Source organism: Mytilus galloprovincialis, chromosome 8, assembly GCF_965363235.1.
Source record: "Mytilus galloprovincialis chromosome 8, xbMytGall1.hap1.1, whole genome shotgun sequence".
Classification (NCBI taxonomy): domain Eukaryota; kingdom Metazoa; phylum Mollusca; class Bivalvia; order Mytilida; family Mytilidae; genus Mytilus; species Mytilus galloprovincialis.
In genome coordinates this window covers 79736089-79880267 of record NC_134845.1, presented here as the reverse complement: position 1 = coordinate 79880267, position 144179 = coordinate 79736089, and the positions used below count along the sequence as shown (strand labels likewise).

The following is a 144179-nucleotide window of genomic DNA, read 5'->3' as shown; positions in this document are numbered from 1 at the left end:
ATATTTTTTTTCAAGACTAAAGACATGTTACCTCTCTGGTTACACGTAAATGTTTCATGTGCCATGTCATGTTACGTCACACAAATAATTATATTGACTCATTTAAATACCTTGTCATTTTCAGATTGTTCCTTAAAGGCTTGGTTTTCTCTATTTGCCATTACTTTCAGCTACTACACAGACGGAGGAGAACTTACATTGTATTGACTTTTAAAACAGACGTTATAAATCATTTCAAAGATGTTGTGTTGTAGACGTAAACAAAAGCGGGTAAATAAACAAATCGAGGAGCCAATACAGAATGACAGATACGACTTAGTAAAAGAGGTTAATGTTCTTATTGTTAGGTACGTTTAAACTTTAGATTTAAATCAAGATAATGCTTTGAGTAGCTGTTTATAAATAAGCATAAAATAGATATACAACAACACACTACCATTCTAAAACGTGCTCATCGATTATTCATAATTTATTTGAAAATTTATAAACGGTCGTTATCGGTAAGGTGAAGGGCTTTCGATAAAGGTAAACATTTCTTTTTGATAAGAATAGAACAATCGATCAGCTAGGACTCAACTATTGAGAAAAGGGAAATGAAAAAGCTAATGATAATGTAATTTTCGATAAAATGTAAATCCAAGATTTAAATACAGTATTTTAGAAAGAAAAAAAATGAAAAAACAAACAAATGAAAGGCCAAACTTTCCCTTAACACTTAGTTTCAACCACTTTGCTTGTGATCTATGGACTAATAATAAAGCAGATATATTCTAGGCTGTTTTGTCATATAGAAACAAAACACCTTGATAGTTTGTTGAAATTATTTATTTGAAAACTAACATTTTGGGGTCTTTTAAAGCTGACTATGCGAAATCAATTTTCCTCATTGTTGAGGTCAATATGGTGAGCTATATGTATTAATTTCAATGTCATTTGGTCATTTTTTTTAAAACAATAAAAGATATAAACAATTTGTTATTCAAACGTAATGGTTCCTTATTTTTGAGAACTTAATGTATGATGTACTTACAGAAAAAATTGCTTAGAATTTATTACTTTTAAAGCTATTTATTCTTTGAGGATCGTATCACCATATTTTAATTAGATCAACAAGAGAACTGCAAGAAAGAAGGAGAGGCAGTTTTAAAATGCCCGATGGCCTTTTATTGCTTATAATTATTCTATATAAAAAGAACGATATATTAAAATATACTACGTTCGAGTTAAATATCATAGATATTCTAATATATTCTAATAAATAAAAAGATAATCATTTGGTACTGTTTTGAAAGTAATGGAATGAAATACCACTGCTTTATCCGATTCGCCAAAAACAAACATTGAGGTATAATACCACCAAATCATGGTACGTCACATCTGGTTGTATACGAAAATGGGTCGAAAAACATATTCCCTTGAATTTGACAGCTGTAGGTGATTAATCCTACATTTTAATGCAGTAAAATATTTTTGTGTCATAAACATATGTCTTGGGTATTTCTTTATTTGGAATTTCTATAGAATATTTTGTAATCTTGAGGTTACATGGTGACTAAAACTTGTACGTACACAGATAAAAGAAGCGGAGAAATTTGATTGGTTAACTTCCAGTGATGGTTATTATCTTATATGCAATGATGTTTTATGTGATTTTTTTTTCTGGTCAGGATAAACCTTGACTCATGCCAAGTATTTGTTTATTTGAGAAAAAGATAAACTCTACACATTTTTTTTGAAAAGTGCATATTAAACAAAGACTCGTAGTTGTAAATCAATGGTGGAATTACACCTAATAGTCTATGTCAATGCAGCCTCTGTTCTTGTTTAAAAATAAACCCGATATTACCCGCGAAATCGGGGGCATTTGGAGCGTAGTTGAAATATGTTCACTGTTGTAGGATGATTTTTCGTAAAATAAAATTATGACAGGGAATTTCAAGATGGGTATCAAAAGTATCTCAAACAGGAATTGATACCAGAAGTATTTTTTTTTTACACCAGTTCAAATTATTGAACGTGAATTCCATAGTTTTTTTTTTAATTTGCACATGGCATGGGTAGCTACATTCGTCAATTGTATCTGTTGCTACCGCTTTGAATAAATTTCAAAGATAACCCAGTCCATGTGATTATTTTTCACAAATCTATGACTTGCAAGAATTATTTCTTAAATAAAACATGATTATATACCGATTTCGGGGTCCTCGAAAATCGGATTTCTATGGTTCATAGGGTCCACAGGAATGTTATATACCCAAACATTGTGTGTAATCGAGTTAGGAATAAAGAGGTTTGGTATAATCTACCAAAATTAAGTGTATGTTCAAACAGTTTCGAATGGGAGTCATGTTTATGACTTAATAGTCCGTCCGATAACGGGAACAATTACGGACGCCTTTTTTATCATTGTCTTTCCAAAATAACCCAAAAGAAATAATCATAAGCGAGAATGACAAATGTGACTCTGCATGTTACCTTTATGACACAGAGGGAGAAAGAGAAGCGACACAATGCATGACAACTTTTTAATTAATAGTAAGGAATCAAGTAACTATATACCAATAATTCTACAATGATTCAACAAGTTCTCATTTTTATATGGGGAAAAGGTTTCCTATAAAAAAGATCTTAACATATAAATGAAATATTAGATGATCGTGAAATTTGAATATTTTCCATGTTGTCCTGTACCTGTTTTGCTGAGTGTGAGTTTGTATTGCTTTCAGACGTGGCACGGTACTTTTCCATCCAAATTAATATGTTGGGTTTTGATGTTGTGTTGGTTGTCATATGTCTTCCTTTATATTGATAATGTTTCGTTTGTTGTCTATAATGTGTATATTTTGTCTTATCGTAAGCATTGTGAGATTTTTCATGTTTATGATCGATGAATAAACAATGTCGTCTTCAGAAATATTTAGTTTTTTTGCAAATTAAACAAAAACACGGCGGGTGCCACATGTAGAACAGGATCTACTTACCCTTCTAGAGCACCTGAGATTACCGCTATTCTTTGGTGGGGTTCGTGTTGCTTATTCTTTAGTTTCTTATGTTGTGTCATGTGTACTATTGTTTGTCTGTTTGTCATTTTCATTTTAAGCCATCTGGTGTCTTTCGTCCCTCTTTTAAGTCCACGGCAAGTTCAAACAGAAAAGTGGAGATAATGCAAAGCTATACGACTTATATATTAATGAACTATCTGAGAACCGGCTTTGGTTGAGGTCGTGTTGTTAGGTCTTTAGCTTTTTATGTTGTGTTTTGTATAATGTTATAATATTTAGATATTTTTTTTCGTTTTGCCATAGTTTTGTCAGTTTGTTTTTGACTTATTTCTTTGTGGTCATTTATCTTTTAAAACAAATAGTAATTTCCATTTACTAATAATCCTTTTATTAAGGATGGTCGCTCCTCTTTTTTTTTTATTTAATGCCAGATTTTCAGAATCCTCTGGTTTTATCCATGTAGTACCATTAACAAATTTTGCCCATCGACCCTTACTTTTCTTTTTATAATTTGATTAAATATAGTTTAAAAGGTCTTCTGTGTAAATCTTATAAAATCCTTGTTATTTTTTCATTATTTTTGAAAGGAAAAAGGCACCAATGTAAAGTGTATGAACAATCTAGAGAGAATTATTTCCCGCCAAGTTTTCAGAGGTGTATACCTCGAAAACAAGCACATTGACCCTATCTTTTTTCATGCTTTTTTAGTTCCTTTATTACCAAACAATCAATTTATAACAGTCTTTATAAAAACACTTGCTATTTTGAAACAGAGTAGCTAACATACTTAATAGAAAGTTATTGTTAACGTTTTTGTTTTCAACAGAGTCTCGATATTTCAAAAGGGGTCGATCCTCTCATTTTCGACTTGTTCGTTTATTCATATGGGACTGATTTCCCAAAGGAGCTTCTTCAGAATAATTTAGCTTTCCGCTATTAAGACAATGTCATACCACTGAAAGTTTTACAGTTTGGGGTTATGTTGAATACATTTAACCCATTCATCTTGAAATAATAGTGAAGCGGCGAACAGGACAATTTTAGAAATTTAAATTATCTAAATACCTCAGGGAATGTCAATGTCTTGAATTGTCTATGGATTATCAAGCTTCAGAAAAATATTTGTCGTAAATATCAAATCTGGTACAAATGACGTTAAAAACAGCCTTAATTGACGTTACCCAAATTACAACGAATACCCCACTGCTGATTTGGTAGACAAATCTCATAACTTACCCCTTCTAAAAGTAATTTGTGAACGCAATTGGCAAATACATTTACTGTTGAACTTCATAAACTATATTTTGAATTTTCAATCTGATTCTATTATTGAATATGTTACTTTCCTTTAATTGAGGTTTGAGTTTGGCTGAATAATGTTAATTCAGGTATGTGGGTTACTTCGAGTTTTATATAAAATTGAATCCTCCTTCGCCTAACTGGATGACAAAATCACGTGTAAACTTCATTTTTTTTTGTCGGTTGTATTTCTTTTCCATAATATGTTGTCATCTATTTTATCTTTCAATCTTTCATCCTTGTCCATTAATGCATTCCCCGTTACACCATTGTGTACTGATTTGAACTTGTGTTCATATGTTTTACATAAGTTTTATTCATAATATGTATTGCTGTTCTACATACATGTACATTAAAAGAAATGAAGATACAAACACAATTTCATTGTGTAATAAGTGACTCTTATATTTATCCTTTCAAGAAGGTGCAGTAGCAGTCATTGCTTCATGTAAGTTTATTCTTATTTAATCTAACAAAAACCTATTTCCGCAGCAACAAAAACCAGCTCTACCATCAGTCCACTAACTACTAGAAGGAAACAAAATAAAACATATGCATCAAACATATCCGTTTTATTTCTGTAGTTAGTTAACACTTCGGTTTCATCATAAACATCTATTATATAGTCATTTTTGAATTTACTGTTTGCAAAACAATAAATTATTCTAAATAATCAGAACGTTCTTATCCCAGACAGAAAACCCTAGCCGTATTGGGCACAACTTTTTTGAATATTTGGTCTTCAGTACTGTTCAACTTTGTACTTGTTTTGGCTCTCAAACGTTTTTCATCTGAGCGTCACTGGTTAGTCTTGTGTGGACGAAACGCACGTCTGGCGTATTAAATTTTAAACCTGGAGCCTTTTGTTAACTATTATTCGTGTGTTTCTCTGTCCTATATGTTCTCCTATTTATTTGTATTGTAGTCCTGTCATGTTGTGTTGTCATTTCAATGTTATATTTAACATTGCCATGAAAGAGGAAGGTTTGGCATGCCACAAAATCAGGCTCAAGCCACCATTTTTATTCTAAAATTTTATTGTACCAGGTCGGGAAAATGTAACATTTTAGTTCGTTTCTGTGTGTGTTACATTTCAATGGTGTGTTTCTGTTGTGTCGTTTTTTCCTCTTTTATTTGATACGTTTCCCTTAGTTTTAGTTTGTAGCCTTTACTAGTTTTTCGTTTTTTAATCGATTTATGAGTTTCGAACAGCGGTATACTACTGTTGCCTTTATTCACACAGTGATAATGAAGTAGTATTTGCTCTCTTTTCATCTGTACTACCCGGTTTGTATACTTTATATTTGGTACTATTTGTGTTGATCAATCTTTAATTTCTTTGGCCTTCTTTTAGTATTGCATGTAGCTGCTATGTAAAGTTCAAGCGTTTTTTACAAAAATCTAGGACTCTTGGTTACAAACTATTGTCCTGCTGTTACTTCAAACATGACAAGGTGTCGCCATCCTACTTTTGTTTGCAAAAATAAGGTTTTTTGTGTTTTAATTTTGTGAATTGCAAGACCTTTGGATTATGATTTGAATTTTGTTTTAGAATCGTGTCAAATCCTTATGTAAGACAGTTATTGAATATCCATTGTTCCAAAACTGTGGACTATTGAATATAATTTTTACAGAAAAGGCCAGCAAAATATAGGGATATTACATATGTTTTTTAAATAATTATTTCCACTCAAAGTGACCGTATCCGTTGTACTTTTGAAAAGTTACATAATGTATATGAATGCAATAAACAAAGTCACACAGCTATTGTATTTTTAAGAATTAGTACATTGCGTATCGTTCTTGTCGACAGTGCTTTGTGTTTTTTAAACGAAGTCTACTCGTTCATTATATATAAGAAGTATGTAAACTAACTATACCTTTAAAAGTTGTAGATTAATGAAGACAAAACATATTTAAGAAAGAATGCGTGTATTGGTATTTCTAAAATATGTGACGCATAAATTTTCTGACGTCAGACACGTGAAGCTGTCAATGCGTTTTTAATTTGATAGATGCATTTTTGCTTTTTTGTAAAATTGTTTGTTTTAAGATTGTAACACATTGATGACTGATGTACCCATATTTTGACTTACTTACTATTTTATTTAGTATGTCTTTAGTTCACGCATCGTTGTGAATATATCAGAATTTGATGAGACTGTCGTACAAGTTAGAGGCTAAGCGCTATAAAACCAGGTTCAATTTATCATTTTCTACCAAGTCAGGATTATGACAGTTGTTGTCCATTCGTTTGATGTGGTTTGTCATTTGAGTTTGCTATGTGATTAGGGCCTTCCCGATTGATTTTTTCTTGGAGTTCTGTATTTTTGTGATTTTACCTTTTTGACGATCCAATGCATGTATATACGATGAGTAAAGGGTTAATATGATTGTATACATGATATAAAGAATCATATTTCGTATACAATACAGTATAACTTTTCAATAAAACAAATTTTATCATATTTTTTTCCATAATCTTGATAATTAAGACACTGTTTGGATACATAAAATTGTACACACATGCACACTAACATCAAAATAGTTTTGAAAGGTTCTCTTTAATAAAGAAAAAACCTGCTTTTTTAATGTAATATTATTAACTAATCATCTATAGCATCATGATCATCTACATATTTTGTTTATTCTGGCAACAAAGGTTTCTTTTGACATCAAAGGAGCACCTGAGATCAACCCCATGTGTGATGGGATTAGTGTTGGTCAGTGTTTAGTGTTATATGTTGTGTATTTTGTTCTCTTTTTTGTCTGTTTGTCTTTTTTTTTCTTTTTTAGCCATGGCGTTGTCGGGTTGTTTTCGATCTGTGAGTGTAACTGTCCCCCTGGTATCTTTCGTCCTCTTCTATATATATTTTTTCTTACTTATTATTGTCTGTTACAATGTAGTCTATGTAGTCTGTTTACCTATTTAACCTCTTTTCTCTTCTTTTTTTTGTCGACTTATAATGTCCCTCTTGTTCGTTTTGCCTCTTTTTTTGGCAGTATACATGTAAAAGTAACTATTTTTATAACACAATGTTTTTGTCATATAAATTTCCCTAATGGTCTTAATAAGACAGCTTTTATAAACACAAACGTGTACAATGACTTGCAATTAAAAACAAAATGTAATTTGTCTGTCTTTCTAGAATAAACATAAAGCACATTTTATAATGTAACATTAAAAACATATAATTTATATCATAGTTCAAAATTACGCATCTACTCTGAGATTGAATAGAAACTTAACCCGCGACGATTAACCTTTTCTCTTAACACTTTTTTTTTAAAATTTATTCAGTGAAAGTAAACATATAAATTCTTACATTAATACCAGTGGATTATCGGATCTATCCAATCGAGATAGTAAAATTATCCATTTTGAAGGTTGAGTCTTAGCATATTTGAATCAATCAGTTAGCTTAAAAGGTTATGACCCTTGATAGCAATCAATGATCTCCGACAACCACACGTTGTTTTTATACAATGGGTTAGGAAAGGGATAAATTTCAATAGAATTAGAGAAAATGTGTTCTTCCATTGATGTGTGAACAACCATGATAGATCACCCAAGTTTCGAAAGTAAAATGCACAAGCTTTCACCCAAAAATATAATACAGTTACAGGGGTAATGAATTTGTAGAAAACATAACATATACAGAACTGTTATATGTTTTCTAAAGAGAATATTATCCATGAGAGCCAAAAAGAGAAGTAATCAAATGGCTTGCTAGACCATGCGTTGAAAGGATAAATATCTGCTAAACTTGGAAGTCAGAATGAACAAAAGAATACTGTGTTAAAACATACTTGATTACCTTTACATTACTTCCCAGGTATGGGGAGGGTTGGGATCCCGTTAACATGTTTAACCCCCGTCACATTCTGTATGTACGTGCCTATTCGAAGCTAGGAGCTCGTTATTCAGTTGTTGTGGTTTACTGATGTTTTATGTATTTGCTTTTCGTTCATTTTCTGTACCTAATTTAGGACGTTAGTTTTATTGTAGAAATTGTTTAACATTTGTCATTTCGAGGCATTTTCAAGCTGACTGTGCTGTATTGGCCTTGCTCATAGTTGAAAGTCGTACGGTAACCTAACGTTGTTGATTTCTGTGTTCTTTGGTCATTTGTTAAGTGTTTGCAATCGCTCCAAATCTTCTATTTACAACTTGATTTATACAGCAGTATATTTGAGGATTTGACTGATTTTACTAATTGGCAAACTGACAATGTGACATTATATGTATATTATTTAGGATTATCTATACATTTCAGTTAAGGTGGCAGACAATGGTCAAATAATCTTTTGTGTTTTTACCTTGTTTTGTGTGGGAAGTTTTGTTTCTATTGTGACATATATTGTTTCCTTTTTTTTCTAATTCTAACGATATTCTAAACATAATCAGGCTTGACTACACATAAACGTTTTATTATATAAATATATAATTATAAATACATCAAATGTAGATACATGTTTTTGAAACAAATAAAGTTATGTGCTATATAACATAAATGATAATGTGTCAGAAAAAAAATTTAGTGGTCAATACGAATCTACCTTTCTTTCGGTAAAGTTAACAGAAAAACAAATGTTTAATACTGTCACTTTAATGGCAGATGGATCATATGATGACAGTATTTGTTGTTTGCATTAAAACGTACTTTGTTTACAAATGACTATGATATCTTATAGTCCTTGGGTTGTCAGCTGTTCTATGCTTCTCCAATAAAATTATGCCAAGTTGAGATATTGTAGCTAAAATAACATATGATAACACATTAAAACAAAAACATACTCACCACGTTATTGCAAGTGTTTAAAATTCCTAAACCAATTAATAGCATATTTCAAAATAGTAATCATATATTGTATCACAAACGATTAACTGATGATTGTGTTTAATGTTTGGCTAGATTGTTCATGTGTAAAGTCAACAGTCTCAAAATTAATAATTATCGCAAATTATTAAATGATTGTATAAACGTCTGCTTTGAATTGAAACGTGATAACTTTTTGTTACCACAATTTATACGGAGATGTATTATTAATGTGATATTGCTAGATACATCATGCCTTACTAGGCCTCATAATATTTTTATACTTTCACACTGATGAAACTCATTTTCAAAAGATACATAGATATCTAATTCAAACCTTAACAGAAGTAAAATGATATACGTACATGGAGTGTAATATGTTTGACTGAATGCGCAAGTTAGAAAAAATGGTATGAACGATCCGCTTTATAAATATAATACATTACTACAATCCAGTAAAAGAGGAACAGTCAAATTCATAAATCGAAAATAAACTGACAACGTCATGGCTTAAAATGAAAAAGACAAACAGAAAAACGATAGTACATACGACACAACATAGACAACTAAAGAATAAGCAACATGAACCCCACTAAAAACTAGTGGTGATATGAGGTGCTACGACAGAGTAAGCAGATCCTGCGCCACATGTGGCACCAGTTGTGTTGCTCATGTTATAACAAATCCGGTAAATAGTCTTCGGGTACTGGAATTTCTCGCTCCATTGAAGACCTGTTGGTGACTTCCTGCTGTTGTCTGATTTATGGACGGGTGTCATTTTTATAAATTTCCTGTTTACAAAACTTTGAATTTTTCGAAAAACTAAGGATTTTCTTATCCCAAGCATAGATTACCTTAGCCGTATTTGGCACAACTTTTTGGAATTTTGGATCGTCAGTGCTCTTCAACTTTGTACTTGTTTTGGCATTATAAATATATTGATATGAACGTCACTTATGTAGACGAAATGCGCGTCTGGTGTACAAAATTATAATCCTGATAACAATTGTTGTCTCTTTGACACATTCCCCATTTCCATTTTCAATTATATTATCCCAGTAAGTCACATTCATGAAAGGGAAGCTGATTGTATTTACAACGTAAGGAACAGTCTTACATTAGCATGCATGCATTTTGTAAGCAATTTTTTAAAGGGTCGTTAATTAACTTAATTTTACTCGACGTACAAATAGTTCATATTTAACAGTCTGAATTTATATCTGATTTTTACATGACAAGTTCTTATATATTTTATATAATTTTATATAATGTAACTAACACTCAAGTTTAACATGTCAAGTCAGAATCAAACGCGGATCGAGTCCGAACAATATTTTGATCAAGTATGTACCTTACACCACCCTTATTTGAACCAAGGAATGCCATCTTATATAATCAATTCGTAGAACTATACATGTAATGTGTTACTTTCAATATCCTTAGTTGTAGCAAATTGCATTTTTGTATATATAGAAACCATTACAATCTTGACCTTTTGCTCACAGGAAAAATTCTTTATATACCTTTGAAACGTTGATATCGACAAATAGTTCAAATGAATGAGTGTTAATCTTAAACAAACAGTAGAAATTGCAATACAAAATCAAAACATAGCAATTTGAACTACTGTATAACTGTAGTAACAAGGGAATTCATAATTGATAAAATCCAATCAAAATGAACGTTACAAACGTTGTTGAATTAGAATTCATAATTGATAAAATAGAATCAGTTTGTACTTTTTTTTTGTGGTTATTGGTTATGAATCAGAAATAAAAAGATGGACATAATTGGTCAAAGCATAGGATGACAACAAGTCTTAATTGTATCAGTATGTTGAAGTACTATTTCATAATGTTTAGTATTCTGCAGATCAAAATCGATCACAAGTTGGTCGCTCGCGTAGAGTACATATAGACAGAATTTTTTAAACTATCCGAAGAACATACAAAAAACAATAGAACTACATAGAATGGTCATGTTCAAATAGTACCAATTTCAGACGGTCACTGGTTAGCAGTGAAATGAATAAGGTCTGGCTTAAAACACATTTTAAAGCCACACTTTACTCTTCATTTTAACATTTACACCACACAGGCTACCATGTCATGTTCATTGATTGTTTGTAATGGTAGGCTGACTGAAAGTATAGTTTACAGGTAGTTTCAAATGTTCGACTTTCTTTTTTCGTTTAACAGTGAAATGAGAAAATACTTACCAACCATAATTACTGTTACTGTTAGTGCACTCACTTAAAAAGATAAATAAAACAACCGTAAAAATGGTTAGAACTATACTATACAACTATTGTTGTTTATCTACATTACTTTAAAGAAGAGATATAGATGTATATCAAAGGGTAATAAAAATAGCTAATACGAATAAAAATAATCAAACAAATTTCTCACTACTATTGTGAAGAATTGTGTCTCTTATGCTATACATGATCGATCAAATATCTTTTTTCATTACCAAAACAAATATACATTTACAAATTCTATACGGTTTGGCAAAACATAAAAGAGACACGGTTTTAAATTTAAACTGTATGCAATTGATGAACCTTCTATTGCATGCATCTGGCCTTTCGTCTGACTTTTGTAATATCAAAATAAACCAATGATTTTTTAGACAGTCACCTCTACAATTATAGTAAAATAAAACAAAACATTTGACTGCATATCCATGCACGCCAGACAAAACAGTGTTTCATTTTCTTTGTAAATAACAACAAATATATACAAGTGGAACAACCAAATTTTTACTTTGACATTGTTTTTTTATATAAGAGGAATAACTGTATGTTCCCTCATTACTTTTATTCACTATAGTCTGTTCCATCAATTATCTGGCGAACAGTATCATTTTCTCTGTAATGATTTATACGACTGCAAAAAAAATCTATCAGCATGTCAAATTGCTTTTGGTTATGTTTTATTTGTACTTTAAGTTATGTGTTTGAGTTTATCTAAATATGTGTTTTACACATACCAAACTACTAATTTATATATAAGTATCACTGGTTGATTTGCGCTGTACTTTAAGATAATAAAAGAACTAACGTTAACTTCAAAAAGACATATTGCAATATCTAACGACATGACTATTGTGTTTAGTCTCAAGGACAACTAATTGATATGATATAGAAGTTTCATTTTTCATACATTAACATCTAAAAAAACACATGATTGTGATAGGATTAAGGTAAATCTGTGTTACTTACATTATCAAACCTTGACTGCAAGAAAAAAAAAGAAATAAGAAAAAGTTAAGCTTATCAAACATTTAAAAACAATGTGTTTCCTGAGTCTGGTATAATTATTAACTTTTAATGATCCTAATCTCATACTGTAGTATATAAATGTTTGCTCTTATCTGATACACACAATATAAAAAGTTATTGGTTAATATTTCAGTATGCTATGAACACCAAGCAAATAAACTAACGCAAACAGAATTGAAGTCTATGTTTAATGAATTATTTACATTGTTTAAGTAATCAATATAAATACATGAACTCTCTTGTTAAGCTGAAGATAATCTAAAGTATACTAAGATAAAAGAAAATTTAAATTCTAATATGGTATATGCAATTTGCTTTGTAAACAACACCGTGATACCATTTTCGATATATCGACTCAGAGATATACATAATACTGACTGGTACAAAACACTTCCCACGTTAATCCACATGTAGTGGAACCTTTTTACAAATCCTTTGCCCATTTTATTGTTTTAAAAATTGCATTTAAAAAAAGAAAAATAACTTGTATTCTTATTCGGAGGCATAATAAAAAGAAGTAATGCACTACAGCTCGAAGAAATCAACAAAATCAAAATAAATCAAGATTCCGCGAAAGTCTATTACTGATTTTGCCGAGTTTAGGTTATTTCAAAACATGACGTCATACAAATGAAAACGCTAGAGTTGAAAGTTTTCTGTTACATGAACCATCCAAATTCGTATAACATGTATGATATTGTTTTTAAATTGATTTTGAGGTAGGTTTTAGTTTACTTTTCTATTGTATTGTATTATTCCAATATATACATAAAAAATGTACTGACCGACTTTAGAAACGCGATACTAGATTATTTTATTGTTATTTTTGAATGAAAGTGACACCGTGAAAAGCAAAAAATTGCCTGTTACAAACGCCAAAATGATTTTCAGAAAGCTAAACAAATTCTGTCTGACAAGTTTTGGGTTCTGTTTTACACTTTCTGATTTTGAATTTGTTCAACCCATTAATTGGTTACGTCAATTATGCGGTTGGAACTTGGGGGCTTTAAAGGTTTTTCCTCAGTCGATTCTTTTGTAATTCAGTTGATGGGAAACATTTATGACATGAATCTGTACACAATGGCACTCGGAAATTTGATTAGTAGTTGACGTTGCGGCCGCAAACATGTCTGGCAAATGACGTTGCGTAATCCGATTCTGTTGACGTTTTATTGTCACTACACGTTAATCTGTTCATTGATGGCCAGCAACAAATCTTGTCTACTTGTATCGTTGTTTGAAGGACGAGTTTCTGAAGTCATACACTATGGTTGCAGCACGTTTATATGTTCCTGTTTGCCTTATTCTTAAGGGCTAATTCAGTTTTTTTTCAGTCTTGGCAATATGGAGATGCAACATTTATTAACTGATTTAAGTGAGGCAAAGGATTGAAAGAACTGTTTCACAAAGCAAAACAAAACTGACACAATTTTTCATGAGTCCAACATTTCGCTTTAAGAAATGCCTGCGACTTCAAAAACTCGGTATGATCAATAAGTACAGGTTAGTCAGATTTTGATTTTTTGTAAAGAGAAAGAAGTATGATAAGTATGAAAAGTAGTTGTAAGAGAATCAAACATGATTTGGTAAAAAAAAAATCAACAAAATGAGTGTTGCGTTTTTAAAGTCGTTCAGTATATAAACGTGTTGTTTTTATTATTATACTGATTTCAGCAAGAACATGGCGGCTCCGTAGTTGAAATGTCAACTTTGGATTTGACGGTAGCTTACGAGAAAAACATGAAAATTAAAAATGGCAAATGTTGAACTGGAGGATAAAAAGAATTAAACATATTTTTTCTAGCAGCTATTCACGAAATAACCCATGCAAGCTATTTATTTATTAGAATGCTTGAGTTTTATCTAATGGGGAGTAAAAAAACAGCAACACACACAGTATATTCTCTCTCGCTTTAGTTTTTTAATGGCTGTATTTGTCCTATTAGAATCGAAATAATTCATGGAAGGCATAGATTGTTGGAAACTTACACATGGCCTGGGCCTTTATATTCGTTAATTTTATCCCTCGATAATGCTCAGGATCAAATTCGAATATCACGACCCAGGCCATATAAAAATTTCAACCAATAGCTTCCATAAAACATTTCTTAAGTAAACTTCAACAACACATTTGCAATATATAATGGCATGACTATTGTTGATGTGAGATAGACGTTTCTGTTTTGATACATTAAAAAACGAATGAGTGTGATATGATATTAAGGTAAATATTTGTTACTTACATAGAAAAACGCAATAAAAAAAATCATAAGAAAAGTTTTAGCTGAACAAACATTTAGTTTTACTGTGTCTGGTATAAATATAATCTTTTAATGATCCTTATCACATACTGTACAATGGAAACGTTTGCTATAATATAAAACACAAAATATAATCATCATTGGACTTAATTCAGTGGTGAATTCAAATGATGCGTTCACAGTTAAAATGTGATTGAACTTTTTGTAAAATCTTAATCTGTCGTAATAATAAAAATGAAATATTTCAAAATTACCAGAAGTTCAAAGGTAAAATAAATATGCTTATTTAGAATCATGCAAATATGCTATGATCACCAACAAAAGAAATTAAGGCAAACGGAATTGAACGGTCATAATATAAAGAATGAACAGTTATGACAGTAGCTTATAAATACATGAACTATCTTGTTTAGCTGAAGATGCCCTAAACTATGTACCATCAGTTAATGGAGTTTCATCAATATAAAAAAATTACACATAGACTGAATAATAAGATCACAACAGAGCTATTTAGTTTTGTATGTGAATAAAACAATCTTTATAATTTTTAAGCACTGAAAAGAATTATAACTTTAATACATACCCGGACTTTCCTGTTTCAGGTTCATTCCTGTAAAACAAATGACATTCTTGTGTCTTATTAAGTGTTATTGAGAAGTAACTCTTCTTTACTTTAGAACAAGAGATGCATGTATGTACGTTGTATTCTTATATATATTACCGCAATACCGGTTCAATACAATTAGAAATGAACATTTCAAGATTGCGTTCCATTTGGTAAGCAATCTTCCGACTTTGTTTACAAAATAATATTGGAAACACACTATTGTGGATACACTTTGTGCTATGTCATGTCCTAAAATAACTACACGTCCAACACACAAGCAAATGAATATGTTTTATTTTTGAATATTGATATGAATTTCTTGTCTTCTTAATTTTTGTCTTGGTTTTGTCTCTGATTTTAAATGTTCGAATGCTTCAAGTTTGATACCCTGATAAATAATCTGTTTAGCCTTCGTGTGAATAGTTAGTCAGTTATCAAAAGGACCAGGACTATAATTTTATACGCCAGACGCGCGTTTCGCCTACATAAGACTCATCAGTGACGCTCAGATCAAAATAGTTAAAAAGCCAAACAAATACAAAGTTGCAGAGCATTGAGGACCCCAAATTCCCAAATTTGTGCCACATACGGCTAAGGTAATCTTCTCCTGGGGTAAGAAAATCCTTAGTTTTTCGAAAAATTGAAAAGTTTTGTAAACAGAAAATTTATAAAAATGACTATATAATTGATATTCATGTCAACACCGAAGTGCTGACTACTAGGCTGGTGATACCCTCGGGGACGAAACGTCCACCAGCAGTGGCATCGACCCAGTGGTGTAAATAGTTATCAAAAGTACCAGGACTATAATTTTATACGCCAGACGCGCGTTTCGTCTACATAAGACTCACTAGTGACGCTCAGATCAAAATAGTTAAAAAGCCAAACAAATACAAAGTTGAAGAGCATTGAGGACCCAAAATTCCCGAAAGTTGTGCCAAATACGGCTAAGGTAATCTACTCCTGGGGTAAGAAATTTGCGTTTTACTTTTTAATTTTCAGTATTTTCTACTTTAAAAGAAGTTAAAGAGAAAGTATTTGTTTACACAGGACAATTTTCCATCATCTCATATACTAATTTTATTTATTTTGCTTAACAAAATTAAATTTAAAAAATTCTAAAAGATTTAGTATTTTGATATTTTTTTTTATCACAATTCCAAAAAATATAAAATTTGATTACCCCCTCCCGAATTTTAAATTGATAAGTGTTTAGCTGACCACACACTTTATTTCACACCTACAAACAATTCAGAAAATTAAGATTTGTATGATTGAAGAACACCCATGAATAAACATTTTCCATCACAAAATAATTTAATCAATACCATTTTCATATATTTGTTTTCTGTAATAGTTTATTTGATACAATATACTTACGTTAAAACCTGCTCATTCCTGTAAAAAGAATACAATAATCTTTACAAAATAACAATACAGTATAAAATATTCAAAACGTTTTATGTTAGTGCAAATTCGAAACAAAAAGTATTTGTTAGAAATTCATAGCAGGTTGAATTTAAAAGACTAAACAGTTTTAATAGAAATCCCCAAAGCTACCACCAAGTAAGTTTATAGAGGGAAACGTGTATGCAGTTATGAAAAACAAATGCATTGCCGCTGTCCAGATAACTGAAGAATATTCTGAATATTGTAAATACATTGCTTTGACGTTAATGAAATACAGCATATTGAACGCATAATTGGACACAGATTGCATGTTCGTTTTATGTTTTGGTTCGGGTTGCTATTGTGTCTGTTATATAAAAAGTAGTAAATTATTTTCAATCTTTTACCGCCAATTGGAAAGTAACATCATCTAAATATTGGAACATTACACTGTGAGTCACGTTAGTTTAAAAACTGCTTTCTGTCATTTGACTCACAGGCAATACAAAACTGTATACAAGCGTTTAATTTATTTCACTTTGGTGTGGCTTCGTTCAAATTGAATACAACTCCTTAACACAAGTCAGTTATTCTGAACATATCGTAATCAATTGTGATATTATTAATCATGGAAAACATTTTCCGTATACTTTGATATATCATAACAGATTATAATGTTAGTAATGACAAGTTCTTTTATATTACTACTAAACTTATCCAACGTACTTTACATAAAGTTTCAATAAATTAGAGAAAAACACCCAAGACCACCAAGACAATTATAAAAACAACATTTTCAATGTTGACATTTTTATTACTTACCCACAATAGTGACATGCGTATTTGTATATCTTTTGTGATTCTTTAGGCCTGAAATGATATTAACCAGGGTGTAATTCTTATCTCTGAAAAAGCATGCAAATACATTAACATACTGCCACAAGGAAAAGACGAATATGACACAACCGTACCTTGTGCAAAAGAGTGTGCAAGCTTACAACGAAAACATTGGTATAACGTCATGGTCCAAGCACATATTCGCCAATAAAGAAACCCTTCCATAGCGGACTATACGGCATTACTTTGTGTATCTTGTTGAAAGCCCGACTGCTGCCTGTAATTGTTTAAAATTTTTTATTCGAATCTTAGTGAATATTTTTCATGTTGGCAATTATAATACATCTCATTGTTTTTTTTAAAAAAACATCTAGAAAAACACTGTTCATTTACGAATATCTAGCCAATTATTGGTTATCAACATATTGCAGTTCGTTTTTCATAAGCTCTGAGAGTGACTTTAATTAACAAAATGCTGGACTGCTAATTTTGGTCTTCTATCTTGTATTTGTGTTGTGCATTGAACATTGTCCTCATCTATCTTCAGTTTTTAATGTTTATGTTACTGTGTCTTTAATCATTAGAGTTATACAGTTGGATAGAGTTTATGTACATATATTTACCTTCAAATTGCTAAACAAGAGATATATTGTATTACCTGGTATTTTGCTGGTTTTCAGTTTTTGCCATTAACGCTTTACCTTCTCTAAAACACAAAACATCACTACATAATAAGCTCATTAAAATTGGTTAACATAATATTCAAGAAATAAATATTATCAGATTATAACATGGCCTTTTTCATATCGTACGTATTATCAGCCCTAGGTTCAATATCAGCCCAAGAGCCGCATGGCTCGAGGGCTGATATTGACAGAGAGCTGGTGATGCATTTGATATGAAAAATGACATGTTATGATATTTTAATCATATGCTTCAACAATGCAGAAAAATAAGAGATTTATATATTGATCATTTTACGTGGTTCCCTAATAGAAGTTCAAAGAGTGAAAAGTTTGCGTACGTCGGACCCCAAATTTAGTACATTTGACATGAAATATTTCTACCATATGCCTCAACAGATAGAAAAAAAAAACAACATTTTAGTATGAACAAATCGACAAAAAAAATTAACAATTCACATTATGAAAAGTCAGCCTTTTCAAAGTAACTTTCTAAATTATGTTTGAAACTTATAAAACATGTATTTATTTAATAATTTGTTTGTTTCTTATTTTTAAATCTTTGTATTATTATTTTACACAATATACTTTTCAGTATCTTTATAATTGTGCACTATTTCGTAATGTTTTTCACTGAAAACGTAGCATTGAGGTGTATTTTTCTGAATTTGCCGAGTATCACCGGAATGCCATGTGATAACGTTACGGAAAGGCATGTGATAACAATCGAAGCATGTGATAAACTTTTCATATCAGCCCGCTAAGCACCAATTCGTAAAATATGGAGTTTACGTTAATTTAATGTTATTATCATACAGTAAAAATCATATGTTATTTAGTCTAAGTATATGATAAATAGAGAATAATACATGGCAAAATCTGTATCATATGTCGTATCATCCCGAGACACCAATATCAGCCCAATGGCCTTAAGGCCCGGGGGATGATATTAGTTGAAGGTGATATGGCATGTGATATGGATTTTGCAATGTTTTAGACGCTTTATCATATATTTTCACAGGAGAGTACTATATTATATGAACTGTTTTCTGATCCATAGCACTGGGTTACCTTCAGTTCTACTTTTGCCTTGTTTTAAACGCCTTAATCGAATTACTTACCTTACAATTGGCTTGCTGTTGTTTTAAAAATATTTCATTTATTGTTATTTGTTTTGTGTGTTTTGTACTTTTTATTGTTGCATTAAGTGTGATAAAAAGTGTAATAAAGGGTATAATAAAGGGTGCGCATCAAAGTTGCGCGATATGGATTAAACAGCAGGCTATTTATCAAATATTAAAAACTATTATATTGACCACTAAATATATGATAAAAGGTAAGTTGATTAGAATTTCATTAAGTCATATACAAAAAAGTTTAGGCATATTTTAGGTTTCAGAAATTAAAAATATATAGGATGCCAAACATGAGGTAAACACATCTCTTTTAAAGGTAGGGAAATAATGATGTGGTTTATACAAGCACAAAATGAAAACAAAATAATTATATACACAATGAATCATTAATAGAAAAAAAAACAACACTTGTTTTAGAGTAGTTTCCGAAGTGCCTTTCATGTAATTAATCACCACAAGGACAGCTACAACTTAGAGAGTTAAAAGATGGAGATGTTTTATAACTGAAGTATGCGAGGTGCTAAATACATGATATAAACACAACCATCACAAATATAACTAATTTTGGGGCCCTTTATAGCTTGTTGTTCGGTGTGAGCCAAGGCTCCGTGTTGAAGGCCGTACTTTAACTTTATAATGGTTTACTTTTTAAATTGTTATTTGTATGGAGAGTTGTCTCATTGGCACTCACACCACATCTTCCTATATCTATAGAATGGCCAATGCAGTTTCGAACACAGTTTATTAATATAAAGAATGAACAGTTATGACAGTAGCTTATTTATCACACGTGCCGTTTTAAGTGCAGGATTGGCTACAAAACAGTTAGATCATTCAGTAACTGAGAGTCCAAAATTATTGACTATAACTAAGTGCTAGATAAATGTCAACAGCTGTTTCAATAGTGATATTAGTTGTTCTATGTATATATTCATAGTGTATATTTAATAGGGACACTCATACCTAAATATGCCGATGAACGGTGTAAGTATAAGATACCACATACCGATAATCCAAATCAATCAATTTTCAAATGTGATTGATGATGCGGAAACCTTGATTTCATTAAAGTCTTAAATCTAAAGTTGAAATACCAGATGCTTATTAATAAATGTGTCGTTCTATCAAAGTGTCTGATTTCGACATTAGTCTGTTTTAAACAATATCTAACAACATTGTCTTTTCTAGATCCGTAGTATCAATCATGAAAGTGTGCTGTTATTATCTTACAACCATTCTTTAACCTGCTTTGTCTGTTTACCTCTTGAAGAAGTATGTTCAACAGATGTTCGTTAGTCTAATTACAATTTTTTATTTTGTGTAGCGTTGTTTGTCATTTGGTGTTTTTTTGTTTTTGTCTTTGTTTTGTCATTGTGTTGTCGATTTTTTTTAAGAACGCCTTTGAATGTCTATTTGGCATCTTTAGCTCCGACTGCAATGCTTCAAGACACACATTCAACAGATATAGATATCATTTATTTAAGAAAATATTCCGTATACCGGGGCAATTGTTAACACACCATAATTAATTTTTTTTCTATGAATTGATAACTTACTTAAACTGTAACTCTCCAAATAGGTTGTCTATTTCTGTACCTAAAGGCTTTCTGTTTCTGTATGACACAGATGACCTTTCAGGAACTTGCTGTAATTCTATGTTGTCCACATCAACTTTAAGTTTCTGAAGCTTTTTTAACAAAAGTACATCTGCTATCGATTCCATTTCTTTGATGTTTTTTTGCCATTGTTGACAGTTTTCGAAATCTTTACGATGAACTTTGATTAGTGCAGACATATTATGTAATGCTTTCTGTTCCTCATCCTGCACAAGCTTAACAAAACCTTCGACTTTTTTATCAATTAGCTTCTTCCAGGAGTTGCCCTCTTCAGTAATGGTCTTGATGACTGCTTTGACTTCCTCACGGTAAGCTTTTGTGTACTTTTCAATTGTGTTTACGTTTTGCCTCGATGTTGTGTCCTTTAATTCAATATCCTTTGCAAGTTCAGATCTAAGTTTTTTAGTTGATTTAGTAAGGTCTGTCATCAGATGGCGGCTGTGTTTCTCGACGGAGCAAATTCTACAGACAGGAGTATCACAATCCTGACAGTAGAATAAAAAACTTTCCTTGTGGTCTATACAAAGAAGTTTTTCTTCCTGGTTGATATCTCGTCCGCTTACAAAAGTGTGGTTTTGACAAGATTTTGTGCGTAAATGAGATAATTTACAGCTTCCGCAAAATAACTGATCACACTGCTGGCAGTAGTGTTCACCTGGTCCACCAGTACAGATTTCACAAGTCGATGCAGCGGATTGTGCCATTTTGTTTGTTTCCTTTTATCACCACCACCAACCTTAGGTTTGCTCGTTTAACTTAAAAACGTACTCTGGTAGCATTTACACAACTATAAATAAAATCCGTAGGAAGAACTGAAATGAAAATTCAATTAACTTTGCTTGTTCAAATGAATCATATATTGCAAATATGTAAATTTAAAAAAAACAATAATGAGGAATCAAAAATTCATTGTATAAGGTATAGATGATAACATTGCAATCTACGTTATCATTGTTGTAGTTTAATAGTATCATGTAAAATATATAGGTTATAACATTTTCTTGTTTTTAAATGTTTTCATTCCATAATTTATTCTAGATCTGATTTATAAACTCATTGAACAACATTGATAAAATATCCCAACAGGCCTCAGATAAATGGTTCTATATATTTACCTGTACTGAATAGATTAGAGATACGTTTTACCTGACTACTTACACATGTGTATTCACTGTGTATCATCGCCACCGGAAATTGGGTACTAACGAAGCGGAGAGAAATAGAAAAAAAAGTAAACAAGTTAAGATTTCGTTCAATTTAAAGCATTTCCACTCATTTGATGAGGGTGCCGCTTAAGAAATGATTTTCTGATGAATAATTCTTTTAATAATTAGGCCGATAAGTACAAAATTAAATCAAGATTTTGTGTAATACCCCAAAACTTGCCACTTAGTACCGGAAAATTTCGAGGTCGATCGTCCTCTGTCGCTCCATTCTCAAGATATTGAACTGTTTTTCATTATTTTTCTAGACACATTTTTAGATTATTATAGTGTGGCATCATATTTACTGAAATTTGTTGTCAAAAACATGTTTTTTAAAGAATATGGACAAAAACATTGTTTGTTTGTTGTACGGCGAATTGCAGGACGTTGTACGGCGAATTGCAAAATAACAACTTTTGTGTGTACGGCGTCTTGCAATATATCATATTTTTAAGAGGAAATTAATCACTGTTTAGATAAAATCAAGTGACGATATTTTGTTGATATCAAAGCTTTACAGGCTTAAAAATATACAAAATGTCTAACTTATCAAATATTATTAAATACATGCCGTTAATTCAGTTCAGAAGGCCTTTGTTGCGTACCGCTTTTCGATTTTGTACAAAAAGGTTTTTTCAACCATATTATCCTAAATACATTTATATATCGTTATACTATTAGCGACTGTTGTCTTTTTGTTTTTGTGTAAATTCAAAAAAATAAACCGTCCATTCATCGTTTGTTGGTGCTAGCTTTAAAAAAACAGTGGAGATGTGTATGATAGCAAATAAGATAACTATCCATCAGGATAAAATAAAGTATATGCTATCGTACGGCCTTCAACAAAGAAAACTCCTACGAAAATTCGTACCTTATATAGCTGAGACTACTATCAGTTATAGTAGTCTCAGCTTGTAGTCGGCTATACAAAGCACTGACAGAAAAATGTGGAAGGACTCAACAAGAAAACTAACGGCCTAACTTATATACAGTGTAACACTGAAACAATTTATGAAAACAACAAATAAGATAGAGATGAAGCAACGAAAATCACCGAACCACAGGATCGAAAATTCGGACAGACAAAATTAAGAAAATACTTTGTTTTCATCGAAAGTAAGGAGAAACAAATCGTGAATTGTATTTCGAATTAATTTTCTTGTCAGTTTCTTTTTGAAAATATATAATTTGTATACATGTTAAATGCTGTAAAGCAAATGGTATTTCTATCTAATGCATTTTATCTAATGCAAAATTAGATGGGGAGGGGGGGGGAAGGGGTCCGTTAACATGTTAACAACACCTCGATTTTGGCAAAAACTGTTAACAACAAATTTTAAATGCTGATAAGAGTTAACAGCAACTTTAATTTACTCATTTTCCAAACGAACTCAAAAGCAATGAAAAGGGGAAGTACATATATTTTCAATGTATACAAAAGTTTGAAAACCACTGTACAAAGTCGCAGAAATGCCAAGCTCCATAAGGAATCTTATATAAAGCTGACTAATTTTCAGAAGACACACGCAAGTACCATATTTTTTTATTGACACATGGACAGACAATTGAACGGAAGGAAAAACAGACGGAGTGATTGACTCCAAGAAAAAGGACTATGTCATGAATAATCGAAAATGCTTCGAAAAGCAAAAGGGAGGCTTCTTCTGGTTATGTATATTGTTGAGTAAATGTTTTATTTCAATCAGTCGTAGCAACTTGGGTTATCGTCATGACGTAGGAAAGTGAAACAAACAGAATGAGTGCGGGGCTCTTATAAATTATAGTTACATCTCAGTCAGGGTATTCATACGACTCATTGCTTACATGATTTTATTAAAAGGAATTACATCTCCAAGTCCTAATTAAGAACTGTGAGCTGAAATAAAAATCTCCATCTTTACATTTCTGAAGTCTTAGACTAGCAAATTTGACATCAATTTGAGAACCGAGTCCTCATTTTTCGGCCTCTTCTACCAGGCCACACTGTTCAGTTATTTTACGAATTGCAAATTGAAAAGGTACTTTATTTTTCACAATTCCGTCCAGGTACTCTGGGTCAATATAACTTATCAAACATTTCATATACATCTCAATTATTTTCATCATAGGACTGACCAGGGTTTCAGCTGGATAAGAAGTGGCCTTTCCTTTTAACGTTTTGGATACATTACAAATGCAAATAGAAGCCAGATATAACTACATTGGTTAGATGTATAAAGAGGGGCATGAGATATCCCTAAACATGTTTAACACTGCCGCATTTGTTGCACCTGCATGACCCAACTTGAGTCCGTAACCTTTGCTACATTTGTATATAGTCTTGTATTTATTTCATTTTTTTAAATTTTGGTTCATTTATATGTTTCAAGAAACAAACATTGAACTTCTACCCCCTTTTTGTAGTTAAATGATTGCTCACTTAGGAGACAGCTTCAGGTATATCAATACACAAGTACAAGTTTAGTTTCCCATTATAGCCACGGTGAATTTTCTAAATATGAAAGTTTTTGTACAATTGAATTGATTTTGGATATTTGGATAATAGTATAGCCTTCCTAGTGGGTTTATATGAACATTTAGATTGTTTTTAGCATCTTTTATAAGCCATTTTTCAGTTTGAACGTCCATACGTTCCTATCCGTACCGCCATAGATTTAGAAATTTTGTATTGTTTTTCAACAAAGATTTGACGCTCGATCTTTTCAATTCAATTTTATGGAAAAAACAGCAGAAATGCATATGTTTTTTTTTTTACCTTTTGATAGATATATGTCTTTGGTTTCAGGAAAGGTATCACTCTTATTGATTGAAATTTTCCTTCGGATCAAATTTTTGAGATCTTTGTGACATGTTCAACCCCCTATTTTGCAATATTTGGTATCAAATAAATGCTGATTGTTGCCATGGTTACACAAAAAAAAGATTATATTTCACTATTATTATTATTGGAAATCAAATCTATGGACGATTCTCTTTCCATAAATATACACATGCATAACTCAAATAGTAAGCCTTATTTATTAAGAAGGAAGGGAAAGAGGGTGTTTAAAAATTATGAGTGTCAATTCTTAGTTTTTTGTCCTATCTGTGAATTGACACCCCACCCTAGTGCATAATTTTCTCGTTGCGTTGGGTTATTTCTTCTATTTGGTCGGGCTTCTGTTTATCTGACATTTTCCTCATTTTCATTCTCAATTTTATCAAGGATTTACTATACTCAAATATTTTTTAAAGATATGTACAGTTACATATATGCTGTTTGTCACTCCTTTGTGGAAGCAACGTTAAGAAAGAGATGGACAGCAAATTTTAATGTGATTCTTGTAAATAACAGTTAAGATCAGTTAACAGAGAAAATAATGTTAAAAGCAGTGAACACTTTAAGTATTAAGTAACAGATAACAGGAATCTCAATTTCAAATAAACAGTTAACAACATTGCAAATTTTAACAAAACAGATTACAAACAGTGGGTTAAAAACAGTTAACAGTTTTTAAAATTTATCAGTGAAATAACAATTTTAAACAAATTAAAACCTTGAAAATGACAAAAACAGTTAAACATAAAAGGGTACCCCGCCCCCCTTAAATATTTGAACTTAATACTTCATTTTCTTTGAAAGGACGGTAAATAACTATTCTATAATTAGCAAGTTGCCATACAATTGAAAACAAGTTGCCATACAGTAAATTTGTCAACACGAGCAAGTTGCCGTACACTAGACTTTATTTTTTATGGTCTATATTCTTTAAAATACATCTTTTTGACAACAAATTTCAGTAAATATGATGCCACACTATAATAATCTAAAAACGTGTCTGGAAAAATAATGAAAAACAGTTCAATATCTTCAGAATGGGGCGACAGAGGACGATCGACCTCGAAAGTTTCGGTACTAAGTGGCAAGTTTTGGAGTATTACACAAAATCTTGTATTAATTTTGTACTTATCGGCCTAATAATTTAAAGAATTATATATCAGAAAATCAATTCTTAAGCGGCATCCTCATCAAATGAGTGGAAATGCTTTAAATTTGATGAATTCTTAACTTGTTTACTTTTTTTTCTATTTCTCTCCGCTTCGTTAGTACCCAATTTCCGGTGGCGATGATACACAGTGGTATTTAGTGTATAAATGTTAATAGTTAGCACGCATATATTGATCAATTTAAACATTTAAATTTTTTGCTACATGTATTAATCGCAGTACGTCTCACATAACTCAAAACCATATAAATGAACTAAAACTAAAAAAAATATTCAAGACTAAAAAAAACCTATACAATATATGACAACAGAGAAAGGAAACTCTATACCTATGTTTATGATTATCCGAAAATACAGCCCGTATTGTATATATGTTATAGTCGTATATCTGGGTTGACATATTTGCACAAAGTATAACTTTTGATTATGTGAATTAATTTAATTCAAAATGCGACACAGTACAATCACATCAGGGTATTCTTTTTTAGTTAAATTGAAGATTTCGACATAGGAATGATAGAACTCTCCACCAGATACAAACTGACCTATATGTTTATAACTAAAGGTTACTGTAGGTCCTCAACCTCATTCTGCTGCAGCAGCTAAACGAAGTCCCGAAGTGACAATTGATAAACAATTAAACAGAGAAATCTAATCACCTGTCAGGAGGTATGTACAAGATGGGTTTATAAAGAAAGAACTTTCAATTACCAAAACTGAGGCATATTGTGGACATCGTTACCTATTGAATCTGTATGAATTTGAATTTGGCTATTTTAACGATACTATCATAATTATTCCAATGATACTATTAGCAATACAGACATGGTTCACAGGGCATTTTATGATAAGTCATTAATGAAAAGAAATGAACTCTTTGTATAACTATCCAATTGAAATAGAGATTAAGGATACAACAGATACAGTTAAATCTGTCTCATATCTATAAATAGACAATGAGGGTCGGTTGAAAACAAAGCTTTCCGACAAAGGAGATGATTTCAGCAACCCAATTATGAACTTTCCATTTCTATGTAGCAACATTCCTGCATACGGAGTATATATCTCCTAATTAATACAATATTCCATAGCTTGTATTTCTGATTATGATTTCCTTGATAGCGGGTTGCTGCTCACAAGGAAGCTATTGAATCAAGAGTTCAAAATGATGAAGTAGATATCATCCCTTCGTAAATTTTACTGACGCCATCACGGGTTGGCTGAAAGTTATGGAATAACCGTTTCACAGATGACATTACATATTTTTCTTACGACGTAACTTCAATCTCCTTCCCTTTTTATGAATGTGACCGACTAAATTAGATTATTTATCGTGTGTGTAATAACATGAGCAACACAATAGGTGCCACATGTAAAGAATGATCTGCTTACCCTTCCAGAACACCTGAGATTATCCACAATGTTTGGTGGGGTTCGTGTTTCTCAGTCTTTAGTTTTCTTTTTTTTTTCTTGTGTTTTCGATTTATGAGTTTGACTGTTCCTCATGTATCTTTTGTCCCTCGTGTATGCATTTAGTAAAAGATGAACCATGTTAAATTTCTCAATATTCCATATTTGCCTGTCCAAAGTTTAAGAGCTATTAGTTCAGTGGTTGTATTTGGTTTATATCTGTCACATTTGTTTTCCGTTACATGTTTTATATGAAAAAGGCCGTTAAACTTCTCAATTAAATTGTTTCATAAGTTTCAAGTTGGGATCTTTTATGACCGACTTTATGATATGTATTTTTAAAACGTTATATCAAAGGGTTAGTATTACTTACTCAAATATTACATTATACATGTTTTATTGTCGAAAACCTTTACACTTTTGTTTAAGTTATCTTTTTTTCATCTTGTTAATGATAAAACTATTATGTATGCTATGCTCTAAAAATGTGTGGCGAAAAATATCTGAGAGACATTCAAACTCATAAATAAAATGACTACGTCATAGATGACATAGAAAAAAGACAAATAGACAAATAATAGTACATAAAACACAACATCAAAAACTAAAGACTAAGCAACACGAACCCCACCAATAAAATGAGGTGTTCAATGTTTCTCCATGACATTGATAAAAAAAACTGTTCCTGTTGAGTCGTCTTATAAGGGAAAAACTACAAGTTTTCAAACACTTCTTATGCATGACGTATGCAGATAAAACCCAAGAATGACGAGGTCTGTTTCACTGATAGCACACAACTTTGAATATAAAACGATTTGACTGAAGCAGTTAATCATAGTGTTCGTATGATTGATTAAACACAAAAATGTGTTTAGAAATTTATGTTTGTATATAAACGTAATAGCGAATACATCTATCAAATAAATCAAAATTAGTATTTCTACTTCAATTATGTTGAAGCTCAAAACGAAATCAACTTCCATGTGAATATCGAATTGCCGTGGGCATTATCTCAAACATTTTGTGTCTTTTACGTTATATTGTATCACTGTATACCTTCACATGTCTAGTATTGGAAGGATTTTGCCAGACACAAAGTTTGAGCATTGCGTCTATATAGAAAGAAGGAAATGTGGGACTATGTTAATTGGATACCACCGCTATTAAATAAACTACACTTTCATGTTGTTGTCAACCTTTCGCTATATTTTTTTCAATCTGTTTTTCAATGTTTTGTATTATACATAGATTTCAACTACAATTAAAGATGCAATAGTGCATTACGATTCATATGGGTTTCGTCAGATTAAAGCATCATCTTTAAAATCAACATCACATACAATATACTAGATTTGCCAAACAATGATCCCTCATAATCAACAAAATAAAAGGAAGACCTTATAACCATTACCTTTTCAAAACTCTTAATAGATGAGGCGGTAGTGAAATTGAAATTTGCCCTTTTTACAATTTTGCCTCAATGGCGATTTAAAACATCTTCTTTTTAAAGGTAGAGAGTGCCAGCTGTTTGATTCACCTCCCGATAGGAAAGCTGATTTCAATACGCTTTTTTGAAGGAGGGAACAAGGCGTTTGTGCAATACTAATTGCTGCGGTCGAAGAAGTGAGAACTGAAAAGAACAGGTTCTAGCTTATCTCATGGATGAAGTTAAGAATCAGATCTACTCTTGCAAGGTAAGTCACAAATATTCTAACACCGGGTATGTCTTAATCATAATGGTATCTGATAGACAAGATATACGTTGCAGATGTCACTACATTTAGGTAGTCTTACAAACATAGAGTAGACATTTAAAATACAGTGCATTAATATCCGAGAGGATGTCAATAATGACAATTACATATAACAAGTTCAAGGGGTCATAATAAAGGCATATGAAAATTACGAAAGTGAAATGTAAGTTATAAATTGCATTCCATTGTTATCATTTCATTTGTTGTTTGAGCTTTTGATTTTGCTATTTGATAAGGGACTTTCCTTTTCCCCATTAGTGAAATAGGCAAACATCAACGGTGAATTAATTCAAACTTGATGAAATTAGACGCACAAAGGAAACAATTGAATGTAGTTTAGTAAATCAATTTTAGGGGCCTTTCGTACCTTTTTATAGCTGACTGTGCGATATGGGCTTTGGTCATTGTTGAAGGCAGTATGGTGCCCTATAGTTGTTAATTTCTGTGTTATTTGGTCTCTTGTAGGGGGCAAGTTGTCTCATTGGCAATTATATCACATTTTATTTTATAATAAGCGACAAATTTTTGAAGTGTTGGTATCCGAATATGAATCCACGGTAAATAAAAAGGCTGAATTCACGGCCAGTATTTAAATGAATGTAAGAAATCAAAAAGGGACGAAAGATACCAGGGACAGTCAAACTCATAGATCGAAAATAAACTGACAACGCCATGGCTAAAAATGAAAAAGACAAACAAACAATCAATATGACTGTTAAATTTATTTTCTTCATTAATTTAAATAGAAATCAAAATACATGTATGTTTGAAATGTTAAACGGTTAATGTATATATGTTTGGATTATATTCATTTATGAGGTAGGTAAATAGACTAGACATCTTCGTGTTGGCATTCTGTTGCAGGTTGATAATCTACTTCGCCTAGATAAGTGTGCCAATTGTCAATCCTGTTGATAAATAAAAACAGATTTTGAATTGAATTGAATTCACATTTTACAAACTGTACAGAAAAAATAGAAATATATATATATGTTGGCATATCAAAGTCGTCAATTTATGTTAGGTAGTATGACAATGTAAGCTACATGTTTTGATAGTGCAATTGATTTTAAATGCTGGTAACTTGAAAAGAAAATATATGCTTTGAATCACTTTATTGCATCGGAGTTGAAATAATATATAACATGTAGAAATGATACGTCTGTTTTTGAATATTTTCTGTTTACAAAAATTGTTTTACAATTCCGATCTCTAATGTTTCTCTACTGTATTTCAAAACGATTCTTCAGAATTTATGACTTAAAAAGCCCTTAGCGTTCGCATTTGGTTTGATTCTCAAATTTATTGTTTTCGAGCTTCACTAATGTGTATTATGCTAAAGGAACACGTCTTGGTCACAAAAACAAAGTTTTCATTTCATTGAAACTTTTCAGCAAAAGTTATCAGCGCAACAAAAGCATTAAGATACAATAGTCAAATCCATCGAATAACATAAATAGATCTTTCAAAAAGTAATGACCAAGACATGTTTCATTTTTCTTTGTTTCAATTATTGTTTAGTTACGATACAACTTGTAGATGGACTTACCCTTTACATTTACTGCAATCGCACTTCCTGGAATAGAGATAAAAACATGACAGCCTCTTCAGATTGTACAATCGTATTAAGTATTAATGTGCCTAATACTACTTTAGTCTATGGTATGTTCTCAATAGGCAGACAAATAGTATTTATCACATGTCAGTCTTATTCCTATCTTACTTTTATTCAATATACATACTGCTAAAAAGTCAAATATAGTTTTTATCTTGGCTTAAAGAACGTGTTCTACAAAGTTTTTTTATAAGTGCCTTTACTTCCTGAATATTATCAAATGACTAACCAATCATATACTTTTATGACAAAGGATATGCAATTATTGGAATTAATAACTAGTATTTTTGGAATGGAAAATATGGTTTGGAAATTTCAGATCGCATACGTGCTGTTGAAAGTTCTCGCAATTCCTTTGACAGTTTTATCATGTTTATCGAATCTCTACATCTCATTTACTCTTATCATTATTAAATTGAATAGCTATCAGCAAATTTATTAGTTCAGTGGTCATTATTCGTTTTTTTAAGCCTAACACTTTTAAATTCATTATTCATTTTTTGGGACAACATTCACATAGTTACATATTTTTTTCGTTTGAACTATTGTTTTCAAAGTACGTCGATGTGTACCAAATCTTACCAGGTTAGACTATGTTTATTGACATGTTATTCAATTGTTTGATCTATCATTGCTTCTAGCCTGTCCCTCTGTAAAACTAAAATGTTTCGTTATAAAAAATCGAAAGTAGAATACCGATAATGATTATATACCTGTGTTGCCAATAGTGATTAGTTTACAGTAGACTTTTGTATCATGGTTATAAATTATATCCTAAGCGACATCTCACGAGAAGTCACGAGACCTTTAGATATAAATCATATTTCGAGCTGCAGTCATCGAGGACAGACGTGCCTCTGTCCCCCCTTTAAATATATTTTCTCGGGCTCGTTCAGAACGTGCTTTATTTTATATACGAAAGATATCCGAGTTCAGTTTCATTTATCGGTTCAATGTAAGTATATTTTATTTTATTTATATGGTTAATATAATTTTAGGCAGATGGTGTCGTCTTCATTTCATTTATTTAATTCTGTTATGGGAACGGATGGTGTCGTCCTTCGGAATTTTTTAAAGGACGGTGGTCCTATTTAGCAGATGGTCTGCATTTTTATTTATTTTATTCTGTTATGGGAACGGATGGTGTCGTCCGTCGGAATTTTTTAAAGGACGGTGGTCCTATTTAGCAGATGGTCTGCATTTTCATTTATTTAATTCTGTTATGGGAACGAATGGTGTCGTTCGCCGGAATTTTTTAAGGACGGTTGTCCTATTCATTTGAACGGACATTTGTTGCTTGTTATTTAGGATGGTGCTCATCCTTTTTTATTTGAGAACAGACATGTGTTGTCTTTGGGTTATATGATGCTGGTCCTATAAACTAATTTTATGATGTTGGTCTCTCACTTAAGAGATCGAACTTAGTTTGTCGTGTTTAATTTAAGGATTACCATCCAATTTACATTTATTGTTTTTGACGATGTCGTCATTTTCCTCGAAACACGGTGTAATTTGGTTACATTTAATGGGTTGGTTGACATTATTTTGTTGAAAACAGAATTTTTTACTGAGATGAGGTACGTGTTTCGCCGGTTTCCCGCCTTTTGCTTCGTCCGTGCGTTTAAAGTTGGATCTTTATTTATTCCCTATTTAGTCAGTTTGAATTATGATTTTATTATGTGATTTTAAGATATAATTAGTTATCAAAAGTACCAGGATTGTAATTTTATACGCCAGACGCGCGTTTCGTCTACATAAGACCCATCAGTGACGCTCAGATCAAAATAGTTAAAAAGCCAAATAAATACAAAGTTGAAGAGCATTGAGGATCCGAAATTCCAAAAAATTGTGCCAAATACGGCTAAGGTAATCTACTCCTGGGGTAAGAAAATCCTTAGTATTTCGAAAAATTCAAAGTTTTGTAAACAGAAAATCTATAAAAAAAAGACCATATAATTGATATTCATGTCAACACCGAAGTGCTGACTACTAGGCTGGTGATACCCTCGGGGACGAAACGTCCACCAGCAGTGGCATCGACCCAGTGGTGTAAATAGTTATCAAAAGTACCAGGATTATAATTTTATACGCCAGACGCGCGTTTCGTCTACATAAGACTCATCAGTGACGCTCAGATCAAAATAGTTAAAAAGCCAAATAAATGCAAAGTTGAAGAGCATTGAGGATCCAAAATTCCAAAAAGTTGTGCCAAATACGGCTAAGGTAATCTACTCCTGTGGTAAGAAAATCTTTAGTATTTCGAAAAATTCATAGTTTTGTAAACAGAAAATTTATAAAAAAGACCATATAATTGATATTCATGTCAACACCGAAGTGCTGACTACTGGGCTGGTGATACCCTCGGGGACGAAACGTCCACCAGCAGTGGCATCGACCCAGTGGTGTAAATAGTTATCAAAAGTACCAGGATTATAATTTTATACGCCAGACGCGCGTTTCGTCTACATAACATTTGATATGCTATTATTATATGATGTGTACGATTTGAGAAGTTTTCCTATTTAGCATATTTTAGTCACAATGAATAAACATGTTTCGTCAGTTGCTTGACCCAGATAGGTCAGTATTGATTTTATTGCACTGATTGAACAGGTGAACTTTCTGTGAAATATTTAAAGTGTAAAAGGTAATTACGCAAGTTTGTTGTTAAATTTAAGGTTCGCTCGAAAGCTAATGATGTTCATGAATGAGTTTTATTTTTGTTAAGCGGGTTTTAGATAGAAGAATAACTACAACTTAGTTTGAATTATTATAAAGCGAATTCAGCCAATCGTTTGTGGGCTCCATACAGAACATGATGTTATTTTATTTAATTTGAGGTAATTATAATCAATTTTGATAATAGGTGCTACCGGTATAATTTGACAGGTGTCACGTGACGGGTGGTAATGAAATGATTGAATGGGTTGACGGCACTTTCCATAGTGATATATAAGTATTATGTTTGTAGTGAGGGTTTGTCTTTTAATCTGAGTTGACATTTTGTCATATTTAGCTGTTTCTTTTTTATATATATATATATTCGTTTTTATGGAATATATTATATTTTGTGGATGGCTGAGCCACACCTGATATTAAAGCCTAGACATACACTAGTCGGGAAAGGTCTATTGCCTGTGATCTTGGATTTCAAATCCACGGATGATGACTTTCTGGTAGAAAACATGGCATGTCTTAAACAAGATCATCCGTTGAACAACTATTCCCTTGATGAGCTTTCAATAGAGTTTAAGAAATTAACGGCAGAATCTTTTAAGGATGTTCTGATGCAAGCCGGGAAAGACGTAAATTTAGAGAACGGTTTACAACTCATGCACCAAGCCATTCTTTATGCCAATTTGATTGGCGGCCAAAAGGGTTCATCTTAAACTACTCTTGATCAAGGTAAGGTATTTTTAAACCTGATAAATATATCATTTATAATGTAGGTCGGAGTGTGACATGGGTGCAATTTTTCTCATTCGTTTTGGACAAGAATATATATATAGAAATGTCAATAACTTATAAAAATAAAGGCATAACGGGGAGATGTGCATGTAATAAAACCTGCAATCGATTGGACGAAAAAACGTCAGAAGTTTTCTGTCCAGTACGTTCTGTGTACTTCTTAATCTATCATAACCAAATTGTGTGTTCGATTTAGAACTTGTAGAAAGATGTTTACTGGGGAAACTACATTGTAGTGCATTTTCAATTTTCAGTGTATGCCAATTTATTTTTAAAAGGTTGCCAGATAATCAATATTTTGAATAGTAAATTCTCATCAGTGTTGCTTGAATTGAAAATTGGGGAAAATGTCATGCTCACAATAATAATATTTTTATGTCAATGAAGTACACTTAGCCGAAATGAATATTTTTAGGTAATAATTGTAAGCTAGATTATTAGCTTTTGGTGTTTAATATTGGTATATTAGTTATCTTAGTTAGTGAATGTAACAAATTGATATGGATCTTTCAGGTGCATCGACGTCTGCTGCATCTGCTGCATCTACTACTAGACCTGCTACACCAATGGCTGGTGACCAGGGGCCACAAATTCAAAATACCCCGGGTAGTATTTCTACATCAACTAAAACTAGTTCTGATCTTGAGGGAAGACTTCGGAAAATGGAAAACAGTTTTGACAATTTAAGAAATCAGCAAATTTCGGATAAAGTTACAGAAGCCTTAAAAAGTGTTAGATTTTTGGCCGGGAGGTTTTTGGTTGAGTGTGCTAATAAAGCAAGTCACCCAGAGGCTGATTTCTTTAGTAAGGCCTTGCAGGCTTGTAGACAATTTGAAAATCATAATGACATTTCTAATTTGTGTTTAAAATTGCTTGGGTCTTCAGAAGATAAAAAAGATTTCAGCTACTATTGCTGAATGGCAAAGGAATGCTAGGAACAATGAGAAAACTGATGAGAAGGTTGATAGCAAGGGTTGTAACCAAATTCAAAGTGTGTCGGGTCCGTCAGCTTTTCCATATCCTTGCCCAGCGTTCCCTTATAATCCGTTCCCTGTAGGTTATGGTAATCCTGTAGGTTATGGTAATGGTTTCCCGGTAAATGGTCCCGCTGCTTCACATTTCGGTGATTCAAGTATGATGCGAAACCCAGGTTTTCGCCCTAGATTCAAAAGGAGAACTAGGGGCGTTTGTTTCTTCTGTAAGGAGAATGGCCATCACGTGAACTCGTTGTCCGAAATTGAACAAGGAGTAGTTTTGTTTTTCCGTAAAAATTTCGTAAGGTTTCAAAGTTTTCTGACATTCATTCCATGGGAATCTAATCCTTAGTGGCTTATTGTTAGTCACGCGGAATGGAGGTCGGGGAATTTTTTCTCTGTAATTTTTTCATTTTAGGATTATAGTCCAAAGAGAATGAAATTTGATTTATCTGAATGGGAAATGAAGTCATTATTTGACCCTAGCAGTATTGATTTTAAAGAAAACGAAGAAGTTTGTGTGAATTACAGAGGAAGAGTTCTCCTACCTCAATTTTCCGTTCCCCGCGTAGAAGAAGTAGCAGAAAATAGTATTTTTAATGTAGAAAATCTACCTTTTAGACAGCCAGAATCCTTTATCACAGGAAATCTGCACAAACATTTAGAAGCTTGTCGGGAACTTAATCCTTCTGCAGAAGTTTTAGAATGGTTAGAAAATGGGGTTACTATTAAAATCATTGCAGGCATTTCAAAGGCAATTTTAAAGGGAAAATGTATGACTCGGCTACGACACCTTGTATGTATTTTGACAATGCACTTAATTGTAAGAATCATGTTGAATTTATTAAGTCGACTCTTTTAGACCGTGTCAGAAATGGATCTATATGTATTGGGTAGAGTTGGTTGTTGTGACCCCCCTCATTTGGTAATGCCCCTTACTGAAGAGGTAACCAAACCTAGGCTCTGTCATGATGAGCGTTTTTTTTAAACTGTGGGTCATAGATAAGCCTTTTGTAGTAGCCAAAACAGTTATGATAGATACTCTAGGATAAACAATTTTGTAGACAACTCTGTAGGTTCCCGTTTTAAGGAAATTGCTCGTTCACCTCAAACAGCTGAGAGACCATTTGATGAAGTGGGTGACACAACCAAATTGCTTTCAGCATTTCTCTAACTTCTCATTTTTCAAGAGTGTGTTATTTGTATTAAAATAGTTTTCAGTGTATTGTATTTAACGTTTGCTAATAATCATGGTTTTGTCTTTCATATATATTAAAGAATTAGTTTTGGTTAGTTTTGGGTTTTGTTTTTGTGAGTTTTGGGATTAATAGTTCATAAGGTATGATGGACGGATAGGAATTTGCTCCAATGGTAACAATCTTGAGACTCAGTATGGATATGCAAACTGAAATTTCACGCTCCTATACTAAAAGCATCTAGGTACTTGGAGTGTGGTGTCACTTAGGATAGCCCTATATCCTAAGCGACATCTCACGAGAAGTCACGAGACCTTTAGATTTAAATCATATTTCGAGATGCAGTTGATCTAAGGATGAAGGTTAAATCTTTCTCTCTCTCTGAGATAGCATTCGTTTGTTGGCCCAGCTTGTTGGTTTGGTGAAGTTCTTGTTCGTTAGAGGACGAACTATCGACTACTATTTTGTTTCTCCCCCCCCCCCCCTCCCGCCCTCTCTCGTTGTATGTGTTTGATCACACTCCAAGAATTGGATGCTCTCTAAAATTTCCATTCCAATACTTAAAGCATCTAGTTAGTTGTCAAGCCACAACTGGAGATTTGGAAATTTTCAGCTGGAGTTTTGGTCTCATAACTGGAGATTTTTTATCGACCTTTTTATCGACGTGTGCAATGTTTTTTGTGTGTGTTTAAACTGCATATCTTCCTTTTTTTGGTTAAAAGAACAATAATTCCATACCTTTAAACACCTGCATATCCATTTTTACTTCATAAAAATAAAAGATAAGGGGTTTTCAAATATTTATTCATTATGTATAATTCAAGATAAAGTGATCAGCCATCATACTTAGTTGGCAAAAAGTATCTCTGATTAAGCTACATTTTTTGTACATTGTCAACTTTGGTACCACTACTGAACATGCTTGTAACAGAAGGTGTTAAATTGATGGAGTTGTAGGCTTGCTGTTGGTAGCTGTCTCCATAAGTTTGGTCCAGTAATTAGGGCAACCATAGTCAGCTTTGCATGAAGTGTAGTAAGCATGGTCCTGACCCTTGGTACTGGATCTGCACCATTTGAAATCAGATCTCCAGGCAGAGTTGAATTTGGCTAGATACTTGGTCTTCTTTTATTTGCTGCTGGGGTATTTGGTGATAAAATACGGTTTGCATTTTGTCAAATTTTAAAATTTTAGAACAGTCCAAGACAACTATACTTATATAGGTATTCCATTGGCTTGGATAGAAAACAAGCCATAAATATCATATTTGAGTTGATTTCATTTTTATTGAGTTCAGTAAACAGGGGCGGATCCAGCCATTTTAAAAAGGGGGGGGGGGGGTTCCCAACCCAGAGTAAACGGGGGGTTCCAGCTATATGCTCCCATTCAAATGCATTGATGGGCCAAAAAAAAGGGGGGGTTCCAACCCCCGGAACCCCCTCTCTGGATCCGCGCCTGGTAAATGTTCCATGTTTTCAACAGCATCAAATAAATCGTTGTTTATACAACTGATACAATAAGTCAATTTAATCCTTTGTCAGTATTTCACTTTTAATCAACCAGGCTTGTGTCTAAACTAGCTAGTTGATCACCAGGTAATTGCCTATTATCTTTGATTTATTATGGTACATGTATATACAGTTTAATCCTAAACACCTCAGGCTGATTTTAACTTTTTTACAACCTCATTTTACCTTTGACACAACAGGAAACTTCCATTTTTCTCGGACTTTTACCATATCAATTTCGAGTTTCTCAGACTTTTTCTCTCTCCCTATCGATTTTGACTCGCGCCGGAAGAATCACATGTATGATGTGAGAGCACTTACAATGCAATTTTCCATATGAACAATATTTTCAAGGGGCAAAACTCTTTTAAAAATAATTAATCGCCACTGATTTTCAACCTCGTCGAAGACATTACTGACATAAACCTATAATATAAGTTTCAAAACGTTTGACAAGAATTGTAGATGTGAGAGCCCTCAGAAAACTGGACAGACAGACAGATGGATAGACTGAAGGATGGAAGGACATACCGATGGAAAGACGGATGGATTCACTGTATATCTATATCCTCCACCAAGCATTGTATTAGGGACGAAAAAAAGAACAATCTAAGTTTACGAGACACTTTCATATATTTGTATAATCAATCTTAACACAAATTGTGTGATTATCATTTTATATATTGCAACAGAAATACATTTGCAATATGATGTTAAAATAACAAGTAATTTTTTTTTTTTAAAGATACTTGTTAAAAAAAACTTAATATGTATCATAAATAAATGTAGAAGAAAAATTCATATCTAAACCAAAACTACTTATCACTGATTAAGCTTTAACAAAAAGACTCTAGTACTGGAATAGTAGATAAAATAAATTACAGGATTTTATGACTCTTCCAAAGAGAAATATTCTGTATACAAAAGTTCATATAAAATCTTCTGGTTAGCAGCATTTTTCTCTTTATAAATCAAATTTAAATTCTGCTTAGTAAATGAGCAACCATTCACAGTTATCGTCCCATTCTCAGGATTTGTAAACTAGAGATCCATTCCAAATCTGAAAAAAAAAAATATTTAGTCGATGAGAAAGTAGTTTTACATGTGATTTCAAATTTTGAAAAATTGAAACAAAAATTATGAATTATGTGTCAGCATAGGAGAATTTAATTCATATGTGGAGGGACTAATGAAATTATAATATGCACAGTAAAACATGTCGGGCAGATTTACATTACTGTGGATTCATTATTATTCGTTGGATACAAATTTCCTTGGTACAGGTGAACCACAAATTTAAATGTTCAACAAATAACATATTTTCAATAGGCTTTGTTTACAGAGAGATATTTGCAAACCCCCAAAATCACATATCCAAGAATATGTAAGTTTTCAGCAATCCACAAAAATTGATACCTGTGGAAAATAAATGAAACCATAGTAGTCAGGTTGAGGCCTGTTTACAGCTTGCTATATAATTTGGATGAATTTTGTTCATTGTTGAAGGCTCTACTGTGACTTATAGTTTCTAAAATTATGTTATTTGGATTTTAGTGAAAAGTTACCAACATTTGAGTAATATTCCTTAATATTTTGATTTTAATGTTATAAAATTACACTAACAATTGACATAAATGAAAAGATTTCTAACTAATGTTAAATTCATAAAATGATGAGTTTAATTAATGTAAACAATAACCTTTGATGCAGCTCTGTGCACTATCGTATGTCTTAATGTAAGAGCATTCAGATCTCTTTGGTAACCACCCCCTATCACCGTGGCAACAGGTATCCCTTGGCGATGACATGAATCAATCACATAGAAATCTCTATCAAATAAACCTGAAAGTAAAAAATATGTTTTCAATCTTTAAATTGATTTGTAAGAATGTATTAAGAGAGAAAAAGATACTAAGGAGCACTTCAAACTAAAAACTTGAAAATAAACTGACAAGGCCATGGCTAAATAAGAAAAAGACAAACAATAGTACAAAATACAAAAAATACAAAAAAAAAACACAACATAGAAAACTAAAGACTCAGTAACCCCACTAAAAACTTAGGAGATTATCTCAGGTGCTCAAGCAAAGTCAGCAGATCCTGCTCCACATGAGGATTTATTACTCAGGAAATATGACCTTTTAAGAGGTTAACATTGTTAAGAAATAATCAAAATTTGTAAAGGGTTCCATGGAGCCTGCTTTTTGCTGTCAGATTAAACGTGTAATGTTTTCAGCCAAAAACTAGGTCTATACACCTTATCGCTATTCCCGGCTGACCCGTCCGCTTGAACTTTTGACGTCAACAACAATCACTTTTCCATTGTGGCGTCAGACATTTTGTTTTATGACGTCAAAATTTTACAGGAACCTGTGTGATTTCCAGCAATGGCGGACAAATAGCGATAAGGTGTATTTATCAGTAAAGTACTGAATCATTTTTTTTATCCTAGAAACTGCACTTTGAAAAAAAGATTCTGTCAAAGTCTTGTTAAATTCATTCCAAGTTTGACAAAGTTATTGATGACTATGCTTTACACTAGACCAACACACTGTGCATTTTTAACCTGCTAGTCCACCAGTTCCGAGGAAGACATGTCATCCTACTTGAAAACATTATTCTAACTCAGAGTAAACCAGTTTTTGCTCATAATCCTTAATGCTGCATGAATTAGTAGCAGAGAAACAGCACATACCAATTTTAAAGTTTTTGGTTAGACCTGGCAAAAGTTGGAAACCTAGGCCTCCCTCTAAATGAACATGCTTCTCTGAGACCATGGAGGTGGTAGTGGAATAAAGATGCTTTTCTGTAACACTTAAGGTACTGTAAAAGTACTTTTATTCGTGGGGTACCAATTTTCATGGCTTTCTTGGATGACTTTATCGACAAATTTAAGTGTCCAATGAAATAAAACAACCATTGTCCAAATCATAGATGTAATACATCTATGTCCAAATCAAGACATGGAAAGATCCCCATTGGGAGGTTTGACTACTGATATGATCTAGAGAATATATTGAATAACGCCAAATCTGAGAAGACTTTAATAGCAGTCACAGAACTACAACCACATGCAGGATCATACCATTTAATCTTTAATAACCTAAACTGTACAACTTTTGATCTTTTAATTTCCATAAAAAATATTTTTGATCAATGAAAGCCAATTTCCAGTATATATATGCTAATATGATAAAGTGTTCATTTTATATCCTCATAATTCTCACATACATACATCATGGGAAATAATAATTTCATGCTAGGCTTGATTTTGATAAGAATTATTTGACAATTCGAAATATGTTTATAGCATTTGTTTATGTTTCTGTTTTCTTTAGTTGACATGTTAATGGCCTAATTAACACTTTTGATGGTCTCTAATCTGGCGATAACTTTATCATGGGTTAATAAGTGTTATCACTACGATTTACACAGGTCAATGTTTACTTTGCAATTTCCTTCAATCAAGACTATTTGTAACCTTCGTTTCTATAGGCTTAGTTTTTCAATTGTTTTTAGAAAACAAAAATCCACAAATTTAAAAACCCAGGAACGTGTAAATATTGCTCAAACCACGCAAATTGATACCCACAAATTAAAGTACTTTCACAGTATTGAAAAGTACCCAATATGTTCATGCCTCCTCTGACCATATTGATACCCATATCCTTTGTTTTTCTATATAAAAACAGGTGGATTTTGGGGAGGGTATTCATTTTCATCGACTTAAATGACAAATACTAACACCCTGTGAAAACTACCATGATTAACCATTAAAAAATTGAAAACAACACGTTTAATAATTTCTTGCGTCCGAAGCGCTTTTCTGGATTTACCTTCATCAGGAACACTCAAAGACAAACATTTGAAATCTGAAGATTTATAAGATTAAGTACCGAAACCGTTGAAGAGCTATGTGCCAAAATTACCTAAAATAAATAGCCAAATTCATCTAAATTATTAAGCTGCTCAGCAACATTAACCTCTGAGGGCCGTTCCTACTATGGGCCCCTCTCCTGGACGGCACTTTTTCAACCCCCACCACCCAAAGAAATAAAAATAGATAAGAACGCTCCCTTTGCATTTTGGTATTAAAAATACAACCACCCACAGATTTTTTTTTTAAATTGCCTTCACTAGGGAGGACATACTATTTCCTTGAACAGCCCTTAACATTTGTTACCAAATTTAACATGGTGAATATTATCTACCTTGATCAGTTAGCTTAAGCCTGCCAAGCTCATCTTTCTCATGTGGATCAACACCTGCATCATACAATACAAGGTCAGGTTTAACATGGTCTAGTATCCATGGTAAAATGTCTGTTAAAATCTTCATGTATTCCTTATCCTGTTGAAAAATAATATAATATATAAAATGAAACAAACACATTATAGATTTCATACATCTGAAGCCCTTTTCTGGTTAACCTTCATCAAGAACACATAAAAAGGAATATTTGAAAGCCAATTGCAAGGATATGTAAAAACCGAAACAGTTAATCAGCTATATGACCTATAATCATCTTGTTAAGATAGTACCAAACATCTTGACTAAAATTAATTTGGCCCATTTAATTTTCACATCAAATTTTGACAAGAAATTTACTTTGACCTCTAGACAAAATTTCAGGATAGACAGTGATTAAAACATTCAGTTGATTTTTACAGAGTTATCTCCCTGTAGTATACCTTAAGGTGTCAGACCACCTATTAAAAATCCCTATCTGTTCAATCAAATTTAATTATTTTCCCAGCTTTCTAAATATTTTACCTTAAGTTTAACTTTATAGAAACCAGGTATGTCCTGAATTGTACATGCATAACCTTTCTACATGTCAATTTTCAACCTACCTTTAAAGAGTTATAAGAAAAATCTGACCTTAGGAACACAGGTACTACCAAAATAACTGCTGGTTTTCTGGAAATCTTACATTAGTAAACTATGGAGCGCATTAATACTGAATTTTTAATGCAAACTCAAAGACAAGTAAATCTTGACTCAAAATGGTCTAATAAAATTTTTTCTTTCACCAAAAGTTTCATTTCTGAAAATTTGTTGGTTAGTTTAAGTGATTCCTTAAGTAAACAAGGACATCAAAGGCACTATTTTGTGTCAGATTAGGGCTACTCTTACATACGTAAGAGAATAATTGGTGGTCTGACATGTAAATTCTTTGTTAATAACAGAGTTATCTCCCTGTAGTATACTTTTACTTACTTCCATCCTATCTTTCAATCCAATATCAATGTCACTCTCTTGTTTTTGAAAGGGAAAATTATTCTCATTATGCATAGAGAAGGTATATATGTTACTATTATCACTAAAAATATAGGCCGTACCATCACCCTGAAAAACAATAAACATCTTTATAGTTATAAGTAATTGTATAGGCCATACCATCACCCCGAAAAACAACAAACAACAACTAAGTGATAACCAGTCATATATAGGTATAAATAAACTCATTATAGATACAGAGGATTTAAAATATTTGTTTCATCTCAGAAAGATTCATCAATGAGACTGGAATCAAAGAAAAGGAAAAGGACAAACAAATTACGAAGTTGAAGAGTATTGAGGACCCAAATTCCCAAAATAAAATTGAGAATGGAAATGGGGAATGTGCCAAAGAGACAACAACCCGACCATAGAAAAAAACAACAGCAGAAGGTCACCAACAGGTCTTCAATGTAGCGAGAAATTCCCGCACCCGGAGGCGTCCTTCAATTACAATTGGCCAATTACAATTAAGGCAGAATAAAATCCATAGTATTTAAATATATATTTTTTTCACTATTCTAAATATGTATTTTTTATATAATCTGTATGATAGTAAAATCTAATCCTCTCAATTACACATCTTACTGAGCACATCTTGGGGTAATCTTATTTCAGTGATTTGTGTCTATTGTTTTTACAGTACAATAAAACCTGTATAAACTGGCCGGCTACGAACTTATGAAAAAGGGCCGGTTTGGACAGTGAGCCGGTTTATTCAGGTTTCCGTTTTGACCAGAAGTTAATGACTTGTGACATCCGACATTTTGCATGTAAAAGTTCTCTCTGATTATAAATTAAATCTGATAAATTGAAATACTTTCACTGCGTTTTTCATTGTTTGCATTTGCATCATAATGCTTTTGAATGGAAAAGTATGGGACTTTCATTTTCGGCCGGAATGGACAGGAAGTCGGTTTATTCAGGGTCCGGTTTAATCAGGTTTGACTGTAGTTGTTTTTGTGTTAGCATTAGTCATTTGAATAAAACCAATTGCAACTGTTGTTTACTTAAATAGACAATAGACAATATTTATTAGCACAAACACATTTACATTAAATGGTTATTGCATACAAAATTTAAATATGTTTTTTTTTTCTCAGTCAAATGACAAAAAATTAATCAATAAATCAAAGACAACTTTTTAAATAGATTTTATCCAAATTTTAAGTTTAAGGTAGATGGGGTGTCTAAATTATAATCCATAGAATCTTTTAATAATTTCCCAAAATGCAGTTCATATCCTGCTTGTTTAAAAACATTAATAAAAAGAATGGGTCACCAGACTTATTTTCACGCTACAAGTTGTTCAAAATTGTCAAAATTTTGTATAGATTATGCATGGAAAACCCATTTTTCCGCCATAAAACGTAAACCACACCATAGAATTTTGAGATAAAATATGAGAAGATAGCTTCAATATTATGCTTTCAGATAAGAAAAAGAAAAAATGGGGTCACCGGACTCGTTTTCTTGCTACATGTAAAAATGGGTAAATTCCTAACACATTCTATAGTAAAAGTAACACTATCTGGATTATCTACCCTTGCATTTGAGTTGCCTCCCCTTATTTGACAAAGTTGGAAAAAAATGAATCAAACAAAAGGATTCTTATTTTTGTAAAATACAATCATAAATATGATCAAACATGGCATTTTCTATATTATAATGAAAATTCTTACACATGAATTACCTACTACTATAAAAATTTGCACATTTCATCAAAGATCTAGACCTTGTTTTCTAGTATTTCAAAATCCAAGATGGAGGAAGACACCCTATCTACCTTAATCTATAAATGGAAGCATGTATATGATAGCATGCCATTTCTTTGAATCTAGTTGACAAAAGTTATAAGTAAATATTCATTCATATGCATGAAACCCATTCAATAACAACATCATAAAAAAAAAATCCTATGAAAGTTAAGTTTGGTTTAAATTCATGCTTAGTTAATACAGTGAACAGACATAAATCAATGTGGACACTTAAATCAATTGTGACTTAGATAATAACTTATATATAACTTGTACTCGCTCGTAAGATTTTCAATATGTCTTAGATGTATGACTTTGATTGTTTCATGTCATGACTTGACTGCAAGATTGTTTTTGCTAATTTTGATATGTCTTGGCTGTTTTTTGGAGTTTTTTTTTTTTTATTTTTAGTCATGATACATGTTTGTAAGATACTGTTTATTTAATATCAATACATCTTGGCTTTAAGATTTTTTTTTAACTTAATGATATTTTCTCAAAATACATTTTTTTGTTAAATATTACGACAACCATGCCTGGTGTACGTCCAGATCAACAACAACAACTCTGTGTACAGAACCTGTCTGGACCAATGACATGGCTGTGACGGCAAGATCGTTGACTAGACAATAACCAGAACCATGGTCAGGAAAGGCATGATGTGTTCCTCCACCAGTGCTACAGGCTATTCCTCTTTCTAAGGCTAGCTTTGCTGCAAGTAGTGTTCCAGCTAAAAAACATAGAGATGAGGTCATCAGCATTATCCAACTTCAAATTAGTCCGACATCTTGGTTTGAGTGTGTTTAACTTTTTATATTTTAGTGTCACTAATGAGTCTTTTGTAGCCAAATGTGTGTCTGGCGTACAAAATTATCGTCGCTGTTATACAAAAACATCGTATCTAAGGTTTTGATTATTTCACACCAGGCAGTAAAAACTGAAATCTTTTTATCGATTATTTAGAATTAAATGTGTATGTTCCACTGTGTGCGAAAATATCTGATCTTCTAACCAATAAATTACCAAGACGAGCAAAAATGTCTGCACCTATATTGTATTTTGAAAGCTTTTCACATTATTTCTAAGCTTTATTAGCTTTGAGAACCTAAAATTGATTCAGTAAACTGTAGCTGTTATGATGTCAGCTGCCGTGCCGTGTGTTTTTCTTTTGAGATACGATATTTTCGAACAACAAAATGTCTCTCCAATCCGACTACACTTTTTCGTTACATGTCAGAATTCAGGTTAATGATTGGTTAGAAGATCAGATATTTTCGCATACAGTGGAACCTACATATTTAATTCTAAATAATCAATAAAAAGATTTCCACAAAAAATTGAGATACGAGGTTTTTGCATAACAGCGACGTTATAAGCTTGGCATCTTTGCTTAGATTTTGATACTAGGTAACAGAAAGAAATTTTAATATCAAAGCATACATGTATATTTACCATGTTTACCATGCTTACTGTGGATTCATTAGTATTTTTAGAATCTTCGGTATAGAAATAAAATAGAATTTCATTATACAACTGATCTTTGACCCTTGTATATTTTAAATTTCATACAATAATTACAATGATTTTGTTCATAACAATGAAATAATAAAAAACAACAAACAGTCAATGCATGCACATGAGAAATATCAATAGGGGAGACAATCAATTAATATCTGAGTAATTATCTCCCTTTTAACAGATTCTAATCAACTTTCAAGATTATGAAGATATGATGTTGAGAGTTAAAAAAAAAATATATTTTACCTGTTTCATATCGAACTCTGCTAACTATTCCTTCACTCCATTGAAATCCAGTTTTACGTTGTTCAGTGGCCGTTGTTTGACCACTTATAAATCTATCTATATATTTACTACTATGAACGACTTTAAATACTTCAGGATCTAACAAATCTGGTTCTACGATCTGTTTGGAAGAAACAACATTATCTTTTCTCAGATGGCGAATAACACCATGGAATTTTTTCATGGCAAACCTGTGTTTGATTGGTAGATCACAGACATAGCCATGGTGATGTACGATTGGAAGACCTCTTGATTCTAGTCTTTTGACCTGGAAAAATATATAGTCTCAGAGTTTGAAAAATTTAATAGCCTTCATCCTGTTCATATCTATGATATCTTTTCTTGACTATCAAATAATTTTAAAACTTGTAATCTCTCTTTTTAACATAATTCTATTCCAAAAACAATGAAGAAAGGAGGTTTTAATGTAGTGTTGTGGTTTGTTGAGCACTGTATATCACTTTTCTTTTTGGCTTGCTGTTTTCAACTGAAATCAGGATGTTGGTTTTTCTCTTTACAATTTATTTGTACAAAATTGCAATCACAGCAATATTTTCTGATAAATAGCATAAATAGCGCTATAAATATGAAAAAAGAAGGCTGCTAATAAATTCTTCTCTAATTTCCACCTGAATAATTTACAATTTAACACCAAATATTCATTAAATCAGTTTCACAATTGATGTGAAACTGTCAATATGCAACATGTGCAAGGAAACCAGATTTTGTCAGATGTATAAAAAAAATACAATAAACATAATTATAAATTGCTGTTCAGCATGTTCAGCATGAGGCAAGGCTAGATGTGTGGAACGCCATACTTTGAGTTAAACATGTGACTTAAACATGTTAAAATGGTTTATTTACACATTGTGACTTTGACCATGTTAATGGAGAGTTGTCTCACTTGCACTTATTCCACATCATCTTATTTCTTATTACCTTTTTGGTGTTTTCTAAGTCATTCTCTGACAACTGTTTGATAACAAGCGATGACAAATATCTAATTTTAGACCAGGTTATCTCCACTTGATTAACATGTTGCAGGGCTTTCATCGTTCATTGCCACAAATAACTGCAAGAAAAATCTATTTATATTACTATCATAACTATCATGACTATGAATTTTTTTTTTCTCATAAATATCAATTTTTTGTGGATTTGTGAAAACTTGGATAGTTGATTGTAGGTTTATCCATATTTGTATTCAAAGCCTATTGAAAATGTGTTATTTGTTAAACATTTAAATATGAAGTTCACCTGTAACGCACAAATCCCACGAAATTGGTTTTCAATGAATAACAAACATTTTGTGTGTATTGCATGGCAATAGACGTATTTACACTTGTATGCAAATTTGTCCGCCATTACGTAAAAGCACACAGGTTCCCATAAACTTTGACATCATAATTTAAAATATTTGACGTCACAATTAAAAAGTGATTGTTGCTTGACGTCAAAAGGTGATTCGGAGTCGATCTAAGGTCATTTGGAGGCAAGATACAGCTAAATACCAAAAGTGTAAATACGTTTATACATAGTCCCCTACTGGTTAAAAGTTCATTGAATCGGAACGAAATTCTAACATGATCTATAACTTATAACTGTATTGTAAGTTACTATTTACAACCAATATTCTCTAGTGAAAAAAAAGTTTCCTAGAATAAAAACCTTGTGGAATGAAATTACGCTTACATTTCAAACAAAAAATGTAAAAATTATTAACGGCAGACAGACAGTCATACATTAATTAAGATTACATACTTATGGAACACAAATTAGTTCCATAAGTACCCTAGGATTAGGATCAGGCGCAGGAACTATTTTGAAAGTGCTTGAAACTTTTGAAATAGCAGGGTTACAGGCATGCATTCTATCTAGTAAATGACGTCATAAAGACGTGCAAAATTGACGAACTTTTCTAGTAAAAGAGATGATTACAGATTTAATGACATATCATGGCATTCTGAATAATTAGATGCCCGTTAAATTGTTAAAGCAATACCTCCAACTAACAGTATATCATCAAAAACAACACTTATCTATACTTTCAGAGCACTTGGTTTACATGGCTGTTATTGATTGGTTTTCTTTGTAATTCTATGTTATTGTACATGTTGTAGTTGGGTTTTTTATTTTTGACCATGACATTTTGGACTCATTGCCTTCGCTATCTTTTTTACTATGATGTCATTAAGTTTAAGTCCTGTTAAATAATTTGTAATTGTAGATATTTGTCTTTGGAAACTAAATCATACAATGACATAATTATGTCTTTAAACTAAAAATAAAATAGTTTCCAATAATCAAGTTGACACGACAACCTTTCTATTCCGGTAATTAGTTCTACCAGGGGCGAGTTACTCTTCACCGACTGGTTTCTTTTTTTCTATGATTACTGTTTTCCTTTACTGCTAAAAATGGTTTAGAACCAGTCTAATATTAACCGAAAAATGATAAACAGTAAAATTAGCCGAAAAAAGGAATATAGTTCCTAAAATTGCGTATGATAGGTAATATTAGGCTTGTGTTAACTGTGAAGGTACGAAGTCCGAACAAATTATGACTAGAATGTTTTTAAACTTCTTTGCAAAATAATAATACAGAAAAAAATAATGTTTTTTTATAAGGTCATACTTTTTTTCCTTTCATTTAAAATGATTTTACAAGTTTAAATAGGACATCAAAAAATATTTAAAATTTACTTAAATTGAAAAAAAAATCAGCTTTAACTCTTTGATAACGTTTGTAACCGGAGAGCACGAATTTCATTACAAAATTGCTTGTCTCCACCGGGACTCGAACCCGGGACCTCTGTGTTACAAGGCAGCGCGCTAACCGACTGAGCTAAAGAAGTACTTCCTTAGCTCAACCGCTTACAGCTGACTAAGTATCTACTAAGTTTTTCTAAGGGAAGCAATCCCGTCACACTTCCCCCACCTCAAGAGTCATTATACTCTATAATGATGATATCTTCATCTTTTTTTATATATTTATATTTTAACCTGGCTAGGTAATTCTTCTAACCGTGGGTTATTATTGTTGGGCGCCAATGTAACTGGAGAGCACGAATTTCATTACAAAATTGCTTGTCTCCACCGGGACTCGAACACGGGACCTCTGTGTTACAAGGCAGCGCGCTAACCGACTGAGCTAAAGAAGTACTTCCTTAGCTCAACCGCTTACGGCTGACTAAGTATCTACTAAGTTTTTCTAAGGGAAGCAATCCCGTCACACGTTCATCATGACTGAGACTGAGAGATTGACATAAATCCTCTTTGAGGGGGTAGGAGGGGTCCTAATCCCAAAAACCCTGACTTATAAACATGGAATCCTGAAGTCCTGAATTTATAAAAAGTTAAACCCTGAAATTTAAAATAGGATTTCCCAGATCCCGAAAGAATTAATCCCAAAAATCCAGAGCTTAAAACATGTAAAAACACTTGATCTCAGAGTCTCGATAAACATGATAAAGGTCCTGCCTCCCCTCCTCTTTGAGGGGTGACTTCACATTAATGGTAAACAGATCGACTGTTTTGCTTAATCATGTTACTTTTCTTCCAAAATGATGCTATTGTTTGAGGCCTCTGATGATAAATAAATAAAAGGATATTTTGATGCATCATTGACTCATGTGCATGACATTAAGGTGGTACCCAACACCTTGACCATGTTGATTAAAACTTATTTGGCTCATTTAATTTTCATAAAATTTTGACAAACTATTTACTTTGACCCTTTGACACAATGTTTGACAAAAATATAAAAATAAAAAAAAAAAATGAACCAACCAATTTATAATTATTAGAAAAATTACACTGTCACTGGTTACATGTATATATCAGTTTGACAAACACTAATTTTGACCATTAACGAAGCTTAATATTCCCTTAACAACACAACCTAATCAAAACATTTAGCTGATTTTACAGAGTTATCACCCTGTAGTGTTAGGTACCATCTTAAGGGCATACGATACAGTAGAGATCCCTCGTTGATTTTTTCTTAAAATTTTGATAGAAGGTCATTTTCAATGTGTACTTTTCAAAAATGCAAAGACAAAAGTACCTTCATGACTTACTTTTTGAGATAATTTGGTTCGAAATGTGCATATTTGGAAGAAAATCCCATAAATTTCATAAATTATGACTTTTACAGAAAGTAACAATACTTTTGAACGAAAAGTCATAACTTAACCGGATTTTTTGTAAAATATTCCCTTGATCCATGGCATCAACATGCTGAAATAAGTTTACGGTTAAATCAAATCATCATGTTCCGGATTTAGATTGCTATATCCGAAATGAAGAAATTGACTATATTTTTGCGTCTTTTCGGAAGTGCAGAAAATAATTGATCGTTAATTTTTTTCTGAAATTTTGGCGGAGTGTTCTTGAAACAGAACTTGATTGATTGCAAAAGAAAAAAATTGGGGTCCATGTGCTTGTTTTTTCAATAAAAGCCATATACCTTAATTTTTTACGACGTCTGTCAGTATGGCGCTAAATTACGTTACATTAAGTTTTAATCGCAACAACGTTGTGTAATCATTCCCGCCGTACACGAGTTCGCTGTCAAGTATATGCAGGTGTTTTTCAAAGCGTTGATACTTATCATAAAAATTTATAAGATGGTTAATCATAAAATAGAAAAACATTTGTGCTAAACATTTACGAAACGAAATTTGGACAGGTACCTTTTCATAATAAAAAAAGACTATAAAAAAGGTTTCTAGCAGATTGCTTTGTCAGATGTACGACAAAAAAGAAAACCTGATAGAAGTATAAAGGTGCATCTCCGTCCGACATTAGTTCTAAATTGCTTCATGTACTGTAAGAGGATAGACAACATTATTGACATGACAAAATGTGAACCAACTATGAATTAAGTGAGGCGATACCATAAATTGACAACAGTATAACCTTCAACAATGACAAACTGATACCATATCGTCAATTTTACAAGGTCCCGACGTACTTTGATTTTATTTTTTTTACATTCAAAAGAAAATCATCTTTCAAATTTAAATTATAAGCAGTACTTCTTGTTTTATAATAAGAGCTGTTTTGTGCAATTTAACTCATGCCATTATTGCCTCAATCGACCAAAAATGAAGTTGTAATATAATATTTCATAGGAAGTACAGCAGCCGGTATAAGAGAATAATATTGAACGATGTCTTTATCAAGAGATAATTAAGTTACATAACCTTTTTACGGCGTATACGTATGAATATGGCGTACTTGTTTGTCTAGAAGTAGAGCTATATTGAAAACACTTTGTTCGTCTGTCCGATCGTCTAACTATACGACGAGTTTTAACGTATGTACACTTTCTGATCTGTCTATCTGCAATTAGTGTACATTTGCCGATACTTCAATTTTTATCTCTCAATACATTGAAGTACAATAGGGACATGCTTATACAAATAAGAAGACGTGGTATGATTACCAATGAGGCAAATTTCAATCAGAGACCAAATGGCTAAACGACTATAGGACATCGGACGGCCTTCAACAATGAGTAAAACCCATACCGCATAGTAAGCTATGAAAGGCCCCTACATGACAAATGCAAAACAACTCAAACGGGAAACTTACGGCCTGATTTAAGTACAAAACAATGAACAAAATAAAAATATGATGAACAATACCAAAAGACACTATTTATTTGCAAGCCCTTTTAACAGCATGTGAACGGGCGTTTTCTTGTTTTGGTCTATTACATCCAGTTTCATATACAAAAAGAATACAACAAATTAAACAAACTAACGTGTGACAATTCTGCATCTATTGGTAATATTTTGCTTAAATTCAAACCAAAAACGACACCAATATATTTTTTTGAAATCTTTTTAACGGACTTTTATTGACAGTTTTTCTACATACACATACAATATGATATGTTTTTAAAATATCAATTAAAATCGGCAATTTTTTATATGTACCAATTTCAAGTCCAGAACAGGATGAGACACTCTCTTTATTTATCATGTTTATTATTTTATTTACGAATAGGGGTGTTATACGACCTTGTCCACCAATGAGAGTCTTGCACATGCAATCGGTTTTGTTATTTCATTGATAGTCTGTTAAATTTGGCCTTACAATGACAATTCTACGTAAAATTTGGAGGCTGCCAAATGCTAAACAAGAAAAGAAAAAAAACGACACAAACTTAACTATTTTGATTCTGATGTTTTTGAATTTAAGATAGTATTATTTACTTCGAATTCATTATCAATAAATGAAAATAACTGTTTTCGTCATGAAAAATATTGCAAAGCTGCACAACCATTACAACACGCCGTAGTAATGACTTTTGTGTATGGATTTCAACAACAGACCCGATTCGGCTACCCTACGCGCCATAGATTTTGTTAAATTTTTCTCATTAATCACGGGTTCATACGTTTTCTCATTTCTTTAAGTTTCATTAAAATAACATTTGGATGTCATAAATGTGCAATTAAATATTTGCCGCTGGACATTAAGCAGCTACCAATACTCATAATTAGCTATTGCAGGTCGTTTTGTTCCAAATTGCGTTATTGGTAAAATGTTGTTCAGCATGTTACAGTTTAAGCAACGAATAGTAAGATAGACCCCAATTCCTTGCAATTTTTTTTCTCTACGTTGAGCAGATTCCGCTGGGCCGTGCAGTTTTGGCAGTTATTCAGTGCCAGACTAAAAAACTCCACAATTCTTCTTCCATCTTTTCATGTTATACTGTAAGTACTCTCTTCTGTGTCTATCACAATTTCTTCAATTTCGTCATGCAAAATTTTATTTGATTTATTTTTGTACATCTCAAGTATTTCCTTTAATCTCACTGCTTTTCCGTGGATTTCTCCGTCTTTTAGAAACGGTATGGCCACTTTTTTAGCAGGTGGTTTTTTGAAATTCGCAAAACCAAAATTAATGACGTCAGTGAATATTCCGCGAAATATGACTTCTTTTAAAGAGAAGTCGCGAAATGTTAACGTTGTTATTAGAAACATCGCGAAATTACAGCGTTCTGGTTACCAACCTCGCGAAAACAACACGAACAGGTTTGAAAACGTTATTATCTGCCCCTGCTACTGTATCGTATTCCCTTAAAGTGTTAACCAATTTGACGCTAATGGTTGCCGTAGATAAAAACTGATTATCGTTTGATACCTGACAGTAAACATGGTAAAGGGCATTCCTACCCTAAGCTTTACTGAATTAAAAACAATTTATTCATATAATGATTCATTCCCAACATATACATGTAATTTCTATTGACATGATTGAAAAAGTGACTGAATTACGGAAACATATCTGATGTTGGTCCTTATTATAGTTTTTACATGTATGCCTCATTTATGGGCATTCTGTTTTCTGGGCCGTGTGTTTGTACGTTTGGTCTGGTTGTTGTTTCTTTTGACACAGTCTCCCTTTCCATTTTCAATTTCATTATTTTTATTTAGAATTCATTATGTTTATAATTTTACATTTGTATGCAATATTTATACATGTTCTACAATGTACATGTACAATTATGATGTTCATGATGTAGGACCATGTACATGATGTACATTTATTCAGAAAATTTAGCATGTTTAATAGCAATGATTTAACATGTTTAATATTTTTATTGCTAGAATTGGTATGATGTTGAAGAATACAGCTGTCATTGTTCAAACAGTTTTTAGACAATCTGGAACCAGACCAATACACATTGCTGCACCAGTTATATGTAAAGGTATCAGTATTTATCGTCCTTCCCTACGCCTATATCACCCTGCTCTGTCACTCATTAATTCTCGTATCAAGACTTCAAAACGAGACTAGGCATTATCAGCGACGTCACAATGTGAGAGAAGTTATCAGCGACGTCACAATGTGAGAGGAGAAGTTATCAGCGACGTCACAATGCGAGAGGAAGCGTTATCAAGCTTGCTTTCCTCTGTCTTAGGGAGAGGAAAAAAGACCATTAATAGAACGATAAACAGATAATCAGGTTTTTTACATATATAGATATCGTAAAATATCAGCCGCTCGACACAATGTTAAACTTTTTAGCTCGATCGGTACGCTCACTCGCCAAAAAGGTTCACATTGTGGCTCGCGGCTGATATTTTACGATATCAATGTGTAGAAAACCCGATAATCTATACATATATATCTTAGAAGAATATTGGGGTGCTGGAATATAAAGAATAGAGAATAATTGTACCAAAAAATGGCCTATAAGTGTTGAAAAACAAACAAATTGAACTGGACAATACTGGAAGGAAAATTCAAATAGCTAGAATCATGAGAATTGGAAAGTCTGTAATCAAATGGCAAAATCAAAAGCGAAAAACACATTGAGCGATTGAAAACAACTGTCACTTTCTGAATTGGAACAGGCATATACTTAATGTTGTTTGCATTATGTCCTATGGCAAATATTTCTTTCATGTTCAGCACTAAGGAATGAACTGTAAAAATGGATTAATCGAAGTTCGCTTCATGTCCAGTAAAAAATATTTTATGCATATTCAGCATGTTCAGGATGGCACAGAGTACTGTACATTAGGATACTATAATCAATATACCAGTAACTTTTATGAATTTAACTTCCGCAAAAATAAGAGGTTTTGAAGGGAGCACTCAATTTTCAAAACATATTTCTACATGTTCTACTATCATGTCTATGTACAAAGAACTGCATTGCCCCTAATTTGTTTTATTTCATGTATAAAACTCTTGAATGATTCAGCAAAACTAAATCCATCTATTATTTCCTTGAATATTTATATGTTTTTTGTTGTAGAATGCCTGAGGAATTCTATAAGCTTTTATGGAAAATGGAGCCAGCCAAAGTACCTAAAATTCTTAGGTATTATAAGATATTATAGTTCTAGTCAGGTACCACCAGATGAAAATATAGAAAAACAAAGTTCAGTGTCAGGAGGCATACCAGAAAAAGGTTTAGGTGGCATACCGGAACAAACAGCCACTCCTAGTCTTCCTACTTCTAGTCCAAATGATGCAGAAGATCCTAAATTGCAGAAAGAACAGAAAATAGTGAAAAGTATGTGACATAAATAGATACAATAGATATAAGTGTAAACAAGGATGTAATTGCTTACTGATGTGTAAAAAGTTGACAAGAAAAAAATGGACTTGAAGTTTATTTAAATATTTTTTGGAAAGGAAACATTATCATAAGAAAAATTTGAATATATATATGTCCCTTAGAATCGCTTACAACGTGAAATTATTTCAACTTTTAGTAGCATGTTAGCTTTTCTGGACAATTGAAACCAGAAATGTTATTTAAAAAACTTGTGGAAATTTACTGTTTATGGACTCTTACATGTCATGCATGTATAATTAAGAATTAAATCAAAATGAAATAACTTTCTTGGATTTTTTTTTATAGCATAAAATTGAGAATGGAAATGGGCAATGTGTCAAAGAGACAACAACCGGACCATAGAAAAAACAACAGTAGAAGGTCACCAACAGGTCTTCAATTTAGCGAGAAATTCCCGCACCTGGAGGCGTCCCTCAGCTGGCCCCTAAACAAATATATACTAGTTTAGTGATAATGAATGCCATACTAATTTCCAAAATGTACACAAGAAAATAAAATTAAAATAATGCAAGACTAACAAAGGCCAGAGGCTCCTGACTTGGGACAGGCGCAAAAATGCCGTGGGGTTAAACATGTTTATGAGATCTCAACCCTCCCCTATACCTCTAGCCAATGTAGAAAAGTAAACGCATAATAATACACATATTTAAAATTCAGTTCAAGAGAGTCTGATGTCAGAAGATGTGACCAAAGAAAATAAACAAAATGACAATATTACATAAATAACAACAGACTACTAACAGTTAACTGACATGCCAGCTCCAGACTTCAATTAAACTGATTGAAAGATTATGATTTCATCATATGAATATCAGGCACAATCCTTCCTGTTAGGGGATTAGTATCATACCATCATAACATATATGAGAAGAACATAACCCGTGTCATGCCAATAACTGGTTTTTGAATAAATGTGTTTAGTTCTGATGCAAAGACCCTATAAGTGAATCAATATTAACGCCAAAATATGTAATCTTTAATAACCTTACAACAGTATTGTAACTATATCCCTTCTTAATAAGTATATTTAAAGGTTTTGTTATGTATAATCTGACATGATAATGTAACAAAACCAAATTTTATACACTGTATATTTAATTGGAGATTATATAATTTTTTTGTTTTTTTGGAAAGAGTAATTGTGTATCTGTCCACTGTACATCATAACATGACAATAATAAATAACACAAGCTATATTTTTCAATTCACTTTATTATAGTTAGGATGAAGAAACCAATTGACCATAAGTATGTAGAGAATATCTACATAGAACCTGGTCGGGCCATGGTGGAATATCTCATAGTTTTAAGGTTGGTTTTAGTTCAGGAAAAAGTAAAATTACAATAATAATGAACTCCCAGGAAAATTCAAACAGAAAGTCCCTAATTAAAGGAAAAAATGAAAATCTCAAACACATCAAATGAATGGATAACAACTGTCATCATGGTCATATTCTTTTAAAAATGTCAAAAATACAGCAGTCAACATTGTGTTATAATCTTAATCACTAAAAAAAACACACAAATATGTTAGAAAGAAGCACAATACGTCACATAGACCAAGCATATTAGAAAAAAATGAAAGACAAGAATAGAAAAAAATAATCATAGTACAATAACACAATGACCGGATGTACAGAGCAACGTCATATATGTAACAAAGAAACATAGAAAAGCATATAGCAAAAATGAAAGACCAGCAACAAACAAGATTTAAAATAGTACAATAGTAGGATTTCTAGTTATCCTGTCCACAATCAAACAAAAGAGGGACAAAAGATACCAGAGGGACAGTCAAACTCATAGATCGAAAATAAACTGACAATGCCATGGCTAAAATAAAAAAACAGATAAACAGACAAACAAAATTACACAAGACAAAACATAGAAAACTAAAGACTAGTGATAAACAGATTATCAATGGTCATCGCAGCTCCATTGCTTTTCTCACTTCTGTCATAGCTGTTCAAGCAAGAAAATCAATCTCTTTGAGATGATCAACGATAATCTATAAATTTAGATTTTTTATAATTTAGAGAGCTGAACGAGATACCAAAGTACACAAGACGTAGTCCATATGGTAGTGGTAAAAGTTTGACAGTTTATAAAAGGAAAGACATTGAAGAACTGTAAGTTTCAAATTCCTTAACAGTTAGATCTAAGAATGTTCGCATGTCATGTTTTGGAATTTTGGTCAGATTTCAAAGAATCCTCTGGTTTTATGCATTTGAATGCCTGAAAAAATGCTGCTGCTAACATCAATTTTTCTTTTGATAAATCTTTTAAATGAAGAATTTTAAGTGATCTGTAAAAGTGTTATAAACTCTTGGTTATTTATTGATAGTTTATGAGATCTTTTAAAAATGCTTAAACTTGTCAATGATAAAGCTATGAAAAATCAAGAGAGAAGATTTTCCCTACAAAAGTTTATTGACTAATATCTCAAAAACAAGCACCCGGACATATGTTTTTTTTTTTGGCTCTTTCAGGTTCTTTATGAGACCCCTATCAATAATTTTCAAGTGTTATGAAAAGCTTGTTATTTTGAAACAGAGTGGCAAACTTCCTTAAAGATGTGGTATGAGTGCCAATGAGACAACTCTCTATTCAAGTCACAATATATTAAAATGTGTGGATATTCTATTTCATTGTTTTTCAAATGCAAAAGTATGCATATAAGTTTAAAGAAAGTTTGTTATTCTTTGGACATTTAAATTTGTTTTTCACATGTTCCCCAAAAAATCTATTTTCAGCTTTGGGTTGGTTGTTATCTGTTTGACTTATTACCTGTTTTCAATCTCAATTTTATTCAAAATAGCTTTCACAAGCTGAGATTTATATTGATTCCACAGTTCTAATGTTCATTGACCCTCTAGTCTTGTTGTATTGTGATAGTTTATGCCAAAATTAAAAACATATGCTTTCTTCTTATCAGTGCAATAAAGAAATATGGAAGTCTGGAGAAATTGCAAGAGGAGAAATTATTAAGGATGAGACAGCTTCAAATGAGATACCGAAAATGTAAGTTCATATCAGCTGTTTATATAACGTTGAATAACTTATCTTATTTTAAGATCTGTAAAGCTGCAGAAATGACGATATTCATTTGTTTATAGGTTTTTAACATACATGATGAATACTTTAGTTGTTATTACTTTGTAATTGATCTATAATGTGATATGTTATAGTAAATTTACCTTTTATCATGTTTATTACTTGTGTAAGTCTATTCACAACTTTTTCGATGTTAAATTTTAAGTAGTTTTGGCCATCAAGAAAAAAAATCAAAGTCTCAGTGCCTTTTTAGCTCACCTTTCCCAAAAGGAAATGTGAGCTTTTGCCATCACTTGGCGTCCGTCGTCGTCCGTCCGTCGTCGTCGTCGTCGTCATCGTCGTAAACTATTTCAAAGATCTTCTCCTCTGAAACTACTGAACCAATTACAACCAAACTTTAGCTGAATGATCCTTAGGGTATCTAGAATAAAGATTGTGTTTTATTTTCCATTTTGTGAAAAAAACATGGCCGCCATGGCTAAAAATAGAACATGGGGGTAAAATGCAGTTTTTTGCTTATATCTCAAAAACGAAAGCATTTAAGCAAATCTGACATGGGGTAAAAATGTTCATTAGGTCAAGATCTATCAGCCCTGAAATTTTCAGATGAATCAAACAACCCATTGTTGGGTTGCTGCCACTTAATTGGTAATTTTAAGGAAATTTTGCAGTTTTTGGTCATTATCTTGAATATTATTATAGATAAAGATAAACTGTAAACAGCAAAAATGATCAGCAAAGTAAGATCTACATTAAGTTAATATGACCAAAATTTTCAATTGACCCCTTAAGGTGTTATTGTTCTTTAATGACAATTTTTCACAATTTGTTCATCATACATGTATTTGCTAACTTTAAAAAATCTTCTCCTCTAAAACTACTCAACCAAATTCAACCAAACTTCAACTGAATGATCAGTAGGGTGTATAAAAAAAAGTTTGTGTTTTATTTTCTATTTCGTCAAAAACATGGCCGTCATGGCTAAAAATAGAACACAGGGTAAAATGCAGTTTTTGGCTTATATCTCAAAAACTCCAGCATTTAGAGCAAATAAGGCAAGAAGTTAAAGTATTTATTAGGTCAAGGTCTACCTGTCCTGAAATTTTCAGCCGAATTGGGTTACTGGTTTTTCAGGTATAATGCCCCTGAATTGATGATTTTAAAGAAATTTTGCAGTTTTTGGTTATTATCTTGAATATTATTATAGATACAAATAAACTGTTATAGCAAAAATGTTAAGCAAAGTAAGATCTACAAATAAGTCAATTTGACCAAAATTGTCAATTGACCCCTTAAGGAGTTATTGCCCTTTAAAGACTTTTTTCACAATTTGTTCATCATGTTTACTTACTTTAAAAAATCTTCTCCTTTGAAACTGCTGTATCAATTTCAGCCAAACTTAGGCTAAATGAGTTTCAGAGTATCTAGTATAAATTTTATATTTTATTTCCTTGTATGTCAAGAACCATAGCTCCCATGGCTAAAATAGAACATAGGAGAAAATGATTTTTTTTTTTTGCTTTTGAAGAAAATAGGACGATTCAAAAAACATTTAAATAAATTGATGAGAGATTTAACCAAAAAATTTAAGGTGAGCGATTCAGGCTCTTGAGAGCCTCTTGTTTAATTTCTTTTTTGTTTTCTCACAGGGAATATTTTATTGTGAATGTAACTTAATTGATTAACTTACAATAGCCTGATAACGTTTAATAATTGTTCCATTTTTAGTTCCCTTTTCTGAAGCTTACTACAAAGATTATATAGACAGACATTACTTCTACTATGATAAAAAACCAGAGCAGGTATGTAGTGTCTCATAGTCTGTTATAGCTGACTATGCAGTATGGGCTTTGCTCATTGTTGAAGGCCATAGGGGGACTTATAGTTGTTAATTTGGTCTCTTGTTGATAGTTGTCTCATTGGCAATCATACTACATCTTCTTTTTATGCCCCACCTACGTTAGTAGAGGGGCATTATGTTTTCTGGTCTGTACCTCCATTCGTTCGATCGTCCCGCTTCAGGTTAAAGTTCAGGTCAAGGTAGTTTTTGATGAAGTTGAAGTCCAATCAACTTGAAACTTAGTACACATGTTCCTTATGATATGTTCTTTCTAGTTTTAATGTCAAATTAAAGTTTTAACCCCAATTTCAGGGTCCACTGAACATAGAAAATTATAGTGCCAGTGGGGCATTCGTGTACTGCGGACACATTCTTGTTTATATATGATCTGATATTGCTATGTGTTTCTTTATTCTACATTAGCTAGAGGTATACATAGTATTGGGGAGGGTTGAGATCTCACGAAACATGTTTAACCCTGCTGCATTTTGCCTCTGGCCTTTGTAAGTCTTGTATGTTTTTTAATGTTAGTTCATTAGTATGTTTTGGAGTTTAGTGTGGCGTCCATTTTTCACTAAACTAGTACACAATTTTATTTAGGGGCCAGCTGGGGGCCAACTCTGAGTGTGGAATTTTCTTGCTGCGTTGAAGACCCATAGGTGGCCTTTAGCTGCTCTTTGGTTGGGTGGTTGTCTCTTTGAAATATTCCCCATTTCCATTCTCAATTTTATGATATACAATAAAACCAGTATACACCAATCCTTTTTAAGATTTTACTAAAATTTACCAAGTCATGTCCCTTTATAAATGGTAAAAAAATCAGAATTTTTCATTTCCATTATGTCCATTCTCTACCTTTAGTTTGTTTCTAACAACCAATGTTATAAAACTTATTCACAATGCTTATTACCATAAAACACAGATCAAGTTGTAAAATGGGTGGAGTCACTTTTATTGTTGTAAGTAATGTCCCTTTATAACGGCACATTTTATTGAATATGGGGTTCAACCTATAATTTACTTATCATTTCCAACTATCACAATAATTGAGATGCAACAACAGCCCTTGTAATTGTAAGATTCAAAAGATCAATTTAATTCACCAATATGGGATTTGATATTTCTTTAACTTTTTCAAACCATAAAATGATTATAGCTTGCTTTATTTTCCCAGCCAGCAGAAGATCAAAAGGAAGCAAACTATAAGTGGACGTGGACAGGCACTGGTCAAGTTGTTGTTTCCTCTATATGTGTGTAAGTTTAATCACCTTATTGATCCGCAATTACTGGACATCACAAAGGTTGTTGTATGATGTTAAAAATTCAAGTGTTGTAGATTATGAGGTCAAGTGTCGTAGATTTTTAGATAGCAATAAGGTCTATATGAACAGTATAACATGTGTTAACTGAAATTTTGTTTATTTTGAAATAATTTAATTTTTGATGTAACACTTCGTCTAATTGGCTGACTTTGTTCATGTTGTTTCTTTAACAGCCCAAAGACATAATTTAGTCATTTGACCGTGATGCCATCAACTTTTTTTTAGGGGTTAATCCGGTTTAAAATGGTATTTAGAATTAACTTATAAGAAATAACTGTAATATTTTTTCTGTCTATTTGCAGGTTATTCAGTGTGCACGACATTTTTTATGCCCCACCTACGATAGTAGAGGGGCATTATGTTTTCTGGTCTGTACGTCCGTTCGTCCGTCTGTCCGTTCGTCCGTTCGTTCGTCCGTCTGTCCCGCTTCAGGTTAAAGTTTTTGGTCAAGGTAGTTTTTGATGAAGTTGAAGTCCAATCAACTTGAAACTTAGTATACATGTGCCCTATGATATGATCTTTCTAATTTAAATGCCAAATTATAGTTTTGACCCCAATTTTACGGTTCACTGAACATAGAAAATGATAGTGCAAATTTCAGGTTAAAGTTTTTGGTCAAGGTAGTTTTTGATGAAGTAGAAGTCCGATCAACTTGAAACTTTGTATACATGTTCCCTTTGATAACATCATTCTAATTTTAATGCCAAATTAGAGAATTTATTCCAATTTCACGGTCCACTAAACATAGAAAATGATAGTGCGAGTGGGGCATCCGTGTACTGTGGACACATTCTTGTTATGTTATTACTTCAAAGACAGAAAAAATATTACAGTTATTTCTTTATTAAGTCTCTCCTTGGAGAAGCTGATTAAAATTCATATCATGTTTCCGTGCTTTGCTTATAAGGATCTCCTTTCTGTTTTATGACCTTTGATAACCATATACAATATTTGAATTATTTGTTCCTGACTTAAGACAGGAACATATATATACAATGTGGTGGTGTTAAACACTTAACGCTACCTTAACCTGTAACAATGGTGTACTATAAGTTCAACATAAGAGAAAAATTGTAACCTAATGCAAGAAGCATAAAAAACAAGGAACATAAAGACAAAAGATATTAACTGTGTTAACTACTGATTTATGACGTAATATGCATTAATCGCTATTTTACGAATTTTTCCTTTGATCTTGCTGACTGATAATTTCCTTTCTCAGCTGAGTCGAGTGATAGGAAAGTTATTGCTAGAAACTAATTATATAAGGAAACCGATCAAGGAAATTAACAACGTCTTCGTAGGTAAAATATAGATAAACAGATCATCATTGGTCATCTCAACTTGATTGCTTTTCTCACTTATGCCATACAGGCTCAAATGAGAAAATCAATCATATTTAGATGATCAACAATAATCTATAAATATAGAAAAAAATTGAATATCATATCCATTTTGTATGAATGATAGTTTTTTATTTCAGAAATTTTTTCAATGTGATAATTAAAGGCTTTGCCTGGGCATTCACAGGGTCATACAGTATGTTTTCTGAAATGATTCATTCAGCTGCCGACACTCTTAATCAGGTTAGTGTGAATTTTAATGGGAGTTTCTTTTGCACAGAGAATCTTGTTCAAGAGAGTATGTGTTGTAAAAAGAAAGGAAAAGAGATATCAATGCATAGAAAAAATGCAGACAAAACAATGGCTAAAAGAAAAATTTCATAAAAGAGGGTCTGGATGGGGGGGGGGTCTGTTATTCTGTAAACGTTTAATTTTCACCCCTTTTTTCTCTAATCTTTAAAAAATTAACCCCTTTTTTCTCTAATCTTTAAAAAATTAACCCCTTTTTTCTCTAATCTTTAAAAAATTAACCCCTTTTTTCTCTAATCTTCAAAAAATTAACCCCTTTTTAGCTCACCTGGCCCAAAGGGCCAAGTGAGCTTTTCTCATCACTTGGCGTCCTTCGTCCGTCGTCGTCCGTCGTCGTTGTCGTCCGTCGTCGTTAACTTTTACAAAAATCTTCTCCTCTGAAACTACTGGGCCAAATCAAACCAAACTTGGCCACAATCATCATTGGGGTATCTAGTTTAAAAAATGTGTGGCGTGACCCGGTCAACCAACCAAGATGGCCGCCACGGCTAAAAATAGAACATAGGGGTAAAATGCAGTTTTTGGCTTATAACTTATAAATTTTCAGATGAATCGGTCAATCGGTTGTTGGGTTGCTGCCCCTGAATTGGTAATTTTGAGGAAATTTTGCTGTTTTTGGTTATTATCTTGAATATTATTATAGATAGAGATAAACTGTAAACAGCAATAATGTTCAGCAAAGTAAGATCTACAAATAAGTCAACATGACCAAAATGGTCAGTTGACCCGTTTAGGAGTTATTGCCCTTTATAGTCAATTTTTAACCATTTTTCGTTAATTAAAGTAATCTTTTACAAAAATCTTTTCCTCTGAAACTACTGGGCCAAATTAATCCAAACTTGGCCACAATCATCTTTGGGGTATCTAGTTTAAAAAATGTGTGGCGTGACCTGGTCAACCAACCAAGATGGCCGCCACGGCTAAAAATAGAACAAAGGGGTTAAATGCAGTTTTTGGCTTATAACTCAAAAACCAAAGCATTTTGAGGAAATCTGACATGATAAAAATGTTTATCAGGTCAAGATCTATCTGCCCTGAAATTTTCAGATGAATCAGTCAATCTGTTGTTGGGTTGCTGCCCCTGAATTGGTAATTTTGAGGAAATTTTGCTGTTTTTGGTTATTATCTTGAATATTATTATAGATAGAGATAAACTGTAAACAGCAATAATGTTCAGCAAAGTAAGATCTACAAATAAGTCAACATGACCCGTTTAGGAGTTATTGCCCTTTATAGTCAATTTTAACCATTTTTCATAAATTAAATTAATCTTTTACAAAAATCTTCTCCTCTGAAACTACTGGGCCAAATTAATCCAAACTTGGCCACAATCATCTTTGGGGTATCTAGTTTAAAAAATGTGTGGCGTGACCTGGTCAACCAACCAAGATGGCCGCCACCGCTAAAAATAGAACATAGGGGTAAAATTCAGTTTTTGGCTTATAACTCAAAAACCAAAGCATTTAGAGCAAATCTGACATGGGGTAAAATTGTTTATCATGTCAAGATCTATCTGCCCTGAAATTTTCAGATGAATCGAACAACCCGTTGTTGGGTTGCTGCCCCTGAATTGGTAATTTTAAGGAAATTTTGCTGTGTTTGGTTATTATCTTGAATATTATTATAGATAGAGATTAACTGTAAACAGCAATAATGTTCAGCAAAGTAAGATCTACAAATAAGTCAACATGACCGAAATGGTCAGTTGACCCCTTTAGGAGTTATTGCCCTTTATAGTCAATGTTTAAATATTTTTCGTAAATCTTAGTAATCTTTTACAAAAATCTTCTCCTCTGAATCTAAAGGTCCAAATTAAACCAAACTTGGCCACAATCATCATTGGGGTATCTGTTTAAAAAATATGTGGCGTGACCCGGCCAACCAACCAAGATGGCCGCCACGGCTAAAACTAGAACATAGTGGTAAATTTCAGTTTTTGGCTTATAACTCAAAAACCAAAGCATTTAAAGTAAATCTGACATGAAGTAAAATTGTTATCAGGTTAAGATCTATCTGCCCTGACATTTTCAGATGAATCAGACAACCTGTTGTTGGGTTGCTGCCCCTGAATTGGTAATTTTAAGGAAATTTTGCTGTTTTTGGTTATTATCTTGAATATTATTATAGATAGAGATAAACTGTAAAAAGCAATAAATGTCGGCAAAGTAAGATCTACAAATAAGTCAACATGACCAAAATGGTCAGTTGACCCCTTTAGGAGTTATTGCCCTTTATAGTCAATTTTTAACCATTTTTCGTAAATCTTAGTTATCTTTTACAAAAATCTCCTCTGAAACTAGTACTGGGCCAAGTTCATTATGGATAGAGATAATTGTAAGCAGCAAGAATGTTCAGTAAAGTAAGATGTACAAACACATCACCATCACCAAAACACAATTTTGTCATGAATCCATCTGTGTCCTAAAGTTTAATATTCACATAGACCAAGGTGAGCGACACAGGCTCTTTAGAGCCTCTAGTTTCTCTAATCTTCCTTTTTTTTGCCTGTTATTCTCTAATCTTCATTTTTTAAGGGCATTATTCTTTAATCATTTAACCCCATCCAAACCCTCATATAACAACAGTCTACAAATGAGCTGCATCGGATAGAAGTCAAACTTATACAAATGAATATCAATACATCTGTTAACTTCCTTTGGGTTGAAAAAAATCTCTATACAAAGTATGTAAGTGTTTGAATATAAATATGAATAGAGAACCCACAAAAACAAGAGACCAAAATTCATCTTTTATATCGTATTTGAATGTTACCAATCTGACAGTTAAAGTTGTATACATGTACATGTACAGTATGTGCACTTGCAGAAGGTCAATTTTTATCTGAAGCAACTCAAATTACTACACAAAAAACTAAAAATTTGGGACTCTTGACTGGTAGGCAGTTCCTGCTTCACTATTGGTTCCCAATGTGTAAAGAAAAAAATGAGATACTTATTTATATCATTACTTCCTGTAAGATACAATATGTAATCACTTGGTACAGAATCATTTTTTGTATATATATATCATATGTTCTCTCTATACACTGGTAGAATTTGAATATAATGGGTTTTTTTATTTTTGTAAATGTTTGTTTTCTTTTCTGACAGTCTGCTAGAAATTGTGTTCTTTATGTGTGACATCATCAATTTATTTTAATAATGTCATAGAAGCATATCAAAACAAAGCATGCAAATTTGAGGTCAGAATTGACTTTTAATCACTTGCCAATCATTTTATTGGCTACAAATCCATGTTAACATTCTACCTCAACCACTTGACCACATGCATGATACAACGTGGGCACGCAAGTGAAATAAGAAAAGGGCAAAACCTTTGTGTTAACAATTGAAAGTATAACATTTTAATAACAAGTGTAAATATAAGTGTAAGTAATCTTTATATTTTCATGATACCTTTAAGCTTGTGATTGAATGTTTAATGTTTTCACACAGATAATTCTTGGTATAGGACTGTACCAGTCATTTAAAAAGCCAGATTCTGATCATCCGTAAGTTTTTAAATTACCAATTAAGTTCTAGGGGTTCATTTTCTCTTCATGAAATGGGAATGTATGATTTTTTGCTCATTGTAAAGGGCCAGTCAAACTTAGTCAAACTTTCATGGAATTTTAGGAAACTTTAACAGCTCAGCTTTTAATTATCAAAAAATCAGATCTCCAGTGCAAATTTTATTTTTTTATTTTAATGATACTTGGAATTTGTTTTTGCAGTTAACATTGCACACTTAGTGATTGCACAATCCTGTACTAATCACTGGGTTCTGTGGAATCCATTACAATATTATATTTTCCTAATTAGATATCTCATGCATTCAACTTGAAAGAATTAATGTAACCAATAATTTTAATTTGAAAAAACTATCTTCAAGATATTTGATATTGATTTCCATCAAAATATTTTAAATTCCATCACTTATATGTACTTTTTTTTAAATGCAAAAAAAAATACTCACTGTCAGTCAGGGGTACTACTTGTACAAGTTAATTTTATTTACTTGAAGAAGTAAAAAAAAATATACACATATAAGTAAATAAATAATGTTTGAATAATCTCCCCTTAATTTTCTCAAAAATTTACTTGTACATGTATAAGTAAATTTTTCTTACAATCCCACAAAAGTCCTCAAGTTTTGAGATGTAAATTCATGCCTTTAATGATTTTTCCCAGGTTTGCTCAATTTTTTTTATTAGAGTTTAATGTTTTATCTCATTAATTCAACAAAGAAACTGATTGCGCAAAGATCTTAAGTATTTGCACAAGGCCTTCAAAAATTGCTCCTTGGGGGCTTGTAAATGAGCAGTGTTCTGAAGATAACAGACAAATGAGATTTTCATTGTCCATGAAATTACACTTAAATGATAAGTATAGACACCTGTAAAGGGCAGATAAATTTAAAGTTCTATTAGAGCAAAGAAATCATAAGAAATCAATAAAAGAAGATAGGATGACTTTTTTACTTCTACAAGTAAAAATATCTGAATGTCTAAGGGACATAACTCAGGCAATATTTTTTTTACCTATACAAGTAAATAAAATTCACTTGTATAAGTATCCTCAAATTTACTTATATAAGTAAATTAATATTACTTCTTCAAGTAATTAAAAATAACTTGTACAAGTAGTACTCCTGACTGACTGTATTTTATTGCTTTATTTCAAAAGATATGGTCATTAAATAAAAATGCATGAGTTTTTAACACATTCTTTTGTAGATATGGGTATTCTAACCTCCGACATGTGTCCTCTCTGATCAGTGGAGTAGGAATTTTCTGTATAGGTACTGGATTTTCTGTTTATCATGGTATCCAAGGACTTCTCCACCCACAAGAAATGGGATTAAATATATGGGTTAGTATATATATAAATATATAAGAATGACATGATTTTTAACTCACCTGGCCCACAGGGCCAAGTGAGCTTTTCTCATCACTTAGCGTCTGTTGTCCTTCGTTGTCGACGTCGTCCGTCGTTAGCTTTTACAAAAATCTTCTCCTCTGAAACTACTGGGCCAAATTAATCCAAACTTGACCACAATCATCATTGGGGTATCTAGTTTATAAAATGTGTCAGGTGACCCAGCCAACCAACCAAGAGGGCCGCCATGGCTAAAAGTAGAACATAGGGGTAAAATGCAGTTTTTGGCTTATAACTCAAAAACCAAAGAATTTAGAGAAAATCTGACATGGGTAAAATTGTTTATCAGGTCAAAATCTATCTGCCCTGAATTTTTCAGATGAATCGGACAACCCGTTGTTTGGTTGCTGTCCCTAAATTGGTAATTTTAAGGAAATTTTACTGTTTTTGGTTGTTATCTTGAATATTATTATAGATAGAGATAAACTGTAAACAGCAATAATGTGCAGCAAAGTAAGATTTACAAATAAGTCAACAGGACCGAAATGGTCAGTTGACCCCTTTAGGAGTTATTGCCCTTTATAGTCCATTTTTAACCATTTTACGTAAATCTTAGTAATCTTTTACAAAAATCTTCTCCTCTGAAACTACTGGGCTTAATTAATCCACACTTGGCCACAATTATCTTTGGGGTATCTAGTTTTAAAAATGTGTCCGGTGACCCCACCATCCAACCAAGATGGCCGCTACGGCTAAAAATAGAACATAGGGGTAAAATGCAGTTTTTGCCTTATAACTCAAAAACCAAAGTATTTAGAGCAATCCTGACATGAGGTAAAATTTCTTATCAGGTCAGACCTATCTTCCCTGCAATTTTCAGATGAATTGGACAACCCGTTGTGGGGTTGCTGCCCCTAAATTAGTAATTTTAAGGAAATTTTGATGTTTTTGGTTATTATCTTGAATATTATTGTAGATAGAGATAAACTGTAAACAGCAATAATGTTCAGCAAAGTAAGATTTACAAATAAGTCTGCATGACCGAAATGGTCAATTGACCCCCTAAGGAGTTGTTGTCCTTTATAGTCAATTTTTAACAATTTTCATAAAACTTGTAAATTTTTACCAACATTTTCCACTGAAACTACTGGGCCAAGTTCATTATGAATAGAGATAATTGTAAATTGCAAGAATGTTCAGTAAAGTAAGATGTAAAAACACATCACCATCACCAAAACACAATTTTGTCAGGAATCCATCTGCTTCCTTTCTTAAATATTCATATATACTTAGGTGAGCGACACAGGCTCTTTAGGGCCTCTAGTTTGTGAAATCTGTTGAAAAGATGTTTCCCCCAACATCAATGAACATTGCATTGATTGGATAAAATAAGGCTAGACCCCATTGTTGTTGGTGTCTTTTTCAGAAGGTAAAATGCATTATGAAAACGTCTGAACTAATAAATACTGTTCCTCTAATTTTTACCAGACCAGTTGATTATTATTATTAAATAAATGAGTGATTTATTTGTTCTCAGTTATTCATTGGTACAAAAATTCAACTATTATTTTTAACTTTCCTCTGAATTTCCTATGGTGAGCATGCCTAATGTAGTCTTAAAGAAAGAACACATGAACTGTGTACACATGAGGTAGATAGAAATTGACCTTATGCAAGTGTACGTGAATATGTACATGTATCTGAATCTGATTGATTTTTGGAAATTTCATATAAAAAATACAATGAAATAAAAGATGAAGTTTGGTCCGTTATGTAGCATTTAATTAACAAATCAACTTGCAAACAGTCCCAGACTGAAATAGGTTAACAGAAACAGATGTATTAATGTTGATTTGTATAAGGTCGATTTCAATCCAACGCAGCTCACATCTTTTTTTCAAATCATTCTAAAAAAAGTATCAAGATTGTCTACAGATCATTAGAGAAACATATTTCAACAAATAATCTCCTGCAATACAAGATTTGTCAACTTGCAACAGTCGAATTTGAAATATTCAAAAGGTGAGGCGAAATTTGACTGTCTCAAATTGATATAAAAAAGAAGATTTGGTATGATTGCCAATGAGACAACTCTCCACAAGAGACCAAATGACACAGAAAAATGATAAATATAGTATCACAATTAATGAAGTTGTAGAATCTATATATATATACTACAGATTTATAGGTGGATTTTGTAATTTCTACCTGCCTACTATGTTAAAATTGAGAATGGAAATGGGGAATGTGTCAAAGAGACAACAACCCGACCATAGAAAAAACAACAGCAGAAGGTCACTAACAGGTCTTCAATGTAGCGCGACATTCCCGCACCTGGAGGCGTCCTTCACCTGGCTATACTACTCCTGCTTTCTCCAAGTATGCTTGATACTGTAAACCAACTTTATTTCGCGTCTAGTCCACTTCACGGTGATTTAATTTCGATTTTTCATATCTACTGGATAATGAAGGATACAACTTTTAAGTTTTTTGCAACAGTTATATTTGCTCACTTTTTAATCTGCAAAATTCTTGAAAAATTTGTTGGTTTTCAGTAATGTGATGCACCACCAGGTTGTACTTCCACAAGTTACTATTTTTAAAATGATAAGCTTAAAATTAGGGAACAGAAATTAGACATGAAATACAGCCTCCATCTTTTGTCACTTAAATGATCCCCCCTCAGAAAGTATCAATCAATAAATGAAATATTTAACCATTTATATATTATTTTTAGGCGCTTGGTACTCTAGTTGGTAGTTTGGTATCAGAAGGAGGTAGGTTAAAATTGAGAATGGAAATGTGGAGTATGTCAAAGAGACTAAAACCCAACCAAAATGCAGACAACAGCCAAGGCCACCTACAGGTCTTAAACGCAGCGAGAAAATCCCGCAGATTAATGGCTATATTGTGGATTCAGATATTTTCCTGTTTACTAATTTTTATGGATTTTGAAACATTCTATTGGGGATACTATATTTCCTAGTTTTGCCAATTCATCATAGAAACCTAAAGAAAAATGTGTACTTTGTTAAACATTTAAATTTGTGATTTAAATATAAACAAAAAATTAACAAAAATTGAAACCCCTATGAATAGTACTGAATCCTCATTACTGCATGACAGCTGCCAACTAGGGGTTACTACTGTAATTGTTAGTCAGTCAATATTGAGGTTGTGAGTTGGAACCTAGCTCGTGCTGGTGCACTCAAATCTAATCTTAATTGAGTAGGATTGTCAGTTTTCCTATCGAAGGACTGTGAGTTTCTCCGGACACTCTGGCTTAATCCTCTACCAATAAAAACTGGCCACCACGAAATAGCCAAAAAGCAGTGTTTAAAAGTGGTGTTAAAACACAAAAAAAATCGAAATTCAAATCAGCTGCCAACTTTTCACAATTCTGTTATGAATAACATGAGTTTAACTTCTTGTCCCAATTGAACTATCATGATAATGAAAAAACCATTAGATAAAGAAAAAAGATGAAGATCTGAACAAAAAAATTGTAGGTTTTTAATATCTGATGGTAAAGATTATGTATTAATATTAATTATTATAAGAATTGGTTTTTCATGTTATCACCTTTTTGTCTCCTGATTAAAAACCACATTGAAAACAATAGAAAACATTCTTCATACTATCACAATGCTTATCTGATTATTTGATAATGAGTTTTATAATTTATTTTTAGCTACACTATATTTAGCTGCTTCTCAAACAAGGAAAAGTGCACAAAAACAAGGAATTCAGTTTTGGAAATATGGTAATTACTATATACATAGCATTGAAGACATTTCTCCTGAGTTTATTGACTGAAAATGTAAATAGTTCACTCACAATGATATATATTATATTTAAGTTTATATCCATACATTAGATTTGAAAAAAAAGGGACAAAAATTTGTGATGTATATGACGCAATATAAAATAGGACACACAAGTAACTGGTGAAAAATAATGTTTATCCAATTATTGAACAAATGCATGTATATATATATCATAAACTTAGTCTTCTGTGCACGATTTTATCATTTTTTACGCAAATATATCGTATAATCGTCATTTTTTATGCCCCATTTATGGGCATTATGTTTGTGGTCTATGCGTCCGTTTGTCCGTCCTCCTGTCCTTCCATCCGTTCATCCGTCACAAAGTTTTTGATGAAGTTGAAGTCCAAGCAACTTGAAACTTAGTGAACATGTTCCCTATGATATGATCTCTCTATCCCATTTTCACGGTCCACTGAACTTAGAAAATGATAGTGCGGATGGGGCATCTTTGTACTTGGGACACATTCTTGTTTTTCTCTCTGTCTGTTGTGATTTAACAAATATGGTAGCTCATTAAATGCTGTGTTTTGACTCTGAAGTTTACCAATTGTCACCTTATAGTAAACAATCAACAAAAAAGCATGGATATTGAGCTCGTGTAAACATGTACAATCAGATAATAGTTTATTTCAGTTAAAGACCCATGGGTATTGCGATCTACAGATTTTTACAAGAAGGTTCACGTTAAGGTCACTTTGCATACGGAAAATATGTCGGTGAATTGCTTCCTGGAAGCAAGCAATTGAAAAAAAGTAAACTTCTTCTAAATGTGGACAAATTAATGAATTTTCTTCAGAAAAAAGTATATGTACATAAGTTTAATAATGGAAACTATCCATTTTGTTATAAAAAACATATGCATCATTTTTTTTAATTTGAGGTTTCATATGACTTTAAGAAAAGGACACAAATGTGAAAGAAATGGGACAAAGAGAAAAAGACACAAATTTAAGAAAAGTTAATAGATTTTAGGCTTACATGTACAAAAAAATGTATTATATTAAAATATTGCATAAACTTTTTTGTTATGAATTTCAGTTTGGCGTGGATATGATCCTAATACAACAGTAGTGTTATTAGAAGACTTAGCGGCAGTCTCAGGGGTCGTCATAGCATCAGGTTGTATTGGTTTAACATGGTATACTGGTAACCCACTGTATGATTCTGTAGGGTCAATAGTAATAGGAGGGTTACTGGCAGCAGTAGCAGGTGTAATTATTAAAACTAACTCAGCAGCATTATTAATAAGGTGAGAACTAATGGAAAATAAAATTGTAGATGTTATTTTTTTTCTTATTCAATGTTATTACTGTAAATTCAGAAATTATTGCGTGCATTTACTATGCCATTTTGTCATTTCAAACTTAAATGTGATTTTAAATTATTTAGAAAAATCCTTTTTAATTCATATGAATTTTTTTTTAATGTGAGTTTATATTATTGTGACCATGACCATTTTTCGCAATACTAGTATTAAAAACATCACATTAATTTCTAAATTTACAGTAAGTGAAAAAAAAATTGTTAAACAGATAAATGATATGACAATCCTAAAAAAATTTACAAGAATATTCATTTGAGTCTATGAAACACATTTATCATTTTACAGCAATAGAAAACTTTTTAAGTTTGATATTTTAGCATTAAGACTTCAAAATATTTTGTAATAGTTTGATATAGATATTGCTGTACTAGTTTTATCAAATAATAATTAAAATTGACAACAACACTTCAAAAGATCTGCAATTTTATTATCTATGTCTACATGTTTCGCCTGCAAGGCAGGCTTCATCAGGACAATTTTTATACAGAAATTGAGCCCCTGAAGTACTCAAAGTGGTGCATTGAATTTGACGTCGTCATGGTGAGAGAAACAATGAAAAGTGAAAGTAGCAATACAGAGTTATAAATAGATAAGATAAATATAGAAAATTAAAGTTTGTATACAATGTAACTTGAGTTCGTTTTACTATTATATGATACATGAAATTGTTCTAAAGGCTTGGCATCTAATAGGACGAACTTCCCATGGTTCCTACCACTTCGCAAGGCTTTTCTTTTAACCTGGCCATAGTTGGAGGTTACTACTTCCCGGCGCGTCGGCAACAATAGGAAGATTATGATCGCCGCTGTGGATAATAAAATTGTCAAAAACTGTTCCTTTGTTAATTATTTGGTGACTATATAATTTTTTTAATTTTTGGATCGTCTGCAGTAGTTGGTCTGTATAATGGCATAGTTGTGAATTCCTAGTTCATTTAAGATCGGCGCCCGTGGTACGTTTCTTCTGCAATCATTTATATCTGCTATCATTTATAGAAGATGTATAGGTGGTATCGGACATCTTGGTCATCTTGATTCAGTTGTTATTTCGTTGTAAGTATGGAATATTCCTTGGTCCATGTATATGCTGGTGGCCTGTAGATCGGCGCTGTTAGCTTGGCGGTTCCTTTCGGATGCAGGGGTTCAAGATTAAATAATAAATTAAATTCCGCGAGGTGAACCAACGCCTGTGAAATCGTTTTGGTAGAGTCCCTGAAGTGGATACCTTGGTATGCCGGGTTGTCAAATCATGCAAATGAATGCAATCCTTAAATAATAATTAAAATTGACAACAACACTTCAAAAGATCTGCAATTTTATTATCTATGTCTACATGTTTCGCCTGCAAGGCAGGCTTCATCAGGACAATTTTTATACAGAAATTGAGCCCCTGAAGTACTCAAAGTGGTGCATTGAATTTGACGTCGTCATGGTGAGAGAAACAATGAAAAGTGAAAGTAGCAATACAGAGTTATAAATAGATAAGATAAATATAGAAAATTAAAGTTTGTATACAATGTAACTTGAGTTCGTTTTACTATTATATGATACATGAAATTGTTCTAAAGGCTTGGCATCTAATAGGACGAACTTCCCATGGTTCCTACCACTTCGCAAGGCTTCTCTTCCAACCTGGCCATAGTTGGAGGTTACTACTTCCCGGCGCGTCGGCAACAATAGGAAGATTATGATCGCCGCTGTGGATAAAAAATTGTCAAAAACTGTTCCTTTGTTAATTATTTGGTGACTATATAATTTTTTTAATTTTTGGATCGTCTGCAGTAGTTGGTCTGTATAATGGCATAGTTGTGAATTCCTAGTTCATTTAAGATCGGCGCCCGTGGTACGTTTCTTCTGCAATCATTTATATCTGCTATCATTTATAGAAGATGTATAGGTGGTATCGGACATCTTGGTCATCTTGATTCAGTTGTTATTTCGTTGTAAGTATGGAATATTCCTTGGTCCATGTATATGCTGGTGGCCTGTAGATCGGCGCTGTTAGCATGGCGGTTCCTTTCGGATGCAGGGGTTCACGATTAAATAATAAATTAAATTCCGCGAGGTGAACCAACGCCTGTGAAATCGTTTTGGTAGAGTCCCTGAAGTGGATACCTTGGTATGCCGGGTTGTCAAATCATGCAAATGAATGCAATCCTTAAATAATAATTAAAATTGACAACAACACTTTTAGTTTTATCAAAATGTCTGCCTAGAAGGTAATCAAATTAATAAACTCTTGCAGAACTGTACTTTGAACAGAAGTTTAATTATTCAAATTTTGATACAGCACACATTTTTTTTTTAGATCTATACCATTAGAAAAGAAAGATGAGATTAGTAAAGATCTTGAACAGGACAGAATGATAAGGTAGACATTAGGAAGATATTTTTATATGTTTTTTGGTCTGTTAGTCCTTAAGGTCTTCCATCTGTATAGCTTTAGGTAAAAATTTTGGTTAAGGTTGTTTTTGATGAAGTTTGAAAAGAATATAAAAATTTCAAAAAACTTGAACCAATCACTCTTGGAAAAATTTCATTGGATACATATATAGCTGTTTGACAAACACTACTTTTGATCATTGAGAAGCTTAATATTTCCATCAACATTGCAACGTAATTAAAACGTTTAGCTGATTTTACAGAGTGATCTCCCTGTAGTGTTGGGTACCACCTTAAGGTACTTCGCTTGTCATGTTTTGGAATTTTTGTCAGATTTTCATAATCCGCTGGTTTTTTCAATGCCTCAAAATTTTTTGCCCATTGACCCCCATTTTTCTTTTTATAAATATTTTACATGTATAATAATAAGCCATTTGTAAAAGTCTTAAAAAAGTATTTATTTTTTAATAGTTTTTGAGAACTTTCACTTATCAATGATAAAGCTATGAAAAATCAAGAGAGAACATTTTCCCACCAAAATTTCAATGGCTAACATCTTGAAAACAAGCACATTGACCTCTATTTTTTTTTGCTCTTTTGCTTCCTTTATCCCCTATCAATATATACTAGGTTTATGGAAAGCTATTTATTTTGAAACTGAGTAGCGAACTTCTTTAACTTAATTTCCTGACTGTCACAAGCAGAAAAAATAACGTGAATAATAAAAAATCATTGCGAATGTGTAAAATTTGGATCTTTTCTTATTAAACTACATCAAGTAAATTAGAAAATCACCAAATTAAAAAGTCACAAAGCAGAATAGAAAGGGTAAAATAAAATTTAAGTAAATCAAAAGAAAAGACATTTTAAATTTAACATGAAGTTTTGTTATTTTAGATCTTTACATGATGTGAAAGCCACAGAGATGGGTGGTCAGTGGAAGTTCAAGGCTGAAGTCGATTTTGATGGCAGAGAAATAGCCAGGGCATACCTCTATAAATTAGATATGGAGCAGTTGTTAAAAGTAAGAATAATGTGAAATCAGCTTTTGGAAACAGTTGTTATCTATTCGTTTGATGTGTACAGTACTTGCAACCTTAGGCGTTACTATTTCAGCGATCAGTCAGCGGTCATCGATCAGTCACCGATCAGTCAAGTTCGCGTCAAACTCACGTCAGCAATCCGTCAGACTTATAGTAAAAGTAATTGACTGATCGGACTGATCGGACGGATAGTACCGATCGACCTTGATGACGGATTGAACTTTAATACGTCACATGATAAACTAATACAAATTACGGAATCTTAGTTTCGTTTAATCTAATTAAAATGGCGACTCTTGAAAATCGAACTTTCAATGATACATTTTGTTTATTAATTATTTAGCAAACTTTTATTAATTGAAATGAAAAGAAATGTACAGATAACACCTAAATTAAAATATCATCATTAAAGAATGGTCTTTTTCGTTTTATTTAGGTTATATATTTTCAAAACCGGCGAGTTCTAAAACGGTGTCTACATCGCGATTTTTATTGCATTATTTTCCAAACATTCTCGAGGAAAAACAAAATGAAAGAATCAGTTATTGATAAATGTAGTTTATTTTCTTTCAATATTTTAAATTTTTGTATCCTTATCATCATAAAATTCTTAAAAAAACTTATCATAATCACGGACTTTCTATATTCTCGTCACAATCGACGCATTTAAAATAACAAATTACAAAAATAACTGCTGTATTTTTTAACAAGAAATAGAAATAATTTTAATCAATGCATATTTTTCTGATAGTATTTTTTTAATAAAAAAGATAACTACTCCTAAATAAAATAATATCATCTTTAATAAAAAGAAGAATAATTTTGGTTATTTTAAACAATGGGAATAAAATTTGAGTATGATTTCTCTGACATTCCTTTAATTTTATGAACAAAAAAACTATTTTAAACTATAAAAAGTACAAAATCCAATGGCGGTCAACAATTTCAGTAAAATGAAGAAATATTTGCATTTTAGGTAACGCATACAAAAATTTAATATCTTTTTCCTTAAAGTAAGCATGAAGAACAGCCAATCCTGATGTACAAAAAGTACTGAAATTATATGACGGTTAATAATTTGTATCAAAATAAATCAATAACTGCATTCTTATTCCACAAAAAATAAAAGTTTAAGTATTTTAATTCTCATTATACCTCAATTCTAATTAGAAGACTTGTCTCAAGATGGTAAAAATAACTTATTTCAAATAAAATAGTATCATTTATGATAAAGAGAAGAATAATTTTGATTATTTTAAACAATAAGAACAAAATTTTAGTATGATTTTTCTGATATTATTTTAATTTTATGAAAAAAAAACTATTCTCAAATATAAAAAGTATAAAAATCCAATGGCGGTCAATAATTTTCAGTAAAATGAAACAATATTTGCATTTTAGGAAACGCATACAAAAATTTTATATCTTTTTCTTAAATTAAAAGTAAGCATATTTTATAAAGAACAGCAAATCCTGATGTACAAAAAGTACTGAAATCATATGACAGTTAATAATTTGTATCAAAATAAATCAATAACTACATTCTTATTTCACAAAAATAAAAATTTAAGTATTTTAATTCTCACTATATCTGAATTCTGATTAGAAGACTTGTCTCAAGATGGTAAAAATAACTGATTTCAAATAAATTAGTATCATTTTTGATAAAAAGAAGAATAATTTTGATTATTTTAAACAATGCGAACAAAATTTTAGTATGATTTTTCTGATATTATTTTAATTTTATGAAAAAAAACTATTCTCAACTATAAAAAGTATAAAAATTCAATGGCGGTCAATAATTTTCAGTAAAATGAAACAATATTTGCATTTTAGGAAACGCGTACAAAAATTTTATATCTTTTTCCTAAAAGTAAGCATATTTTATGAAGAACAGCCAATCCTGATGTACAAAAAGTACTGAAATCATATGACGGTTAATAATTTGTATCAAAATAAATCAATAACTACATTCTTATTCCACAAAAATAAAAGTTTAAGTATTTTAATTCTCATTATATCTGAATTCTGATTAGAAGACTTGTCTCAAGATGGTAAAAATAACTGATTTCAAATAAAATAGTATCATTTTTAATAAAAAGAAGAATAATTTTGATTATTTTAAACAATGCGAACAAAATTTTAGTATGATTTCTCTGACATACCTTTAATTTTATGAACAAAAAAACTATTTTAAACTATAATAAGTACAAAATCCAATGGCGGCCAATAATTTTCAGTAAAATGAAGAAATATTTGCATTTAAGGTAACACGTACAAAAATTTAATATCTTTTTCCTTAAAGTAAGCATGTTTTATGAAGAACAGCCAATTCTGATGTACAAAAAGTACTGAAATCATATGACGGTTAATAATTTGTATCAAAATAAATCAATAACTGCATTCTTATTCCACAAAAATAAAAGTTTTTAGTATTTTAATTCTCATTATATCTCATTCTAATTAGAAGACTTGTCTCAAGATGGTAAAAATAACTGATTTCAAATAAAATTGTATCTTTTTTGATAAAAAGAAGAATAATTTTGATTATTTTAAACAATGCAAACAAAATTTTAGTATGATTTGTCTGATATAATTTTAATTTTATGAAAAAAAACTATTCTCAACTATAAAAAGTACAAAAATCCAATGGCGGTCAATAATTTTCAGTAAAATGAAGAAATATTTGCATTTTAGGTAATGCATACAAAAATTTAATACATTTTTTCCATAAAGTAAGCATGTTTTATGAAGAACAGCCGATCCTGATGTACAAAAAGTACTGAAATTATATGACGGTTAATAATTTGTATCAAAATAAATCAATAACTGCATTCTTATTCCACAAAAATAAAAGTTTAAGTATTTTAATTCTCATTATATCTCAATTCTAATTAGAAGACTTGTCTCAAGATGGTAAAAATAACTGATTTCAAATAAAATAGTATCATTTTTGATAAAAAGAAGAATAATTTTGATTATTTTAAACAATGCGAACAAAATTTTGGTATGATCTTTCTGATATAATTTTAATTTTATGAAAAAAACTATTCTTAACTATAAAAAGTACAAAAATCCAATGGCGGTCAATAATTTTCAGTAAAATGAAACAATATTTGCATTTTAGGAAACGCGTACAAAAATTTAATATCTTTTTCCTTATAGTAAGATTATTTTATGAAGAGCAACCAATCCTGATGTACAAAAGTACTGAAATCATATGACGGTTAATAATTTGTATCAAAATAAATCAATAACTACATTCTCATTCCACAAAAATAAAAGTTTAAGTATTTTAATTCTCACTATATCTTAATTCTGATTAGAAGACTTGTCTCTAGATGGTAAAAATAACTGATTTCAAATAAAATAGTATCATTTTTAATAAAAAGAAGAATAATTTTGGTCATTTTTAACAATGCGAATAAAATTTCAGTATGATTTCTCTGATATTATTTTAATTTTATGAAAAAAAAAACTATTCTCAACTATAAAAAGTATAAAAATCCAATGGCAGTCAATAATTTTCAGTAAAATGAAACAATATTTGCATTTTAGGTAACGCGTACAAACATTTAATATCTTTTTCCTTATAGTAGGCATGTTTTATGAAGAACAGCCAATCCTGATGTACAAAAAGTACTGAAATCATATGACAGTTAATAATTTGTATCAAAATAAATCAATAACTACATTCTTATTCCACAAAAATAAAAGTTTAAGTATTTTAATTCTCACTATATCTCAATTTCTGATTAGAAGACTTGTCTCTAGATGGTAAAAATAACTGATATCAAATAAAATAGAATCATTTTTAATAAAAAGAAGAATAATTTTGGTTATTTTTAACAATGCGAATAAAATTTCAATATGATTTCTCTGCCATTCTTTTAATTTTATGAAAAAAAACTATTCTAAACTATAAAAAGTACAAAAATCCAATGGCGGTCAATAATTTTCAGTAAAATTAAGAAATATTTGCATTTTAGGCAACGCGTACACAAATTTAATATCTTTTTCCTTAAAGTAAGATTATTTTATGAAGAACAGCCAATCATTATGTACAAAAAGTACTGAAATCATATGACAGTTAATAATATGCATCAAAATAAATCAATAACTACATTCTTATTCCACAAAAATAAAAGTTTAAGTAATTTAATTCTCATTATATCTGAATTCTTATTAAAAGACTTGTCTCAAGATGGTATAAATAACTGATTTCAAATAAAATAGTATCATTTTTGATAAAAAGAAGAATAATTTTGATTATTTTAAACAATGGGAACAAAATTTTAGTATAATTTCTCTGACATTCCTTTAAATTTATGAACAAAAAAACTATTCTAAACTATAAAAAGTACAAAATCCAATGGCCGTCAATAATTTTCAGTAAAATGGAAAAATATTTGCATTTTAGGTAATGCGTACAAAAATTTAATATCTTTTTCCTTAAAGTAAGATTATTTTATGAAGAACAGCCAATCCTGATGTACACAAAGTACTGAAATCATATGATGGTTAATAATTTGCATCAAAATAAATCAACAACTGCATTCTTATTCCACAAAAATAAAAGTTTAAGTATTTTAATTCTCATTATATCTCAATTCTAATTAGAAGACTTGTCTCAAGATTGTAAAAATAACTGATTGCAAATAAAATAGTACAATATTTGATAAAAAGAATATTAATTTTGGTAATTCTAAACAATGGGAACAAACTTTTAATATCATTTCTTTGACATTCTTTTAATTTCATGAAAAAACAATCTATTCGAAACTATTAAAAGTTCAAAAATCCAATGGCGGTCAACAATAACCATTTTCGTAGAAATAAGTTCATGTTAACAGAGTCATATAATACAATTATGTATTTATCATATGTCTCTGATGTTTATAATATTTAATACGAAAATATTAATCAACACAAACTATAAGCATCTTATTCTGTTAAACTATTTTTACTTTTGTATTGCAACTAATTTTATTGCAAATTATAACGTGTAAATTAAGGTGTCTTCGTAGAGGTCCGCGTTCATCGATTGTAAACACTGTGGAGTTCGGTTTACATAAGAATTTTAAATATATACGTATCCGTCCGATCCGTGCATAAATTTAATTTACTGATCGATCGGTGACAGTTGTCAGGGTAACTCTCAAATAGGTTATTTGACTTATCTGACGGATCCTATAGGTCACCGATCACCGATCACTCATCGATCAGTCAAACATCCGTCACCGATCATTCACCGATCAGTCAAGTTCACGTCAAACAGTAACGCCTAAGGTTGCAAGTACTGTATGAACTTTTGAATTCGCCATTTGATTTGGGACTTTCCTTTTTGAATTTTCCTCGGAGTTCAGTAATTTTGTGTTTTTACTTTTTATTTAGGAATATGAGATTGTTTTTTAAGGCCCATCTAGGATAGTAGAAGGAATTTATGTTTTCTGGTGTATCCATCCGTTTGTCTGTCCGTCTGTGCTGCTTCAGGTTAAAGTTTTCAGTAAGGTAGTTTTTGATGAAGTCCAATCCACATGAAACCTAGTAAATTTTTCCCTATGATATGATCTTTCTAATTTAGATGCCAAATTAGGTTGTTGACCCCAATTCCATTGTCCACTGAACATAGAAAATTAAAGCATGTGTTTCAGGTTAAAGTTTTTAGTTAAAGATGTTGGTCAAGGTAGTTTTTGATGAATTTAAAGTTTATTCAACTTGAAACTAAGTACACATTTTCCCTATGATATGATCTTTCTAATTTGAATGCCTAATTAGATTTTTGACCCTGATTTCAAGGTCCACTGAACATAGAAAATGATAGTACGAGTGGGGCATCCGTGTATTATGGACACATTCTTGTTCTCGCTTCAGCCGATATGGCACCTGTTAAATGTTTATGCCCACTTGTTTAAGCTGTTGCATAAATTTTATATTAAACTGCATGTAACATATATATTTCTTTAACACATGTATTTTTATACGACCGCAAAAAATGAAAATTATTTGGTCGTATATTGGTATGATGTTGGCGTCGTCGTCTGTGTTGTCGTCGTCGTCCGAATACTTTTAGTTTTCGCACTCTAACTTAAGTAAAAGGGAATAGAAATCTATGAAATTTTAAAACAAGATTTATGACCACAAAAGGAAGGTTGGGATTGATTTTGGGAGTTTTGGTCCCAATATTTTAGGAATTAGGGGCCAAAAAGGGCCCAAATAAGCATTTTCTTGGTTTTCGCACTATAACTTTAGTTTAAGTGAATAGAAATCTATGAAATTTTAACACAAGGTTTATGACAACAAAAGGAAGGTTGGGATTGATTTTGGGATGTTTGGTTCCAACAGTTTAGGAATTAGGGGCCAAAAAGGGCCCAAATTAGCATTATTCTTGGTTTTCGCACAATAACTTTAGTAAAAGTAAATAGAAATCAATGAAATGTAAACACAAGGTTTATGACCACAAAAGGAAGGTTGGGATTGATTTTGGGAGTTCAGGTCCCAACAGTTTAGGAATTAGGGGCCAAAAAGGGGCCCAAATAAGCATTATTCAAGATTGGTTTTCACACCATAACTTTAGTATAAGTAAGTAGAAATCTATGAAATTTAAACACAAGGTTTATGACCATAAAAGGAAGGTTGGGTTTGATTTTGGGAGTTTTGGTCCCAACAGTTTAGGAATAAGAAGCCCAAAGGGTCCAAAATTGAACTTTGTTTGATTTCATCAGAAATTGAATAATTGGGGTTCTTTGATATGCCGAATATAACTGTGTATGTAGATTCTTAAGTTTTGGTCCCGTTTTCAAATTGGTCTCCATTAAGGTCCAAAGGGTCCAAAATTAAACTTAGTTTGATTTTAACAAAAATTGAATTCTTGGGGTTCTTTGATATGCTGAATATAAAAATGTACTTAGATTTTTGATTATTGGTCCAGTTTTCAAGTTGGTCCAAATCGGGGTCCAAAATTAAACTTTGTTTGATTTCATCAAAAATTGAATAATTGGGGTTCTTTGATATGCCAAATCTAACTGTGTATGTAGATTCTTAATTTTTGGTCCCGTTTTCAAATTGGTCTACATTAAAGTCCAAAGGGTCCAAAATTAAACTAAGTTTGATTTTAACAAAAAATGAATTCTTGGGCTTTACTGATATGCTGAATCTAAACATGTACTTAGATTTTTGATTATGGACCCAGTTTTCAAGTTGGTTCAAATCAGGATCCAAAATTATTATATTAAGTATTGTGCAATAGCAAGAAATTTTCAATTGCACAGTATTCAGCAATAGCAAGAAATCTTCAATTGCACAGTATTGTGCAATAGCTAGAAATTTTCAATTGCACAATATTGCACAATAGCAAGAAATCTTCAATTGCACAGTATTGTGCAATAGCAAATATTTTCAATTGCACAGTATTGCGCAATAGCAAGAAATATCTAATTGCACAATATTGTGCAATAGCAAGAAATTTTCAATTGGAGTTATCTTTCTTTGTTCAGAATAGTAGTTGAATAAACTTAAATCATTGTTTTATACAATATACAATGTATATTCACTTTTACTACCAACCAATCTTTACCATTCAGTGATAACAAGCACTTTATTTTACATTTTAATATTTTATGATGTATTTAAGAGTAGTTATTGTTGCAAACTCCATTAGAAATTTGAATTGATATCAGTTTTGGAAAAAGGGAAAGGGGGATGTGAAAAAAAAATGGGGGGGGGGGTTTAAATTTTTCTCATTTCAGATTTCATAAATAAAAAGAAAATTTCTTCAATATTTTTTGAGAGGATTAATATTCAACAGCATAGTGAATTGCTCAAAGGCAAAAAAAAAATTTTAAGTTCATTAGACCATATTCATTCTGTGTCAGAAACCTATGCTGTGTCAACTATTTAATTTTAGATTTAAATAAGTTTAAAGAAGAAATCTTTAATTGATTTGTAAAATCTTGACATTTGTTTTGTGTAAAAAACCCATATAATGTCAAAAATTTGATCACAATCCAAATTCAGAGCTGTATCACGCTTGAATGTTTTGTCCATACTTGCCCCAACTGTTCAGGGTTCAACCTCTGCGGTCGTATAAAGCTGGGCCCTGCGGAGCACCTGGTGTAATTTAAATCAACAATTACATTAGATGTATGTTTCATTATGATACTTTATTCTGATTGGCTAACTGCACATCACATGTTATTCTGTAAGCAATTGCATTGCCAAATAAAACTTTTCATTCATGATAACATGTGCTCTCACAATAAAGTGCACAGGTGAATTAAATAAAACAATAATAAAATTTGTGTTTTCATGATTATTGCTAAAAAAATGTAATTATAAGTATTGAATGTTAGGGTTGTAAAAGCGTTGACCATGCTCACACGCTTCATACAAATGTACTTCGGTCAACGCTTTTACACCCCAATAAAGTTACAAAAAGAAGCATTCAATTCTTAAATAATATCAAAGTATAACTGATTTCTAAACTAACTCAAAATGCTTACAAAAATATGACCTTTTGAAGTAAAGCAAAAGATGATGCAATCATTAAAGATGAAGAATTTTGTATTTGTCACTTGAAATAGAAATAAATGGAATGGTGTTTTTACTGTTGTTCTTGATCTAAATAAAGGCAACAGTAGTACACCCCTGTTCGAAATTCATAAATCGATTGAGAAAAAAACAAATCTAGGTTACAAACTAAAACTTAAGGAAACACAACTAATATAATAAGAAAACTACAACACAACAGAAACACAACACACAGAAACAAACTATAATAAAACAATGGCCATTTCCCTGACTTGGTACAGGATATTTTATGAAAAAAATGGTGGGTTGAACCTGGTTTTGTGGCTAGCCAAACCTCGCTTTTATCGCAATGTTAAATATAACATTAAAATGACAACATTACATGATAATACTACAATACAAATAAATGGGAGCCCATATAGGACAGAGAAGCACACAAAAGTCACAATGATACCTTGTGTTTGTAGAGGGTATCAACAGCCCAGTAGTCAACGCATTGGTGTTGACATGAATATCAATAATGTGGTCATTTTTACAAATTTCCTGTTGACAAAACTTTGAATTTTTCGAAAAACTAAGGATTTTCTTATCCCAGGGATAGATTACCTCAGCCATATTTGGCACAACTTTTTAGAATTTTGGATCCTCAATGCTCTTCAACTTTTTACTTGTTTGGCTTAATAAATATTTTGATATGAGTGTCACTGATGAGTCTTATGTAGACGAAACGCGCGTCTGGGGTAATAATACTAAATTATAATCCTGATACCTTTGATACCTTGTGTTTGTTTTAGGAGATGCAGGATTTACAGACGTCCACCGATGCAGAGGAATTCATGTTGAAACATGGACAACAGTTAATTGATTCCCTTGGTGAAGAAATTGATAGAATTGAAAAATTATTAAAGGTATTTTATCAAGTATATATTTCACCTTTCTTTATCACGGCCTCCACCAATAAAAACTGGTCCCTATTAAATATCCTAAAGGCTTAAAAGTGGCATTAAGACACAAAAATTCAAAAATCAAAAATCTTTCATCACACTTTTTACAAACAAGAGGTTTTGTGGTTAAGGTCACTGCATACAGAAAAGCCTTCGAAGAATTGATATAAGGGAAGACAATAAATCAAAAGCAGTACATTTCAGCAGATTTTGATAAGTGTGACTGTGGAATGGCAATATTTACCATATGTCTTCGTCCAAACGACAGTAAAACCCTAGCCAAAGATGGAAACTTGTTTGAATGTAAGGGATTTAGAAGTTTGCAGCAACATCCAATCAGAAAATGGGGATGTTAAGTGTGATGCCTCATGTAAAAGGGGTACCACACTTTGCATGTGAAGAACCATTGCAACAACACTAGTGGGGTTTGTTGGTGGCCTGTTGCAAGGCTAAATGTATGCCCCTATCTTTAAACCCTCATTTTCTAAGGCAGTCCAAATTTCCTGGACTTTCATCTTGGACGGCCTCTAATATGGAAATATTGTCCTAAACAGACAAGAAATAATTGCCACTAGATGTTAAGCAACCAATTGAGTTTTTCTTTACCCGGCGGGCAGTGTTCTCCCCAGGCCGTTTTAGCGTCGCGGTACCGGGAATTTCTAACATTACCCGTTTCACCCGGATTTCTGACCGAATTGTTTCCGGTATTTAGAAGTAATACGACCTTCGGTTCAATTTTGATAAGATTGTAAATGTATTTTACGGTCAGACTTATCCATTGTAGTATATAAAAACTTTATTTTTAAAGGACTAGGGGCTATAAGGGCCATTTTTGGCCCCACCCCCAAATTTCATTTAATTTGTCATGTTGTGGGTCTATACCATAGACCATCTGAAAATAATCGAATTTTGGGTCTAGCTTGTTTGTTCTGTTGCCTAGCAACCACTAAAATGGCGGAGTTAAACTCATCAAATATGATTATTATACAGCTTTAATATATCTATATTTGAAATTGAACCTGTTTAGCATGTAGTGAACTTTACACTTGTACACTATTTAAATATTACATAATTAATTGCACATTTTTGCCAAATTCACTGTTGTTTCTCCCTAGCAACATATCTGTGCCCATGGCAACCGCGATTTGTTTTTTATTTACAAGATTTAATTTCAAATATATTGAAACAGAAAGGCAATTTAAGATGTAAATTGTAAAAAGAAACGAACTCCAAGGTAAATATTAAGGGGGAAAGCAATATTGAAACACCAACAAACAAAACAAAACACCGGGTATTGCCGATATATACAGAATGTGCATCTGATGCTGGGTTGGGTCTCACTTATCAGCGACTAGAAGAATAATATATTAACAGTTAAGACACATTTAGCGCTAAGAAATCTTAATATTGATTATCTTAAATAAATAGATACAGACACATGCATTAAAGGGTGTTTTCAAAAGTCAGAGTATTTCCATGACAGTAGTTATGTTTCCGGAAGGGATTGGGGTTGAAGGGAGGCACTTCTATTTACACCTTTTTAAGCTTGAATAAGTGAAAAGTTAAGAAAACTATCAGATATATATGATATAACTTTTTTTCCTACGCAATTTATGAAAAGGTATATATTTTTAAAATGTAAAACTTGGTAAGGTGACAAAACAGCGGCACCCCCTATCAATTAAGTATTGAAGTACCCCCCCCCCCTCTAGACTTATGTAAAGGACTGTTAGGGTTGACTTTTCGAAATTCATCTTATTTTTATTATCTATTTCAGTCGTCCAGACTTATAACCGTATCATTCTATAGAATTACAAAACTGGAACATGCTACTATATCAAATAAATCTGTATTCTTAGATTTTTTCTATATTCATTATATATATATATATATTATTTGTTTTATTGTAGTTTTTGCCATGTGACTAGTTTACTTTTCGCCTTCACTAATCTTAGTGTCGTATGACTTGGTCTTTGATCATCATCACAATATTCATTATATATTCGTCAAAATTATTGAAAACAAGAATGTGTCTTTAGTACATGGATGCCCAAATCGCAAGACTAACAATGGCCAGGAAATCCTAGATTAGGACAGGCCCAAAAAATCGGCAGATTTAAACATGTTATTTTTCCGATCTCAAACCCCCTCTCCCTTTACCTCTAGGCAAATAGAAAAATCAAACACACAATACACACAGTAAAATTTACTTCAAAAAAAGTCTGAGTCTGATGTCAGATTCAACTACCTTGACCAAACACTTAAACCTGAAGCGAGACACAAGGACAATCGGACGAACAGACTGACATACGCACGGACGAACAGACGCATAGACCAGAAAACATAATGCCCACAAATGGGGCTTAACAACAAAGCCGGGTCACATTTTGAAATTTACACTTCATTTTTACGCATGATTATGAAACTATTCAAAACATAACCTTTAAAAAGGTAACAGACATGTAGTATGCTTACGGACTTCAGGCTCTTGTTTCTATGCATGGAAAGGTCAATTATCCATATATATATACATTTGCAAATTTACAGATCTTACATTGTTGGGTTGATGTTTAGACGAGTTGTATATACATAATGTACACAGCCATGTATTACCATCACTGCTGGTGATATAATGGATAAATCTGTTGTAGAGTTGTCACAGGCTCAGGCGTACTTATATAATTATATATACATGTTTATACGGATATATGGATAGTCTACCTGATGCCATTTCCGTTTTTTACCATCAAATTTTATAGAACTTGTTCTCTATGCACATTTCCCACAAAGACACATCCAATTGGAATATAGGTAGTTTCAATTTCGAAATAAATCTCGTGTTTCTCGCCAATTATGGAAATTTAAGTAAAATACCCCCCCCCCCCTTTTCGTTACATAAATCATGGATCTGACCCTAATACCAGAGAGAGAAGATTGCCCCATTCAAACAACAAATTTTGAATTTATAATTAGCAAAAACATCAGAAATGTACAGATCTTGTTATATTGAAGGTCTATCTAAAATTTCATAATTAAAAAAAATGTCCTCAAAGTTGTTATTGACTGCCTTACACATGAAGTTCATTGCTGTCGGATTTTTTAAAGAAGTTTAACTAGATAAACTTACGGAAATATAATTAGGAATACACTTTACATTCATAAAAAAAAATAAGTTTCTATAGGCATAAGAATGTATAAACTAAACTTTGTCAGATGAAAAGGTCCAATTTGGACGGCAAATTTCAGCTTTTTATTGCTCCGCTTTGCTATGAAAAATATAAAATAAACTATCGCACCAACCTTGCACCAAAAAGATTTTTTATCCGAAGTTTGATATGTATGAACTTGTCAAAATGTAAAAATTTCTAATTGGTGCAAGCATGGTGCGGTGGTCAAAATTAAGAAAAACCATCAAATTTTCGGTATTTTTGCTTATTTTCCCAATAATGACGTCATTTGCACCTTCCATTGTGACGTCATTGAACCTTTTTTAGGTAAATAAAAACATTTTTTTTAAATCATTTACTCATATTCTAATAATTTATTGAGAAAAATCGGCTCTGTTAGAACTTTTATTATCTTGTAAATCTGGGGCCATTTTAGGCCATTAAAGCCCCTACTCCTTTGAAGTATAAATACATGTTTATGACTCTAATGAGCAATAAATTAATGAATACCTTAATTAATGTTTATTTATTTTTCAGTCCAAATATCCTGAAATAAGACATGTTGACCTAGAAGCCTTGTGATGACAACAAATGACATCTCATCTCATCATTAGTGTTGTACTACTCTCCTAGTTTGGTGTCTGACAACAGTGATAAGACAATAATCTGTGTCCACACTTATGTAATAACTTTTTTTTATGTCTGGTATCACAACCAAATATCATTGCCAGTGTTGTACCTATCTATGTTTCATATATGGCACTATGGTAAAACATTATGTGTCTGACTGTCATGAAAAAGATTAAAACCAAATTCAATAAAGTCGACTTCTTAAAATCTTCATGAGGGATGAGATGACAAATGTTAAAACCACATTCAATGTTAAAACAAATTTCAATTAGGCATACCTGCCAACTTCTCAAAATCTCTATGAGGGCAGGGTTCTCACTCAGGAGTCCAATGCATCGTCTTTTTTGGCCATGGTGAGTCTAACAGTAAGAAGAAGATATTTTATTGCAAAAAAAAATATTTTAAAGTCTCCATGACCTAATAAACCAATGAACTGACATAAGATCTAGATTACTTTTAAACTTTTGCTAAGAAATGATATGTGTGTTCAATTTTTACATACTATTTTCAATCTTGATGCATCTTTGGTCTCACCAGTTTTGAAAATGGTGAGTCCAGGACTCATGGAATCGCCTTAGAAAGAACCCTGATGATGGATGTGATAAAAAATGTTAAAACTAGATTTAATGTAGACTACCTTCCAACTCCTTAAAAACTTGAAGAGTTCTCTTAGGTTGATATTCTTTGTTTGGTTATAATTTGCTTTCTGAACCTCTCATCCATGTGTAATTTCTGTTACAAATATTTTTTTTTAATTTTTTTTCTTCATTATATAGTGTATGTTAAAGAATGACTGTCAAGTTTTATATGTTGAAAAGTATTTGTTATGTCATGTGTGTTATGGAATGCATTTTATGATATGTTATGAGTATGTCAATACCAGTATATGCCAGTAAAAGTATCATTTTTATGGTATATATATTAAGAGATAATTGTTTTATGTTAGATTTGCAAAATGATGTTCATTGTGCAATATGTATGTGCTTGGAAAATATTCTTTATATTATGTGTGCATAATTTTGTCCTTTATATAAGGCCAGGGTTTTTTAATTTGTTGGTTTACAGATTTTCCCCATGAAAAAGTTGGGTGGGTCGGTCGAAAAAAAAAAAAAAAAAAATATTTGTCATTTCTCAAACATAGCCCTAAATTTAATTTCAGGAAACTTGGTCATAATGATCTTCAAACACAAAAACTGATAAAGAAATAAAAAAGAAAAAACGTCGTACGAAAATAAGTCTCAACACACATGTCAAAAACGTAATAGACTCGTCCACTGGAAAAAGGAAATCTGTTTCATCAGTTGTCATGCATTCCTGTTTTTTTACATCCAAATGGAGTAAAAAAAAATATTGTCAATGACACAAGTCTGAAGAAATTTCCAAAGGATTTGTTTTAATTAATTTCTTCAACTTGTCAGACGTCTTCCACTGTTGGGCAAGTTCATTTTCCATGTTTCTATCTTACGGAATGATGACAAATACGGGAAACGAACTTAATGTGTAATGGGTTTTAAACACAGGTTTCGTTCCGAAAAATTATTTGCGCAAACGACATTTCAAAGTCAGTTATGATTGATTTGTCTATTTTTAGATACGTAAATTGGAAGTTCTAGTTTTCACACCAGATTAAAGTATGATCAATTCCGTTAGTGGTTAATGCATTTCATTTCATAAAAAAAGAAATTTTATTTATTTTTTTGTGATAATGTTTTTGTTAAGGTCAGCGGGAATAAAAAAGCATGAAAAGTCAATTTTATTTTTATTCTGCAAATCGGCAAAATCAGGTCGGCGGATCCGTAAACCAACAAATTAAAAAATCCTGGCCTAATATAAATTAAAGAATATATGAGGAAAAAATCAATAAGACAGCATTCCAACAACAAAAAAAACGAAGACATTTAAATGGAAATTATAAATCACCCAGAGTTGTGAATAAAATCTGCTGTCAATGCCATATTGTATATATGTACATTATATTTAAATTTTCAAAAGAGAATACCCATTATCATACTTAATTCTAAAGTTATGAGGATTTTTATGCCCTATTTATTATGCCCCATTTATGGGCATTATGTTTTCTGGTCTGTGTGTCCGCCTGTCTGTTCGTTTATCTGCCTGCTTCTGGTTAAAGTTTTTGGTCGAGGTCGTTTTTGATGAAGTTGAAGTCCAATCAACTTGAAACTTAGTACACATGATCCCTATAATATGATCTTTCTAAGTGTAATGCCAAATTAGAGATATCCCTCCATTTTCACAGTCCACTGAACATAGAAAATGATAGTGCAGATGGGGCATCCGTGTACTGGGGACACATTCTTGTTTTATATTTTGAAAATTTATAGCTAAAAGCAGAAATTTGAACTGTGTTACATTTTTATCATTGTAAACTACTTCAACATTTACTGGCAAAAAAGAGAGACAATATTTACCAAAGGAACATTCAAAATTATAAGTTGAAAACAAATTACAAGGAATGGCAGAAAAACAATTGAGTTACCAAAATACAAACAACAGTATGCTAAATATAACATAAAACACTAAAGTCTGAGCAACATAAATCCCAACTAACCAGATGTGATCTATAGGTTCCCTGGAAGGGTAAGCAGATCCTGTTAAAGGGTTGTGTTTACAACCATATCCCTAATCATATGTGAAACATGTATACAATAAGGTTCAACAAACTCAGGAGTGCATTCCTAAATTTTTTGAAAGGATCATCATTTGTATTGTAGGTTGTATAATAAATAAATAAATGATCTCACTAGATTCTGAAGAAACAGTATTTCTATAGCACACTTAAGTGACATTATTGTAAATAGTTATCAAAGGTACCAGGATTATAATTTAGTACGCCAGATGAGCGTTTTGTCTTCATAAGACTCATCAGTAACGCTCAATATCAAAATATTTATAAAGCCAAACAAAATATTGTGTAAAACCTGACATACTCACTCATAGATGTCTGAATCCTGTCTACTTTTCTGGGATACATGTATAAATCTTGGTTTCAAATCAGAACAAAGAAAAATATGTATTCATTAATCTTGGTTTTGCATCGATCCAAATGTGACCGCAGAAGTTTACATTAAGGAGGTACGCTACTCAGTTTCAAAATAATAAGGATTTCAAATGACTGTTATAAAAAGATGGAACCTAAATAGAAAAATATGTCTTGTTTTTAAGATAAATGCCATTAGAAATTTGACAGGAAACAATATTCTGTAGACTTTTCATTCTTTTTACATTGGCAACTATCTGTTTTTAGAAAAAACAATGAAAAAATAACAAGGATTTTATAAGATTTTCAAAAATGGCTGATTAAAGTATATGGCATTAAAATATAAAGAAAAAAGGGTTTTAATTGGCAAATAATTTAGAGGCAGTTTTAGGAATGAAGGCAGAGGATTTTGAAAATCTGACAAAATGTCAAAAAACTGAGTAGCAAACCGAGTAGCAAACCTCTTTAATTTCAACACAAATAGGCTGTGGGCAAGCTAACAAAGAGCTGTTGGTTCTAACATTCTTAAATGCATAAAAACAAAACTGTGGATGATTCGATATAACTTGTGTCTGCTGAACATAATATATATATATATATATTTGACCACGCTTTAGATGAATTGCACATGTCTTCATGTGTTGTACAAAAAAGTAAAATCACAAAAATACTGAATTCCTAGGAAATATCAAAACGAAAAGTCCCTAATCAAATTACAAAATCAAAAGCTCAAACACATCAAACAAAGAATAACAACTGTCATATTCCTGATTTGGTACAGGCATTTTCTTATGAAGATTTGGTGGATTGAACCTGGTTTTATAACTAGCTAAACCTCTCACTTGTATGACAGCCGCATCAAATTCCATTATATTTACAACGATGCGTGAACAAAACAAACCGACATAATAGGTAAAAATATCAAAATTACAGCAGTCAACATTTTGCTATAATCTTAATCATTAAAAAAAACATACAAACATGTAACAAAGTAGAACCGAATGGCATATAGACCAAGCATAATTTTCGACATTTGAAAATGCCTGTACCAAGTCAGGAATATGACAGTTTTTGTCCATTCGTTTTTTATGTGTTTTGTCGTTTGATTTTGCCATGTGAGTATGGACTTTCCGATTGGATTTGCCGAGTTCAGTATTTTTTTTATTTCACTTTTTATTTATAATTTAGTAAAAAATTAAAGAGAAGAATACACAAATTTACAATAACACAATGACGGGATGTATAAGTACAGAGCCATGTCATATATGTAACAAAGAAACATAAAAAGATACATGTTACATATATCTTAATTTTAAACACATGTTACAAATACATGATACTAGTATATGTTCGGAAAGGTTCTCACATATTCTAGATATTGTCCAGCTCATTTTATAGGTAAGAGTTGTTTTGCTTTTATGTCTGCTTTACATTGTATTTATGTTTCATTTCAGTAAAACATTTTCCACTTGATACATATTTCTGTATACGTCATTTGTTTTAATGCTTCTTGAAAAAAAATCCCGAAAAACAAGTTGTCTCTTGGTCCATCTTTTTGCCGTCTGTGTTTAAGAAACAAACACTTTATTTTCCTTTGATTTCTTAAAACAAAACTTATATTAATTGAACTAAATTATTGAAATTTAGAATAAAAATTCTGAATTATTTTATGCATTACTTCTATGTTTTATTCAAAATGAAACACATTTTTCAATTTGTTTAAATATTCAGATATTGTGCGATGTTATATAACTCTAGAACACACCCGTTATATCGCGGGTCTGTGACTGAATTAAAGTATATAACTATGCGTAAGCCTTATTTGAGTATTGGGATTGTCATCTGATAAAGTCATGCCGATTATCATTGTATGTCTCACAAGAATCCGTCAGTGTAATTGGCTAACAACAGTTCAGAATCATCATTCATAAACCCTCGTATTGATATGAAATGTTATTGCATGTATCATTGTATGTCTCACAAGAATCCGTCGGTTTAATTGGCTAACAACAGTTCAAAATCATTCATAACCCGTCGTATTGATATGAAATGTTATTGCATGTATCATTGCATGGCTCGAGGGCTGATATTGACAGAGGGCTGATAATACATGAGATATGAAAAATGACATGTTATGATCTTTTTATTATATGCTTCAACAATAAAGAAAAATCATTGATTCATATATTGATCCTTTTTCGTGGTTCCAAAATAGAAGTTCAAAGATTGAAAAGTTCACGGACGTCAGACCCCAGATTTAGTACATCGATATACAATCTTTTTCGTCATATGCCTCAACAGAGAATAAAAATTTATGGACGAATCGACAAAAAAAAAATAATTCAAAAAATACCTGATGAACACTGTTAGGAAAAGTCAACTTTTTAATATAACTTTCTATATTATGTTTGAAACTTTTTATACAGTAAAAATGCAGTTATTTTTTTTCTTTTCTTTGTTTTTTATTATTTTACACAATATGCTTTTCAGTTTCCAAATAATTGTTTTTTACACTACTTTGTAATGTTTTTTTACTGAAAACGTAGCATTGGGGTGTATTTTCCGGAATTTGCCGAGTATGGCCGGAATGCCATGCGATAACGGTTACGGAAAGGCATGTGATAACAATCGAAACATGTGATAAACTTTTCATATCAGCCCGCTAAGCACCAATTCGAAAAATATGGAGTTTACGTTAATTTAATGTTATTATCATACAGTAAAAATCATATGTTATTCAGTCTAAGTATATGATAAGAAATATTATTGCTTGTATCATTGTATGCCTCACAAGAATCCGTCAGTTTAATTGGCTAATAACAGTTCAAAATCATTCATAAACCCTCGTATTGATACGAAATGTTATTGCATGTATCATTGTATGTCTCACAAGAATCCGTCAGTTTAATTGGCTAACAACAGTTCAAAATCATTCATAAACCCTCGTATTGATATGAAATGTTATTGCATATATCATTGTATGTCTCACAAGAATCCGTCAGTTTAATTAGCTAACAACAGTTCAAAATCATTCATAAACCCTCGTATTGATATGAAATGTTATTGCTTGTATCATTGTATGTCTCACAAGAATCCGTCAGTTTAATTGCTAATAACAGTTCAAAATCATTCATAAACCCTCGTATTGATATAAAATGTTATTGCATGTATAATTGTATGTCTCACAAGAATCCGTCAGTTAAATTGGCTAATAACAGTTCAAAGTCATTCATAAACCCTCGTATTGATATGAAATGTTATTGCATGTATCATTGTATGTCTCACAAGAATCCCTCAGTTTAATTGGCTAACAACAGTTCAAAATCATTCATAAACCCTCGTATTGATATGAAATGTTATTGCTTGTATCATTGTATGTCTCACAAGAATCCGTCAGTTTAATTGGCTAATAACAGTTCAAAATCATTCATAAACCCTCGTATTGATATGAAATGTTATTGCATGTATTATTGTATGTCTCACAAGAATCCGTCAGTTTAATTAGCTAACAACAGTTCAAAATCATTCATAAACCCTCATGTTCATATGAAATGTTATTGCATGTATAATTGTATGTCTCACAAGAATCCGTCAGTTTAATTGGCTAACAACAGTTCAACATCATTCATATACCCTCGTATTGATATGAAATGTTATTGCATGTATCATTGTATGTATCACAAGAATCCGTCAGTTTAATAGGCTGACAACAGTTCAAAATCATCTATGAACCCTCGTATTGATATGAAATGTTATTGCATGTATCATTGTATGTCTCAGAAGAATCCGTCATTTTAATTGGCTAACAACAGCTCAAAATCATTCATAAACCCTCGTATTGATATGAAATTTTATTGCTTGTATCATTGTATGTCTCACAAGAATCCGTCAGTTTAATTGGCTAACATCAGTTCAAAATCATTACCCTCGTATTGATATGAAATGTTATGACATGTATCATTGTATGTCTCACAAGAATCCGTCAGTTTAATTGGCTAACATCAGTTCAAAATCATTACCCTCGTATTGATATGAAATGTTATTGCATGTATCATTGTATGTATCACGAAAATCCGTCAGTTTAATTGGCTGACAACAGTTCAAAATCATCTATAAACCCTCGTATTTATATGAAATGTTATTGCATGTATCATTGTATGTCTCACAAGAATCCGTCAGTTTAATTGGCTAACATCAGTTCAAAATCATTACCCTCGTATTGATATGAAATGTTATTGCATGTATTATTGTATGTCTCACAAGAATCCGTCAGTTTAATTGGCTAACAACAGTTCAAAATCATTCATAAACCCTCGTATTGATATGAACTGTTATTGCATGTATCATTGTATGTCTCACAAAAATCCGTCAGTTTAATTGGCTAACATCAGTTCAAAATATTTACCCTCGTATTGATATGAACTGTTATTGCATGTATCATTGTATGTCTCGCAAGAATCCGTCAGTTTAATTGGCTAACAACAGTTCAGAATCATTCATAAACCCTCGTATTGATATGAAATGTTATTGCATGTATCATTGTATGTCTCACAAGATTCCCTCAGTTTGATTGGCTAACAACAGTTCAAAATCATTCATAAACCCTCGTATTGATATGAAATGTTATTGCATGTAGCATTGTATGTCTCACAAGAATCCGTCAGTTTAATTGGCTAACAACAGTTCAAAATCATTCATAAACCCTTGTATTGATATGAAATGTTATTACATGTATCATTGTATGTCTCACAAGAATCCGTCAGTTTTATTGGCTAACAATAGTTCAAAATCATTCATAAACCCTCGTATTGATATGAAATGTTATTGCATGTATCATTGTATGTCTCACAAGAATCCGTCAGTTTAATAGGCTTACAACAGTTCAAAATCATTCATTAACCCCCGTATTGATATAAAATGTTATTGCATGTATCATTGTTTGTCTCACAAGAATCCGTCAGTTTAATTGGCTAACAACAGTTCAAAATCATTCATAAACCCTCGTATTGATATGAAATGTTATTGTATGTATCATTGTATGTCTCACAAGAATCCGTCGGTTTAATTGGCTAACAACAGTTCAAAATCATTCATAAACCCTCGTATTGATATGAAATGTTATTGCATGTATCATTGTATGTCTCACAAGAATCCGTCAGTTTAATTAGCTGACATCAGTTCAAAATCATTACCCTCGTATTGATATTAAATATTATTGCATGTATCATTGTATGTCTCACAAGAATCCGTCAGTTTAATTGGCTAACAACAGTTCAAAATCATTCATAAACCCTCGTATTGTTATGAACTGTTATTGCATGTATCATTGTATGTCTCACAAGAATCCGTCAGTTTAATTGGCTAACAACAGTTCAAAATCATTCATAAACCCTTGTATTGATATGAAATGTTATTACATGTATCATTGTATGTCTCACAAGAATCCGTCAGTTTTATTGGCTAACAATAGTTCAAAATCATTCATAAACCCTCGAATTGATATGAAATGTTATTGCATGTATCATTGTATGCCTCACAAGAATCCGTCAGTTTAATAGGCTTACAACAGTTCAAAATCATTCATTAACCCCCGTATTGATATAAAATGTTATTGCATGTATCATTGTTTGTCTCACAAGAATCCGTCAGTTTAATTGGCTAACAACAGTTCAAAATCATTCATAAACCCTCGTATTGATATGAAATGATATTGTACGTATCATTGTATGTCTCACAAGAATCCGTCGGTTTAATTGGCTAACAACAGTTCAAAATCATTCATAAACCCTCGTATTGATATGAAATGTTATTGCATGTATCATTGTATGTCTCACAAGAATCCGTCAGTTTAATTAACTGACATCAGTTCAAAATCATTACCCTCGTATTGATATTAAATATTATTGCACGTATCATTGTATGTCTCACAAGAATCCGTCAGTTTTATTGGCTAACAACAGTTCAAAATCATTCATAAACCCTCGTATTGATATGAAATGTTATGGCATGTATCATTGTATGTCTCACAAGAATCTGTCAGTTTAATTGGCTAACATCAGTTCAAAATCATTACCCTCGTATTGATGTGAACTGTTATTGCATGTATCATTGTATGTCTCACAAGAATCCGTCAGTTTTATTGACTAACAACAGTTCAGAATCATTCATAAACCCTCGTATTGATATGAAATGTTATTGCATGTATCATTGTATGTCTCACAAGATTCCCTCAGTTTGATTGGCTAACAACAGTTCAAAATCATTCATAAACCCTCGTATTGATATGAAATGTTATTGCATGTAGCATTGTATGTCTCACAAGAATCCGTCAGTTTAATTGGATAACAACAGTTCAAAATCATTCATAAACCCTCGTATTGATATGAAATGTTATTACATGTATCATTGTATGTCTCACAAGAATCCGTCGGTTTAATTGGCTAACAACAGTTCAAAATCATTCATAAACCCTCGTATTGATATGAAATGTTATTGCATGTATCATTGTATGTCTCACAAGAATCCGTCAGTTTAATTAGCTGACATCAGTTCAAAATCATTACCCTCGTATTGATATTAAATATTATTGCATGTATCATTGTATGTCTCACAAGAATCCGTCAGTTTAATTGGCTAACAACAGTTCAAAATCATTCATAAACCCTCGTATTGATATGAAATGTTATTGCATGTATCATTGTTTGTCTCACAAGAATCCGTCAGTTTAATTGGCTAACAACAGTTCAAAATCATTCATAAACCCTCGTATTGATATGAAATGTTATTGTATGTATCATTGTATGTCTCACAAGAATCCGTCGGTTTAATTGGCTAACAACAGTTCAAAATCATTCATAAACCCTCGTATTGATATGAAATGTTATTGCATGTATCATTGTATGTCTCACAAGAATCCGTCAGTTTAAATAGCTGACATCAGTTCAAAATCATTACCCTCGTATTGATATTAAATATTATTGCATGTATCATTGTATGTCTCACAAGAATCCGTCGGTTTAATTGGCTAACAACAGTTCAAAATCATTCATAAACCCTCGTATTGATATGAAATAGTATTGCATGTATCATTGTATGTCTCACAAGAATACGTCAGTTTAATTAGCTGACATCAGTTCAAAATCATTACCCTCGATTTGATATTAAATGTTATTGCATGTATCATTGTATGTCTCGCAAGAATCCCTCAGTTTAATTGGCTAACAACAGTTCAAAATCATTCATAAACCCTCGTATTGATATGAAATGTTATTGCTTGTATCATTGTATGTCTCACAAGAATCCGTCAGTTTAATTGGCTAATAACAGTTCAAAATCATTCATAAACCCTCGTATTGATATGAAATGTTATTGCATGTATTATTGTATGTCTCACAAGAATCCGTCAGTTTAATTAGCTAACAACAGTTCAAAATCATTCATAAACCCTCGTGTTCATATGAAATGTTATTGCATGTATAATTGTATGGCTCACAAGAATCCGTCAGTTTAATTTGCTAACAACAGTTCAACATCATTCATATACCCTCGTATTGATATGAAATGTTATTGCATGTATCATTGTATGTATCACAAAAATCCGTCAGTTTAATAGGCTGACAACAGTTCAAAATCATCTATAAACCCTCGTATTTATATGAAATGTTATTGCATGTATCATTGTATGTCTCAGAAGAATCCGTCATTTTAATTGGCTAACAACAGCTCAAAATCATTCATAAACCCTCGTATTGATATGAAATTTTGTTGCTTGTATCATTGTATGTCTCACAAGAATCCGTCAGTTTAATTGGCTAACATCAGTTCAAAATCATTACCCTCGTATTGATATGAAATGTTATTACATGTATCATTGTATGTCTCACAAGAATCCGTCAGTTTTATTGGCTAACAACAGTTCAAAATCATTCATAAACCCTCGTATTGATATGAAATGTTATTACATGTATCATTGTATGTTTCACAAGAATCCGTCAGTTTAATAGGCTTACAACAGTTCAAAATCATTCATTAACCCCCGTATTGATATAAAATGTTATTGCATGTATCATTGTTTGTCTCACAAGAATGACGTCAGTTTAATTGGCTAACAACAGTTCAAAATCATTCATAAACCCTCGTATTGATATGAAATGTTATTGTATGTATCGTTGTATGTCTCACAAGAATCCGTCGGTTTAATTGGCTTACAACAGTTCAAAATCATTCATTAACCCCCGTATTGATATAAAATGTTACTGCATGTATCATTGTATGTCTCACAAGAATCCGTCAGTTTAATTAGCTGACATCAGTTCAAAATCATTACCCTCGTATTGATATCAAATATTATTGCACGTATCATTGTATGTCTCACAAGAATCCGTCAGTTTTATTGGCTAACAACAGTTCAAAATCATTCATAAACCCTCGTATTGATATGAAATGTTATGGCATGTATCATTGTATGTCTCACAAGAATCTGTCAGTTTAATTGGCTAACATCAGTTCAAAATCATTACCCTCGTATTGATATGAACTGTTATTGCATGTATCATTGTATGTCTCACAAGAATCCGTCAGTTTTATTGACTAACAACAGTTCAGAATCATTCATAAACCCTCGTATTGATATGAAATGTTATTGCATGTATCATTGTATGTCTCACAAGATTCCCTCAGTTTGATTGGCTAACAACAGTTCAAAATCATTCATAAACCCTCGTATTGATATGAAATGTTATTGCATGTAGCATTGTATGTCTCGCAAGAATCCCTCAGTTTAATTGGCTAACAACAGTTCAAAATCATTCATAAACCCTCGTATTGATATGAAATGTTATTGCTTGTATCATTGTATGTCTCACAAGAATCCGTCAGTTTAATTGGCTAATAACAGTTCAAAATCATTCATAAACCCTCGTATTGATATGAAATGTTATTGCATGTATTATTGTATGTCTCACAAGAATCCGTCAGTTTAATTAGCTAACAACAGTTCAAAATCATTCATAAACCCTCGTGTTCATATGAAATGTTATTGCATGTATAATTGTATGGCTCACAAGAATCCGTCAGTTTAATTTGCTAACAACACTTCAACATCATTCATATACCCTCGTATTGATATGAAATGTTATTGCATGTATCATTGTATGTATCACAAAAATCCGTCAGTTTAATAGGCTGACAACAGTTCAAAATCATCTATAAACCCTCGTATTTATATGAAATGTTATTGCATGTATCATTGTATGTCTCAGAAGAATCCGTCATTTTAATTGGCTAACAACAGCTCAAAATCATTCATAAACCCTCGTATTGATATGAAATTTTGTTGCTTGTATCATTGTATGTCTCACAAGAATCCGTCAGTTTAATTGGCTAACATCAGTTCAAAATCATTACCCTCGTATTGATATGAAATGTTATTACATGTATCATTGTATGTCTCACAAGAATCCGTCAGTTTTATTGGCTAACAACAGTTCAAAATCATTCATAAACCCTCGTATTGATATGAAATGTTATTACATGTATCATTGTATGTTTCACAAGAATCCGTCAGTTTAATAGGCTTACAACAGTTCAAAATCATTCATTAACCCCCGTATTGATATAAAATGTTATTGCATGTATCATTGTTTGTCTCACAAGAATGACGTCAGTTTAATTGGCTAACAACAGTTCAAAATCATTCATAAACCCTCGTATTGATATGAAATGTTATTGTATGTATCGTTGTATGTCTCACAAGAATCCGTCGGTTTAATTGGCTTACAACAGTTCAAAATCATTCATTAACCCCCGTATTGATATAAAATGTTACTGCATGTATCATTGTATGTCTCACAAGAATCCGTCAGTTTAATTAGCTGACATCAGTTCAAAATCATTACCCTCGTATTGATATCAAATATTATTGCACGTATCATTGTATGTCTCACAAGAATCCGTCAGTTTTATTGGCTAACAACAGTTCAAAATCATTCATAAACCCTCGTATTGATATGAAATGTTATGGCATGTATCATTGTATGTCTCACAAGAATCTGTCAGTTTAATTGGCTAACATCAGTTCAAAATCATTACCCTCGTATTGATATGAACTGTTATTGCATGTATCATTGTATGTCTCACAAGAATCCGTCAGTTTTATTGACTAACAACAGTTCAGAATCATTCATAAACCCTCGTATTGATATGAAATGTTATTGCATGTATCATTGTATGTCTCACAAGATTCCCTCAGTTTGATTGGCTAACAACAGTTCAAAATCATTCATAAACCCTCGTATTGATATGAAATGTTATTGCATGTAGCATTGTATGTCTCACAAGAATCCGTCAGTTTAATTGGATAACAACAGTTCAAAATCATTCATAAACCCTCGTATTGATATGAAATGTTATTACATGTATCATTGTATGTCTCACAAGAATCCGTCGGTTTAATTGGCTAACAACAGTTCAAAATCATTCATAAACCCTCGTATTGATATGAAATGTTATTGCATGTATCATTGTATGTCTCACAAGAATCCGTCAGTTTAATTAGCTGACATCAGTTCAAAATCATTACCCTCGTATTGATATTAAATATTATTGCATGTATCATTGTATGTCTCACAAGAATCCGTCAGTTTAATTGGCTAACAACAGTTCAAAATCATTCATAAACCCTCGTATTGATATGAAATGTTATGGCATGTATCATTGTATGTCTCACAAGATTCCCTCAGTTTGATTGGCTAACAACAGTTCAAAATCATTCATAAACCCTCGTATTGATATGAACTGTTATTGCATGTATCATTGTATGTCTCACAAGAATCTGTCAGTTTAATTGGCTAACATCAGTTCAAAATCATTACCCTCGTATTGATATGAACTGTTATTGCATGTATCATTGTATGTCTCACAAGAATCCGTCAGTTTTATTGACTAACAACAGTTCAGAATCATTCATAAACCCTCGTATTGATATGAAATGTTATTGCATGTATCATTGTATGTCTCACAAGATTCCCTCAGTTTGATTGGCTAACAACAGTTCAAAATCATTCATAAACCCTCGTATTGATATGAAATGTTATTGCATGTAGCATTGTATGTCTCACAAGAATCCGTCAGTTTAATTGGATAACAACAGTTCAAAATCATTCATAAACCCTCGTATTGATATGAAATGTTATTACATGTATCATTGTATGTCTCACAAGAATCCGTCGGTTTAATTGGCTAACAACAGTTCAAAATCATTCATAACCCGTCGTATTGATATGAAATGTTATTGCATGTATCATTGTATGTCTCACAAGAATCCGTCAGTTTAATTAGCTGACATCAGTTCAAAATCGTTACCCTCGTATTGATATTAAATGTTATTGCATGTATCATTGTGTGTCTCACAAGAATCCGTCAGTTTAATTGGCTAACAACAGTTCAAAATCATTCATAAACCCTCGTATTGATATGAAATGTTATGGCATGTATCATTGTATGTCTCACAAGAATCCGTCAGTTTAATTGGCTAACATCATTTCAAAATCATTACCCTCGTATTGATATGAACTGTTATTGCATGTATCATTGTATGTCTCACAAGAATCCGTCAGTTTAGTTGGCTAACAACAGTTCAGAATCATTCATAAACCCTCGTATTGATATGAAATGTTATTGCATGTATCATTGTATGTCTCACAAGATTCCCTCAGTTTGATTGGCTAACAACAGTTCAAAATCATTCATAAACCCTCGTATTGAAATGAAATGTTATTGCATGTAGCATTGTATGTCTCACAAGAATCCGTCAGTTTAATTGGATAACAACAGTTCAAAATCATTCATAAACCCTCGTATTGATATGAAATGTTATTGCATGTATCATTGTATGTCTCACAAGAATCCGTCAGTTTAATTAGCTGACATCAGTTCAAAATCATTACCCTCGTATTGATATTAAATATTATTGCATGTATCATTGTATGTCTCACAAGAATCCGTCAGTTTAATTGGCTAACAACAGTTCAAAATCATTCATAAACCCTCGTATTGATATGAAATGTTATGGCATGTATTATTGTATGTCTCACAAGATTCCCTCAGTTTGATTGGCTAACAACAGTTCAAAATCATTCATAAACCCTCGTATTGATATGAACTGTTATTGCATGTATCATTGTATGTCTCACAAGAATCTGTCAGTTTAATTGGCTAACATCAGTTCAAAATCATTACCCTCGTATTGATATGAACTGTTATTGCATGTATCATTGTATGTCTCACAAGAATCCGTCAGTTTTATTGACTAACAACAGTTCAGAATCATTCATAAACCCTCGTATTGATATGAAATGTTATTGCATGTATCATTGTATGTCTCACAAGATTCCCTCAGTTTGATTGGCTAACAACAGTTCAAAATCATTCATAAACCCTCGTATTGATATGAAATGTTATTGCATGTAGCATTGTATGTCTCACAAGAATCCGTCAGTTTAATTGGATAACAACAGTTCAAAATCATTCATAAACCCTCGTATTGATATGAAATGTTATTACATGTATCATTGTATGTCTCACAAGAATCCGTCGGTTTAATTGGCTAACAACAGTTCAAAATCATTCATAACCCGTCGTATTGATATGAAATGTTATTGCATGTATCATTGTATGTCTCACAAGAATCCGTCAGTTTAATTAGCTGACATCAGTTCAAAATCGTTACCCTCGTATTGATATTAAATGTTATTGCATGTATCATTGTGTGTCTCACAAGAATCCGTCAGTTTAATTGGCTAACAACAGTTCAAAATCATTCATAAACCCTCGTATTGATATGAAATGTTATGGCATGTATCATTGTATGTCTCACAAGAATCCGTCAGTTTAATTGGCTAACATCATTTCAAAATCATTACCCTCGTATTGATATGAACTGTTATTGCATGTATCATTGTATGTCTCACAAGAATCCGTCAGTTTAGTTGGCTAACAACAGTTCAGAATCATTCATAAACCCTCGTATTGATATGAAATGTTATTGCATGTATCATTGTATGTCTCACAAGATTCCCTCAGTTTGATTGGCTAACAACAGTTCAAAATCATTCATAAACCCTCGTATTGAAATGAAATGTTATTGCATGTAGCATTGTATGTCTCACAAGAATCCGTCAGTTTAATTGGATAACAACAGTTCAAAATCATTCATAAACCCTCGTATTGATATGAAATGTTATTACATGTATCATTGTATGTCTCACAAGAATCCGTCGGTTTAATTGGCTAACTACGGTTCAAAATCATTCATAACCCGTCGTATTGATATGAAATGTTATTGCATGTATCATTGTATGTCTCACAAGAATCCGAAGTGTTGATCATACATTCTTTTTAGAATGAAGCGCTTACGCTTACGCGCTTCATACACAATTTACCTCAGTGAATACTTTTACACAAATACAAATAACGAGCAATCATTTTTTTCAGTAACACAACTTGTGACAAAAAAAAATTGTGAACAACTACAAAAATAAAAGGATTTCAAATTGAGAATGGAAATTGGGAATGCGTCAAAGAGACACCAACCCTACCAAAGAGCAGACAACAGCAGAAGGCAACTAATAGGACTTTAATGCAGCGAGATAATCCAGCACCAGTACGCGTGCTTCTGTTGGCTCCTAAACACAAATATGTACTAGTTCAGTGATAATGGACGTCATACTAAACTCCTAGATATATATAAAATAAAAATAAATAAAAATCATAAAATATTAACTAAGGCCAGAGGCTCCAGACTTGGGACAGGCGCAAAAATGCGGCAGGATTAAACATGTTTTTGAGATATCAACCCTCCCCCTATACCTTTAGCCAATGTAGAAAAAACAAACACACAACAATACGCACAGTAAAACTCAGTTCGATGTCAGAGTTGGTAACAAAAAGTAAAACCACAAAAAACTCCGAGGAAAATAAAATCGGAAAGTCCCTGATGACATGGCAAAATCAAATGACAAAACACATAAAAAACGAATGGACAACAACTGTCAGAATAGATAACAAAAGAAACTTCACAAAATGACAATGACATGAATAGTTCATTAATTAACAAATGACTACTAGCAGTTACTGACATGCATGTATATGATCCGGACCATATGAGTATTTGGACCATACGCGTATGGTCATTACCATATGCGTATACTCATATGGTCGGACCATATGAGTATAATACTCGTTTGGTTATTAACGGGCCAGACCATATGAGTATTTGGACCATGTAGGTATTTTTTTTTTTAATTACATTATAAAAGTTTCAATAAAACAAAAACTTTATCTAAAAAAAATATGGTTACATGACAATGTTTTATTTTTTAATTCAAATATTACGTAAAAAAGAAATATTGATGCCATAGTTAGTTTTCATCGCTAATTACATTCTTTCATGTAGGCTTGGGGTGACATTTACTTTCACGTGGTATCATAGTTTTTTTGCATTTGCAAGTCGGTTGTGCACGATCCTTTTCATTTACACCCTTTGTTTGCGAGTGAAAAGCTAGTCTTTTTTTAGCTGCGTACAGTGATACCGAGATCCTTCCGATATGTGTACGGTGTTTTTAAGAAGCTCTAGATCTCAAATATCGTAACTTGATTGCAATACACCATATTTACAAGACAACTTAAATAAACTATGTTACTTTCCAGTGATTTCTTGTGTAACAGTTCATTAAGAAATTTTTGGAATTTATTTTTTTAAGCCGACATATTGCCATGCACACGTAATAACAAATCGGTGAAGACCATCGTAAATGACCATCGGTAATGACCATCGGTATGAAATGTGTTTATTATATTTTGACAAGTAAGTAAAATTAATTATCTCAGATGGTGCCATTAAAACAAAATGCATATATGGATTGGCGATATCTGGCCACAGCTTTTATTCATAAATAGATTCATATAATATATATATAGATGAAGATAGATAAATGATTGGTTACCCGAAGATAATATGGCAACCTTGTAGATAGATAGATATATTAAAATGTAAAGGTGCACCGTGGGATACACGGGTGCTTCAAATTTAGAAAACACCGTGGGATACACAAGTGTAGTCTGTATTATCCAAAAACCTAAAATGTCATAGTTAAAATTAAGATTCTATGCAGCGAATTCTGCCATTTACGGGAATCTATTTATGATGCTTAAAGTTCAAATAAAGTCTTTAGTCTGAACAGCAAACGAGTCAAGATCATCCTTGTCTAAACTGGATTACCACTGCCACGGACAGAAACCTGAAAAATAAATGCAAAAGAGCAGTATCTCACACAAAAAGGAGTGGGAGGGCGGGTTACAAATTTTCCGCTAACACTTTAAAATATACAGCCGGCTTCCTTGGAATTTCTGTAAAAGACTTAATTACATCACATGATATTACGTCACTCATATTGGTAAAGCTAAAATAGGAAACACTATCTGACAGAGGCCCCAGCGATAACTGAATTTAAGTCTATTAACTTAAATTCCATTATCTCAGATGGTGCCATTAAAACAAAATGCATATATGGATTGGCGATATCTGGCCACAGCTTTTATTCATAAATAGATTCATATAATATATATATATATATGGAGATAGATAAATGATTGGTTACCCGAAGATAATATGGCAACCTTGTAGATAGAGAGATATATTAAAATGTAAAGGTGCACCGTGGGATACACGGGTGCTTCAAATTTAGAAAACACCGTGGGATACACAAGTGTAGTCTGTATTATCCAAAAACCTAAAATGTCATAGTTAAAATTAAGATTCTATGCAGCGAATTCTGCCACATTGACGGAGGAAAACAGAGACTCTGTCAACCGCCATAAAAAGGGCGGTTCGCTGCAAAGCTGTGAACCAGATAATAATGATAGATAATCTCTTGATTTTATCGAACAATTGTTCGAAAAATATTTACCAACACAGGTAAAAAGAAACATACAAAATTAACCAAAACAACAACAAGTCCTATATACATATAGATGATTGTATCTGTATTATTATATCATATATAGATTGTAACGTATGTGTATATCATATATGATAGTATCTGTATTAGTATATCCTAAATTAATAGTATCTGGAATTGTATATCATATATTGATTGTACTATATATGCATATCATATATTGATTGTAACTATAATTGTATATCATATAATGATTGTAACTATATTTGTATCTCATATAATATATAACTAACAAGGAAAGGTGGAAGCACAGTCCTTGTTTTGAATAAAATGTTCCATTGCACCCTGTAATATGTTCAGCCACAATTCATTTCCTAAAGATGACAAGTGGACACCATCCGATTGAAAATTTTTTTGATCTGCATGAATATCTGGATGTTTAATGTAGTAACCCCCACAGCTAACTATAAAGGCTGCAATAGAGTTGTTTATCCTATAGCGACACAAGTCCATTGCTTTGTGGTCATTAGAATAACGCCATTTCAACCTGGTCAAAATTTGAGACCATACCAACTTAGAGGTGGGAAACTCCTTCATTATCCATCGAATCATGTCCTTTATTACATTACGCAAAAACCCCACCTTGGAATTACCCAAGTCATTACCCCCTACATGTAATAATAAAAATTGTGGTGGATCCTCATATTTTTTCATTGTTCTTAGCTGAGCTTTAACATGTCTCACTATCATGCCACCCTTGCCTTGCCACCAAAATGAGGCATTCAAACGACCTAAACCTAAGTTTACCCCACCTGGCCGATCACGAGCTGTCACAAAAGCGTGCTTGACTATAGATGATCCTACTATCCAGACATTTACAGGATCACCTACAATACCTATATATAATACAAATACAATCAACTACTTAAGGCAAATAAATGATACTAAATTCTTATGTAACCCTTGTAAGCATTGGAACTCCAGCGACCCAACCGCATTATTTCACTATCTGATACCCCATCCATTGACAAGGTGGTTGCTGCACCAATACGAAAAGAATGGGAACTATATCTGGTTTGATCAATACCAGACAAATCAATAGCCTGTTTCAATAAAGTCACAAACTGATACCTAGATAAAGGAATACCATCAAAATGACAAAAAAGAGGACCTAAAACTGGGGGTCTCGACTTAATAAACTCGCTGACCAAATTCACAGGACAAATATTCAAATCTAACTGAGGATAAATACAAATGTTTGAACCTTTACCCAACTGGTCTGTTTTGGAAGAAGGAATGCACACCTGAAGCAAACCATTTAAAATATGTATGTCTGATAACTGTAATGTATGGCTCTGTAAACTATTAGTAACAACCAATTCCCCTACCCTAAATAAACCATGAAACGCAAGTGAAAAGGCAGCTTTAAATAAACTTAACTCGTAGCGAGTTTTACAAACACAATCTAAAGAAAAATTAATAGATTTCAGCATGTCTCTGGTTATTGGTAAACGTAAATCATTTTTCTTAGGCCTTGAGCGTTTTATACCTTCTAAAAGCTTCCGAACTAAAAATTTTTGAGTGATGTCCTCATAATTGTTTGCCTTACTAAAAAATCCCAGTCCAGTAACGTAACAATTAATAGTTGAATGCGCTAATTTTTTCTTGAACAGGTAAGCAATAAAACTTTACTTTATAGTGAATAAGATTCATTATTTGCTTGTCCTTAGAAGTTCTCTTGTTAACTATACTCACTAGAGCTAAGTTGTCTATATTGAAACGAATTTTCTTATTACGTAACAATTTTCCCCATAAATACAAAGCAAGAATAACAGGAATCAACTCAAGCAAAGCCAAATTTTTCAATATGGGTGATGAACACCAAATTTGAGGCCACTTAAACTGAGACCACTTACCATTAAAGAAAGCTCCACAACCTAAATATTGATTGCCAGAACTATCTGTGAAAAGCTGTAGAATATCATTTGATAACCAAACTCTTTCAGGGAAAAAACACTGACCATTAAAAATGTTTAAAAAATTGTAACCAAAGCATAGCGTCAGCTTTAACCTCTTTATTTAATCTAACCTTATAGTGATGCTTTTTACACTTGACTGATGCAATGAGATCATAAAACCTACGTATAAAAGCACGGGAAGAAGGAATTGCCCTTGAACAAAAAGACATTAAACCTGTGATAGATTCCAGCTCTCTCAACATTATCTTTTTCTTCTGCAATAAAGAACTCAAATCAGACTGCAGTTTTTCCAATTTCTCTTGGGGAATAATAACCATCATACGAACAGTATCAATTACAAAACCCAAAAAGGGGATGACTGTAGCAGGTCCAATTGTTTTGTTTTCTGCAATAGGAACCCCCCAATTCATTACAAACCTTGCTAAAAGCTTCCATTAAAATACCACAATGGCCAGTTGATTTGGCACCAATAAAAATAAAGTCATCTAAGTAATGATCAACTGAATGTAACTTACTACGTTCTTCAACAAGCCACTGAAGGAACGTTGCAAACTTTTCAAATAAATTACACGATATCGAACATCCAAAAGGAAGAGATTTGTCAATGTAAAAGTGGTCATTGAATTTAATTCCAAGCAAATCAAAATCAGCAGGATTTACTATCAAATTCCGAAAAGCCGACTTAACATCAATTCTAGCCAGTTCTGATGACAAACCGCATTCATAATTTTTTTCTAAAATAGTGTCTAAAGAAGTGTAATTCACCTTGCAATATACTTGATCAATATATGAATTTACACTTTCACCTGGCGGGAACAATAAATTTGTTATAAGTCTCCAACTACTGTCCGATTTAGGCACAAGACCTATAGGATTTATACGGAGGGTTGAAATGGGCATAACTTTGAAAGGCCCTAACATTCTACCCCGCTTCACCTCATCTTGCAATTTGTGTAAAACTGCATCACTATTTTGTACAGCTGAAATTAAATTTTTTGAAAAAGAATGAATGCGAGGGCCAGTATACTGGAGTCTGAAACCATGAGAAAAACCAAATAAAATTTCAGCAGCAACCACTTTGTCAGGGTAACTTACCAAACAAGCTTCTAAACATTTAATTCTTATGGGGGTATGCCCCATGTCCCATAAAAGCGTTAGCAGGTCTCTGTCGTGGGTTTGAACCAGGTTGCCTAAATGAAAAATTATATCTGCTTTGAGGTCTAGGTGACCTGAATCTTGGATTAGCATAAGCAGGTCTTTGATTATGCAAAGCCAATGTCTGCCCATTTGGGCAGGTTATAACAGGATGACCTGCACCACAACGCATGCAAACATGCTTATAAAAACAAGATTGTTTAAAACAACTACCCTCATAATTAAAAGTATAACATTTCAAATTAGACGAAGTGTTCAAGTTAACTGAAGTACTACCATTTTTGTTCTCCGTACTATCATTAATATATATCAACCATAATTCAGAATCAACTGTAGCCCAGGAACCAGTAGGGTCGAAGGCTTTACGCAAACGAAATTGTTCATCATAAAGCTTCCAACCTAAATTATTACAACGCTTGGCACCTAAACGTATTGTACTCATGTATTTGAGCAACTCCTGAAATCTTCCAGGGTGAAGATTGCAATAAATGCTTGTAAATATTATAAAGGCGGATGTCCACACCTCAATACCAAAGATTTTTGACAGGTTTGGAGCAGATTGCATGACAATTTGCCCATTTTGTACCACTAACTTTTGCGTGTTTGAATCTGATGTCATGTTTTGTGCTAATAAAACAGCCAAATCTATATATTCACTTTTATAAATTTTGTCTTTTATATTTTGTGGTACATTTATTGCAATATCAGTATTTACCCCGTATATTTGCTGTGGGATATACATTTGTGGTATACTAGTATTGGATGAACATGTAGGTGTCAAGTTAATAAACTGATTACCTGCATTTTGCATTGGTACGTTATTGTCTGTGAGGTGTGTGTTGTTTGACACAGTGTGTGTATCTGCTGATGTGGAGCTCTGTTGGCTAGTAGTTGCATCAGTGGCACCTAAATGTAGTGATGTGACAGATCCTACGGTGGTTGCGTAAGGGATAGGTCCAGATGTAGACATAGCTGTCGAAAAAGTTGGTGTCCTTGTCATGGATGTCTGTGTCTGGTGTCCTGTTGCAAGTATTTCGGCCCTTGTAGTGGCGTTCCTCGGGAGACTAATTTCCTGTCCCTTTGCTTTACGTTTCCTTGCTGTTCTTCTCAACATTGTGCTACAACTCAAAGAGTAAATCTTAACAAGTATTTCATTATCACATTTTAGTAATAGCTTATATTAACAAAATCAATTCACAATTGAGTGTTAAAGCAAAATAATAATCACATTTACAAAATATTTTAGCTGTGACCGGTAACTTGATGACATTGTAGTATGTTTTGTGATCTATCTCAACCATACATTGTACTTTTATCTCGGCCAAGAGCGGTGTAAACAACCAACAATCAATCCATCAGTTTTCCGATCAAGTGATCTGAATGATGTTCTGGTGTAGAAACACGCGAAAACAGTAGGGTACCTAACTATACTTGGTATACTCTAAACCCATTCTATGATCATTAGACGTAACGATTTGAGTTACTGCTAGCTATCTGTCTCTGTGTAAAATTTCCAAGTTTCAAACTAAGTTTGTTTGTATCGAGAGTTTCACTTCCGGTTTAAAAAAGGCCCTTTCGCCCCAAAGTGGGAACGTCAAATCGCCCCATAGCCGTGTACGTCCCTACGCACGTGGTCCGTAAATATCTTTGTAGTGATATTATTACGTTTTTTTGTTTGTTTGTTATATATATAAGAACGATGGCTACCTTTTAATGAAAACTTAATGAACATGCAGGGGCCCATCAACAACGCATGTCTCCTGATATGATATAATGATATGCTTCAATGATCTAGTTGCGAAAACTATAACGTTACTTATCTGTAACGGCGTATTAAATCACACAGCCGCTCTTTACGAGCTAAACCTAATATAAAAAACAATTGTTAACTCATCGTCAAACATGTGTAACACGTTCACACGGTACCATACCAGTCTAACTACGTGAATTCTAATTTAAATACGTGAATGAATCTAATTTAAATATATAAAACATAAAGGACGAACAATATCATAATTCATAAGTTCTATTGCTAAAATAAAATAACAATGTAAGAGGAGGAATAGATTTATATCATGCCGCATGTGTTCGCCACGTGGCGATTATTTGGAATATCCAAAATTGGTAAAAGAAACCAAACTTTATAATGAAATTCAATGCTATACGATATTGGATGCATGAAACACATCAACAATACCATACTAACCATACTTTAGAATTAAAGATAGCTTTTTACAAATTTTCCGCTAACACTTTAAAATATACAGCCGGCTTCCTTGGAATTTCTGTAAAAGACTTAATTACATCACATGATATTACGTCACTCATATTGGTAAAGCTAAAATAGGAAACACTATCTGACAGAGGCCCCAGCGATAACTGAATTTAAGTCTATTAACTTAAATTCCACTATGTGCAACTTCTAATATTTATTTAGCTAATCTTTTTATTATAATATGATAATAAAATTACCTATATGAAAGCGCCTTTTTAATGAACGAGTATATACCCATATGGTCATGACCATACGCGTATGGTCCAAATACTCATAAGGTCCGGAACATATACACCTATTAAAGAGGAAAACAATAATGTTTATCATTTTCACTTTCTACAGATTTTGGTATGGCACACAAGAACAGAGAAACCTAAGATAAAGACAATCGACTACAATGTTTCGATGTTAGAAGTTTGATGATCCGAAACCCTATCAACAAAATAAGATGATGTAGCGTTACCTGAATCAAAGAATAAAATGTCCTTTTGTTTAATATCTGCAATTTTTCTTAACAATATAATTTCTTTTTGTTTAGGATATGAAATATCATGAAATATACTTTCAGGCTTCTTAACGTTTCCATATTTGTTTGTTAGTATAAGTCAATAAAGGCAACAGTAGTATAACGCTGTTCGAAATTCATAAATCGATTGAGAAAAACCTAAATCCGTGTTAAAAACTAAAACTGAGGGAAACACATCAAATATAAGAAGAGAACTACGACACAATAAAAACACAACGCTAAAATGTATCACACATAGAAACGAACTATAATATAACAAATTCCATTTTCATGACACTGTATAGGACATGTTAAGAAAAAAATGGTGGATTGAAACCTGGTTTTGTGGCTACCCAAACCTAAAAAAACTTCCCACTTTTATGACAATGTTAAATATAACATTTAAATGACAACATTACACCCCAGGACTACAATACAAATAAATGGGAGAACATATCGGAAAGAGAAACACACAAATAATAGCTATCAAAAGGTACCAGGGTTATAATTTAATACGACAGACGCGCGTTTCATGCATACACTACTAATTAGTGACGCTCAAATAAAAAAAGTTCGAAAGTCAAAACAAGTACAAGTTGAAGAGCATTGAGGACCAAAATTTCCAAAAAGTTGTGCCTAATACGGCTTAGGTTTCTGCCTGGGATAAGAACATCCTTAGAATTTAAAATAATTCATACTTTTGCAAACAGTAAATTTATAAATATGACTATATAATAGATATACATGATAACACCGAACTGGTGAAGATTTTTGTAAAAGTTAACAAACGACGACGGACAAATTCGACGACGGACGACGGACGCCAAGTGATGCCTTCTGGCCAGGTAAGCTAAAAATGGTTAGAATTCCAACAAAAATGTGGCTGATATAAATGATCAGTAAGTATAGCTTATCATTTTTAAAATTTGTCAATATCAGAAAATATCCTATAGCGGTTTTCAACATTACACGCAAAAACGTTAACCCCTATGTTGACAATGTTGGTTGGCAGGCGGGGTCATCGGAAATATTAGAAAAAAAATGCACAAATGATGAGTATGCCGAACTTTGATTCCAATTGGCCCTGTAGTTTTAGAGGAGAAGGTGTTTATGGAAATTAACGGACAAAACAATAAAAAGGAACGAAAGACGCAATGTGGTGAGAATAGCTCACTTGACCCTTTGAGTTTCTTTGTGTTTTTCGCATCAGTAGCCATTCGATGGGTAACTGGTGCATTTTTACGCTAGCAAAATACCGGGAAGAACAATCAGGAACCAGATTTGGCTCACAACAAAAAGAGAGTGATAAGAGTTGATCTTTAATTTTTGAAACCGCAAAATTTCTGCGTTTGGCGATAATAACAAAATACAGAAGATTTTATAAGAATAATTGAATACATAAATTAACATAATAGGCAATGATCTACATGAAAATGACGAAAAGAATGTTATCAAGATCGTACAATAACAAGACTGTTTAATGCCATTTAACTGTTATTAGATCTGCATAGTTGGTATTCTACAAACAAAGTTGACATGTTTTAATAGATTAACACCATTTAATGTAAAACGTTTTTTTTCTCAAAATACATTGTGAGAAATTGTAAGTTATGTAAAAATGCCTTTAAAAGTATTTTATATAAAATCGAACGCTGTAATTCCAAATGAATATTATGCGCATTTATCATTGCAGATCATTCATTCATGATAAAATTGATATCTTATATACATTAGATTTAATTTGTGCGATTGCCAAAGGAAAGTGAAAGAAAACCATTGTTTAAATTGTGAACGCGAATTCTTCCCTATGCGGCCTTTTCTGCATTATTTCTGTGTTTACAGTGCATGGCAAGATTGTAAATTGGTAAATCAAATGCTATGTAGTTGATAATATTATAAAATATGATGCAAAGTGTTTACAATAAATTAAGATAATTTAAACATGATTTATAGGGTATTTCATATAATATCACGCATCTTTCAATAAACCTTTCTGGGATAAATTAATTTTAGACAAGAATGTGTCCATAGTACACGAATGCTCAACTCGCATTATCATTTTCTGTGTTCAGTGGATCGTTTTTTGGCATTAAAGTAAGAAAGATCATATTATCGGGAACATGTGTGGTATGTTGCAAGTTGATTGGACGTCAACTTCATCGAAAACAACCTTGACCAAAAACTTAAACCTGAGGCTGGACAGACGGACAAACGAACGGACCAACAGACCAGAAAACATAAAAATCCAAGGAAATATAACTCGACTAACCTCACTAGTCATTACTCTTTTAATGATATTTATAATACAGAATTTTCTATAGCACCTTCTATGTTATTAATGAGTATTCATGTGTGATTTCGTGTTTTCCATGTTTTTTTCCAACTATTCGATAAGCGATCAGTTGAATGAAAGCGGAAAAATATTTGTAACAGCAGTGAAATTTGATTTTAGATATTCAATGCTATTAATGGAGCTGTATTGGGTTTGCCTCTGTGCGCTGTACTGCAAAAGTATTGATTGCCCACAATGCAATATTGCACATGAGCAGAAACGTTACGAATTCCCGCCCAGCTGTGATTCCTTTCACGGATTTGGCTATACTTTTTGGACCTTTTCGATTATAGCTCTTTATCTTTTATATAAGCTTTGGATTTCAAATATTTTGGCCACGAGCATCACTGAAGAGACATGTGTTGTCAAAATGCGCATCTATTGCAGGAAAATTTGTACCGTTAGTAGTATTACTACCACTGGATCGATGCTGGTGGACTGTTAGTCCCCGAGGGTATCACCAGCCCAGTAGCCAGTACTTAGGAACTGGCATGAAAATACGGATTTATTGTGTTATTAAAATTTGCTGTTACAAAATGTTAGAAATTATTAAAAATTAAGGAATGTATCTCCCTCACGCAAAGCTCTGATTCCTTTCACGGATTTGGCTATACTTTTTGGACCTTTTCGATTATAGCTCTTCACATATAAGCTTTGGATTTCAAATATTTTGGTCACGAGCATCACTGAAGAGACATGTTTTGTCGAAATGCGCATCTGGTGCAGGAAAATTGGTACCGTTAATGTTATTTAACCCGTTCCTGTTCCCTCAATGCTGACTTCCGCAATGCGTGGGGGAGGAGAAATACCGTTTGTATCGTGGCTTGAAACATGCCAAAACACATGAAAAATTCAATAACAATCCAATAGATTCATGATCGTTAAAGGCTGATGCCTCAATATTGAAAAACCCGAACATAACTCCAAAGACTCTAAAATAAGTGTTTCTTCGAGATCGAACTTCTGATCATAGTTAAATTTGAGACTTTGCATGTGATGAAAGGCAAAGATTACGGCCACAGATGTCATGACGTGTTCTATTTTTATTGCAGTTTCAACAAACGTTGATGATTTAACTAAATCGAAGAATGTAATCATTAATATGATGGAGACTATATCAACGAAGATCCACATGAATAATTCGCGATTACTACTCAGGATTTTCTTATCCCAGGCATAGATTACTTAGACGTATTAGGCAACAACATTTTGGAATTTTGGATCCCCTATGCTCTTCAACTTTATACTTGTTTGGCTTTGTAACAATGTTGATCTGAGCGTCACTGATGGGTCTTATGCAGACGAACCTTGCGTCTGGCGTATGAAATTATACGCTTGGTACCTTTGATAACTTTTTCCATTACTGGATCGATTCATATGCTGGTGGACGTTTCGTCCCTGATGTTATCCCAAGCCCAGTAGTCAGCACTTCGGTGTTGACATGAATATCAATTATATTGTCCTTTCTTAAAATGTACTGTTTGCAAAAGTATGAATTATTCGAAATACTAAGGATTTTCTTATCCCAGGCATATATTATCTTAGCCGTATTTGTCACAACGTTTTAGAATATTGGGTCCTCAATGCTTGTTTGGTTTTTAACTATTTAAATCTGAGCGTCAATGATGATTCTTATGCAGACGAAATGTGCGTCTGGCGTATGAACTTATAAGCATGGTACCTGATAACATTCGAGATCGTTGGGGCGCGTTTGCAACATTATTGATTGATCTTGAATTTGCTAATATTATAGATATACCCTTACATACATAGAGAGGGGCTGATAACTGTAACCCTATCCCTTTTGAATTGATATGAATGAAAGTTGTTATGTGTTTATGTAAAACTTTGAAAATGATTCATATGTTTACATAATGTCACTTATAATTTTAGGAAAATGTTAAGAAGCTTAGCTTAATATATAGCAATACAATATCATCAAACATTACAGATATATTGACACATTAGATTCGAATAACTTATAGGATATCTTTATCATAGAAACCCACTATAATTTTGGAAGCTGATGAGGCAACAAACCCTTCAAATATTCATGTCTCAAACGCGAATACTAAATACGCCATATTACCAATTTTCTTTGTATTTGCCATGAACAGAATATTGGATGATTCTAAAGGGAAAGGCAGCTTACAACGATACAATGATATGGTAAATTTTTTTGCATCAATTAGTTAGTGATAGCAGTTGGATCAAATACAATATCATGGTTCAAACATAAGTATAAAAACATTTTAACCTTTCTTTTTATTATAAACGTGTTGACTTTTTATTTTACTCCCCATAAGAAGACTTTAAACCTGAAACGAAAAAAAGATCAATAAGACTACAAATGTAAGTTGAAGTAACCGCAAACATGATTCATTTATTGAAGGTAATAGTGTTCTAGATATATCATTTCTGCAATAACTAAGTTATTAAAGGCAACAGACTTTATAATAATAACAATTAGTATGATTGCCGATGAGATAACTCTCTCCACAAGATACCAAATGTCATAGATATTGACAAATATAGGTCAGTGTATGGTCTGAAACAATGACCAACACTCATATTCCATAGTCAGCTATATAAAGCCCCGAAACGAGTTTAAGTTAAATTTAACAAAAAAACTAACGCCCTGATTTATTTACAGAATAATGAATGAAAACAAATTTGATATATAACAGTAAAAAGTAAAATCACAAAAATACTGAAAATTCAAAAAGGAAAGTCCTCAATCAAATGGCAAAATCAAAAGTTCCAACACATCAAACGGAAGGATAACAACTGTCATATTCCTGACTTGGTACAGGCATTTTCTTATGTAGAAAATGGTAAACGACATCAATTAGTTACAGGTTCTTGAATTGGGACAGACACATACAGAATGTGGCGGGGTTTAACCAGTTTGAAGACGCCAACTCCTTAAGATTGGACAGTGGTATAACAGTACAAAATTAAAACAAACTATAAACGATAGTTGAAAAGGATTAAACCCATTAGATCGATACAAATCAGAAAGATATCTGACAAAAAACACACCGGACTTGTCAGGATACTTTTACATCCCCAAAGGAACTGGAAACACTTGTAATTGATGACTGAGAGCCAAAAATAACTAATACATAAATCATGCATATAAGACCTAAATTGAAAAAAGTGATATGTGCATATCAATTGTAGGAAATCTGATTTCCGTTTTTTGTTTTGTCATTAAGCGAGATTGTTCGTTAGAATTGTAATGAATTTTTTTTTATTGCTGACTATATGGTTTGCGTTTTGCTTGATTTTGAAGATTGTACAATGACATATAACCGCCATAGCACGAGGAAACTGTAAGGTATTTGTCGTAAAGGCAATCTTACCATATCTCCATATTTTATCAAGAGAAAAAGTGATAGAATTGCATGAATTTAAACAGATGTAACAACGAGAAAGTACACCAGTTTAGTAGTAAACAGTTAATTCCTTTACAGACAATGTTGAGTGAAGTGTCAATATCGTGTTTTCACGATGTCTCAATCTTGTGTTATTAAAAGAAAAAAGCTAAACTCGAAATGCAAAGCCATAATCCCAAAAACGTAACATCGCAAAAACTAACAATCTGATTTAAGTAAAACAATAAAAACAAAAAGACGACATCGCGAAAGAACGAATCGTGTTGTTTCGGAAAAAGGCAGGAAAATTGTTAATCCCGAGAAAAAGTGAAAGGATGAAGTGAATTTATAATAGGATAGGCTAAGGAAGGTAGTTGTCAGACAATTTATTCGAAAATAGGCAATATCAAAATAAATACCAGTGGTACACTTTCTTATGTGTTAACAGTTTCAAATATTTTTAATGATGCCACATTTACTCACTTCTTTTACATAAATGTTAATGTAAAAACTTCTTGAAGCTTAACCCCCTTTTTAAAATTCATGCTGCGGGTAAAAGAGGGTCAATTAGACAAACCCCAAATAGATAACAAATGACGTAAATAACTATGTAAGGACTTATATCTCATCGTACCGCTTACGTGTACAACAATGCGCTTAGACAAACAAAAATAAACATGTCAATACAATCCAGAATTAAAAAAATGTCGGCTCCCTTAACCTACAGACAGGTAACTAGGGGCCGGGTCTGCAAGGGGTTGCAAGACAGTATGATAACCCGAGATGTTTATATCCATGTGCTAATGTTTTAGAAATGAAATTGTCTATTTGGCTAAAATTCCTCATCTTCTATTTTTGTATCGAAGATGATATACATTTATTTTCAATTTTAAGGATAAGGTTAACATTTTTTCAAAATCAAAAGATTTTATCAAGCCTCGGTCAACCTTACCGGATAGCACGAACGGACGCCTAACGGATGAAAATAAAAGTTGTCCGTTGACAAAATTGTTATCCGTTGACAAAATTGTTATCCGTTTGGAGTCCGTTGATGTACTGACCGAATAAAACGGACGTGTAACGGATGCATTACGGACATACCCCGGATATGTAACGTACGATAAACGGACACGTACCGGACAGAACGGATGTCGAACGTACATCCAACGGACGAGTACCGCATAAAACGGACACATAACAGAAGCGTACCGGATAAAACGGATGAACAAGATATACGGAAAAATCAAAGGGGACAATAATAATACATGTAAATCGCATAAATATTCAAAATGTTTCTGTGTAACTGGTGTTGTTTTTTTCTTCAAAATTCCGCCAAAAGACAGTGTCTGGCCTGAATAAGAACTGCTTGATTGTGTTTTTGTGCCTATACTCTAAGATCGATTATGAATAATAAGAATGCATGAACCTTAAGAAATCTGACATACCAATAATTGGCATTTATCCGTTTCAGATCCGTTCACCATCCGTTTTATCCGTTATACGTCCGGTAAAAGTCCTTTTCTCATCCGTTCAACATCCGTTTTATACATTAAACGTCCGGTAGAAGTCCGTTGGTGAATTTATCTTCCAGACCTCCAACGGATGTATAACGGACACGTAACGGATACAAAACGGAAACGAAACGGAGTACCGTACAAAACGGACGTTCAACGGACATTTTATCCGTTGGACGTCCGTTCAAAGTTTTGAACATGCTCAAAGTTTTCCACCGGACAGAACGGACGTCGACGGATAAAACGTACGCTTAACGGACATGCAACGGATATGGACGAACGTCTAACGGATAAGAACGGACGTTTAACGGACATGAACGGATTGAAAAAAGTTATCCGTTAGGTGTCCGTTCGAGCTATCCGGTAAGGTGTGACCGGGGCTTCAGTTATATATAAGTAATACTAAGAAATCTTGCAAATATGAGAAAACACATAAATTATTGAAAATTGGTATAATCTCACAATAACTTAAGTAAGTTGATCGTACACAGCAATACACACATTGAATTTTAATTTTTTCAAAGTCAACTTTTCAAAAATGAATCAACGCATGATCAAAAGCTGGCAGTTAGAATTGTGAAGCAGTGTTATGTATGCAATTACAAATGTACGCAGCGACGTTAAGGGCGTTTCGAAAAATTTCCCATTTTTATACACAGGAAAAACCATATTGAACTCAAAGCTAGTTTTCTTTGCCTAAAGGCCAAAAATGCATGTTAAAAGCGTACACAGATGGGAAAGATTCGATTCTGAATTGCATTCCAAACTTTTATTTATAGAAAAATATAAATACATTAGTGTCACGTGACTTCTAACTGAAAGTAAGGACATTTCCCAAATAAGTCAAAAGGGCAGGTGCAAGATGAAATCAGATCGCCCTGGTTTTGGGCTCCCTGTAATCGGGATACTACAAAAGTAACTTATTTTACTGGAAAAGTGCTGTGCCTAGTTTAAAAGCAGAGCAGTCGGGGCACTTAGCGATCTCCATAATATTATGGAATTCCGTAATTTTTGTGGAAAATTAAAGTTGTCTCCCTTTGACTAACAGGCTAAAATTAAGACAGGAGATAACTATATTTTGAAACTGATTCTCTGAAAAAAGATAGACAAATGAAATATATTTATTGTTTTCTTAAATACAATGGAAAAAATATATAATAACATGAAGGGATGTCACCTTGGTGAAGAGTACTCGCTCGGTAAAACATTTACAAAATGGAAACACAAAAATATATCCATTTTATGTATTGTGGGTTGTTGATTTTTTCATTGTTTTATATATGTAAACTGTATATTATGTATAATGTTTTAAGCCATTAGCTCATATTGGCGTAAAGTGCTTTTCAATAAAAAAAATTAAGGACTTATAAACGTAAAACCCTCAACATTATAACAATGGACTAGATAATAGTCCAATGAATTATATACCATATAAATCATAATTAAAAGCGTATTTAATACATGTACTAATTATGTAAACTGACAATTATCTAATCTAGTAATTAAGTGATATCTATAGAAAAATTATTACTCGAACACCAGTATTAAGGGACCGTAAAAAACACATTTTTGAAATAATCAACAAAGGGGTGATTTTTTAACTAACTGATAACTTTAATAATTTTCCGAAGCCTCCGACAAAAGTAGAAGAACACGAAAACTGAAACGATTTCAGATGCACCTAAAGGAATTGAGATCCTGCATTTTGGCCACGGAGGATTTCTTTAAAAATATGAAAGTAATTGTGCAATCACAATCATTTTTAGAAAGCCATTCACAGTTTGTTTATATAAACATCAAGATTATTTTTTCATTCGTTTTATGGGTTATTTTCTTTTTGAGAGTCCGTATTTTCATTAGTTCCAGAATTATTTATAGGACAAAATGTAAATGTTTCAACACAGGGAGAAAATTTCGCACCCTGTGGCGGGCTACATCTATCCCCTTAAAGAAAATATGTACTAATTCATTGGAGATGTCCCTGACTTGGGAGAGGCACAAATATGCAGCAAGGACACATGTTTACCAACAATTTTTTCACACGATCTTTTAGACGCAAACAAAAAAATGAGACGAAAGTCAAATGATTTTTATTTAATCTCTTGATGGATATATGTAAACAGGTTGAGAAAAGGTATCACTCCAAGGGATTGAAATTTCAACTTTTGATCAAATTTTGAGGAAATATGTGACACCTTTACACCACTTTTAGCAAAACATGTAGGTTGGTGCCATGGAGACGTCAAACATACATTCTAGCTTTAACCTTTCAACTTCTGGATATCAAATCTTTACAAAATACTGATTACAGACATATACACATATATGACACAAATAGTAGGCTTAATTTGTAAGAAAGGAAAGAAAAGGGACTGGTAACATGTTACGTATTTTTTTTCCTAACAAGTACCAATCTAGGGACAAATCTCATTTGATGATGTCATCTTCAAGAAAAGAGCAACTAATACTACCATAACATATCAGCTTCCTACTCTTCTTTGAGGACGTTTTAATAAACATTTGGGGTCTTTTTTATTGAACTCATGCAAGTCTTTCATTTTGCCCATACAGCTGTCGTCGTGTCAACCTCTATCTCACCACCTAGATTCATTGGCGCACGTTGCTGTCGACGACTTGTTGCTCGTCTTCTACGCTCTTTTCAAGGTCCATTACAGCTATTAACCTATCATTCTGGAGGACTAACCACCTTGCCTACAAAACCAACTGCTTCATTTCGATGTAAATATCTAAAATGTGACAAACCTTCTGTCAAACTACTGAATCTAACCAAATGAATTAAAAAAAGAATGTGTCCATGGGACACCAATAATGCCCGGCTTGCATATATTTAGCATTATAAAGCCCGCGCTGGAGTACGTCCATTATTCATTATTCATAGTTCATTATTCAAAATTCAATAATGAATAATGAAATAGTTCACTATTCACTATTCCATATCTAAAAAATGAATAATGAATAATGAAATAGTTTATGTTTCATTATTCAACTTGAAGCGGTGAATAGTGAAATAAAAAAAAATTACCTTGACACTATAGCTATATCCCGTATTTCTAAATTCGTCTTTTGATGTTATTTAACAAATATTCCAATTAATATCAGATAAAATAGATAAAAAAATTCAATTTTTAATTTGATATATTTATCTAATTCCTACTTTCGGAGGATAAACTAGTGGGTTTTCCTAACTACTTTTAACAGAAATTCCTTGGTTCAATGTATGGACGATCTGAATGCCAAAACATATTTTTTCAAAATTGAAATACTCTAGTGGTCTTTCTTTTTTAATTTTCACTCGATCTTTGCTATTCTTCATCCTTAAATAAATTAAAGATAAAACAAGTCGATATGTGCCGCAATGACCATTAGAGGGATTATGGAGGACCTAAATGCCAAAATACAGAAATAGCCAATTTTGAATACTGAAATGGATATTTTGAATAATGGAATGGACTGCTAGGACCCTTTAGTCCCTAATTATAGATAAACCTTATACCTCATTCGAAAGCTTATTACGAGAGGAACAAAAGGAATATAGTCAACATGTTCCGTAACGCATATTAGAGGCGTAACGAAGGACCTAAATATCAAAATACGCCTGAACATGAAAAAATAGCTTATTTTGTATACTGGAATGGACTGTTGCAACCCTAATCAAGGCACAATTTATACACCAAATCAAAGCTTATTGATAGAGGAATAAACTGAGTATAAACGATATAAACGATATGCGCCGCAATGACCATTAGAGGGATTACGGAGGACCTTAATGCCAAAATACGCGTGAAAATTAAGAAATGATCAATTTTGAATAATGAAATGGACATTTTAAATAATGGAATGGACTGCTGCGACCCTTTAGTCCCTAATTATAGATAAACCTTATACCTCATTCGAAAGCTAATTACGAGAGGAACAAAAGGAATACAGTGAACATGTTCCGCAACACATATTAGAGGAGAAAAAAAGGACCTAAATATCGAAATACGCTTGAACATGAAGAAATAGCTTATTTTGAATAATGGATTGGACTGTTGCAACCCTTCAGTCCCTAATCAAGACAAAATTTATACACCAAATTAAAGCTTATTGATAGAGGAATAAACTGAGTATAAACGATTTGTGCCACAATGACCATTAGAGGGGTTAAGGAGAACCTAAATGCCAAAATACGCATGAAAATTAAGAAAAAGACAATTTTGAATAATGAAATGGATATTTTGAATAATGGAATGGACTGCTGCGACCCTTTGGCCCATAATTACAGATATACCTTATACCTCATTCGAAAGCTTATTAAGAGAGGAACAAAATGTATATAGTCAATATATATTAGAGGAGTAACGAAGGATTTAAATATCGAAAAACGCTTGAACATTGAGAAATAGCTAATTTTGAATAATGGAATGGACTGCTGCAACCCTTCGGTCCCTTATCTAGGCAATATTTATTCACCAAATCAAAATTTATTGATAGAGAAATAAACTGAGTATAAACGATATCTGCCGCAATAACCATTAGAGGGGTTACGCAGGACCTAAATGCCAAAATGCGCATGAAAATTAAGAAATAGCCAATTTTGAATAATGAAATGGATTTTTTGAATATTGGAATAGACTGCTAGGACCCTTCAGCCCCTAATTACATATATATATTATACCTCAATCGAAAGCTTATTAAGAGACACTACAAAAGTCAAAAAGTCTGAAAAGACCAGTTTTTGTCTGAATTTGCATGAATATTTACTCGACATTCTTAATTTAACTGAATAATTTTTAAAAATTCTTGACATAGTATTAATTTGTCTAATAAGGTTCGTGATTTTTCTTGACAAGTGTCTTGACAGTATGAACATTGTCTTAAAATTTCTCGACACATCCTGTATCATATGATAAGAGTCTGGATTAATCTCGACCAATTCTTGACTGTCTTAAATTTGTCTCGATCTGTCTTGACATATTCTTGACATTCTTAATAATGTCTCGATCTGTCTTGACATCTTTTTGACATTCTTAATAGTGTCTGAATGTGTCTTGACATATTCTTGACATTCTAAATAATGTCTGAATATGTCTCGACAATTCTTGAGTCTCAAATATGTCTTGACACTATCTCAACAGTATAAATTTCGCCTTCGAATGTGAACAGACTTATTCTGCACTGATTATGACATTATATTGCTGTTATATACTTATTATGGCTAAACTAAACTTTGAGGAATCAAGGATTAATTTGGTATAGTAAGATACCCTTTTGGTGCAACTAAATTTGAATACCCTGAATAATCCCCCATGTAGTTTAATTTTGATTTGTTTTTATTAAACGTTGAATTATTTTTCACTTGGAATATAAGTTGAAGTTACTGACAAACAACATTTAGAGTTTTGTCGTTCGCAAAACTGCCAGTCAAATTTTCTTTCTTTACTAAACATGTAACATAGGTTTCGTTTAAGCAGTTTTAAAATGTGACCATGCGTTTCTTTTGGACCCTTCTGTGTGTGTGTGGCTAAAAAAAAGGGGGGGGGGGCTTTTGTGAAGGTCACAGAATTTGTTCCCATCTTGATTCAAATACCTTATTCATTTTTTAGGACAACCAAAACACATTCTTTATTCCAATTTGAGTGTTGAATTTTATAATTTTTTAACAAACATAAATATTTGTGATAACTCCTTCCGTAAAAGAAAATATGTTTAGATCTATATTATGCATGTCTTTTTTGAGATCTTTTTGAGATCAATTTCATAAGACCAATGATTTCTATAGAAAATGGACCAATTACATTTCATAATTTTGATGAAGAAAATCAATTTTAAATAATTTTTTTCATCTAAATGATTTTCATGTTTCATTATATGAACAAACTTTTACAATTGTAGTGGCATAGTTGGTCAACTGATGAGTTGTATGGCTAATTACAGGTAAAGCAGTAGTTTCTATTTGACAGTTGCGTGTACTCTGGGGTGTGGAATACCTTATTGTTATGGGGAACATCCTGTCCATGTGTAATACTTAATATATATTTCAACAGATGACATTACACAAATTTTTCTTCTGTTAAATAAATGATTTGTATATCATCATAATTTGCTATTTATATGAGCCACATTTTTGTACAATAAGTATTTACCTTATAAACATTGAATATTATGAATGAAGATTGAAATATGTCTACAGTATGATTGGTTTTTATCATTGGATTTATAAGATTTAGGAATCAAAATTTGTAATTGTTCAAAAACCCAATTTTAAATTGTTTTATATCAACACACCCACATTTAAATTATTTTATACATTAGATTTCATAGCCATATATGCATTTATAAAGATATTTATATACCCAAATTTTCAATTATTTTACATGCCCAACTTTTATTTTTGAAGTGTAACTTAAAACAACTGTATATTATATAAAGAGAAATAAAGATTAAAGTTATATCATGAATATTGGTCATGATTTGTCAAACTCGGAACTGTCAAGTAAATTAAAGACACAATTCAAAATGTTCAGAATATGTCAAGCCATACTGAGAAAAAATAAGAATGTCGAGAACATGTCTAGAAATTTCAAGACAGTATTCAAATGTCAAGACATTTTAAGACAATATTTAGAATGTAAAGAATATGTCAAGTAAATTTCATACAACTTTGATATAAATGAGAATTTGTCAAGAAAAATTAAGACACAAGCCATACTTTTGGAGAATGTCAAGTAAAAGTTCATGCAAATTAAGACACAAACTGGTTTTTTCAGACTTTTAGACTTTTGTAGTGAGAGGAACAAAACATGCAAAAGGTATATATTCAATATATTACAAGAGTAACGAAGGACCTAAATATCGAAATTCGCTTGAACATTAAGAAATAGCTTATTTTGAATAATGGAATGGAGTGCTGCAACCCTTCAAGCCCTAATCGAGGCAAAATTTATACACCAAATTAAAGCTTATTAATAGAAAAATAAACTGAGTATAAATGATATGTTCCGCAATGACCATTAGAGGGGTTACGGAGGACCTAAATACCAAAAAAAACGCGTAAAAATGAAGAAATAGCTAATCTTGAATAATGAAATGGATATTTTCAATAGTTGAATTGACTGCTAGGAACCTTCAGCTCCTAATTACAGATATTCATTATACCTCAATCAAAAGCTTATCAAGAGAGGAACAAAGGGTATATAGTCAATATCTTCCGCAACGGATATTAGAGGAGTAACGAAGGACTTAAATATCGAAATACGTGTGATTGTTGAGAAATAGCCAATTTTGAATAATGAAATGGATATTTTGAATAATGGAATGGACTGCTAGGACCCTTCAGCCCCTAATTACAGATATTCATTATACCTCAATCGAAAGTTTATCAAGAGAGGAACAAACGGTATATAGCCAATATGTTCTGCAACGGATATTAGAGGAGTAACGATGGACTTAAATATCGAAATACGCGTGATTATTGAGAAATAGCCAATTTTGAATAATGAAATGGATATTTTGAATAATGGAATGGATTGCTAGGACCCTTCAGCCCCTAATTACAGATATTCATTATACCTCAATCGAAAGTTTATCAAGAGAGGAACACAAGGTATATAGTCAATATGTTCCGCAACGGATATAAGAGGAGTAACGACGGACTTAAATATCGAAATACGCGTGATTATTGAGAAATAGCCAATTTTGAATAATCAAATAGACATTTTTAATAATGGAATGGACTGCTGCGACCCTTTAGCCCCTAATTATAGATATACCTTATATCTCATTTGAAAGTTTATTAAGAGAGGAACATAAGATTGATAGTCGATGTCTTCCGCAATGCATATTAGAGGAGTCATGAAGGACCTAAACATCGAAATACGCGTGAATATTAATAAATAGCTGATTTTGAATAATGGAATTGACTGCTGCAACCCGTCAGCTGCTAATTATGGAAAATATTATACACCAGATTAAAGATTATTGATAGAGGAATAAACTGAGTATAAACGATATGTGCCGCAGTGACCATTAGAGGGGTTACGGAGGACCTAAATGCCAAAATACGCGTGAAAATGTAGAAATTAGCCAATTTTTAATAATGAAATGGATATTTTGAATAATGGAATAGACCACTAGGACTTTTCACCCCCTAATAACAGATATACCTTATACCTCATTCGAAAGCTTATCAAGAGAGGAACAAAAGGTATATAAACAATATGTTCCGCAACGGGTATTAGAGGAGAAACGAAGGACTTAAATATCGAAATACGCGTGAATATTGAGAAATAGCTTTTTTTGAATAATGGAATGGACTGCTGCAACCCGCCAGCTGCTAATTAAGGAAACAATTATATACCAAATCAAAGTTTATTGATAGAGGAACAAACTGAGTATAAAATATATGAGCCGCATTGACCATTAGAGGAGTACGGATGACCTAAACCCCAAAATACGCGTGAAAATGAAGAAATAGCCAATTTTGAGTAATGAAATGAATATTTTGAATAATGGAATGGACTGCTGTGACCCTTCAGCCCCTTATTAAAGATATATTTTATACCTCATTCGAAAACTTATCAATAGAGGAACACAAAGTATAAAGTCAATGTATGTTTTGCTACGCATATAAGAGGAGTAACGGAAATACGCGTAAAACTAAGAAATAGCATACTTTGAATAATTGAATGGACTGCTGCGACCCGCCAATCCCTGATTAAAGCAAACATTATACTAGTACGTCTTTTTGAATAATAGGTTGACGGATCGCAGCAGCCAATTCCATTATTCAAAATAAGACAGTTCTTAATATTCACGCGTTTTTCGATATTTATGTCCTTCTTTACTCCTCTATTAGGCGTTGTTGAACATAGTTATAAATATTTTTTTAGAGAGTAACTCATTTTGAATAAACCAATTTCAATAAGGCCCAACAACATGAATAAAACATAATTCATCTCCTAGTTCACACATGTAAACAATAGATGTATATAAACAAAACATAACAACAACCGAATTACCTATAGTATACATTGTAGCTTAACTTATAATTTCATTTCTGAAAATATAATGACTTGAAAGAGTATTTGAATGCAGATACACTTTTTGATTTTTTAATTTCACTGGATAGTGAATTCCACACTTTTGGACCACTAAAAGAAAAAAATGATTTGTATAATTCTGTATTTGATTTAAAGTAGTTTGATTATAAGAGTTCTGCCACACCCCAATTCTGAGGGTAATGTCTGCTGGGACCAGACCCAAAAATCCGAAAATCTCGCACGCCCGTTGACGAGGTTGTGAGGGGAAAACGTGTGTGGTTGGGGTTGATGGGAAAGAGTGGGGGGTTGAGAATGAGGGAAAATGTGTGGAAGAAAGAAACGCACAAACACAAAATCCACAGATAGAATAAACACAATGGATTGCAAGAATACAAATATGTCTGATCAGAGAGAGAATACGGCACAAGAGGTAGAAATTCTGGAAAACTGGCCGCTGTCAAGGCCAAGCGAGACCATTGCTGCAATGATGAGGAAATTCTAAAATGGCGAGAGGTAGGTCAGGACTAATCCTGGAGTGTCAAAGACATTAAAGATGTTGACACGAAGTTTGGGTCCGCAAAAATTATAAACTTGTGTTGGAAAGGGGTAACTATTCGCCCTTGGGATTTGAGAGATTAAACAAGCAGCTGAACACCGTCTGTGCAAAGAGAGAGACCGATGGGTCTCGTGAGCTATGGGATGAAAAAATCCAGATGCACCGGGTTCGATTACTACGACTTTTATATTTTTTGATAAGGACGGTAGGATTTAAAATGTTAGGATATAATTTTTTAGGCCCAAAAATCGGGTCTAAAAACCATTGAATTGGGGATGGTGGTTTGGGATGACCTTAATTGATTTTATAGATTGTTAGGCTAAAGACATGGATCCAATATATAGCTAACATGGAGTTGGCTGTAGAAAACGTCAAAGCCCTGAGAGGTTATGCCAAAATGAACCACATTCGAGGGTACTCCCGGTTGAGGAAAGATCAGTTGGTTGAGTTGATTGACACGAAGACTAATGTCAAATTTTAGCGTCGTCCCAAACACCATAGGGGGAAGGAGATTATTACCCAGGCATATCAACATAAGTTAAAAGGGGTTAGCAGGCTATTGAAAGATCAACTACTGGAAAAGGTGCAGGAAAAATCGGGAAGATAGGAAAGCCATTGGGGATAAAATTGAGATACATCCGCCGAACAAAGCCTTCAAAGATGTATTTACTACCTGGAAGATGACTCCCATTCTTGACATGGACAGCAGACCTTCCTTGAGGTTTCTAGATCATCCCTACGTGTTGAAGATGCTGGCAACAAGAAAATCGCTGGAACATGCAATCTTCTCGCTCTATAAATAAATGGATAAGTTTGGATCTCATACAAGGAAGCGCGTTTCTGCAGGATTTGGATATGCACGACAATCTCATTACAAGCCTATGACACCTCAAGGACAGCTTGGATGCTGTGACAAAACGTTGGGTGACCCAACAATTGAAGGATGGAATGAAGGACATCGATGATTTTGAATCGGAGTATAATCAGCTAGAAATGAAAATCAAAGATCTCACCGAAAAACTGATTGCCCTGAAAAGTAGTAAAGTGGACAGGTCGGAATTCTCGGTGGAGTAGAGGTCAATATCATGTTTTTGAAGCAGCTGCTGTACATACTTGTTGTTGAACTCGGTACCTTTTTCTGTCCTCAATTTCTCGGAAACACGCTCCCTGAACACTGCTTGGAAGGCATCCTGCACCGTCACACCTTTCTTGCTCTTGTGGGGTATTAACAAACCGTATTTGGAGAACACTTCAATAAAGCTCAGAATGAATTTGAATCCCTTGTTATCGCGAGAGAAGGCACTCATGCCAAGAAGATCAGCAGCCCAAGTTTTATCTATTCCACACACCACCACTCGACGCCTCTGAAACTTGCGTCGAACGGGTTTGTGCAACTTCTCAGCTAACTCATCGGTCCAGCCAACGTTTTTTTTTAACACCCAGTCTGAATCGAGCTTTGGTGAAATTTTGCTTTGGCAGATGCATTTCTACAAACAACCGGTTAATCATCTTGTTCATGAAACCAGTACATGTGGAAGCGATAAACTGGGACTTTTTGGCACCGCAGACCTCACAGTGATCAACTTCCTCCGACGTCCGTTGCTGGTCACTGCCTCGCATAGATTAACAATGTCCGTCTTCTTTCGACATTGCATACAACACATTGCTTTCTTTAAAGAATGGACGTTGAAAACCTTTCTTTGAGCGATAATACCCCAAGAGAAGCAACCACTATCTCCTAACACAGCGATCGATCCGAGGGTTGATCATTGCACAATCGGATTGTGTTAAAACGATCCTGCTCAACAATCTTCGCCTGCGAGATGGATGGCTTGACTACAATCAGTTGTATGTGTTTGGAAAATCGCTTCACCAACTCATCTACCAGCTCCTACGACGAGTACTAGGAAAAGGAATTTCGAATGAAGATATTCGAAACCTGATGCAGTGTAAATCACCCTATTCGTTTACCGATGTAATTGATCTCTTACCTCCACCTGACACCCCAGAGGAATTGATACTTTTTTCTTCGAGGAAGGGAGCGATGTGCCAGATCCTCGAGAGTTGGATCCCGCCGGCAAAAACCTCATGGTGTTTAATGATTTGATGCTGAGCAAGCAAAATACGTGTAGAAAAAAAGACTATTATTTTCGCGGTCGTCACAATAGTGTTGAATGTTTCTACCTGTGCACAAATTACTTCCAACTGTCCCGACAATCGATCCGTGAGAATGCAAACTTTAACTGTCTCTTTCAGAAATATGCTGAGAATCTCGATAATATCCGTCGTGGCCACTGCAACGATCTTACCAAGGAACAATTCTACGCTCGGTGTTTAAAGTGTTGATGGGCCGAACCCATATGGATTTGTAATCCTCGATCTCACGAGCCCCAAGTCAGAAGAAAATACCGATGCAAATTAGATGAGTTCTATGAGGTATAAGATAAAGGATCAGTTTGAAGATTTCTTCCTGGAACTGGAGTATGAAGAAAATCTGGACACCCAAGCACTGCAAATGCAAGTTTGAGTGGGATCTAGTAGAACAGAGGAGTATACGTTGGAAATGCGGTCCCGCGATCCCCCGCCAAATCTATAGCGGTGGAGGTGATTTCGACGCATGGAATTCTGGTCACAAGTATTGTAAGGTGGAGCGCTTTTCTCAACTCTAATGCTCTACCAAGACGATTCAAGGCCACCAGTGCACACATCCATACCAACCGCGTTGACGGCGATGATATTTTCATGGACGACTATGCAGAGATCCTTAAAAGTTCCGGTCCCATGTATCAACGCAATCTTACCCCCCCCCCCCCCGAGAACCCCGAAGCCGATTTACAATTGGAAGGGAATCGTGTCCTTCATCTACCAGAAGGATAAGTTGGACAGTGGGCTGCAAACCGTGTTTCTTCCTTCCAACGTCAAGCATCTTCTCGATCGCTTGAAACTGTGTGTGTGACTACGGTGTGACGGTATCGAAAAGTGGAAACAAAATTATGTGACAATGGTCTACCATACATAAATGGACAACACATAGTTACAGCAAATTGCCGATAATTCCAACCCCAAACAGAGGTTTTCGTCCATCGTCTCCGGCAACGATTTCAGAAATGAACATCTCACCGTCCTCTTTCATCTTCTTGAGTAATAAATAAATGACTTATCACGAATATAGTTTGAACTTGACAAAAAGGTCAAGCTGCTAAACTACAACGGGCTGCCATGAAAGTTTGTCCAGTCTCCATTCGTTTGTCCCATGCAAGCCTGCAAAGTGATAACAAGATGTGGCTCACTTCTAGACAGGTTCAAAAGATTACCAATCTTCTCCAGAAAGGTGCTGGTGGTCTGAATCTAGAATTAAGTGCCAACCAAATGAAGGAAAACATGCAAAAAGTAGGTGTATTCCTACCTATGCTGACAGGGCTGGCAATGAGGGCACTCCCCATGATAGCAAAGACCATTCTACCAGCCAAGATCTGGATTGTACCTGAAATGTGGTGGATGCGTTTGCTCAGTGAATCCCTGTGGCAACGGTCTTTATCCCAAACCCTCAAACGCCCGGATCACCTTCTTGACTCTACTGGAAGCGAGGTCAGCAAATTCACGACGGAGCCGGTCTGATCTTAGATGCTAACAGGCCCTTCAAAAACATTTCCCTCCTCGGTATGCTCCTATAAATTAATGGAATCACTTAGATTCTTGGTATCGGCAGACCAGAGTCGAATATATAGAAAACCAATTCAACGCGGAGATTCATAAATATCATTGTGTCGTAAGCACCTACAAAAGAGGGATGAAAGATACCAGAGGAAGAGTCAAACTCATAAATAGAAAATAAACTGACAACGCCATGGCTAAAAATGAAAAGACAAACAGACAAATAATAGTACAGAAGACACAACATAGAACACGAAAGACTAAGCAACACGAACCCCACCAAAATCTTGCGGTAATCTCGGGTGCTCCAAAAGAGTAAGCACATCCTGCATGTGGCACCCGTCGTGTTTCTTATGTTATATCAAATCCGGTAAATAGTCAAATTTGGTAGGTCTCATTCGTGAAAAGGAAAAGGGTACTGTAGTTACGACATAAGGAACATATCCGATATCATCTGTGAAACGGTTATTCCTACCAACTCGTGATGGCGTCCGTAAAATTTACGAAGGGATGATTTTAACTTCACCAATTGAAACTCTTGGTTTAATAGCTTCCTTGTGAGTATCAATCCTTTTTCAAGAAAATCATGATAGGAAATGCAAGCACGGGAATATCGTTTCAATTGGGAGATTTATACTCCGTATGCCGGCGCTGCTTGAATGTTGCTAAATAGAAATGGACAGTTCACAAATGGATAGCTAAACTCATCTCTTTTGTCGTAAAGTTTTTTTCCACCAACCCTCATTGTCAGTTTCTAGATGTATTCAAGATATGAGGCAGACTTAGCTGTATCTGTAGTATCCTTTATATCAAGTTCGATGGGATAGATTCGTTCAACAAAGTCACCAAATTTTGTATTATTTAGTGAGAGAACATCATCTATATAGCAGAACGAAAAGTTAAAGGATATTGCTAGCTTCATATCTTTCTTCCTCAAAAGTTCCTGTATGAAGTCAGCCTCATAATAATACAGAAAAGAGTTGGCAAGAAGAGGGGCACAATTGGTTCCCATTGAAATTCCGACAGCACAAGGTTATGATTTTTGATGAGGACCCAAACTTCGTGTCAACATTTTTAATGTATGTGACAATCCATGGTGAGTCCTGGCCTACTTCTCGCCATTTGAGAATTTCCTCGTCACTGCAGCGCTGTTCTCGCTTGGTCTTGACAGCGGCCAGTTTTCCAGAATTTCCACCTCTTGCGCCGTATTCTATCTCTAATCAGACATATTTGTAATCTTACAATCCATTGTGTTTCTTCTATCTGTAGATTTATTTTGTGTGTGTGTTTCTTTCTTCTACAAAGACACATTTTCCCTCGACCCCCCACTTTTCCCATCAACCCAAACCACCCACGTTTCCCCCTCATAACCTCGTCAATGAGTGTGCAAGATTTTCTGATTTTAGGGTCTGGTGCCAGCAGAAATTACCCTCAAAATGGGAGTGTTTCAGAACTGTCATAATCATACCACTATTCAGGGACAATATTCGATGATGAAAGTCGAGTATTGTACGATTGTTTACTATTTGTAGGCACATTAAGATTGGAAAAATATTTTGGTGCCAGTAAATGCTTTGATTTATACATTTATAATGACTTGTGGTAAAGTATTCTCCTAGTAACGGGAATAATTCAAGAATCCTTAAATAGTCCAATAGATGGTTTACGAATTTTGTGTTCGTTTAAAATTATTCTAGCTGCCCTTTCTTGTAATTTTTGTGCATTATGATTTTTTTTGACTATATACCTTTCGTTCCTCTGTTAAGAAGCTGTCTAATGAGGTATAAGGTATATCTGTAATCAAGGACTGAAGGTTCTAAATTATCAATTCAATTATTCAAAATATCCATACCATTATTCAAAATTGGCTATTTCTTAATTGTCAAGCGCATTTTGGCATTAGATCCTCCGTAACATCTCTAATGGTCATTGCGGAACATGTTGTTTATATTCATTTGTTTGCCATATTAACAAGCTTTCAAAAGGTCTACAACTTTTTCTTTAATAAGGGGCTGGCGGGTCGCAGCAGTCCATTCCATTTTTCAAAATATGTTACTTCTAAATGTTCATGAGTGGTTCGATATTTATGTTCTTCCTTTCTCCTGTAATATGCTTTGTTGAACACATTGACTTCATACCTTTCGTTCGTCTGTTAATAAGCTGTCAAATGAGTTATAAGGTATATCTGTAATTAGGGGCTGAAGGGTCGCAGTAGTCCGTACCACGAAACCTCTTTCTAAATTATTAACATCTATTTTATCAGCAATCAAAGACGGGCTTCAGAGTTATTGTGAAACTGCCTATTCTAGAGGGGGCGTGAATCAGATGTGGATACTTAAAAATTCCAAAGATCTTATAGAGTACATACAATCTAACTCTCTTTCATCTTGTAACAGTATTAAAACATTTGACTTTTCTACTCTGTACACTAGTATTCCACATTCCAAACTAAAAGACAAATTGAAAGAGTTGGTATTGCTTTGCTTCGTAAAAAAGAATGGCCAACGTAGATACAAGTATCTTGTCTTGGGCAGGGATAAATCCTACTTTGTAAAGGATCACTCTGATTCGAACAAAAAATTCTCTGAAACTTATATTATCAAGATGCTTGATTTCTTGATTGACAACATATTTGTAACGTTCGGGGAACGTGTTTTTTTAACAGACTGTCGGCATTCCAATGGGAACAAACTGTGCCCCTCTACTTGCCGACTTGTTTCTTTATTATTATGAGGCTAACTTCATGCAGGAACTTCTTAGTAAGAAAGATAAGAAGTTAGCAATATCCATTAACTCTACTTTTCGCTATATAGATGATGTTCTTTCACTAAACAATTCAAAATTTGGTGACTATGTGGAACGCATCTATCCAATCGAGCTAGAGATAAAGGATACTACAGATACAGTTACGTCGGCCTCATATCTTGACTTACATCTAGAAATTGACAATGAGGGTCGGTTGAAAAGAAAACTTTACGACAAAAGAGATGATTTCAGCTTTCCAATTGTGAACTTTCCATTTCTAAGTAGCAACATTCCAGCAGCACCTGCCTACGGGGTATATATCTCCCGGTTGATACGATATTCCCGTGCTTGCATTTCCTATCATGATTTTCTTGATAGAGGGTTGCTGCTCACAAGGAAGCTATTAAACCAAGAGTTCCAAATGGTGAAGTTGAAATCATCCCTTCGTAAATTTTACGGACGCCATCACGAGTTGGTTGACCGTTATGGAATAACCGTTTCACAAATGATATCGGATATGTTCCTTACATCGTAACTACAATCCCCTTCCCTTTCATGAATGTGACCTACCGAATTAGACCCTTTACCGGATTTGTTATCACATAAGCAACACGACGGGTGCCACATGTGGATCATGATCTGCTTACCCGTCCGGAGCACCTGAGATCACCCCTAGTTTTTTGGTGGGGTTCGTGTTGTTTATTCTTTAGTTTTCTATGTTGTGTCGTGTGTGCTGTTGTTTGTTTGTCTTTTTCATTTTCAGCCATGGCGTTGTCAGTTTGTTTTAGATTTATGAGTTTGACTGTCCCTTTGGTATCTTTCGTCCCTCTTTTACATTATTCAAGATATCCATTCCATTATTCAAAATTAGCTATTTCTTGTTTTTACAGGCATTTTGGCATTTAGGTATCATATATATCTGTAATTAGGGGCTGAAGGGTCCTAGCAATCCATTCCATTATTCAAAATATCCATTTCATTATTTAAAATTGTCTATTTCTCAATGTTCACGCGTATTTCGATATTTAAGTCCTTCCTTACTCCTGGAACATCCATTGCGGAACATATTGATTATATACCTTTTGTTCCTCTCTTGATAAGCTTTCGATTAAGTAGATATAGGAAGATGTGGTGTGAGTGCCAATGAGACAACTCTCCATACAAATAACAAATAACAATTTAAAAAGTAAACCATTATAGGTATACTATATATCTTTAATTAGGGGCTGAAGGGTCCTAGCAGTCCATTCCATTTTTCAAAATATCTATTTCATTATTCAAAATTGGCTGTTTCTCAATGTTCACGCGTATTTCGATATTTAAGTCCTTCGTTACTCCTCTAATATCCGTTGCTGAACATATTGACTATATACCTTTTGTTCCTCTCTTGAAAAGCTTTCGATTAAGGTATAATATTTATCTGTAGTTAGGGGCTGAAGGGTCCTAGCAGTTCATCGCATTATTCAACGTATCCATTTCATTATTCAAAATTGGCTGTTTCTCAATGTTCACGCGTATTTCGATATTTAAGTCCTTCGTTACTCCTCTAATATCCGTTGCTGAACATATTGACTATATACCTTTTGTTCCTCTCTTGAAAAGCTTTCGATTAAGGTATAATATTTATCTGTAGTTAGGGTCTGAAGGGTTCTAGCAGTCCATTCCATTTTTCAAAATATCCATTTCATTATTCAAAATTGGCTGTTTCTTAATGTTCACGCGTATTTCGATATTTTAGTCCTTCGTTACTCCTCTAATATCCGTTGCGGAACATATTGACTATATATCTTTTGTTCCTCTCTTGATAAGCTTTCAATTGAGGTATAATATATATCTGTAATTAGGGGCTGAAGGGTCTTAGCAGTCTATTCCAATATTCAAAATAATCCATTTCATTATTCAAAATTGGCTATTTCTCAATGTTTAAGTGTTTTTCGATCTTTAAGTCGTTCGTTACTCCTCTAACATCCGTTGCGGATCATATTTACTATATACATTTTGTTCCTCTCTTAATAAGCTTTGATTGAGGTATAAGGTATATCTGTTATAAGGGGGTGAAAAGTCCTAGTGGTCTATTCCATTATTCAAAATATCCATTTCATTATTCAAAATTGGCTATTTCTCAATGTTCACGCGTATTTCGATATTTAAGTCCTTCGTTACTCCTGTAATATATTGACTATATACCTTTTGTTCCTCTCTTAATAAGCTTTCGATTTGGGTATCATATATATCTGTAATTAGGGACTTAAGGGTCCTAGCAGTCCATTCCAATATTCAAAATATCCATTTCATTATTCAAAATTGGCTATTTCTCAATGTTTACGTGTTTTTCGATATTATAGTCCTTCGTTACTCCCTAATATCCGTTGCGGAACATATTTACTATATACCTTTTGTTCCTCACTTGATAAACTTTCGATTGAGGTATATTGAATATCTGTAATTAGGACTGAAGGGTCCTAGCAGTCCATCTCATTATTCAAAATATCCATTTCATTATTCAAAATTGGCTATTTCTCAATAATCACGCGTATTTCGATATTTAAGTCCGTCGTTACTCCTCTTATATCCGTTGCGGAACATATTGACTTGATACCTTTTGTTCCTCTCTTGATAAACTTTCGATTGAGGTATAATGAATATCTGTAATTAGGGGCTGAAGGGTCCTAGCAATCCATTCCATTATTCAAAATATCCATTTCATTATTCAAAATTGGCTATTTCTCAATAATCACGCGTTATTCGATATTTAAGTCCGTCGTTACTCCTCTAATATCCGTTGCAGAACATATTGACTATATACCTTTTATTCCTCTCTTGATAAACTTTCGATTGAGGTATAATGAATATCTGTAATTTGGGGCTGAAGGGTCCTAGCAGTCCATTCCATTATTCAAAATATTCATTCCATTATTCAAAATTGGCTATTTCTCAACAATCACGCGTATTTCGATATTTAAATCCTTCGTTACTCCTCTAATATCCGTTGCGGAAATTATTGACTATATACCCTTTGTTCCTCTCTTGATAAGCTTTCAATTGAGGTATAACGAATATCTGTAATTAGGGGCTGAAGGTTCCTAGCAGTCAATTCAATTATTGAAAATATCCATTTCATTATTCAAAATTAGCTATTTCTTCATTTTTACTCGTTTTTTTTTTGTATTTAGGTCCTCCGTAAACCCTCTAATGGTCGTTGCGGCTCAGGATATAGCTATAGTGTCACAGTCAATTTTTTTATATTTATTTCACTATTCACCGCTCCAAGTTGAATAATGAAACATAACCTATTTCATTATTCATTATTCATTTTTTAAATACTGAATAGTGAATAGTGAACTATTTCATTATTCATTTTTGAATTTTGAATAATGAACTATGAATAATGGACGTACTTCAGCGCGGTATTATCAAGGGTCATTACTCAAAATCGATAAAAGTGACGCCATCCTAATTCGCACATGATCGCACGTGTATTATGGTAATAAGCATTGTGTATACGTGTCATAACATTTGGTAGGGGCACAATTTAGAGAGAAGGGAAACTGATTGGACGTACGTACGGACGGACAAGGTTAACACTTAATGCTCCCTCTGCTGCGTTGGGGCTTAGCGTGGTCAGCAAATTCACGACGGAGCCGGTCTGATCTTAGATGCTACATGTAACAGGCCCTTCAAAAACATTTCCCTCCTCGGTATGCTCCTATAAATTAATGGAATCACTTAGATTCTTGGTATCGGCAGACCAGAGTCGAATATATAGAAAACCAATTCAACGCGGAGATTCATCAATATCATTGTGTCGTAAGCACCTACAAAAGAGGGATGAAAGATACCAGAGGAAGAGTCAAACTCATAAATAGAAAATAAACTGACAACGCCATGGCTAAAAATGAAAAGACAAACAGACAAATAATAGTACAGAAGACACAACATAGAACACGAAAGACTAAGCAACACGAACCCCACCAAAATCTTGCGGTAATCTCGGGTGCTCCAAAAGAGTAAGCACATCCTGCATGTGTCACCCGTCGTGTTTCTTATGTTATATCAAATCCGGTAAATAGTCTAATTTGGTAGGTCTCATTCGTGAAAAGGAAAAGGGTACTGTAGTTACGACATAAGGAACATATCCGATATCATCTGTGAAACGGTTATTCCTACCAACTCGTGATGGCGTCCGTAAAATTTACGAAGGGATGATTTTAACTTCACCAATTGAAACTCTTGGTTTAATAGCTTCCTTGTGAGTATCAATCCTTTTTCAAGAAAATCATGATAGGAAATGCAAGCACGGGAATATCGTTTCAATTGGGAGATTTATACTCCGTATGCCGGCGCTGCTTGAATGTTGCTAAATAGAAATGGACAGTTCACAAATGGATAGCTAAACTCATCTCTTTTGTCGTAAAGTTTTTTTTCCACCAACCCTCATTGTCAGTTTCTAGATGTATTCAAGATATGAGGCAGACTTAGCTGTATCTGTAGTATCCTTTATATCAAGTTCGATGGGATAGATTCGTTCAACAAAGTCACCAAATTTTGTATTATTTAGTGAGAGAACATCATCTATATAGCAGAACAAAAAGTTAAAGGATATTGCTAGCTTCATATCTTTCTTCCTCAAAAGTTCCTGTATGAAGTCAGCCTCATAATAATACAGAAAAGAGTTGGCAAGAAGAGGGGCACAATTGGTTCCCATTGAAATTCCGACAGCACAAGGTTATGATTTTTGATGAGGACCCAAACTTCGTGTCAACATTTTTAATGCATGTGACAATCCATGGTGAGTCCTGGCCTACTTCTCGCCATTTGAGAATTTCCTCGTCACTGCAGCGCTGTTCTCGCTTGAACTTGACAGCGGCCAGTTTTCCAGAATTTCCACCTCTTGCGCCGTATTCTATCTCTAATCAGACATATTTGTAATCTTACAATCCATTGTGTTTCTTCTATCTGTAGATTTATTTTGTGTGTGTGTTTCTTTCTTCTACAAAGACAGATTTTCCCTCGACCCCCCACTTTTCCCATCAACCCAAACCACCCACGTTTCCCCCTCATAACCTCGTCAATGAGTGTGCAAGATTTTCTGATTTTAGGGTCTGGTGCCAGCAGAAATTACCCTCAAAATGGGAGTGTTTCAGAACTGTCATAATCATACCACTATTCAGGGACAATATTCGATGATGAAAGTCGAGTATTGTACGATTGTTTACTATTTGTAGGCACATTAAGATTGGAAAAATATTTTGGTGCCAGTATATGTTTTGATTTATACATTTATAATGACTTGTGGTAAAGTATTCTCCTAGTAACGGGAATAATTCAAGAATCCTTAAATAGTCCAATAGATGGTTTACGAATTTTGTGTTCGTTTAAAATTATTCTAGCTGCCCTTTCTTGTAATTTTTGTGCATTATGATTCTTTTTGACTATATACCTTTCGTTCCTCTGTTAAGAAGCTGTCTAATGAGGTATAAGGTATATCTGTAATCAAGGACT

At 32.8% G+C, this 144179-nt stretch overlaps 2 protein-coding genes across 2 annotated transcripts; one reads left to right on the top strand and one right to left on the bottom strand.

Annotated features, from left to right (window-relative positions):
- Nucleotides 1-38661: 38661 nt before the first annotated feature.
- Nucleotides 38662-49264, bottom strand: LOC143042644 (uncharacterized protein SYNPCC7002_A1628-like). Its single transcript, XM_076215053.1, has 8 exons — nucleotides 49212-49264; nucleotides 47830-47962; nucleotides 46849-47155; nucleotides 45621-45814; nucleotides 43268-43396; nucleotides 42259-42397; nucleotides 39747-39889; nucleotides 38662-39107 (listed from the first exon to the last, which is right to left on the bottom strand). Exons 2-8 carry the CDS (start codon nucleotides 47941-47943, stop codon nucleotides 39075-39077), a joined length of 1059 nt encoding a protein of 352 aa, XP_076071168.1. The 5' UTR covers nucleotides 47944-47962; nucleotides 49212-49264; the 3' UTR covers nucleotides 38662-39074.
- A 47-nt stretch (nucleotides 49265-49311) lies between these two features.
- LOC143042643 (proton-coupled zinc antiporter SLC30A9, mitochondrial-like) lies at nucleotides 49312-90641 on the top strand. The gene is made up of 18 exons (XM_076215052.1): nucleotides 49312-49400; nucleotides 54515-54615; nucleotides 55672-55932; nucleotides 57218-57308; nucleotides 58034-58126; nucleotides 58933-59018; nucleotides 60780-60853; nucleotides 62066-62145; nucleotides 63697-63799; nucleotides 67321-67376; nucleotides 68601-68736; nucleotides 71480-71519; nucleotides 72434-72505; nucleotides 73611-73821; nucleotides 76204-76266; nucleotides 77175-77301; nucleotides 86644-86757; nucleotides 90498-90641. Exons 2-18 carry the CDS (start codon nucleotides 54522-54524, stop codon nucleotides 90540-90542), a joined length of 1746 nt encoding a protein of 581 aa, XP_076071167.1. The 5' UTR covers nucleotides 49312-49400; nucleotides 54515-54521; the 3' UTR covers nucleotides 90543-90641.
- The last annotated feature ends 53538 nt before the right edge of the window (nucleotides 90642-144179 follow it).

Bases quoted from the DNA above. Each gene is read 5' to 3' on its own strand.
- LOC143042643 (XM_076215052.1), top strand. From the start codon at position 54,522: ATGATGTTGAAGAATACAGCTGTCATTGTTCAAACAGTTTTTAGACAA. The intron at 59,019-60,779 runs GTAAGTTCATAT...TTCCATTTTTAG, and splicing joins TCAAATGAGATACCGAAAAT to TTCCCTTTTCTGAAGCTTAC. The intron at 67,377-68,600 runs GTAAGTTTTTAA...ATTCTTTTGTAG, and splicing joins AAGCCAGATTCTGATCATCC to ATATGGGTATTCTAACCTCC.
- LOC143042644 (XM_076215053.1), bottom strand. From the start codon at position 47,943: ATGAAAGCCCTGCAACATGTTAATCAAGTGGAGATAACCTGGTCTAAA. The intron at 45,815-46,848 runs GTAAAATATATT...TATGTTTTTTAG, and splicing joins CAGAGTTCGATATGAAACAG to CTGGAACACTACTTGCAGCA. The intron at 43,397-45,620 runs GCATGGTTGTCG...ATTGTTTTTCAG, and splicing joins TTGATCTGGACGTACACCAG to GGTGATGGTACGGCCTATAT.